General features: G+C 42.2%; 4 protein-coding genes across 7 annotated transcripts in view; 2 read left to right on the forward strand and 2 right to left on the reverse strand.

The window, feature by feature from the left end:
* The window catches only part of LOC308106899 (transmembrane protein 138-like), a 6,320-nt gene extending 2,899 nt beyond the window's left edge, over positions 1–3,421 (forward strand). For both annotated transcript variants that reach the window (XM_080458930.1, XM_080458931.1), the window contains 2 exons: positions 838–913; positions 2,853–3,421. In XM_080458930.1, coding sequence (XP_080315056.1) covers positions 838–913; positions 2,853–2,965 — 189 coding nt within the window. In that variant the 3' untranslated portion in view covers positions 2,966–3,421. The remainder of the gene's footprint in view (positions 1–837; positions 914–2,852) is intronic.
* A 1,373-nt stretch (positions 3,422–4,794) lies between these two features.
* On the reverse strand, positions 4,795–20,933 carry cfap70 (cilia and flagella associated protein 70; the record flags this gene model as incomplete). Its single annotated transcript, XM_080458040.1, has 26 exons — positions 4,795–4,812; positions 5,045–5,092; positions 5,853–5,954; positions 6,060–6,149; positions 6,277–6,438; positions 6,854–7,006; positions 7,132–7,274; positions 8,344–8,553; positions 8,729–8,844; positions 9,105–9,238; positions 10,942–11,073; positions 11,166–11,297; positions 11,900–12,073; positions 12,171–12,231; positions 12,445–12,536; positions 14,070–14,231; positions 14,403–14,531; positions 15,089–15,161; positions 15,289–15,383; positions 16,037–16,219; positions 16,295–16,486; positions 17,687–17,767; positions 18,832–18,899; positions 19,029–19,124; positions 19,755–19,941; positions 20,808–20,933. The coding sequence occupies 26 exons, from the start codon at positions 20,931–20,933 to the stop codon at positions 4,795–4,797; spliced, it is 3,159 nt and encodes a 1,052-aa protein (XP_080314166.1).
* A 3,272-nt stretch (positions 20,934–24,205) lies between these two features.
* Positions 24,206–92,895, forward strand: ddb1 (damage-specific DNA binding protein 1). The gene is made up of 27 exons (XM_080458598.1): positions 24,206–24,356; positions 25,192–25,340; positions 27,505–27,621; positions 28,426–28,647; positions 28,777–28,891; positions 29,177–29,274; positions 34,120–34,278; positions 36,829–36,912; positions 38,675–38,791; positions 45,106–45,208; positions 45,897–45,972; positions 46,057–46,165; positions 50,101–50,279; positions 53,240–53,403; positions 56,765–56,872; positions 58,791–58,998; positions 59,479–59,574; positions 59,919–60,030; positions 63,754–63,877; positions 66,072–66,236; positions 66,733–66,827; positions 72,640–72,810; positions 78,542–78,651; positions 79,340–79,509; positions 85,040–85,142; positions 88,407–88,530; positions 92,167–92,895. Exons 1-27 carry the CDS (start codon positions 24,296–24,298, stop codon positions 92,248–92,250), a joined length of 3,423 nt encoding a protein of 1,140 aa, XP_080314724.1. The 5' UTR covers positions 24,206–24,295; the 3' UTR covers positions 92,251–92,895.
* A 41,684-nt stretch (positions 92,896–134,579) lies between these two features.
* The window catches only part of tspan4a (tetraspanin 4a), a gene marked incomplete at its 5' end in the record, with an annotated part of 270,648 nt that continues 261,368 nt past the window's right edge, over positions 134,580–143,859 (reverse strand). For all 3 annotated transcript variants that reach the window (XM_080458286.1, XM_080458285.1, XM_080458284.1), the window contains 2 exons: positions 134,580–135,106; positions 141,661–141,744. In XM_080458286.1, the coding sequence (XP_080314412.1) occupies positions 135,038–135,106; positions 141,661–141,744 (153 nt within the window). In that variant the 3' untranslated portion in view covers positions 134,580–135,037. The remainder of the gene's footprint in view (positions 135,107–141,660; positions 141,745–143,859) is intronic.

A 143,859-nucleotide genomic window follows, 5' to 3' on the forward strand; every position in this document is an offset into this window, starting at 1 on the left:
AACTAATTCACCATCAGCACACGTTTAATTTATATAAAGTTAAACATTATCAATTCATGTTGGAAAGACACTTTAGTTTCATATCTAATGTTGTCGTTTTCGGACCCTGTCTTTGGGTTTACTCGACAACGTTTTAAAAATAACGTCTGTTCACACAGAATAACAGAAACACTGGAACATGTAGTTCAGCATGCTGGGCCATGGGTTAGTGCTGGTAGTCGTATTTGTAATGAAACTAAAACACGTCAGAGGACAATATGTTGTTGTTAATGTTTATAACATTAACATGGGCAACTCTACGGACATTCATATGGACAGACGACCGAGTTGGATTGTTATTGCGGTGACTGTCAAAATAAAACTACCAAGTCCAGGAGAATCTGGACTGGGAGTCGTGACACTGGAGGAAAACATTGTTGTTGTCTACTGAGCATGTGCAGAAGAACTACTATGGACATGGTACACATGCGCAGCAGCAGCATTTCTGAAAAGTTGCATTTCCCCCCATTTCCACAAAGACTGTGTGTTTTTGAAAAGTCCCACCTTGGGAGACGTTTTCAAAAAGTTGCTTTTTCACTGGCTCCGGGCACCGTTGTCATGGAAACGGATCCCCGACAACGTTACAAAAGTTTTCCTTTTCCCTTCAAGACGTTGTTGTGTAAAGTGGGCCTTAATGAAACGTGGACGAGGACCGGGACAAAGACCAGAAAACAAAACGCTATTCTGGTGCTGGTGAAAAGCTGCACTTCAATTATTTTTTTACAACCCATGAAATAAGAAACACGGTCCAGACAGGAAGCCACGGAATGAAAACCTGTTTTTACCTTTTCTTTCCAGAATCTTCGCTGGCTAAATACCAACAGGTTTATCTGGACGGACGGTCTTCAGACCCTGTTTGTGCTCCAAAGATCTGGTAAGATGCTGAGTCACTGCCTTCATTTCTGGACAGAATGTTGTTTCTATAAATCAGAGTCACTAATTCACCACTGGATTGGACGTGGAAACCAGCGAACACAGAGGAAAATACGTCTCCTGTTTGTCTTCAGCTTCTTTTATTCTGTCTCAAACCTTCATGCCAATGCTAACGCTAACTTTATGGTCACATCAGTTGTGGACATCTGTCTGTGGGGCTTTTGCACCCCCAGTGGACAAATTAGGAACAGCAGTTCATTTTATGATCAAACTACTTCTAATATCTCCTTTTTAATGTTCCTATTCTGTAAAGTCGTCCTGTTGCTCTTGCATGAGTTTGACCCGCTGGTTTAAAAATCCAGGATGTCGCAGCACGTCACGACTCTGAGATAAACTCAAGTGGGGTTTTTTTTTATTTTGTCTGTTTGGTGTTGTTCTCAGCGTGAGATCCGACAGTGTGAGAACGACTGTGTTTAAGTTCCCTCTTTGCTTTGTCTGCTTTTGAAGCTCGGGTGACTCAGTGGCTCTGGATGATTTCTCTCATTAGGACACAGTAAACCCTGCCATGCTGAGTTCTTCTCCCACAATCCCTCTCTGGTTTAAACGCTGCTGGGAAAATCTCTTTTCTCCCGTCTATTTAGAAAGCCAAGATTCAACTGAAACCTCTCAGGTATTCATGACTAACTTCCAAACTCATAAAGCTTTGGCAAAGCTTCTGCGGTTCCCATCATTAGTACGAGTCAGTAAAATATGAAAAATCCTCATAGCATGCTTGATTATCTTTGTGTACTTCTATATATTCAGTAAAGCTAAATCAGGACAGCGGCACAGGAGGATTATAGACGACATAGAAATAGATTGTATGTCGTTTTAAACTCTGAATTGTGTCACTTTAACCGATTTTTAGAGTGGGTGGGTTAAGATGGGCCACTTTTTACTAAAGTTGTCCTGAAGGTAAGGAAAATTATACAGAAATAGAATAAAAACAAAACGTTATTTCAGGAGGATATTCAGGCTGATCTTTAGTGAAGTGATTCACATGATTTCATAAATATCAAATCACCAACGTGAATAATATAGAATTTCAGACCTGACCATGGAAAATACTTCCAAGGATTTTAAAACTTAAAGAGCCGTCTTGAATTTTCCTTTAAAGAAATACTACAAGATAAAAAAAATTTCTTCAGTTTTTCAAATAAAAACGTTTTTAAATGTTTTTGTTTCAAACAAGATTTAAGTTTACACAATAACATTTTCACACGTGTGAGCAGATGGACGATAACCAACTTGGTGGTCTGTCCATATGAACGTCCTCGTACTCGCCATTGTTCTTGTTTTGTTCTCTGCATGTGTGTGAGGTTTCATTACAAGAACTAACAACAATGCCACCTCGTGGCCTGGCATGGTAACTACATCATGTTCAGTGTTTCTGTCATTTCCATGGAAACGGACATCGTTTTCAAAACGTTGCCATGTGAACGCAAAACGTTTCTAGAAGGGAAAACGCTCAGAGCGCTGTGGTGTAAGCAGAGTACGGAATCTTATTTTTATGCCTTTATCACATTTGTTGCTCCCTCCCTAACTTTTGTTTGAATAATGTTGCCTTTGAATGAAAGAGGAAAATGTCTTAAATGATATTTGATATAGTAAAGTTGTAGTTTTTTCTTACTGCAGCTGTAAATCAGAAAGCTCTGCCGTGAGTGATTTTTTTTTAATCCTTGAATGAACATAAAATCTATTATCATGGTGTCATAAGTCAAAAGAAATGACGCTTCTCATTTTCATATTGGAACAATTAAAGTGGTTTCTAGATGTTTGCAGATTTAAGGTACTAAAAACTGAGCCTGTGACATCTTAGAGTTTCACCATCAAGCACAGAAAGACGTTTGGGAAGTGGACACGTTTTTGTGTTTAAATTGGACTTATGTTCCCATCGACAGCTTCAGTGTTGTACTACTACTTCTACAAGCGGACCGCGGAGTATCTGGGCGACCCTCGGCTGTACGAGGACTCGCCGTGGCTGCGGGAAATCTTCGCTCGGAGCCGACAGTGATCAGGCCGTCAGGCGACGCTGTGACAAAATGCCCATATACTGTTTATTACAACCAGAACACACGGAGCTGAAACACCGTTAATTTAACGATCAGGAAGATGCTTCCTATCACAACCATCATTTGCACTTCGTTTCCACTCAAGCGTAACATTTCCTTTCACCTCATGAGGAATTGTGCCAAAGTCTGAGAGGGTGTTTTTAAATACGGCCAGAAATTCTTCTTTTCATATTCAAACATGACATGAAAAGCAGGATAACGATGTTCCTGTCTCCTGTTTCCACTCACCACATGCCCTTTCTGTGACTTTGTTGAATATTTTCTAACAAATATATTGCAGTTGTTTTATATTAAGATGTGATGCTCGAACATTTTTATTTGTTGTTGTTGATGTTTAACCTTTGTTTCTCATTCAGTCCAAATCCAGCACTCTGACAATAAACATGTTTAAAACTCTGGTTTGGGAGTGTGTGTGAGTGTTTTAAACGTGTGTGTGTGAGTGTTTTAAACGTGTGTGTGTGTGTGTGTGTGTGTGTGTGTGTGTGTGTGTGTGTGTGTGTGTGTGTGTGTGTGTGTGTGTGTGTGTGTGTGTGTTTAAACATGTGTGTGTGTGAGTGTTTTAAACGTGTGTGTGTGTGAGTGTTTTAAACATGAGTGTGTGTGAGTGTTTTAAACGCGAGTGTGTGAGAGTTTTAAACGTGTGTGTGTGTGTTTTAAACATGTGTGTGTGTGAGTGTTTTAAACATGTGTGTGTGTGTGTGTTTTAAACATGTGTGTGTGTGAGTGTTTTAAACGTGAGTGTGTGTGTGTGTGTGAGTGTTTTAAACGTGAGTGTGTGTGTGTGTGTGTTTTAAACGCGAGTGTGTGTGTGTGTGTGTTTTAAACGTGTGTGTGTGTGTGTGTGTGTGTGTGTGTGTGTGTGTGTGTGTGTGTGTGTGAGTGTTTTAAACGTGAGTGTGTGTGTGTGTGTGAGTGTTTTAAACGTGAGTGTGTGTGTGTGAGTGTTTTAAACGCGAGTGTGTGTTTTAAACGTGTGTGTGTGTGTGTGTGTGTGTGTGTGTGTGTGTGTGTGTGTGTGAGTGTTTTAAACGTGTGTGTGTGTGTTGAAGCAGGACTGCAGGTGACTGAGGCGGAGCTTCTCCTCCACCTCCTCCATCTCGTTGAGGAGCGCCTCCTGCAGGCTGAACTGGAGGAAACACAAAGACTTTCTATCAGACGGCCGTCCGGCTCATGGGTCTTCGACCTGCGGCTCTGGAGCCACATGTGGCTCTTCAGCTCCCCGGCAGTGGTTCCCTAAGCCTTCACGATATAGAATGTAAATAAACGTGGTTTTCATTCTACACTTTTCAAAAATGTCTAAAAACACCTAAATAAATGAGATCAGCTAAAACAGCCAGAAAAGATAAGAAAAAAAAAGGGAAAAAGGGAGAATAATAACGAAAAAATAAGAAAACAAAACGAGAAAACAAAAAAAGAAAAAGAGGAAAATATTTTCCAGGACAGCTAAAACATCTGTAACTATTAGGAAACACAGAGCGGAGCAGAAACTGCTAAAAGAGGCTAAAATACCCCGAATGTATAAAATGACTAAAGCAGAAGAATCCATGAAAAAAAAAAACTACTTGAAAAATGGCCACAACGTGTAAAAATTTTATAAAATATATCTAATTTATACATTCATTGCCGATAAGTCTCTTCTTTATTTCAGATAATTAACATGTTCTGTGGCTCATGACAAGTCTTATTTGGTGTAACATGATGAAAACGGCTCTTTTGGTCATTAAGGTTTAAGGAAGTAATCAGATTACAAGCCAATCCAAACAAAATCTCATCATTTAAACACTATTATCTGAATAAATCGGATCACAGGAGAAGGTGTAAAGAAACACAATGAGCTTGATGTGTTTACTCGATAAATCAGTTTGATTAGTGTATCTGAGTAACCTGATTACTTTCATGTAAACAGGGACAATGTGGTCGTTCAGAATTCAGTCAGATTTACAAAAAGTGACCAGATTTCACAACATGATCACTTATTAGGAGCTTATTACACAACAGATACACACATGAAAGGTACTCACCCTTTTTGCATAAGTGGAAAACTGCTCTGCTTCCTCGTTTCTTCCAGACTGGAACAAAAGGATCATTGGATTAATTAACTCGTAGAGAATTAAAATGTTATGATTACAAGTTAAAGAGCTGCATTATGAGAGAGTGAAGGTAAGATGTAGAAACTTCTATATTCCCATCAGAACTGGTCTATTTTAAGTGGGTAAACCTACTTATCACATAGATTACATGAAATCTAGTGATTGTTGTTCCCTATTCCTCCTGTTGCTTCTTTGAGTGACTCAATACTCCACCTTGTGGTGTAAACTTGCATTGCATGGCTCAACCAGCTGGTAAAAGGTTGGATAACTTGCAGACTTTGGTCGATACACCGGCAGCACGCCATGAAATTATTATACAGGTGACATCTACTTCTTTGATGGATCATTTTGGGTTTTATTGATTCGTATCAAAACAAAATGTTATTTATTTTGCATTTTAATCACTGCTGACATTTTGCTGCTAATTTCTCTCCAATTAACTTCCAAAGCAATGTTCACAATGGATAATCATCTTCATTTCTGAGATTTTTTTTTTATCGAATGTATCTCAGGTTCGCTCAGCATGAGCTGGAGTCAGTCAATTATGCAGATTTTAGAAGTAATACTGGAACATTCAAACTGACAGATAATAGTCACTTCAAAATATTACGGTTTTTTACCTATAAAAAGTAAAGTAGTAAGTGAAATGTGTGTGAGAGGTATAGTGAGCCCGTGGAGACTCCAGGGTGCGTCTGAAGTGGGACACGACTGGTGGGATGTTGCAGAAGTCATCACTCACCTTGAGGCACAGCATTGACAGGTAAGCCCACACCTCCGCATTGAGGGGTTCCAAACGGTTGGCCTCGATCAAAGCTTCCTCAGCTGCACCCAGCTCCTCCAGCTACACAACAAACACGTTCTTATGAGGCAGAACTTTGTTTCAGGGTATTCCAGCCAGACTTGCAGTATTTCCAGCATCATGAAGGAGTTGGAGGTGGAGGTCTACCCGGTAACAGGCCGTGCCCAGGCCCAGCCAGGTCCGGCAGGATGGAGACTGCTCACAAGCCTGCAGGTAGACGAGTTTGGCTTCCTCAAACTGAAAGAATGGAGAAGGTATCGTGAAGATACTGCTCATAAAACTGTGATTTTAGACTCCTTTCTCAAACTTGGATGTGCAATCAGTGACCGATCCGATGGCCATGAGTCGTGGGTGGATGCCCGACCTGCTGCTGCAGGAGGTAGATGGATCCCAGGCGCAGGAAGACGATGTGGGAGTCTGACGGCTGCTGCAACACGTTCAGGCTCCACTCGTAGCTCTTCTGGGCGTCAGCCAGCGCCCCCTGCAGGTAGTGACAGTGACCGTCCAGAGCCCACGCATCAGCGTCCTGACCGGAGAGACGACACACACATCCTGGTGTAACACGGCCGCGAGGTCAAAGGACTGCCGTTCACACATGAGAGGGCTGCTGGCAATAGTAGTCCAAGTAGTAGTAGTAGTAGTAGTACTTGCAGGAGTTTCAGAAAATAAAGCAACTGTTATTGTACGAGCATTCATGATAAAAGATAGTAGCAGTTATAGTTGTGTTTGAGTAATACCTGTATTTATAACTGTTGTGGGACAGTATTAGTATTTGTAGTAATATTAGTAAAAGAGGTAGAAATAGCAGTAGTGGTAGTTTTAGCAGTAGTATTATTAGTGGTAGTAATAGCAGTACAGTAGTATCACTGCTGCAGATTTAACAGGTCGAGTCACAGAAGAGACCGTCACTTCACCCTCTCCCTCCAGCAGCATGGCAGCACCTGAGTGGAGAGCTGCAGCGCCTCCTTGAGGCTGGCAGCAGCACTGCAGTAGTCAGCTTTCAGCAGCTGCAGCTGGGCCAGGTGGACGAGGTAGGAGGCGCTGCGGCCGCCCTCCGGACTCAGCAGCTCCTGGGACAGAGCATGCTCGGCCATCTGGAGATGAGAACAACAGCAAGTCATGAGTGGAAGGAGGAATGAATCCTATCAAGACCTGAAGACTCTCCAGAGTCCAGATTGGGTTCAGACTGTCAGCCGACCGGCACCGCGGGAGTTCTTACCTGCAGGGCGTTGTTCTGCAGCAGGAAGTGGACCGTCTGCCTGTAAATGTTGGACGGGAGTTCAGGGGGAGCTGACGTGGAGTCGACACTCGATGTTCGAGAATCTCTGTGACCCTCCAAGTCCTGATGAACGGATTCTGGATCTGAGGGAAATAATCAAAAGTTCAAACTGCTCAATTAGTTCTTGCCAGCGGGACGGCTGCTAACAGGAAGTACTGCAGAGGACATCTGATAGGAGCCGACACTATGAAGTGTACCTGGTGCGGTTTGTGCAAACTAGAATTAAAATTGGATTAAAGTTTCACAAGTAATAAAGTCAAAGTGAGATATATTTAAAATTTTGCTGTGAAGACATTTGTGACCCAAAGTGAAAAATTGAGAATATAGTCAAACTATATCACTCAAACTAGAACTACACTCGGTAGAGCGCAGACCTTCGCCAACGCCACATCTGTCACCATGGAAACCAAAGGATTACAAGGTTATATGATCCACCACTCCTTCCATCATTTGTCCTGATCGTTTGAATCACTTCCTGTTATCACTTTGACACTGATGTTCACACGTCTCACCATTTCTGTGACCCCCCCCCTCCCGCGACCTTTGACCTCCAACCGCTAAACAGTGTAATGATGTCACTGCATCATGTGGCCTATCAGAGGAGAGGGAATTGAAAACTAAACATGTTGCCGTTGCTTTGACATCAATCGGATTAAAACTGATTGTATAAAATAAGTTTTTGACCTTTTCGTGACTCAGACTTTGACCTTTGACCTTTGATTGGTCCTTAGATGATGACAAATTATTTCTGAAAATGTCATGTCAATGACAGGTCAATACTACATGTATCTATGTACGTATCATATGTAGATACATGTATGTATGTAACTATGTACATATGATACGTAGAAACCTACATACCTACCAATAAATACACGCAGACAAAATCATAACCTTTGGCGAAGGTAAATAAGAAAATAGAGAATAGAGGCAAGAGCCAAGATTTTAAAATAGAAGTTAAAAAACTGAAATATGTACTACATCCTGAAATGTGCAATATCTAGTACAATATACCCCCGAAGCGCGATACGGTGTGGCCTCAGAAAACGCTGCTCTGGTCCCTGGATGTGGAATGTGAACAGACATCCTGCTCTTCCTGGTGATACAAGTGCTTTTCTGCTATGCTGCAGCCGAATGAAAGGAGAAGTCCACCTTTTCCATTAGTTCTCTCTTCCTGCTGCTGCACTGCCCCTGTGGGCGTCTCGGTGTCCTCCTCCTCCTGCTGCCGGTCCTTCTCACTTCGATCACTCTGCTCTGCTCTGGCCTCTCGCTTCTGAGCTTCTTCTGCCCTCAGTGTCCTGCTGGCCTCCAGGTACGCCCTCTCCGTGAGGATGGATTGGTTCTGGCTGTTATGGAGCAAACCTGGGCAGCAAAATCCACAAATGTTGAATTAGATTCCCCTGGACGTGTCCGTCGGCTGCATGAAGCAGTAAAACCTGGCTGGGTTCAAACCCAGAGCTCAGGACTGGACGGAGACGATCTAAGTAGAGGCAGCAGGTGTCGAGTGGAGCAGCGAGAATTCAAGGTTTGTTCTCACCCAGCAGAGTCCAGGCCACCACACTGGGGGGGTGCAGAGTGGCGGCTCGCTCCAGGAAGAGCTGAGCCTCATCGTAACGCTCAGACATCAGCGCTAATACTGCACACATCATCAGACTGGAGACACAGGAGGACAGACACACAGTGATGGACGGGAGAGGACATTTCTTTTAGCGTTGTGACGTGCAAGTGCATTTAGAACTCAATAAATACATTCACTGAACTTCAGATCAAATTGCACTGCATGTGGCCACTGCAGTAAAATGAGTTTGACGCCCCTGCTGTAGACTGAATATGAGCACACATGCGTGTCCATGACTTGGGGGCACATTACATAGATATTTCATGCTGGCAGCACATGGAGGAGAGTTTCTAACCTGGGTTGGTGAGTGTGCTGGACGGAAACGGCATCATGGAAACACTCCTTTGCCTTCATGTAGTCTCCAGTCAGCATGTACAGGCTCCCCCAGTCAAACATGTAAGAAGCGTCACGGGGGTCCCTCACCACCAACTGAAGATATACATGTTACAGGGTTAATTTACCAGTTACCAGTTACCCACACAGAGATCACCGTTGTTATTTAATCAACCATTACATCCATTTTAATGAATCTTTTCTCTCACGGTTTCTATTGCAGGGGGCTTGTTCTGACTACGAGTGAAGTCAGGTTATATCCTGGACAAGTCATCAGTCCATCACAGAGAGCGAGGAAGTCACACAAACACATGTATAGACTCTAAACTTAAAAAAGAGTCTATACACGTGTTTAGAATGACAAAACGTACACAATTCAACAGTCACGCAAACATTTTTTCACATACAAGTACTTTTACGCCTCATGGTTTTGGACTGTGGGAGGGAATTGGAATTCCATCATGTGAACCCTTCAGCACAGGGACAGAATGAGATCAGGGAAACATACTGAAACATCCAAGGTTCAGATTCAAATGAGACGACTAACAACTTGGTGTTACTGATGACTCTTCAGCTGAGACCAAACGTGGAGTTCCACAAGGTTCTGTCCAAGGACCTACCCCGGTGCATATTCCACACGCTTCCTGCAGAGGATATTCTCTAGAAACGCTCTATGGTATTATCTAGAAACTCTATATGATATTATCTAGAAACATTCTATATTATCTAGAAACTCTATGTGATATTATCTACAAACTCTATATGATATTATCTAGAAACATTCTATATTATCTAGAAACTCCATGTGATATTATCTAGAAACATTCTATATTATCTAGAAACTCTATGTGATATTATCTAGAAACATTCTATATTATCTAGCAACTCTATATGATATTATCTAGAAACTCTCTATATTATCTAGAAACGCTCTATGATATTATCTAGAAACTCTATGTGATATTATCTAGAAACATTCTATATTATCTAGAAACTCTATGTGATATTATCTAGAAACATTCTATATTATCTAGAAACACTCTATGGTATTATCTAGAAACTCTATATTATCTAGAAACATTCTATATTATCTAGAAACACTCTATGGTATTATCTAGAAACTCTATATGATATTATCTAGAAACTCTCTATATTATCTATTAACTTCCACTGTTATGCAGATGACACACAAATCATTTTATCTATGAATCCAGATGATACTGATCAATTTGAAAATGCAATATTTATTTATTTTTGGTTGTTTTCTGAAGACAAAAAGAAAAAAAAACTGTTTTTAAAACAGCTCCCAAGGTGGAACTTTTTGAAAATGCTCCAAATCAGTGAATGCAGAACTTTTCTGAAACAAAAACTATGTATGTTCACCTGAAACGTTGTCGTGGAAACGGGACCCAAGAAATGATAGAAGACAAAACTAAGTGTATGATTCTGATTCACAGCGGCCTCCTCCCAAAAACAAACGACCAGACGACCCTGTGTCAGGGATCTGTGATCCCGGGGTCGGGGTTTGTTTGGGGTTGGATGGTGTTTCTGGACTGCCAGGTGACACCGCCCTCATCAGCGCAGCTCCATTCATCCTTCATTGCTGTGAACTGACGGTCGTTTGAATGTGATCCAGTCTTGTCTGTTCCGGTTTGTCTCTCTTGTCAGTCACTGTCTTTTGGAGTTTTCCTCTGCCTCACTGGACTGACTATCCGATACTGAACTTCACCTGATGTGAACCGTGACCCCCCAGGATATAAATGGATCCATAAGAATACACATATTGCTTCTTATTGTACCTCTTTGTAATACTCAGCAGCCTGAAGAAGATTTCCAGTGAGCTGCGCCTCTCGAGCAAAATGCCTGAGCTGAGAAGAATCTAGCTGGAATTCAGTCTGGGATTCTTCTTTATCAACGTCATGGGAATAAATCTGCAAAGATAAGAAACAAGAAATTAACAAGCCACCTGCACAAAGACTAATAGGGTGGTTGTGAACGTAGCAGTAGCGGGTCTTTCTTTGACCTTGTCCAGAGCGACGTGCATCTCATCCACCAGGTAGACGTAGAGGCTGGAGGCCGAAGCTCTGAGCTCCTGAGTGTCAGTGAACGTCTCGGTCCACTGCATCTTATCACGCACAACTCTCACCACCGCATGCTGCACAACACAAACCGCCACTGATCGGACAGAGCAAACACGACTACCACACACCACTTAGTAAGAATCCTGAAATAAATAACCATTCCTTTCTTTTAAACATTATGCTTTACATCATTAACCAAATCACCATGACAACATGGCCGGTACAAACGGTGCGTTCAGAAAGCATTCCGCTTTCAGGGGATGTTTTCTATTTGCATGTTCATCATTTATTCATGTTTAATTTCACTTTTCTTACGAAGGCCTCATGAACACGCCAACTTTTCAAGTGAAAACGCATCGATTTTGAGTTAAAAAAAGAAAAAAAGTTGCACGTTGTTGAGCAAAATGCCTAGTTGTAATGAATTCACAGAGCGTTTTCAAAAAGTTCCACCTTGAGAGCCATTTTCAAAAAGTTGCATTTTTAGTGGCTCTGGGCGCCTTCATCGTGTAAACAGACTCACAAAACACAAACTATTTTCACTGGAGAATCTTAAGATAGAAAGATCCACTTTATTGTCATTCTGACCGTTTATATCAGCGATGCACTGCAGAACAGTAAAACAAACAGAAAGTACCTGAGATCAAATACTTCATCCTACTCCGTGTCTGAATCTGACCTTCAGCTGCTCCTTGAATGTGAAGTATCTCCCGGACACATTGAGCGCCTCCGTCAGCTGAATCTTCTTCTGCTCTCTGCTGCAGTCCTGTGAACTCCGTCCAAACAATTCTTCATATTGTTCTGAAATGTCGGCCACCGTGTCGCCCACCTGTCTGTGGAAGTCCAGGACTGCCTGCAGGAGACAATCCAACAACCTTTTTATTTTTTTGGTTTGTTTTGAGGTCAGCGCCTCTCTCTGTGTGAGTCTGAATGTTTTTTATTTATTTTACCTTCTCTGCCTTGTTTGGACCCGCTGGGATTAGAGGTCTGGGAGGGATCAGAGATTTCAACCTGCAAAAAAAAAAGAAAGAAAGAAAAAGAAGAATGTCAGAACACTTTCCTCCCATTTATTCTCTGCAGTACGAAACCCACCAATGAATCTGAGTAAAAGTTTGTTCATAGCAGCTAATTAATCAGTGAAGTGACATTTCTTGGTGATAATCTCATAAAATCAGAATAAGTAGAGCAGATTACAGTGTATGTAAAGGATCTCTGCAGCGTCACCTTCTCATCAGCTCCTCTGGAGGCGTCTGCAGCACCAGTGGTTTCTCCAAGACAATCTCAACGATGACATAAGTTCTGGCTTCCAGGTAAATCTGTTATACAGAAGATTAGACTGGATTAGGTTAGATTACAGAAACCTTTTTTGAAGCCTTTGGGCAGGTCCCAAAGGCATTAAGAATTCCAGCAGCAGTACATTTAGAAATGGACAGAAAAAGCACAATACAAATAGGAGATAGTAATAGATACTTTTGGGCTCAAATAAAAGGTGTCAGACACGTTTTAATTCGGGGGCCAAACGTCTAAAATATCGCCACAATAAACTTCACATTAAAACTTTACCGTTTTTCTTTGTTGTGGTGCAGAAATACATGATGGAAATGTCTATTAAAAAAACCAAAACAATTACTATGGAAAATTACTACAATCTCAACATAAAGTCGATCTTAATGAAACATTCTGGTACAAAATACAGTGAAATATCCCAAAACTTCTGTAGCTGTTGTATTATTGTCTCGAGTCTTCTACTCTACTTCTTTGAAATTTGCCTGGTTTTGACCGACTGCCTTCTGTTTGACACTCTTGATGTTGAAGTTCATGATGTAGTTTCCAGGATGAGTCACGAGCCCCATGAAACTGCACATACTTCTACATTACATTACAATAAAATATACCTGGTCCATATTCACTAGTACTGTACATTGTTGTGTTGTGGGATTACATTGGCCTCGGCATTAACTTGCGGCTCCGTTTCCGTCACGCCTTCCGTGGCGTTCTCAGCTATAGCCGTCTTTTTCTGATTGGTAGTTTGCTGCAATGATTAAAAAAAACAAAAACATGTTGCACTATAATCCAAATACTCAGAACAGAACATTGTAATAATAAAAACATTCTTTAAAAATTCAGGCAACATCTCTATTGATAGTTTTGAATCACTTTACAGCCAGTAGCATCGTCAGCCTCTCTTGTGTTACATTTCCCTCTTGATGTTTATGTGAGGGACTCAATACACCACCTTGTGGTGCAAACTTGTATTGCAAGGCTAAATAGGCCGGGGCAGGTTGAACTTTGTTGCGTTGTCTCATTCATCTGATTCTAAATTACGTTGATTTTAGGGACGTAAATGAACACATTTCATTTAATCATCATTGTTTTTTACACCCCAACATAGAACATTTCTCAGCACACCTGAGAAAGTTCATTTCAGTTAACAGCAGTTCAAGTCTTTAGTATTGTCTCAGTGGTGAATATGTACCTGCAAACATGAACAAGGGAGCTAGTGTTTGGCTTATTCCTTGTGTTATATTCAATTATCAAGACTGAAAGATAGAAATATCTTTTATAAATAAACCTGATTTTGCAATGTAAGAATATGCAAGTATATCTATTGGTTGAAAACGTATCCTGAGACGTGATCAGAATGTGGTTAATTATGATAAATCAAATACAAACTGTTGATTTCAGAGAAGTTGCAACACAAAACAACCAATGAGTTCTGCTCCAGCTGGAAAGTTTTCAAAACCTTTTAAGCAATGACTCCAACAAAACAGTGATTATCTGATGTTGCTTTCACAACTAAACTTTATATTCAACATCAATCCGGCTCCACTATCAGGGGCACTTCTGACCTTCTTGGCAGGCTGGCTGGAGTCCCGTGACGCCTGGTTGCCTCCGTCCGAGTTCCTCAGAGCTTTTGTCCTTTGAAAGCCGAGAGCTGAGGTGGTGCATGCTCCTGCTGCTCTGGCCGCCAACACAGCCTGCTCCTTTAACACACTGACACTGCGCTTAGTCTGAGGGAGAAGATCACAGATAGACTCACGTCAAACCACCGGAACCGGCCTTAAGGTGATCTACCTCAGTTTTACTTTGTGTTTGTTATGTCGCCAAATTAAGAGACTCAAGATATAGAGAATATGTACAAACGAATGACCCCAGATGCATTATGTAGGGATGTGTGTGACCTTGCGTAGCATCTCAGACTGGGAGAAAGGCTGAATGCAGAACGCTCCTCTGATGCGCTTGACTCCAGGATACAGCAGCCGGCCCATGTCCACTAGAGCCGCTCCATGGAGGGGGATCACATCCCCGAGCTGCACAAACACAACACAAGGCTTTACTTCTATAAGAGAGTCATGACAGAAATGTGGACACTCAATCTAAGAAACATTTCGTGGGAATAACTTGGACAAACGCCACCGGAGTATTGAAATACTTCAGGTCAGGGGTGTCAAACACATTTCAGACACACGGTCCAGCTTCATCTTGAGTGGGCGTGACTGGTGAAATAGTGCCATAATAACCCTTTACATTTAAACTTTAAGGTTTTACTCGGTCGTGGTGCAAAGTATACGTAATGGAAAAGTCTATATTTCCCTTAAACAATTCCGACCGAAAATGAAAACAAAGTGGACATGAAGCCAAATTAATGAAAATTTCTGGTGCAAAATACAGTGAAATATTAAAAAAATTCAATCTTCAAGAGCTGTTGCATTATGGGCGAAATTTGTTAAGAAAATAAATGTTTTCTTTGAAATGTTTACAGTTTGCTTGGTGGTTTGGCCGGATCGGAGCCTCTTGCAGGCCTGATGTTTGACTCGCCTGCTTTAAGCTGCATTTGAGAGTAAAACACAAACTGGAGCCTCCAAACCTTTGCCAGAGGAGTCGGTGAACTCATGACCTCCAGCGGCCACAGTCTGCATTCCGTGATCCTCTGCTTCAGCCTGAACATGAAGTCACAATGGTTCACAGGTTTTAGAATCTCTTTCTGTATGAGAGCCTTTCTACCGCTCTTGTTCATGAGCAGTACATCAGATCACCACAGGGGGCGCTGGTTTGTTTGTCGCTTACCTAGAAACTCCGCCTGCATCCAGAAAGCAGCAGACCTCAGTGTCCCAGCTCACTCTGTTCCTCAAGGTCTCTGCCTCGATACGGAATGCCTGATGCTGTGGGAACGTTTAGAACTTCAGGATTAAACCGACTATGTAACTGGACTGTTATTTTCTGTAATTCTCTCCATCAGCAAAAACCATCAATGTAAAATCCGTGAAGGAGTGCTGCTTCAGAATGACATAGCTGATGAGAACAAAAAATACTGTTGGTTGCGGGTGAGAAGCCAATCACGTGACATTGTTGTAAAGAACTAAAGACCAACTAAAGATCAGTGGCTAAAGCTTGGGAAGAAATATTCTTGTTGGAAGAATTACCACACATCCAGACACCAAGAAGCACAACTGGACAAAGAAATGGAGGAAATGAATTGTATACTAAGGACAGGAACATGAAGTGGCTTTCTTTCTTTGGTTTGTATATAAAGATATGTTTTCTAATCATTAAATATTTAATTATTAGACAGTCACCTGAAACATTTATGTAGATGCAGTAATAAAGCACAAATATTTTACCTTCCAGTTCTGATCAAAAGTCACAACTGCTGTTAAATATCTAACTGCCTCACTGGTTGGTAAATGAATCTGCTGTTTACCATCAAGTCGAGCCTTGGATGTCCTACTTGCATGTATTTCTGTATTCTGACGTTAGAAGGTGGAACACTGCACTGACACTTTCAAACTAAACAAACTAAAGAATAGAGAGTCACCTCTGAGCCAGTCAGCTCGCCGTCCTCCTGGTCGACGGGCTCTTGCTGGAGAAAGGCTCCGGGCAGGAGGTGGTTCTCCGGGAGGAGCGTGGCCTGGCGGGGCCTCTTCTTCTGTCGGGGCTGCTCCTCCATCCTCCCCCCCGCCTTCAGCTCAGCGTCACAGAACATCAGCACCTGATCTCCCTGGGAGCCGGAGGAACAGCACAGCTCTTACCTTACAGCGTCAGGTCAGGAGGGGAGCTTCACCTTCACCTTTACCTCCGCAGTAAGCGGGACCTCCAGGGCAGCCGTGCATGGGTGAGGCGTGGAGGCGGAGTTGGGCGGCAGCGTCCAGGACTCGGGGATTGAGTATGCAGCTTCCAGAGTCACCCTCATGATGTTGGAGTGTGAGCGCTCGGTCTCAGACTGCACGGGGTTCGATGCTCTGACGCAAACGTCCAGAGTGGAAGGCTGAACGGGGCGAAGCATCAGACACTCACTCATTATGAAGCACTGAACATAACGTCACAGAAAAAAGTAGTGCCAGGAAAAAAAAAGAGAAAAATACACAATTTGATCAATTTATAGTTTAATTGGAGTGATTACAGATTTGAAGGTGAAATGCATTGATTTAACCTAAAAATCAGTGTTTTCCTGTGAAGAGATACCAAGTTTCAGCCTCAGGTTCTGGGTCCGGTTCTGTGTTCTCCTGGCTGCTGAATAATGGAGAAAATAGAAAATAGAAAATAGGAAGAAAAAAAAAAACCGAGGACAGAGATTTTGGACCAATACAGGTTTTTAAAGACCCTCGGCTGACCCATTAAAAGGAACATTATCTTTAAATACCTTTTAACCTGAGCTTCTCCCCTCACTTCCTTCAGCTTCTCCAACAGTATGAAGGCTTCAACATCAGACTCAACTTATAAACAGATGCAGCAGTCAGAAATTTTAATTTATCATCACATCGTGTCTTTTTTAATTCTTCTTCTTCTGGCTGCCCTGAATATTGCACAGCGGTGTGGTAAGTAGTAAGTCTCATCTTAGAGCGAGAATATCCCTGTTGGTGACTTTACTTACTCGTATGAGTGAACGTCAGAGCCTGACCCTGTCAGACCTGCTGCAGCCTGCCTCCACCCACACTGAACTCTGTCCTTCTTAACGACTCTAAGTTAAATGAAGATGGATTTATGAATGATCCGTCCCGGACCAGTGATCCACCTGCATGCTGGCAGCTTTTTCTAATATGTCTTCTTCTCTTTACATCTATAGAAATAGAAAAAGCTGTAAAAGCCTGCATCTCTTAGACTTGAAGCTCCAGTCTAAAGCGGTTCACTGTGGTATTCAAGGCTCCTGGTATTAATGCATCCAATAGGAAGTATAGAAGCAAAGCAATGTTTCCACCTGACTTCGGTTCTCAGAATGTACTGAAGTGCTAAAGTCATGGTGCCATCTAGAGGCCAAAAAGAGTATTAAAACTGCAGGATTAAGAAGACTGAAAGAGGTTTTCTATCCAGAGGTCATTTGAGCATGAGTGACTGTGTCCTCGACATGTTGAAATACAAGAACCTGCTTTAAACCCAGAGATCAGAAAACTTGTGTGATGACGTGTGAAATGCTCCAGTTCCCCAAAGTCTTACCGTTAGTACCCTGAGATATTCTAAATGAGATTACCTTCCTCCAACCGCTTGAAAGGAGCTGACTCTCCACCTGCTTCTGCCTGGCTGTCACAGCTTTCTCCAAACTGCTGCTGCTCTGTGACGGCAGAACATTCAAATAACAAACAGCGACAAACACAATCCTCCACTTATTATCAGGGGGGGGGGGGGGGGGGGGGGGGTCAAACATAAGGCCCGTGGGCTACAAGTGGCCCACAAGAAGCTCCAATCTGGCCAAATCACCAAGCAAATGGTGAAAAATTCAAATGAAACACTGAGGGTTTTTTTGTTTGTTTTTTTAACAAATTGCTTGAGAGTAGCGGACACGACACAACACGACACGACACGACACGACACGACACAGTACAATACAATACAATACAATACAATACAACACAACACAATACGATACGACACGACACGACACGACACGACACAGTACAATACAACACAACACAACACAACACAATACAATACAATACAATACAATACTGAAACAAAGGTTTACATGACGTTTTCAAGTGAAAAAGTGACGGCAGAAACGCTGCCGCTGCGCCTGCACACTATGGCCGGGGTAATTAGTTTGTCTGCACATGCTCAGTCGACGAACAATATCAACAATGTTTGCCTCCAGAGTGTCAGGACTCCCACTTTATATTCTCCTGGGACCTCTTGGCCATCAAACGAGCCTCAAAGCCATGTTGTCAGGGTGGGTTTGTAAAAACACCCATAATGCAACAGCTATACAAGTTTTTACACCAAAATTATATTTAGTTTCATTTGATCAGAGATTGAAGTCATTTTCGATTGTAATTGTTTAGTATTGGGAAAATATATACATTTTCATCACGTATACTCTGCAACAAAGAAATAAATAAATAAAGTTTAAAGTTAAAGGTTATTATGGTATTATCTTACTGGTCCACGCCTTCTCAAGATGAAACTGGCCTGCATGTGGCCTCTGATATAAAACATGTTTGACACCCCTGAGGTAGATGGGCTGTTGGCATCAAGAAGAAAAGCAAATCTTCCATTGTGTTCTTTGTGAAAACTTGAATGTAAATATCTGTGTGTGTGTGTGTGTGTGTGTGCGTGCGTGCGTGCGTGCGTGTGTGTGCGTGCGTGCGTGTGTGTGTGCGTGTGTGTGTGTGTGTGACCAACCTTCCTTCCCTCTGCTTGCTGGCTGCTCGCTGGATTGACTGTGACTGTGGTTGAGAAGCTGCACTGGCCTGAGGACAAAGACAGAAATCATTCCAACCACGACGGTTTCTGCTTTTCCTGCTCCCCTGATGTCCGCGCAAATAGCAGATAAACTGCTTCAAACAGAGGTTCACCACGTCTACCAGGTGGAGGTGCACCTTGAAGCAGAGGTAGGAGGTCGATCACAGCCTGACCAAACACCGCCGTCTTCGGCTCCCGTTTCTTCTCCTCAGACGGGCTCTTCATCACCGTCACTGATCACAACAACATTACACAGGAAAGACGGATCAATGCTCCTTACCTTCTTCTGGGTCTGTTTATCAGAAAGACTGGGAGCACTAGAATGGTGGATTATTTTAGAAGACGTGGCAGAATAGTAACCCTATAAGAGTAACCCTTTATGATCACTGTTAAGAGGTCAAATGTATTATTATCTGTTCCACTGGGTTGGATAAAGTGGTATAGAAGATGGATGGATGGATGTGCATAGAATATCTATCATAGGGAATAACCTTCCACGACTGATGAATGTTGTTTTTCCAATGCATTGTGAAAGCTCCAGTCTGTCTCTCTCACTACTTGTGTGTGAGTTACAGAGAAAATGAAGCTGAAGCTCCAGAGAGGAGAAAGAAAGTGCAGCTTTCTGTGATGTTGGGAGGTCGCTCACTCTGTCCACAGGCCTCCCAGGGCTCGCACCACAGGAGTGCACCTCAGCATCACAGGCCTCATCCTCACACATCCACTATCTTCACTGCCCAGTACACGACCATACTTCACTTGCTTGGCCTATGTTTACTCCATCTTGACTGTGTTTTTGGCTTTAATAAGCCATAGGTGAGACTATAAAAGCCGCCGTCAGACGATTGCAGAGAGGGTCCGCTCACCTGTGATCGGTTTGCGGGCAAAAGCACTGAGGGCCTGAGCGTCACACGGGCTTTGTAAAGTGCAGGTGAAGTCGTAGACGACATTCTGCTCCTCGGGGTCCACTTGCTTCTTTTCAGACTCGCCCAGCATCGACTCGTCGAACGCAACCTGCACGGAACTCAGGCAGCTATCAGCTTTCTTCCCGTACTGTCGGGGAGGAAACGGAAGGACGTCAGACGGCTGCTGTGATCGACTCGCCTCATCAGCCTCAAGTGTGTTCATGTCCATTTCTGTGTGTGTGTGTGTGTGTGTGTGTGTGTGTAAGCCATGAAACAGAGATTCAAGACACCTTCAAAAACAACCGTTGAACTGGAGTACATTTTGGAGGCGGTTCTTTTTCATTTAATGCTATAAAAAGTGAAAAAGATGCTTTTACCAAAGTTCTTGTTGCACAAATGACCAAACTTCTACTTGAATAAAGAATGTGAGAGCTTTTTAACAACTAGGGCTAAACAACTCCTTTTATTTTTTATCTAATGGATGGATAGATAGGGGGAAATTCAAGATTCCTTCAGATCATATAACAACAACAACAACAATAACAATAACAATACACAGTTACAATCGTGACTGTAAATAGAAAACTCAAAACACTTATAACTAAAACAATTTAAGACAAAGAATGTTTGACGGATATGGACACAAATATATTATATTTACAATCAATTAAATATGTTGGTACATTTAAAACAGACCAAAATCTGATATGTTATGACATTTATTACACTAAAACATCTATAAATTTGATTGCCCACTGAGTTTCTGGGTTCTAACATTTTGCTTTCACATCATGTACACCAGTACCTTACAATAATGTGTTATCGTTATAAGTATGAATATAAAGTATACCCTGAATAGATCAAATACATATTCTTGTCAGTGTTTGGAAGGAGTCTGGAAATTTACCAAATATAATGTCTAGCCTTACGTTTCTTAATTTGCCTCTTCAGTCAGTAACACATTGTAAAGAATGTTAGTATCCTTGAACCAACATCTTCACCACCGTCACTCACGTTCACGTTGACGCTCGACGAACTTTGTATGTTGTGTCCCTGTAGTATGGAGACTGTGATCAAACTGCTTGTTTCTGCAGCGCCCTCAAGGGGCGGTACCGAGCTGCGATCGGAGGGCGCCGCCATTTCTCTCTCGACACCGGACGTTACGTGTCTGTACACAGGAAGTATGTCTTAGTTTTTTTAATTCTTAGTTTTTTTTATTAATTTATGTGAAACGTTACAAACCAGTAAAGGAAGAGCACAAACAGACAAGTCATTAATTTACAAAGTAAGTTTTCTTTGTGCGCCGCAACGTCTAAACAGGAAGTGAAGACAGTCTGACCTCTCTGTCCCTGGCTTGTTTCAGGTTTTAAAAAGTGTGTTGCTCCAACCAGCCAATCAGAAATCAAACCCTATATAGTGTCATCGGGGGATTAGCCAATCCCAATCAAGGTAGGTCCTCCCTTTGACTCCTCCCACAATTAGGCAGCTCTGCTCTGGCACATGGCACCACGAGAGGAAGTACGTCCTCCTCTTCCCAAGATGGGCATGTGTGGGCGGAGCCAGTCCAGCTCACACAGACACAGCAGATTCTGAATGCAGCTCCTATGATCCAATATTCAAATGGAGGAAAATCAAGGAGGAGCTAGAAACTTTGAATACAAGTTTTGTGGACCGACCAGACCAGGAGGAGGAGGAGAAACGTTGGAGGATAAGAGAACTTTAAGCTTTCCACACACTTTATTTTGAAAACTATCGTCCTGGTGTGCTGACAAGTACTTACTTCAAGCTTCCTTAGAAAAATCACCTGACCTGACTCAGTCTGTCCGAGCCACGACCGCATCACGATTATCCTCCTTCTCCCTCTATTGGGAGGGGGGACTCTGTCACATTACATCGAGGGCTCCATTCATGATCATGTATTGCAACAGTTCAGCTGGATTTCATCGTACACTCTGCACACTGCAAACTCCCTGTCGTGGCTTAGTTTAAAGTTTAAAGTGCTCAGCACACATAATGATCCACCCTGCCTGACGCCGCTATTCTCGCCCGGCTGTTAAAAGACAACCACTCTTCCAGCGTTCCGGAACCTTTGGATTTATTAATAACATCAGGTCTGTATTTTTGACTGTATAACATTCACAGACGCACCTGCTCTATGGTAAATTGGCATAACTATGACAATTTCATTTTTCTCTAAACACTGGAAATAAGTATAACCCAGATCTATCAAGGTGTTCATAGTTATTATGGAACAGGGATACAACAACGAGTTATGGGATGTCCAACTTTTTTGAATATACTATCACACGGGAGATACTCAGATTGGGAGCATAAGACCAAAGTAAACACCGAGAGACAATTTCTTTCATCAATAACCACGTGGTACTCACCACAGAACTCACGGTGCAACACGAAATGCTTTCAAATAAAGCAATAGAGACGTAAGAACGACAGAGGAACAATGACCACCAGCAGCGGAACAAGAGAAACACAGAACGACGTCACGTAACCATGGCAACGGCCAAATAAAGTCACCGGAAGCATTTCCCACAATCCCCCGCGCCGCCCCTCGGTCTCCACTCGCAACCACAGAGGGCTGAATCAGAGCACACTGCTTTTTAGTTTAAAAAACATTTAATAAATACATATAGACATGTTTTAATAATGTTGTAATTATTAATCAACCAGACAACAAATGATAATGTTCACAAATAAAATGAAAAAATCTGAATAAACCACTTTAAAAAAACAAAACAAATATTTCTTGCGGGTCCTATGGGGGTGCTCTGGCTGGTACGATGGTCAATCTTGCTTGATTTGGCATTCAAAATAAATTATAGGGTTATTGTGGTAAACATTGCACTCCAGTGGAAAACCATTAAACACCCAGTAAAACAGTGCACCACCTGGAGCACAACAAGAGATGATGGGATCGTTTTACTGTTTTTCAGGTCATCATTGGAATCCTGCAAGCTGAAGGAGTAACCCGGCTGCAGCCAGAGGTTGTCCTGGCCAATGGGAGGCTGTTTTAAGATTTCCTAAACAACCACACACTTTGTAAAATGTAAATAGCAATGCTGTGATTTGTAAATGATTTTCAATCTATCATCAGGTGAATAAAGTACAAAGACATGCTACTCTATGTTTTATGAATCACTTTGATGGGGTTTTGTAAATATACACTCATTGAGAATGTTTTTGCCTGCAAACAAAGTAAAAAAACAGATGGGACATGTATTTACTATTATGGGTAATATTGTGTTGAAGTTTTGACAGTGAAATTCTGATGGTCTTCATCCTCTTCAGCCCAGACGTCACATCACAACGTCCATTATTTCCTTCAGTTATCTGAAATGTGTACTCCTCAGACAACAACACATCTTTTCTAATTTGCGTCAGACCATCTCAGATGAGCTCGGTCTCCAGAGAAGTTGGTTGTATATCTCGATGTTATTGGTCTATGGCTTTCACTTTGCATTGAAGAGTCTTCTAACCTGGACTAAAACAGCAGAAAGTCTCCTCCTCTGAGTCTGGTTCTGCAGGTTTCTTCCTTTTGAAAAGGAGTTTTTCCTTTCCACTCTTGCTTATGCTTGCTCATGTGTATACTTGGACTTTTCTCTGTAAAAGTGCCTCAGATTGACTGCTTTATAAATAAAGTTGAATTGAACTGAATTCATTTCCATTTGTTGAGCTATTTTCCAAAGTGTTCACAAGCCTATGTAGCATCCTTTTTTTTACAATTATGTGGGTTTTTATGCAGTTCTTGATGCACTGCTGCTTGAGCCTGAGGTCACAGCTATTCAGTGGTAATTTTCAGCTTTGCCCCCTGCATTCTGAATCCTTTTATGATATCTAGGTTGTAGATGCCGAAACCCCACAATAGCTGAAATCATTTTAATTCTAGCAGAGGATGTCCAAGTGTTTAAGTCTCTTGTTTCCCCCATTTGTTCTTGACGGGCTCTTTAAGTTAGACATTGTATTTACCTTGTATAATAATGTGTTAATTGTAAAAAGATTTAAAATACAAATTTTAAAAGAAGTGGCAACCTTAAATAGAGAATGTAAATATTTGTTGTCTTTTAAGTGCTAACTTCTCAGTAATTCTGTAAATATCATGTTCTGTAAATGCGGCGTCATGGAAGGTAACAATTCCTAGCCTTATATCATCCTCAACAATAGAACCAATAATAATGACAGTAATAATTCTATCTATCTATCTATCTATCTATCTATCTATCTATCTATCTATCTATCTATCTATCTATCTATCTATCTATCTATCTATCTATCTATCTATCTATCTATCTATCTATCTATCTATCTATCACAGTAATAGATGCAGTTCTCCTCCGTGCCGCACAGGGCGCTGTGACTATCACTCGCCCCCTCATTGCCCGCACGGCTCTGCTAACGGCTTCCGGGAGTGTGTTGATATCAATGATTTTACCACTTGTGTGATATTAAAACACTGCACTGGTGTTTGTCTTTAATCGGTGTCGAAAATGTCGTACAACTACGTGGTGACAGCCCAGAAACCCACGGCGGTCAACGCCTGCATAACAGGTAAAAGCGTGTTGATTTTTTTGGAGAGTTTTTTAGTAAAAAAAAAAAAAAAAAACCCACATTAGCCAGCTGCGCGCTGTTAGCCCAGATCCCGCGCTGCAGCTCCGGACGGGCCTGTAGCCGCTGCTAGCTGCAGCTCTCTGCTCTCTGCTCCGGATAATGCTCTCTCTGCTCCATGCGTGTCATCTCACACACGTTTATCAACTTTCGGTAGCGTCGTGCAAGTATTCAGGCGGTCTTTCCGTCTTGTTGTGAGTGACGGTAGTGGCAGTCGTGCCATTCAGGTTACCAAGGATCAAAACGCGTTTTCTCCCCAGAAACAGTTCCTAAAAGCTCCCCTCTTCAAAACATCGTTAAAGACTCTGCACGTTTTCCACTCACTTAAACATCTGACTACAAAGGAAAACGTTATATTAGTTAACCACCATAATAAACTGTCGTTGACGCACCGTTCTGTCTGTCAGTGTTATTTTCAAAGCAAGCCAAGTCATGTAATAAAATATGTTAAAAACAGACATTTTCCTACAATTCCTAACTTAAATTATTTTTAGATTTCTCACTGGATTTCTGCAGCGTTCTAACGTCCTGTATTCACTGCCCTACACTATTGTTATTAATGATTAAAAAAACACTCTAAATAGGGGAAATATCAAATTAGCATGTATTGATTAATCTTCCTGCCTGTTCAATCTAATAACTATATTTTCCTCGTGTATCTTTGTTACTTTATCACATTAATGCCTTTGCGAAAGCATGTGAATGTTCTTGTACTTGTGAGATTTCTGTTTTGAAACGTGAAACTCATCCACCAATTAACACGTCAACGTCTGTACAGGTCACTTCACCTCTGCTGAAGATCTGAATCTGCTGATAGCCAAAAACACTCGGCTGGAGATCTATGTGGTCACCGCAGAAGGACTCCGGCCCGTCAAGGAAGTGGGCATGTATGGCAAAATAGCTGTCATGGAGCTCTTCAGGCCAAAGGTAGGCGCTCGTATAGTTGGTAACAATGGGATTGTTGGGTAGGATTAGCTGATTTACTTTGAATCCAACTCAGTTTGATCTGTTTTATTACTTTGGCAGCTTTAAGGTTTGTCAGAAATGTTTACACTCAAGAAGGCTGGTGGGATTGTACCCTGCACCTGGAAAAAGTTGTTTGTTTCAGGAACTGTGACGGAAACACGGCGAACACGTGTGCAGGAGGTATATTTCGTCAGAAGTTTGCTGACATAGACAGTCACACCCACTCACACTCCCACCTGTGGGACATTTAGAGATATCCATCAACCTCAAATGGTTCTTTTTGGACTGTGTGAGGGAAATGGTATATGCACAGGGAGAACATGCAGATTTACCACAAAGAGATTCCCAGACTGGAATTGAAGCAGGGATATTGTCACTATTGGGGGTTACTACAACGGCTTTAAGGACACCACACACGGTGCAATGTTTGGCCGTCCCAGATGAAAGAGAAGCAGCATGAGAGAACCGTAGCGATATCTTTGTTCGTGGCTTGAATTTGGTGGTCCTTCATCGCACTGACCAGTTCAAGGACGGCCGTTGTCATGGTCTTGCGACCAAAGCCAACCTGCGATACAAGTGTGACGGCGTCAGAAATCTGGAGCGATCATCTGACAGTGCGACTGCTGCTTTGACCTACGTCAACGAAATGACCGATAGAACTGGAGTATGAAATGACGTCCTGATCAGTGTGACACTGGTTCTAAACCCAAATGGATGCTTTGGGGCTACAATGGCAAAAGACGTAGAAAAAAGTCTGAGAGATGTAAACAGGACAAGACAGCCTTGTAGAATTGTGGCAGCAGAAGCCTTAAAGCCTTTTCTTTGGCAATTTCTTTCCTAACACATAAATGCCACGAGGGCAAGAGCTCCGTTCACGCTTTCCTAGTTTTTAGCTCAAGCTTGTGACGTCTTAATATTGCGCATTCACGTCGACTCATGTACATCGCAGGATTCAATTCAGCACCGTGTGTTAACAAGTTTTGTATATGAAATGAAACCAGTGAGTTTGTCTGTGTGAATGAAGCGAGGGCCACTTCATCACTTAATCCAGGCAGCAATGATGAGTGTTAATGGAGCTCGAGTCACAAAGCGAATAGCAGCTTGTTCAATTACATCCAGCTTGTGAAGGAGATCTGTAGATTACAGCGCCATAATCTAGGAATGGGAGAACTTGCATTTTAACCAGAAGTTGCGGGATGTGTAAAGGATTTGTGACAGTGAAGAAAATCAATGTGGCATTTGACCTACTTGAGGACTATATTTTAATTCACTTTCAAGTCGGATACCAAGATGAGTGGAGCTTTCAGTGTACTCAATCTCAGAGCAATGTTTTCTGTTTTTAGTGCTGTTAAGCACCTTGTGACTCATGTCTGGGAAAGGTGCTATATAAATAAATTCTATTCTATAAAATGTTGCTGTATCACTTTCTATCAGACTTCCATCATAGTAAAAAGAAAAGTTTATGTTTATGTTTGAATAACTGTGTCAAGACATTTTAAAGACCAAAACCTACTTTATGGAAGTAGAAATTTAAATAACAAACCTGGAGTGTGTAAATCAAGGGTGTCAAACACATTTGCGTTCAGGGGCCATGTTCAGCACAATTTCATCTCGAGTGGGCCTAACCGGTAAAATAGTGCCACAATAACCTTTTATATTAAACTTTAAAGTTTTCTTTTGCTGTGGCACACATGATACATGATGAAAATGTCAATCTTTTTAATAACCCAAACAATTACTACAGAAAATGACATGACACCAATTTTAATGACACTCTCTAGTGCAAAATACAGTGAAATTGTCCCACAAATATTATCCTATAGCGGCTACATTATGTTCACGATCTCACCCAGACAGCAGGGCTTAGAGGGACATGTCAGATTGCAATCTTACATGTCATCATCTCAACCTGGATCCCAGTGCTGTGTTGTGTTCTACTCTTAAGAAATTTGTTTTAAAAAAGGTTTTTTTTGTAATATTTGCTCTTTGCTTGGTGGTTTGATGGGTTGGATTGGAGCCTCTTGCAGGCTGGTTTTAGTCCTCGGGCCTTATGTTTGACAGCCACAGTGTAAATCATATTTCACTGCAGCCCAGACTCATGTTTTTTTTTTTCTCTTTTCTCCAGGGGGAGAGTAAAGACCTGCTCTTCATCCTCACATCCAAATACAACGCCTGCATCCTGGAGTACAAACAGAACGGCGAGAGCATCGACATCATCACCCGCGCTCACGGGAACGTGCAGGTCGGTCCAACTGCAGTAACTCACCTCAGCATTTAGGTTTCACTTACTAGAATGAAAATGTTTATGATTTAAACATTAGTTTCTCATCTGTTGCAATTCAACTTTCACTTACTTAATGGGGATTTTAAAATTAATTATCCTAATTTACATTAAAATCTTGAATAAAAGCCAGTTTTTAAGAACGTAAACCAAAAAGATGGTCCAGTTTGTACCTGTGTGTGTTGGATTTCACATGTCTCCCGGTGTAATTGTGGCTCGGTTTATGTTACGTTTGAAGGAAAACGCATCGTTTTAGTGGTTTTGCTCAGGAAAAATTTTGTGTTTTCTTGGCAAGGTTTTTAAAAAATGTTGGTTTCCATGGACACGGAAGAAATGCTAAAAACTATTTTATTAATGTGTTGGGCCACTGGTGGGTGCTGTTGGTGGGTGACCATCTGTAAGTTTGTAAATTCAATGTTAGAATTATGGTATTTTTGAGGGTTGTTACTGGACTTGTAGTACATTGATCAGCCATAACAATGTGACCACTGGCCACACTAAGGTGACCACATCTGAAGGAAGGGCGAAGTACCCGGACCGTCATGGGGCAAACACAGCGAGGCAGGCTCTCACATTCACACAGATGGACAGAGAGAATTTCACACGAGCACTGAGAACAGGCACATTTCACACAGAGTCCAAAGCTTGTACTCAAAGCTTCCTGCTGATTTTCACGATGATTTGAGAGTGTAAACCACGACACCACTGTCCCCTGGCAGTGCGCGGTCAGACTGATTGCTTTTTTAATAAATGCTCCGCCCACAGGATCGGATCGGACGTCCATCTGAAACCGGTATCATTGGGATTGTGGACCCAGAGTGCCGCATGATTGGCCTGCGGCTGTACGACGGCTTGTTTAAGGTGATCCCTCTGGACCGAGACAACCGCGAGCTCAAAGCCTTCAACATTAGACTGGAGGAGCTGCAGGTCATCGATGTCCACTTCCTGTACGGCTGCCAGGCCCCCACGGTCTGCTTCATCTACCAGGTAACCCGATCAATGCATCTCTTTTTTTGTAAAGCTCCTTTTATTCATGTCTTATCACCTTTTTCTTTTCTACAAAACAGTTTTTCTGATTGTCGTGTGACTGCATCTTTCACTATTTCTGCGTCCTAGGACCCACAGGGACGCCACGTTAAGACCTACGAGGTCTCTCTGAGGGAGAAGGAGTTCAACAAAGGCCCCTGGAAACAGGAGAACGTGGAGGCCGAAGCATCTATGGTCATCCCAGGTAATTATTGAGCTGAATATTTTGGAAGGCTGATTAGTAATTGATTTGTAGTTATCTAGAAGAGGGTGCAAATCTAGATTTTATTATGAAGAATAAGCAATAGTAAAGCCTTTTATGATGTGGCGACTGGATTTATTCAGATTTTGCCAGTTAAAGACTTCTAATTAAGTTAATAGTATCCAATGATAATAAACCTGCTGCATTATGTATTAAATACAGAAACTGCCAGCCCAGCACATAGTTCAGATTCCCGCTCTGACTCTCTTTCCTCTGCTTGCATTTCAGTTCCTGAGCCATTTGGTGGAGCTATAATCATAGGACAAGAATCCATCACCTACCACAATGGAGACAAATACTTGGCCATTGCACCACCCACTATCAAGGTAAGGACGACGCATAAGGCCGATCACTGGATTTCAGGTCCATTTGTATTAAAAAAAAAAAAAAAATACTTTTATATAAAATTTATGCAAGGTTGCATGTTTATATCTTCCAAGGCTCAGCAGCAAAGAATGACATTTTATTACAAAATAAAAGTTTTCAGCTTCATTTTTTTCTGAATAACATAAGCTTAAAATGCTCCACTCTGCTGAATGTTCCCGCTGTATATCAGTTGAGTTGCAAAGCGGTGCAATACTCGCTTCACAGTGGAAACGTACCACAGTTTGAGTTCTGACATTAGAGCCTTCCTGTGTGGAGTCTGCATGTTCTGCCTGCGCGTGAAAAGATTTTCTTCTCAAGAAATGCCTGCAGGCCAGCTGCTAAAATATTTAGAAAATACCAGTCGTCCTGCATTGAATGAAAATGTGTGACTCGGTTTGAGTTTCCTTAATTCTATGAGGTAGCTTTTTAATGTGGGAGAGGTGGGAGATCGGCTTTACTCAGATATTAGAAGACATTTCTGAGATATTGGGGCAGGGGTGTACTCCTCCAACATGCCACCCCAGCAAATCACACTCTGATTGTAATCCTGCATAGATGACTTATACGTTCCGTTATAATATTACAACAAATTGGTAATCTTGTTATGGTAAAAAAGATGTTTTTGCTTCTTTTACTATTTTTAGTCAATCCTCTCGGTATAAAATGGCCACAGTAAAACTGTAATGTGTGATCATGTCAGTGTTCTGTTAGTCCAAACATCTCTGAGTTGTGCGTGTTCATTCTGAGTATGATGTTCTGGCATCACGATGACTGCTGCTTCCGTCTGCTGCTGCCGTTCGTGTAACCGACATTAACTGGAGGTCTCTGCTCGCATTTTACAAAGCTCAGGACCCAGAGGAGCTCCTAAATGGCCTCCTGCTTCTATAATTAACAAACGTTCTCCTCTCTCGCTGCTCTCTGCTACCACAGTTTGGGGAACATTTCAGATTGTTCTCATGTTGTAGCTTTTACTTTGCTATTACACAGCTTTACTGGCGAAGATATAAAAATATAGTTTCTCTAGGGAAATGGGAGGGAAACGCAACTTTCTAAAAACACTCCGATTCCTCCATGGAAATGAGGGGGAAAAAACTACTTTTCTGAAATGTTGCTGTTGTGCATGCACACCACAGTTGTAGTACATAGTTGTTCTGCTCATGCACAAGTAGATGGACAATAACAATGTTTGTCTCCAGAGTGCCATGACTCCCAGTCCGTCTTCTCCTGAGACTTGGTAGTTTTATAGTTGACAGTCACCGTATGAACAGTTCAACTTGGTCGTCTGTCCATATGAATGCCCTTGTACTCCCATTGTTAATGTTCATAGTGTATTTTTATTGCACGTGTGTAGTTTCATCACAACAACCAACGGTGCAGACTCGTGGCCTTTCCTGCTGGCAGCATTGTTTGCAGTGTTCCTTTGGTTTCAGTGTGAAGGCCAGTCCATACTCTCCCTGTCCACATGTGCACACACGAGTCCTCTTTGGTCCGTGTGACCTCATCCACTCTTGAGCGTTAGGGCCTTCTCCGACCCCTCTGCAGTCAACCGAATGCTGTGTGCTTTGACTGCGCATGCGGCGGAACCGACTGGGCGTTTATGTGAGGAGATCCTTCATCTCCCCGTCTATACAATCACAATTTAAAAGAAAATAAAGAGCCAGACGGCTCAGATCTCCTGGAGTGAAATATAAACAACTTTAGGAGAAGAGGAGAACGGCACCACCAAAAGTGGAATTATTTTCTTGATTGTTATGTTACTGTGGCAGTTGTGCCCGCCACCGTCGGGTTCCCCCACAGAGTCAGGAGTTTCAAAAACTATTGCTTTATTAAAGTAAATCAAAATTTATTCCCATCAGAGTTTAATCACCTCTCTGCCACAGTTACATTATGGAATGTGCACGGAAGTGAACTCAGAGTGTAGTATTGATACAATCGTGTGCGCACAAGTCAAAGCGGCCTGCAGACGAGCAATGCAGAAAGTACAGAGGGGCCTTAAATGGACATCGTTTTCAAAACGTTGCTGTGCAAACACAAAACTTTTCTCAATTGAAATCACAAAAACAATGTTTTCACTTGAAAAGTCACATGAAGGGAGGTTCAGTGTGCACTATAATCTACTCGTGCAGAAAAACTGTTGGCTCCGACTGTAGTGCATATGTGCAGTACACTGCGTTTTCCTTGTTTGCGTTGAGACGAATGGTGCGTTTTTGAAACGCCTTGCTTTCTGGAATCAGTTTTCAAAATGAGTCAGAACGGTTAAAAAGCAACAAAAGCTTACCAGTTTCACTTGAAGTATGTCAGTGTAAACAGATGCTGATGTTGGTAAAAACATGATCGCAGCATGCATGTGTTCACAAACCAACCCATGTAGATTTGATGCTATTGCAAGTGTGCTTGAAAGAAGTATTAGTGGTTGTCCAGCTCCATCAGTCTCGTAGGCCAAAATGAGTCGTATGTTTGACACCACCGTTATAAAGTTTGTATTTAGATAAAACGCATCCCAATTTTCAAGTGTCAAAGAACCACACCGGCGTCTCCTCTGCTGTATAACAATGTTTCTGGCAGCTAATTAATAAATTGTCATTTGAAGGTAGTGAAGTGCAAAGCCAATATGAGACGCGGCAGACCGAGAAAGTTTACTTTATGTGTCTTAAGTTTATGCAGAATAGTTTGTGTATTTTGGCCTGCGGTGGGCCGGCAGACTGCCTTTCGCTTGTAGAAACTAACAGGCTAATTGTCTGCCTTTGAGTTGAGAGCAGTGCCAGAGGTTTGAGAAGCTGTGAAAGGAAAAGTGGGCTCATGTTTTGACAAGAGATGTAAGCAATGCCTCAGTCAGGAGAATTGTGAAAATGAGTTTTGTCAAGGCTCGATCATGTGAGAAATTGACTGGGCTCGTACAGTAGACAATGACAATAACAGTATCTTCTTTTGAATGAAAAGTGGAGCAGGCTGAGTCACACTACATGAGTTTAATGCCAGTTCCAATCATAAATGCCATCCCAGCCAGCTGGGCAGCTTTTCCTCTGTTTATAGTGCAGAAGGAAGATTTTGGCTTTCCAGCAACTCCAGGCAAAAGCTTCCTCAGATGTTTTTTGTGTGTGTAGCCCAGCCTGGTGAGGCTCTTGTTGTGTGAGAAAGCACAGACTGAAAGCTGAGAATGACCCTGACAGTATCTAAATGGAGCTGTGTCCAAGATGAAAGTATTGAAAGACGAGTCCTACTCGCTGAATGCAGCCTCTTTTATTATTTGTTTTGAAGAGTTGTGCAGTTTTCTTTGAGAAACGTGTGTCGCAAAGTCAGACAAATGTACTGATAAGATCGATAAAGCCATTTAGAGCCATGGCAGGGTTGATAAACCAGTGTGTCAAAGGATCACAGATTTGTCTCTACATAGTTGAGGGAGTTGGGTAACAAATACTGCAGAGTAATAGGGGTGTGTGTGTGTGTGTGTGTGTGTGTGTGTGTGTGTGTGTGTGTGTGTGTGTGTGTGTGTGTGTGTGTGTGTGTGTGTGTGTGTGTGTGTGTGTGTGTGTGTGTGTGTGTGTGTGTGTGTGTGTGTGTGTGTGTGTGTGTGTGTGTGTGTGTGTGTGTGTGTGTGTGTGTGTGTGTGTGTGTGTTCTTTCCTGGTGGCCACCTAAAACTCATTGCACACGAACTCGCAGGGACACAAATCACTGTGGGGACAGAAATTAAGGTCCCCATGAGGGAAATGGATAGATATTGAGGCAAAGATATATTTTATGATCCGGCTGTGGTGAAGTGAAGTTCATGAAATGAATACAAGTACCCAGAACACATTGTGTGTGTGTGTTTATTACATTTTATACAGACGACTTGTTTTCTCATGCATCGGACCTCCGTCCCTGTGCCTCGATGGCGACAATGACAATAGGATAGACAATGAATGGGAAGCGGGGAATTGAGGGATCCCGTGGACACGTATCAAGGTGGAACTATGTGGTTCATATGGCAGCAACATGACTTGTGCTTGTTCTGTGTCTGCATAATGAGTCTTAGATCTCATGCGATAAATTTGTGTGCATGAGATCTGTGTGTGCTGCGCGCAATGGAATTTGTGTGCATAATGAGACTTGTGTGCAGTGTGACTAATGTGATGTTTCGTGTGCATAACAGGACTTTTATCTTTTTGCACATGGGTGTAATGAGATTTTGCCTACGTGTGCTTAGAGATTGTTGTGCAAGTAATGGGACTTGCAAGTGGTGTGCATGATGAGATTTGTGTGCATCCAAAGAGACTTGCATGTGATCTGTGCAATTGTTGCTGTGCAGGTGTGTAATGAAATCTGGGTGTGCATAATGAGACTTTCATGCACTTAGTTAGAATTGTGTGCACATAAAGACGCCTGTTGTTCCGTGTGCATCTATGTGCTGAGCAAAATGCGTGCATAAACAGTACACAAATTCACACATGGCAATATAATGACGGCTGTGTGGTAAAGGAAGCCTCTCGAACAGTTTGATGGATGGACCACATGTTGTAACGTTACTTTTGTAACACAAATTGTAGGAACAAAAAACGAACAGACTGTGAGAAATTCGTTTTGTTTTCATGTCTTTGTCGTATATGGCTCGCCAGGCACCCAGAGAAATGTGTTTTCACGAGGTCTTGTTATAAAACAAACATCCTGAGGGTTTTATGGTCGCGGTTTGACGTTTTCATGCAGCGTAATTAATGCACACGGCGGGGATGAAGACTTTGTTACAGGTTGAGACCAAAGAGCTCTTAAGCGTCCACTGGGAGGTCCCGCTTTAATGATTTGTTTGTGTTTCACTCTCTATTGCAGCAATGTACCATTGTTTGCCACAACCGCGTGGACCCCAACGGCTCCCGCTACCTGCTGGGGGACATGGAGGGACGCCTGTTCATGCTGCTGCTGGAGAAGGAGGAGCTAATGGACGGCACCGTGGCGCTCAAGGACCTCCACGTGGAGCTGCTCGGAGAGGTGCCCCATTTATCTTATTCCCTGTCTGACTTCGCTCTGTTTATCCACCTTGCCTTTCCTCTGGCGCTTGTCCCGTCTGCCTCTCTCCACCGGCCTCTCTGCCGGTTGATGATCCTCCTTCTGCCTCCTGCTCCTCTCACCACCTCAGTACCTTCCTTTTGTGACTATCGACTTCTTAATGGTTTATGTGCCTGACGGGAACTAATGGATCTGTCGGCACTTCAACACAAGATGAGAAAAAATGATCCCACCTCTTTGGTGCTTGCTTGCCAGGCTGTCACTTATCCCTTTAAAGTTGATTTAGACAAAGGCTGTATTTCAATACTGTGAAGTAAAATCTCCAAGGCAGGCAGCCTTCTGGTCTGCAGCACTCTCCTCTAATGACTCGCCACAAAGTGTAGGAAGGTAAAACTTGTGTGAGCGACGCCAAAGCGAGGAACAATCAGACGGAGCAGACACAGATTGCTTCTCAAATGACTGGAGTTAACTGTTGTGGCCAGTCTGTTTCAGTGCAAGTCTGCAATGAAATGTCAGACAGAGAAACCAGCATTTGTCTCCTTTCGATAGTAACTGAATGTACAAACCTGTCCTGTTTGAAAAGGCCATAAACAATGTGAGTGCCGCAAGGAAGCGCTGGTGGAAGTGAGGCATTTTTCAAAATAAAACAGAATTTCAAGTTTATATTTTCGAAGTAAAACTTTTTATTCTCTCTTTGCGTCCCAGTCCGCGGCCCGGTGGTTTGGGACACCTGATCTAAAAGACAACTTTGTCTTGTTCTGCTGTCATGTTTACCAAAAACAGAGAGTTTGCCATTCAGCACAGGAGTTAGTTCAGGAGTCACACACAAACCAACTTCATCTTGAGTCGTGAGGACTGGTAAAATAGTGCCTTAATTAACCTTAAGCTTAAATTCTTCAAAGTTTGTCTTTGTTGTGGCACAGAGTACACGTGATGAAAATGTCTGCGTGTCCATCACGTGTACTCTGTGCCACAACAAAGTACACGTGATGAAGATGTCTGCGTGTTCACAAAACCCAACAATTATTACAGATCAACAATCTCAACATAAAGCCAATTTTAATGAAGTGTTCTGCTACAAAATGCAGTCCGAAGAGCGCGTCCTGTAACTGTTCATCATGCATGTTGTTACAGACTCACCCTGACAGCGTGACTTTGAGGCCAGATCGAAGCTGCTCAAGGGGCCAGTTTTGGCCCGTGGTCCTTATGTTTGGCACCCCTGCTTTAAACACTTGTTTTGGGGTTGTGGATGAAAACTGTGTAAAGCCCACCTGCACACACATGAAGAATATTGATGAAGATTTCAAAATGTTAACATATAGACGTGAAACTTTCCTGAAAGTAAAACGTAAAAACAGTGGGTTTTCCCTCTGCTATAAACGGGGCTTTAGTTTGACTGTTCGTATTGAAGTGGCCTTCGATTGTTTCAGGCAGATGATTGGACGGCAGAACTCTTCATTATCGAGTCAATTATTATTGAAATATTAAGTATCTATAGAAGTAAATAGAAGGTCATGTTTAACAAGTGTAATCAGTCAAAAGGAAAAACAACAATCAGATCTGTGTTATCCAGCTGAGAAGACTAAAGCTGTTGTCAAAAACCAATTAATATTTAAACTTTTGCAGCCGACAGAAGGTTATTTCATCACCGTCCCAGGCTTGTGTGCAGTTTCCCCATGGCTGTTATTTTTTTAACCTTTGCATTATGTGACTTAATGTGGATGGAAATTGGCAGCAGAGAAGAAACCAAAGTACTTTGAAATGTTTCCACGTAGTTGTGGACGAGATTGACAGTATTATTCACGGGGTGATTGACAGAAAACAAATCTATAACAAGAGCTTTCGAATACAAATGCTAAACTAAGTAAATTAATTCTGGCTTTGTGAGATTTTTTATTTTATTTTTTTTAAATCATTCTTTTTCTATTATTGTAAAAGTCTTTTATCCGGCTGCACCACAGAATGACATTTCCTAGCCGGGGGGAAATAGTAATGGCATTTCAAAGACTACCTTCGGACATTAAATGGTAAAACTAAAATCCTCTTTTACCATTATTATTCAACACATTGAAAACATGTTTTACTCGGTTACATTTTACCAATAAAGCCTTGAAACGTTCATTCCATTAGCCAAGAGCTGATTCTACTGCATTCAAATCCAACATAACTCCAAAAACGCTCACTTAGTCACAAACATAAGATCATCATTTTCCTTCGTAATTGTTTAGTTTTGCGAAAATATCGACTTTTTTTATCACGATATCATGATTAAGAAAAAGTTTCAATTAAAATAATTTTATGGCACTTTTTTACTAGTCTAGCTCACTCGAGATGGATGTGGGCTGTATTGTACTGTATTGTATTGTATTGTATTGTATTGACACCCTTGTAAAAGAGATCTCGATCTCAATGTTCTTTTTTTTTTTTTTACTTAACTTTTCCTGATCTAATCCTAACCCCACATGCTGGCTGCAGGGTTAGTGTGAATGTGTTTCATTTTACTGATACGTTGGTGTTTCTCTCCACTGACAGACGTCTATCGCCGAGTGTTTGACCTACTTGGACAACGGTGTTGTGTTTGTTGGCTCCAGACTGGGAGACTCCCAGCTAGTGAAGGTAAGACAGGAGGTTCAAGTGAAAATGGAGAACTTTGGAAGCATCTTGGGGGCTCAGTTTACACAACAATGGCGCTCGAAGCCACTGAACATGTAACTTTTCATAAACCACCTCGGGGAAAGCACAGGAAGACGCATCTTTTCTAAAATTCTGCTTCTGTGCTTGCGCACCACGGCTGTATTGAATAGTTCATCTGCACACAGGTGAGTCGATGGACTCTCTACTAGTGACCTGTGTCTCCATGTAAACGGACGTCTTGTTCAAAACATTGCAGTGCAAACGTGAAACTTCTGAAATGAAAATACCAAAATCATGCGTTTTCACTTGAAATATTGTCGCGTTAACGGAGCCTTGTATGGTTTGTTCTACTCTGTTAGGCTTTCAACACATTGTTAGAAGTTTAGCTTGAAACTTCACTCCTTCAAAAGTGATTTGATGAAAATATTTTGAAAATATAAACATTTTCTTCTCCTTCTAGTTAAATGCTTTTAGTTATAAATATCGTGTCAGTCTTTATGTTTTGGCTTCAAGCATCATAACGGGATTCTGTTTTTCTGCTGCTAATCCCTGGAGCTAATAACCCAAAGCAAACCGTTGCTCCCAGCGACATTTGGGATAGAAAGTTGAATGTTTCCTTGTTTGTTTGTTTGTTTCACAAACAAGTGTCCTCAGGTGGATCTAAACGGCTCACCGGCTCTCTGTCGGCCCGACTCGGTTTCTTAATTTTTCAAGCCCGGTGATATTTGACTTAATTACCTCTAATTATCACAGGCAGGTTGCTCTTGTACACAGAGATTTTAATCCAGTGAGAGTTTAAATGTTAATTACGTGGGAAATACCATTTAAATCTGTGTTTTCGTTTACAAGTGTCACGGCTACATTAATTAGCTCTGCTCACTCAAGTGGCCAGAAATGAATAAAGATCCTGTGAATGCTTATCTCAGGAGGTTGTTTATTTACTTCAACAATAAGAGTTGTAGAGTCTGTTGAAAAAGAATCACAGAAATAAGAGTGTAGATCTGCATCATCAGAGCTTCAATTTATGCCAGAGCATTAAAACCTAATGTTTTGGTCATACGGCTTCTAGCTACAAAATATAACATTTGTGTAATTCCACTTTTGTCCACTTGGAGACGGTGAAGAACTACTTTTCGCCAATATCTCAGTTTTCTTGTTTTTATGAAGCAGTTTTAGTCGTTTTCAACTCATCAGCTCATACTTCCTCTCTCATTGGCTACAAACATATTAGAAAGTGTCTCACTCCACCATCTGGTGGTGTAAAGCGTCATTGCAGGTGATGTGCAACTACTTGACAGACCAGGGATAGCCTCCGAACCACACATAAAGATGACAAAATGACATCACTGTTATTGCGTTGAATATTCTTAAATTATTTTGGTATGTTTTGACAGAAAATAGAACATAGCAAGACATTTGTAACGATAGCGTCTATCCATTCGTGTTCTACAGGTGCATCAAAATAATTAGAATATGATTTAAACAAAATTTCAGTTGTGTTTTCAGGTATTTCTACATGCAAACTTAAAGCTTTGAAAGCATTTCTTGAAATTTAATTGTGATAATTATGGGCTGAGGTTTCTAAAGAATAAAATCAAAAAGGCCTGAAACTTTTTATATGTGTATTCTGCATCCTTTAGATTTGTCTATCAGTTACAGAGAGAAGGTGTTTTTCTATTGTTTTGAGAAGCTTTATCCAGCTCCGGCAGACATGATGTGTGATATCAGTGTTTTGTCTCTGCAGCTCAACGTGGACAGCAACGACCAGGGCTCCTACGTGGCAGTGATGGAGACGTTCACCAACCTGGGTCCGATCGTGGACATGTGTGTGGTGGACCTGGAGAGGCAAGGCCAGGGCCAGGTAAAGATCCAAATCTCCCCTTTGATAGAAGCTGCTGAGTCAGGTGAAGCATACTCAAGAAACTCTGACCGGAGCCCAGAGTTTTAAAAGTTTGTTTTTTCTGCTCCCAGCAATAACAGAACGAGTCTATGTCACACTTACATAAGAAAAGCAAATGGTGGGGATGGAATAAAAGGTTTCCTGGGCGTTTGCCAAGGGATGTAGACATGACACGGTGATTAGTGAAAACCCACTTAACAGCCACTGGATCCACTTCATGGCTGATGTCTGTGTTCTCCGTCTTTATTATCGTCTTCGTCACAGCCTGCGGGGCGTCTGCTGCAGCCGCTTCTTGATTCACGCTAACACTGTTTTTCTTGGCATAATTAAGCACGCTACATTGCTGAGTGGAAATCTGCCACTGGCCAGAGCATCTGAGAGAGTTTTATCAGCAGTCTGGATGATCGTCTATCTCTTCCTGCCTTTGGCCTCTGTACACCAAACATTAACATGCACCATCTAGCCCAGTGGAAATGTGATATAGTAGTACTGCAGTTACATCTGATGTTAAAATGCAACTCTTGTACAGCAACTCAGATTGGCTTTTCTTGTTTGACTGCAAAACAGGCAGCTCGCCATGCATGTAATTTCCTCTAATAATATTTACACCCTTTAAACCTGCCAGTGAAGACCTTGCTTCAGTCGCTTCCTGTCTGCATGTACTCCAACAATCCATCATCCTCACTCAGTGTGTACTCGGGTTTGTTTACCTACAGTGGCTGCCACACTTTGCATTTTGAATACAGTGTGATGTAACCTCTGTTGCATGTTAATGACATGCCCAAAAATGAAATGTCCACAAGGTTGTTCGGTTTACTTCAGACAACTTTGTTTATCCCCTGTGAGCAGTTCATACCGAAGGTCGAAAACACCTGCCAGTCACTTGGGATAAAATCTTTAAATCGGATAAAAATAGACAGGATTTCATTTAATCTGGGAAATTATGATGAATTAATTAGCATGTATTATATATGCATATATTGTTTTAACAGTAGTCATGGCCAATAATGGAAGTACTTGAAAATGTGTTAATTTGTTTTATATTCCACCAACTTTTCTTCTTTTCATTATAAAAACTCACCAAACAGGGACATTTTAGAGCTTTAAAAGGAGTTATCAAAGCGTGGAGGGATAATCCCCCACAGAGCTTAAAATGAAAGCCCCCCCCCCCCCCACCCAATAAACTCAGGATAAGTTGTCATTCTCTGTTGAATGCAGAACTTCTTAAACTGTCTTAAGAGCTGTTGGATCCATAAGCAACAAAAATCACAACTTTTCTACGCTGGTTAGATGATGTTCATTCGCATAGATTCTTTTTTGTTTTTCTGCAGTTTTGCACCAAAGCTTATTTTGTGTATTTAATTTTTACAATTTTACATTTACAGTAAACTCTGATCTGTAAATGTGTGATTCGTTAGAATAATTAGTAAGTTTACCCTCCATTTTAGTCATAATTTTTGAGAAGAAACCGAGAAGAAGTGCTTGGAAAAGCTGCGGGACAGTGTTGGCCCACAGACGTTATGTTTGACACTGCTGATAATGCCACAGCAAAATGCTTTGTTTTCACTTTCTTTATTTCTTTGGGCAGTGGGGACCTAGAGGTTAGAGAAGCAGGTTTGGTATCAGGAGTTTGCAGGTTCAAATCCCACAGCTGACAGGTCACCACTTTGGGACCCCCTTCAGTTCCTCAGGGCGCCGTAATGTGGCTCCGCCTCCACAGCCTAGAAATGGGGTTGGCTAATGCAAAAAAAAACAAAACAAGGAAGTTCCACAGGGGGATTAATAAAGTATGATTAGATTAGTTTCTATGGCTGATCATTAACTTTGTTCTGTTGCCACACTTCATGAGCATCAGTATGAAGTTTGTCATTTCACAAGTTGCATCGTCTTTTTTTCTGATGCTACAAAACTCCCCTCAGATGAATATGTGCTGCATTTTTGATGCTCAGCATTGTTTACTCTTAGGGCGTGCTCACATTTCCCCATTGTTCCAGAACAGAGTTCTTTTCAGGTACTTTTGGGGAAAGTCTGCTTATTTTGGGTATCTGAACGCTCCCCTGAGCCCTGGTCCCCTAGAAAACATCGGTCTCTGTTCTCATGCAAGCGGAATTTCCATCAGACGGGGTGAGAGGACGTGATGTGGAGCGCAATGCATTATTAAAGTATTAAACAAAGTTAACCATTCAAATTAGAAGAAGCAGATGCAGAAAGAAAAAGTTGGAAACTATCTTGTGGATAGACGTGGACTAGTGAGGAAGAAGTAGTGAGGAAGACTCATTGATGTCTGGTCTGAAGACGGCATTTCATGGTTGTTTGTGGCTACCCATTAGCCATGAGCTAATTAGCTTAGCCTAGACTGGCTAAAGTGGCAAGACATCCGCTTTCGGTCCGACCCGATCAATGAGCCGTGTTTCTTCTTTACTTCCTCTCTGGTCAGTGTTTGTTTTGAGCAACACCGCCCCCAAACCAGCAGCTAATGTAATTGCGTGACATTTTCCTCGCGGTTTGATCCGCTCTCAAAATACAGCGTGAACGCAAACTGAGCCAAGTTAAGGTGTCGCACGCACGCACGCACGCAGGATTCCTGGTATTTCTATGCTGGGAAGGCCACCAGTTACTTATTTTCATTATGATTTCTACTATAAAATCCAAAGGAAAACATTGTGCTGCAATTATTAGTATCTACCAGGATATATTTTTATATCTGAGGTGAAAATGCAAAACTTTCATGCATTTTGGGAGTCGGTTTACCTGAATCATCATGTCGGAGTCACCGAGAACACAAATATCACACACAGCTCCCATGGTGGAACTTTTTGAAAACACCGTCTCTATCTCTGTAGAAACGGGGATCACGCTGCTATGGACCTCGGCCGTAGTAAATAGTTCTGCACATGCACCAGTAGACCGACAATGACAGCAATGTTTTCTCCAGAGTGTCATGACTCCCTGTCCATATTCTCCAGGGACTTGGTGGTATTATAGTTTACAGCCACTGTAATAATAATCCAACCTGGTCGTCTGTTCAAAAGAATGCCAATGTACTCGCCATTGGTAATGTTTATAGCATATTGCATATATATGTGGTTTCATCACAAAAACCACCAACAGCGCCCACTAGTAGCTCAACATGAAAACTACATCATTTTCATCGTTTATTCAACAAAAACGTCGTGTAAACACAACTTTATGAAACCGAAATGCAAATTTTTTTTCACTTGAAACGTTATGTAAACAAGGTCTCTCAATATGAACTGCATGATTAGCCAAACGACAAAAAACTATAGTCTTGGAAATAAGGTAAAAATGTGTCGACACTTTCATTTTACAATTCTTTTCTGTCATGTTCTAAAATTCATTTCTCATAATCAGAGCATCCAGCTGCTTGTTTTGACACAGGAGGACAGAAAAATGAGTTTGCTGAGGGAGAAAAACCGAGTTGTAAGGCTGGGGATACAGTGCAGAGGGTTTTGTTGGCAGGTTTTGACACCAGGGCCTCGGGGTACTTGACATGGTTCCAGGGGCAGCGGTCCACTTGCTCGCTGAGCCCCTCTTCTGGGTGCACACCAGAGACTGTATTCCAGGTCCGTAGCTCAATCAAACCTCAATTATTTTAATTTGCCAATTGCTGCGAGTCCACAGAGCATTTGGCCTGGTTATTGGAGGCGGAGACATTCCAGGACAGTAAAGACACGAGGGGATTGATGCAGGAATGTCCCGACCTCTATCAGGAGGGGTGGCATGGGGGGTGAGGAAACACATGACTGCACTGAAAGCTGTGAAATGATTCTATTCATGGACTTGAAATCACACTGGGATTTGTGACTGATAACAAGTACTCAAACACATCATGTAGAGATTATGAGGATCCCTGAGAGTCGGGCTGACGTGCGAGGGGGAATTTCAGAACATGCTTGAAGGGAGTTGGGTGGGTTGCCAGGTTTATCGTGGCTATTTCCATTAGGATGAAGCTGTTGTGTGGCAGGTGGTAGGAGCAGCGATTATGTGGGCTCTGGTATTAATCCTGTTAGTGTACCATGACTGGATGAACAAATAACACTCTGCTGCTCTCCAGTTAGACTTCACACACCAGATTTATTTACCTTCAGGCTGTTGGATCTCAACGCCGCTATGTTTGCAATGGCAATCTCCGAGAGGCTCCTCTGTGATCTAATACTGATTCTGGAGTCCTCCAGAGCTGCGGAGACCCCTTCTCTGTGCGCCAACTGTATGAAATGAGAACAGACGGCATAAATGACTCCCAGCACTTCCTCTCATAAAGTTGTATCACTATGACTGTCGCTAAGATGGTACAAAAGATGTAATGACCATTGTTCAGGCTTTTGCACATCCAGTGTGTTAAAGAAGCTGAACAAAAATGCAAAACACTCGACAGTAGGTATTTTTCATCAGACGCTTTTGTGCAAGCGCTGATGTCAAACGACAGGCTCAATCAAGACTCTGAAGAGATTTGTGGCAGCTCATACTTCAAAATAGATGATTTAACATCATCCAATGATGATAATCTTGTTCTCATTTTGAAAGAGAATAAGAGATTTAGGGTTCATCTGTGTGCTTCGTAACTCCACCTCGGCCACCCGGAGGTGTATATCAGGATGTTCAGAGGCTACGATGTTGATGCTGCTGTCATCTGAGGAGAGACACAAATAATTAACATGAGACGGATGGTTTCTTCTGTTCTGTGTGAGAATAGTCATGAAACTGTCTGTGGGTCAGGCAGTCCAGGAGATTACTTTACAGTCCCCGTGGTTGGTGAGTGTGAGAGAGATCGTCAGTTTGTCTTCTAGTGTCAGGCTCTCGCTCTATCGCTCTGTCTTTCTGGTCATTTTTAAGATCTTTTACCCTGTTGATGCAGGAAACTGCAAACTGTTAATGGACTTCAGTTATATAAGCACAAATGCCACAGTGTTTTAAAATAAAGAAAAGCTGTTGACTTGTGACTGCAAAAGGCTGGAAATAAATCATTTGTCATATGAAAGTGTTTACTCGAGCCACTTCACACCTATTTCAACAATTTATTGTTTTCCAGCTTTCCTCATATGAGCAGTGGGCTCTGCATTAAAAAAATACAAACTCTCCCACCTTTTTCCTCCTGAAACTGTTTAATAGAGAAACAAAAAGAGCCGAAATCATCGATTGTGATAACGTTGATAACGTTGTTAATTACGGAGAGCTCTGAAACGTGAAGGCAATGCTGCAACATTTGGCCCGATTATTTAAATCGCCTCATTTGGAAGTAAACACAGTGGGAGCGCCTGACTGCACACGTTTTGTGCCCCATTAGACTTTTGTTTCCGAATCTGCTGGAGTTTAGCTCTCTGGCTCATCCTCAGTGTCCACACAGTTTCTACACTTTGAACAATCTTTTTAACTCTTGGTGGAGCTCAGTCAGCTTTGACCCTAAAGTCTCAGTACAAACATGCAAATCACACAAACAAATCTCTTTTCTAGAGGTTCAAAACAAACAGAAAAATCACACATTTCACTATTTTGAGCCTGGAAAGTTCTGTCTTTTTACACAGAGTTTTCAAGTGACAACAGAAAACCTTTCTTGCATTTCGGGTGTGCGTTTACACGACAACGGTACTGGGAGCCGCTGAAAACACAACTTTTTGAAAATGGCTCCCAAGATGGAACTTTTTGAAAACACCCAGGAACCGGCCCCACAGCTCCTTTTCATGTAAACGGACATCGTTTTCAAATCGTTGCCGTGGAAATGCAAAACTTTTCTGAAACAAAAGTGCAAAAACGGTGCGTTTTCTACATTGTCATGTAACGTTTTCCCCCGTTTCCATCGAGTCAAAGTATTTCTGACAAAATCCACCTTGGAAGCGGTGTTCAAAACGACCCCAAGCACTGTTGTCATGTCGACGAGCACCCAAAACGCATCTGAACTTGAAAACCTTGTTGTGTAAAACGTTTTTATTTTAGGTTTTTTATGGAGAGCAAGATAGAAGCGACATTGAAAGAAAACAGAAAGTTAATGGAGCCGTTCAGAAGAAAGGCTGTAAAGTTAATAAAGTAACGAGATTAATGAGGTTGTGGTGTTTAATGGAGTGGGTGTTCAGAGTTCTTCACATTCATAAGAAAATAAGTGGAATCTAATGTGTAGGTTACTGAACATGGGCACTCATAGATAAATGGTTGAACTATGACTATGATGCGATGGGAATTAAAATAATAAAATGGTTCCAGATCAATCACAAAAGAAGTGTTAGAAACTGACAGTGTTGTGTAATTCTTTGTCCTTTCAGCTGGTGACTTGCTCCGGTGCATTCAAAGAAGGCTCTCTTCGGATCATCCGCAACGGCATTGGGATTCATGAGCACGCCAGCATTGACCTGCCGGGAATAAAAGGTGTGTGTGTGTGTGTTTTGTTTTGTGTGGCTCTCATCCACTCCCCTCCCTCCTCACGAGCTCTGACTTTATCTGGACCTTAATCCTCTGTGGACTCGACATCGCAGCCGCCTCAGCCCCAACATCTGCCGGCCTCGCCTGGTCGTGGTGCGTCTGAGCCCGCCGTGCGAGCGCCGGCAGATGGCTCGGGCGTCGGCGGGTCTTGCTCCGGTACTTTGAAAAGAGCAGGGAAAAGCCAAGGTCACGTTGAGAGACGTTTGTTTTAAATCAGGGGAAAGTGAAGAGCTCTGCCACGTCTGCCATCGTAAACAGTCAAGTGTTAGAATCCCATCAGCTCTTAACACAGCAGAGACCTCTTAATCCCTGAAAATGAGGTTCCTCTCAGAGGACTCTCCTCTCATGCTTTAACGAGACACACGGGCCAGTTCAGGTCTGCTCACGCTTGTTTTATTGACCACCGCTGCCCTAAAAGTCTCAGCTGCCGCCGGCCTCTTCATGAGAGGTAATTATTCCATTAGCTCATCAATGGCTCTCAGAGCGGGAGCTCCAGCTTGCACATGCTAACATTTGACAGATGGAATAGTTAAAAGATTATAATCTGGCACCGTTCCGTCTTTTTCTCAGTGAAAAAGGGCTGAAAGTTAACTTTTCCCCCTCTTTTAACACTCTCTCCTGGATTGTCTTCCAGGCTTGTGGCCGCTCCGCTCGGAGGCAGGCAGAGAGACGGATGACATGCTGGTGCTGTCTTTTGTGGGTCAGACACGGTGAGTGTTTGCCAGATAAGCAGGGAGTGGATTCTGGATGCTGGGATCTTATCTCAAGTGTGTGTTTCCCCGCTCCACCTGCAGAGTGCTGATGCTGAGCGGAGAGGAAGTGGAAGAGACGGAGCTCCCGGGCTTCGTGGACAACCAGCAGACATTCTACTGCGGGAACGTGGCGCACCAGCAACTCATTCAAGTTGGTACCCTCACACACACACACACACACACACACGCTTCTCCACCTACTCTCTCCAAATGAGCCGACTTGCAGTATTTTCTAAAGAACATCCTCTAATCTCGCAAACTCTAAATTAGTTATCGAATTTTATTATTCATCCAGATCTTTTTCTTTTTTTTGCCAGTTAATAGAATACTCTGACTCATGCATGATTGAAATGGGCAGTTCTAAATGTAAGAGCACAAAAAGACTCGTTGGGATGAATATTGCACCTCATTTAAATTCCAGTTTGAGACTGCAGGAACCCTGCTGGGAAATCTGCCAAATGTTAGACCTTCAACTGTAAATCTTTAGGTTGTTATGACAACTGTACCCTGCTTTTTAATGTCGGAACATTTCACTTACCGTGTTGTTTCCTGCAGTTTATGTGTTTACTCTGAATATATTTATGCCATCGCGCTTCTGACTGCTGCTGCACAGCTGATGCTTAAGAAAATGTCACTTCAGACGGGAAGAGTCGGCATTAAATTGCTCTGGCCTCCGGGACCATATGTGCAAAATAGCAGTTACTGCTAAAGGAATCACACGATTTCACACAATTTTTCTTCTCATTTCCCAATTTTTAAAAACAATAATAAATTGTGCCTGTAGCCATATTTTATCGAGTAAAGCATATGTTCGCAGACATTTTTCCCGATAGTGCCAAACTCTAAAGGAAAGGATCGCGTTTCCAGCTTTTAGCCGGGTTTCAGCTCGCAACTCTAATGAACAATCAAAAATGCTGCAGATTTCCTCTCAGAGGATTTTGGAGACAATGTCAAGGAGAAGAAACACAAAGCTTTGGGTATAACATAAACACAACTGTAGAAGCCCAACTGATTCTAATTTTTGCTGATCCATATATTTCCATATATTAGGATCGCTGAAAGTCTATAATGGACTGTTGGACGATGTCATGGATGGAAAATAGGTTTACTTTCTGGTCAGTTGCAATTAAAGTTGTTCCAACTGGTGAGAACGTTCATGTTTCCTTCTTTTGTACCACTTTATCCTGCTGTGGTCCAGCTGACGGTCGGTCAGCTTACAGTACATCCTGCCCAGGTCACAAGTTGATTTTAAGAAGAAGAAAAAAAAAACACACACACACACTGTCGTGCACTCTGCAGCTTAACATGACCCTGACAAAGTTGTTTTATGTATTAATGCTTTTGTGGATGAATTAATTAATTTGTTGTATCCACACTCCTTTTCTTTGCCCTCTTTCTCTGTCCCAGTTCAGAACTCCCCAATGATGCTACGTAATCATTCTAACACGATATTAAGTGCCACGTAGCATTTATTATCAAACCCCGGAGCTGCACTTTAGAATATAAAGTGAAATCTTATGTTTCAGCGAATGAAACAGTCGTAGTAAAAAACGGATGAACTAAGTAATGTGATTATCCTCAAAGATGATCCACTCGAGATGAACTTGGGCTTCATGTGGCTCCTGAACTAAACTGTGTTTGACTCCCCTAATTTACAATATAAGAAATTATGAGCCAGTCGTATATTGAGCATGAGCATCTATGGGGTACGATTTGAAATAATATGGATAAATACAAGTTGAGTATATATACACGTATAAATCCCAGCACTTGTATACAATTACATAGCCTCGAACATATGTATGTCCATACCTAAAGACTCCAAACGGTTTCCCCAGATATATTAAAACTCACAGCACAACCAGAAATAAACAGTAGAAACTGGACAATGTGGTCTCTACAACTCCTTTCAAGGACTCTATTAGGGGCCATATATTGAATATGTGCTGGTTTCACATCTCATTACTCCTCCAAATTATGTCTTCCTCCCAACTGTGCAACACCTCCATTTATGTTTTTTCTGTGTTTTTTTTTGTACTTTCTGGACTTTGTTAATGAGACTTCCTCAGCTCCTATTCTTCCTTTTGTCTTGCTCTTCAGAGCGGCGTGGCTCTCACATTACATTGTTACAGCTACAAAAGCTCTAACAGGTTTGTACGAACCTTTTGTGGACGTATAAGATAAATGCAGTCGAATACACTTTTGTAGCAGTAATCGGAACTCTCAAACGATCGTCTTTATGTTTCACTAAATAGGATTTCAGCGGCGACAGAACACGGCAAGAGAATTGCAGATAAATCTCCAAGTGTCCGTGTCTCTGCATCGTACCAGTTCAGCGCCATATTCACTGAATTTTCAGTTTGAATTGACAGTAATGATCACGAGCCTGGTGCCACAGCTCGGCGCTCTGGCCCTTCTCTGTCTGTGCCAGTTAGGTCTTTGTCAGAGGAGGAGAGGCGGGATGGAAACGACAAGAGGATTCAGGACGTCAGACACTCGAGGATAACTAAGAGACAAAATTGGGTTATTTCCTGTTTAAAAGAAAAAAAGAGGTTCTATCTTTTCGACTGCTGGGTCCAGAGACTAAATAGGGTTTAAGGGAACATTTTTTCCCGTTCTTAGTCTATCTGGTGGTAAGTTGTGACACTGTGGGGGAGGGGTCTGCAGTACTGAACTGTGTTGATTCCTCTAATGCCTCATTTACACAGCAATGTTTTCATGAAACAAATAACAAGAGGTCATTTTGAAATTGATAAATGTCTTAAAGATCTAAAATGGCTATGAAGCCTAACGGCTAAAAGTACTGAAGAGCTTGAAAAAAATAAAAAAAGATGAATTGTCCAAAACAAATAAGATGGTTATGACCGCGCAAACAATTACAAGAGCTTAAAAAAAAAAAAAGCTAAAAATGACTAAAAAGAGAAATAAAAAGCCGTTTAAAATAAGAAAAAGAAAATACTTTTATAAATTGTATTTTTAAAATGCACAATGTAACATAAACATGAATTTATGGTGACTAATGCAAAAGTTAATGCTTTAAATTTTAGAAAACTTTTATGTTTATCTTGAAAATAGAAACATGTTTTGCGACTTCAGGGAAACACATTTGGTCTGAAGTTTGTAAAAGTGTCCGTGGCTCATAAAGGAGGTGTGTGTGACGGTCTTCATTCAGTGAAACAGGTTTGTGTTTTGTGCTGCAGATCTGTTTCATGTTTGAGATCTCGGTTCAGTTTCAGTTTTCCAGTTTGGGTTCCAGTGGCGACCAGAGTGATTACTGAGAGCTTTGTTTTCATTCAGAGATATTGATCCAGGTAGAAACACATGAACTTTGGACAGTGTGATCCAGCCCAGTCGATCCTGAGCGTATTCACTGTATTTCACACATGGAAACAATCACTGAAGCAAATCATGACAAAATGAGTCTGATTTTTCAGTATTTTCCTCCTGCATCAGATGAACCAAACGTCTGCTGCAACTTACGGAAGGAGGTGGAAATGTCTTTAATCTTTCTTTTATTAAAGCCATTATCCTCAATTCATCTTGACATTTATGTTATGATTAAAATGCTAAATCTCCCATGAGCACTTATTATTTCTGCCATCGTTTCTACTGAGTAAAATATCAGTGTAGCCTCTGTGTAGTCTTTAGCTCTAATTTCCCACTGAGCCTCTTCTCAAGTTGTATCGGCTCAATCAGTCCTACTGGAATAAGGTTTGTTTGTGTTTAAAGGACACTGTTTAAACCTTATCTCGCTATGACTTGTTCAGTTGCTGCAATTTATTGTACAGAAAGTGATTTATTTTTTCGGTGTGCTGCACTCTGTTTCCAGAGAAAAGTAATCAAAAGTAGTTTTCAGTCGGTAAAAGGCTCAGGTACAATCCTGGCACAGTAGCACATATAAACAATGGGATTTGCTTTGAAATATTTCCCGGAACCGAGCCTCCTCATCAGTTTCTGTCACTTCTTGGAGACGTTGTTGTTTTCCTAAAGAACAAAAACAATGTTTGTGTGTGTGTGTGTGTGTGTGTGTGTGTGTGTGTGTGTGTGTGTGTGTGTGTGTGTGTGTGTGTGTGTGTGTGACTGCAGATCACGTCGGGCTCTGTGCGCCTCGTCCTCCAGGACAGCAAAGCTTTGGTGAGCGAGTGGAAGGAGCCGCAGGGGAGGAACATCAGCGTGGCCGCCTGTAACCACACCCAGGTGGTGCTGGCGGTGGGGCGGGCCCTCTACTACCTGCAGATCCTGGCTGGAGAGCTCAAGCAGATCAGGTAGGATGACGACACAGACAGTGACAGTGACAACTTTGACTTTAGTGATCAGTACTGTTCTACGTCGGTTGATATGGTTATTTTATAACCCGTTTACACAACATTTTTAACTGGATACGGAAAGATTTTCTTGTGTTTTGTGGGTTATTTTTACAGTTGAGTCACCAGAATTAACGATCCATCTTGTCCACACTGATGTTCGTGTACTCGCCATTGTTAATGTTGGTAGTGTAGTGTTCGCTGCGAGTATGTGTTTCTGGCTTCATTCAGCAAATGGTGCCCTAATTATGGCATGGTATTCCAACTATATAATTTTCAGCGTTTCTGCTGTTTCCTTGTAAACGGACATCATTTTAAAAATGTTGCCGTGAAAAAGCAAAACTTTTGAAACGAAAACACAAGAACGATGCGTTTTCATTTGAAACGCCGTCATGTGAACGAGGCCTTAGTCAACTTTAGCAGTTAGATCTTGAAATGTTCAAAAATTTCAGAGAGATTCAAACTGAAATGTCTTGTTTTGTCTCAAACACCTAAAAATATTTCATTCATAAACACGTCACGAGAGAAACTGGATTTTTAAAAGCTGCAGTCAAATCACACAATTTCTCGACTGTATCAAACGGCATTTACCGTAATTTCTGGGCTACAAGCCATTACTCTGTTCTCATGCCTTAAACCCTGCGGCTTAAACAATAATGCAGCTTATTTATGGGTTTTTCTGGGTTAACGAGCTTCATGCCTCCGATACATAGATGATGTGTTCAGGTGCATCACGTTAACTCCACCTTTCTTTTTTTTGTGTCTTTTTTTCTTCTTATATTTGGTGGAATTACCGTATATTCAGGAAATTACGGTAATCCTTTGCCGTCCGATCATTTCGCGGTGGGCAGACACTGCTACATGAAGAGTTGTGTAAGAAATAGTGTCGACTTAAGTCAATCAGTTTATTTTTCATTTTACTTAAGATATTACTGTGGATTCAGGATTATTTTTAACCTCATTATAAAAGATAAGGTATAATCTCAAAATAAGATGTATAATTTATTTATTTATTTATTTCGAACGAATTAACAATTTGAAATTAGATGAAACAAATGGAAAAGAAAGGAAAAGGGGAAAAATTATTTGAAAATAAATAAAAAAAAAAAGCCCATTTCGATATAATACATTTTGAAGATAGTAATACACTTTGATAATAGTAACCACGCCAAAATCTGAATAACATAGTACAAATTTTTTTATTTTTTCATAAAAGTACCAGAAGTTGGGCAGGTTTTGTGAGTGAAAATGAGGAACATTTAAAGATGCAGTTTACTCCCATCACTGCTCTGGTGGGAGGGCGGACATCTAACGGCTCGGTAGCGCCGACTAGTGGCCGTCTGCAGCAAAGGACTCGCATCTTTTCTCGGCCCCCCTACACTGAACATGTTGCATGTTCACAACACATTTTTACTTTTTTTTTTTTTCCCAGCTAATTGATCTGGTAATAAGATCCAGTAGCCGTGAGACCCTCTATATTCCTGCATACAGAGTTTAATTAATCAAACATTGATTTAGTATGTGCCCTGTAGTTGCCTGTGAATTACAGTGATGAATGTTTTCACAAAGCTGCATTACTCCACCTCTGCTTTCATTTCGTTTGTGCATTGCACCAAACTTTTGGAAAAGGTGCGGCGGTGCAGAGTTTTCCTCTGTATTGCTCTTCAGTCTCGGTGCCACTCCGGTGTATCCTCACGGTGAGCCGTGGGCCTGGCTGCAATAAAACTGCATTGAGGGGTTCTTTGTACAGGTAGTTTTTTTTTTTTTTTTTTTACACAATAACCAAAGACACACAAACATGTTGGTTTTCTATTCTCTGTGCAAACACGCGCAGCTCCTAGAAATGGCCACCGGGTCCGCTGGAAGCCCACGTTATTTGTTTACAGCCTTGAGAGCGTTCAGAAATGATGAAACAAAGAAGGAGACGGAGTGCAGCGTCTCAACAGGGCTGTGAAATAATATTCGGTCGGTATCACAAAGCAGCTGGTTTTCCATCAGAAAACACCGGGTTGGATTTCAGGAGAGAGGAAACCTGAAATTCTCACAGCAGACTGATTCTTTCCATTATTTGTATTATAAAGTAGCTGTCGTCAGTTCCAGTGAGTCCTCTTCTACTTGCATGTCCTCGATCAAACTTTCATGTTTAACCTTCATCGTACCGAGTGGTGTGTGACATTAAAGACCCGCGCTTCATTTCTAATGCTGGAAGGTGGAAGTTTCCTCTGAAATCCCACTTTTCAGTGGAGATGGACCTGTGAGCTGGATTTGTACTTTTTTCTTTTTTTTTTTTCTCCCAATATTAGTTTGGAAGGAATCCAGGTCCAGTAAGAAGCTTATGCAAGGGTGAAGGAAGACAACTTAGCTCACATCCTGAGAAAAAACTTTATAATAAACTATTTTTATACTTATAAATTATACATTTTTCTCAGAGGGAGGCGAGCTTAATTTTAGAATTTTAAAACTGGTAATTAACTCTTTTTTTTTAAGGAAATGAACTTAATGACTATTATTCAAGCAGAATATATTTATCTCGTCAGACATGTCTGACTGTTCATTTATATCTTAAATCTAAATCATACTCACAAGATGTTTCCCATGGAGTCTTCATGGGTAATGAGCGGATAGGTCAGAGATTGAACTTTTGTTGTTGCTCTCGGTGGATGAGATTCCTCCACGGTTTCCTGAGAAAATTGAATTTGACCATCTGGCAGCTTGAGTTGGTGTGAACTCAACGCTGTAACATTTCATAATTCACGTCTAGTGTGAGAGGGAAAATCAATTAGACCCTCTGGTCCGAGCCCCCCCAACACAATTATCCCATTTGCTATTTTAGCCGACGTCATTTCCCCTTAATCCTCATTTGCAGGATGTGTCGGGCGGCTGGCCGCCGTGTTTCTCATGCCCTCTGCTCCTCTCCTCAGCACCACAGAGATGGAGCATGAAGTGGCCTGCCTGGACATCACACCCCTGGGCGAGGGCGGCGCTGAGTCACCGCTCTGCGCCGTGGGACTCTGGACCGACATCTCAGCCCGCGTGCTCAAACTGCCCTGCTTCACAGCCCTGCACAAGGAGATGCTGGGCGGAGGTGAGAGATGGAGTGGCCCGAGAGAAAGAGAGGGAGAGGAGCATGTGTCTGTTGTCCACCAGTGCATTCAGCTTCTCCGCAGACCCACAAAGAGAAACATTCCTCGCCAAGGCTCTTTCAGAAAACGGTCTTAAAATATCTAAAAGCTGTGTGTGTGCAGCAGATTCAGATCGTCACTGCGTTACTTCATGACTGACTCTTTGCAGGATGAACAAATAGCGCCATACTCATCAATCCCTCTGTAAAATCTCAAGCCTACAAGTCCAATTAAATATTCATATTCAGTTTATATAAAGGATTTTGTTATTTTTCCCCCCAAGCTAGTTCTTGATGATGCTGGACAACAACACAAATGTGTTGTGACGTTTTAACCCCAATGTACAACAGCATCTGTCAATATTATGACTTTTATCCTATTCATTTAGCCGAAATCACAAATTTTTAAATATCTAAAATGTATCATTTTCTGCAGTAATTTCAGATTTAACAAACAACTTGAGCCTTTCGGTTAAGAGGGTGGTAATATTCCTACTTCTCAATTCTAAATGCGTCCACACAACTCACTTTTAAGTCATGCAGCATCATTTGCACTTATGTCACATTGTGAGTATCCATGAGAGAGGAGCTCGTGTATCATTGTGTTGAAACATGATTAAATTGGCTCCAATATGAAGACTTGGACACAAAATCTCCAAAGGATTGTATCACTGTGAAGGACCTTAAAAAATAAAAAAAAGAGATCAAAAGGTGTGTAATTTCATTTTGATCAGTGGGGTCAAACATAAAGCCCTTGAGCCAGAACCAGCTTGCAAGAGGCTCTAACCCGGCCCACCAAACCAGCAACCCAATTGTAAAAGTTCCAATGAAAAAATGATGCACAGGGGGAACATGCAGCTTCCACACATAAAGTCTGCACTCGGTGATTACCATTACTCTGTGTGAAAGGTGAAGGAAATAAAAAACATCATTCACATAACCTCAGTTCCACTCTCCATGAAATATTAAATAGTACAAAATGTTGACGGAGGTTAGTTCTGCTCTCTTTTGATGACTTGGAGTGGGCTCATGGGTAAATACAGAGCACATGTAGCAACACGTACGTCGTGGATATATAATATTCAACATTTAGTTTTTTGTCTCTCAGGCTCAAAGCCAACAACCAGCTTAGCATAAAGACTGCAGATGTCCCGGCTCTATCAGAAGGTGAAAAATGAATCCAGCAGGACCGTTAATAAACATGTTAATGCTCCAGAGCTGCTCTGGATCATGAAAAGCTCCTGCACATACGGCGCTACGGAGTGGAGTTTCTCCCAATAAATGAGATTTAGCTTCAGGGAAACGTTTTGTAGCTCCTGCTTCTGTCAAGATGGAAGTTTTGCCTTCATTTGTTTCAGTCTGTACTTGAACATTAGCTGTGCTGCTCCACTGAATGCTTTCACTGAACCATAGCAAAACTTGGAAAGTATTTAATCTCCGAGCATTAAAGTATGCAAGAGAGGACTTGAAGACTTTTTTTGGGGGGGGGTGAACTTATGAAAAAGTTATCAGTCACTAGAGAAACTGTTTCATAACATGGTGAGCAGGACCTCTACTCTCTAATTAGACTGTGAAGAATATGTCTTCACTCCTTTCCACAGTGTCACACTGTAATCTGCATTTGGACAACGGCTGCCAGATGCTTCAACTCTCCGATTCCTCCAGAACAATAAGTCTGATGGTAGAATTTAAACTGGAAGTCGTTTCAATCAGGACTGATATTTGACACAAACTGATCGACTGGATTTTGATGAGGTTTTTCCATTTAAACTGTAACACAATGACCCATAAATGTGGACAACTGCAGAGATATTCCTTATGGCACATTTTGTAAATGTCAGTATCCAATATTTTTTTATTTATTTATTTATTTTTTACAAAATACTACAGTATTAACAACCAGAAGTTCTCCTCTTGAGACACATGATTTCTGCAGCCTTTTTTTTAATGTTTTTACCAACTCACCCTCATGTTTGATGCTAATCTCAATCTGCTTGTCCATTGTGTTTTGCACTACAAGTTGTGCTTCTTTGTAGTTTAACTGTCTTTTTAAAAAAAAAAAAACTGCAGAAAAACCTCCATCACTACTGTACTTGACAGAGGTGCCGTTTACACGACAGCAGTGCTCGGAGCTACTGAAAACGCAACTTTACTGAAATCGCATGCACACCACAGCTGTAGTAAACTGTTCTACTGCACATGCTCAGTAGATGGAGAGTAACGACAATGTTGAGTCTCCTGGGACTTGGTAGTTTTATAGTTGACCGTCATCGTTATAACAATCTAACTTGGTTGTCTGTCCATACGAATGTCTGTTTTCTCGCTGTCACTAATGTTTTATTGTTCTCTGCCTGCATGTGTGAGTGGTTTTCCTACAAACGCAACCAACTTGTGGCCTGGTGTGAAAACTACGTCGTTTTCAGCTTTTCTGCCGTTGTCGTGTAAACGCAAAACTTTTTCTGGAATGAAAACAATGTGTTTTCACTGGAAGCATTTTGTTATAGCGATGCAGTGAAGCACTTCTTCCGCTCACGTAGAAATTCATCATTTCTCTGGATCCGTAGAGTGAGTCCGTGGTTTGCGGACATACCTGGAACAGCGTGGCGTCTGCTGTTCAAAAATCCCCCCTCCCGTCATAGAACCCCAAACACTAATATGAGATAATATGATTAAATTTGGTTCAATGCAAAGCATGTGAGAGCTTTCAAAGTATTTCATAATCTTATTCGATTAAGATTCTTGATTGCTTGCTTTCATGTATTTCTTTGTGAAGCACTTTGGGTTTCCATACGTGTGAATCGTGCTCTATCAATACATTTACCTTATAAACGGGGTCTGGAAGAAAAGAAAGGCAGATACGCTTCATCCCACACCTTTATAAAAAAAACAACGGTGATGTATACCATGACTTTGTGATTGAACTTTGTTTGTCACGCTCGGCCGAAAATATCTGATCTATATTTCCGTGGAAGGATGCTCCCCTTCATCTCACCCCGCTCCCCGTCAGCCAGCAAACACTCCGTCAGAGCCAAGGTTGTTTTGATCCAACTGGCCTGCAGTCAGAGGAGGCAACATTTTGGAAACAGAAAAAGACAGGAGACTTTATATTTATCCTGAAGCCTTCAAATCTGTACCCCACCCCCCACCCCTCGCCCCCCACACCCACACGCTTTTTGTTTTAAAGTTACCAGTCAGTTTGGACAATAGCCCGATAGATTTTTCTGACAAACATTTCTACAAACGTTCATCACATGGTCGAGGAAGCCGGGGCTCGAGTTGAGAGGAAATAAATCATTGGTGTGTGTCTGTGTGTGCTTGTCCTCAGAGATCATCCCTCGCTCCATCCTAATGACCACCTTCGAAGGCAGCTACTACCTTCTGTGTGCGCTGGGAGACGGCGCCCTCTTCTACTTCGGCCTGGACCTGCAGACCGGTAAGGTGCTCCGCGCACTGACCGGCGCCTTCAGGCAGCGCCACGGGCAGCTTCCTGGAAACGTTTCCATTTTTAGGATATTAGATCTTGTTGCATAACCGGCAGCACAGAATCTTCAGCCTGAAGAAACCGATGTGTTTGATGGAGGTCCTGCCGTCGACCTGCTGAAGGGTTCCAGTTCAGGAAACAGACAGTCCATGGTAGAAAGTTTGATAAAACATCACTAATCAGAGGATATCAGTGTGATTCTTCCAGCTGTCGTCAAGAGAACAGCCAACATTTGCTTTAAAGTCCTCAGATTCACTTTTATTTAGTTTTGATTTAAAACTTTATTTAATTGTAATTCAGAAGATACTGAATGTTTCCTGTGATGAAACATGTGATGATGTTTTCATATATTTTTTGCTTCTTTCCGCAGTACTTCCAGCTGCATTGTGATTGTCTTCTTTCTTTCCTTTTCTTCTTCTGCTCTCTCTTTCTCTTTCACTTCTTTTTCCCCTAATCACAAATCTTTCTTCTTCTACTCTTACATTTTCTTTCCCCTCACAGCTTCATTTTCTCCTGATTCCTCCTCTTCTGCGTTTCCTTCTTCTCAACCTTCTTTTAGTCTTTCTCTTTGATTCCTCCTTTTTCTACTCTTTCAACACTTTACTTTTCTTCTACTGATTCTTTCATTTCATCTTCTACTGCTTGTATTTCTACTTCCTCCTCCTTGTACTGGTTTTGTATTCCTCTCCACCCCTCTTCATCTTTCCTTCTGATTCTTCTTTTTCTACTTCAACTGCCTCTTCTTCTTTCACTCCTTTTACTCCTACTTTTGCGTTTACTCTACTTTTCCTCTTGCACCTTTAACTCCTCATTGTGATTTTTCATTTAGTTTATCTTCTACTACTAGTACTGCTTCTTTTTCTCCTCCTTCACCGACTGATTTTCTCCTTTTACTCTTTTTCCTTTTCCTTCTCCTCTTATCTCCACATGTTCATCTACTTAGCTTTCTAACACTACTTAAGTTTCACTGTTGGTTTGTCTTGTACTTCTACTCCCTTCCCTTTTACTACTACTTCCATCTACTCCCGCTGCCTTTCTTGTACTTTTACTTCCTTCTCGTCCTACCTCTATTTTTGTCTACTTCTACTTCCTTCTACTCCTACTGTCCTCTATTTGTTTTTATCTACTTCTACTATTTCTTTTTTCTACCGTTACTTCTACCTCGTTTTTCTTTGCCTCTAAAACATTTAAAAAGTTTGACGAACTGAAACTTGCCGTTCAATCGGCGTTTTGTCGTCACTCCTGTGTGTCCAAATTGTTTCAAATGATTTGTTTTGGTCAAGTGCACTTTCTAATAGAATAGAATAGGAAATACTTTATTAATCCCAAAGGGAAAGTCTTTAATTTTGGAAGTTAATCCATGAATGGTCTCAGCTCTTTTGTCCAGGGACTCTCCCAGACACTCACCAGAAAGTGGAATCATTCTGTGGTCATGAGTCTGAATATAATCAGGACACTGATGTGCAAGCTGCTTCTGCTCATTTTAATTTTAGAAAAAAAACTAGGCAAGACTGTGATATTAGTCTGCATATGAATGAGCAGGTTCATTTTGTTTTGCTCAGCTCATACAGAGTTTTCTGCGGTCACAAAGAACAAAAAACAAGGACATTGAACTCTTAAGCGAGGTGCACATACTGCTTTTAAACTAGTGGTTGTACGCAGACGTGAAACACGGAGCAGCGAGAGGAAACATAATGAAGGCAGATGCTCCTCAAGGGCCCGTTGAATGTTTTTTTTTTTGTTGTTTTTTTTAAAGCACACAAGGACAAGCCGTCTTTTGCTTTCCGATTCGCTCCTCTGACCCGTTCACTGTGAGGACCTGTCGCAGCTGAATTCAAACATATGTTTGGATCTCGTTTTCTTCCTCCAGGCGCACTGAGCGAGCGGAAGAAGGTCACACTCGGCACGCAGCCCACCGTGCTCAGGACCTTCAGGTCCCTGTCCACGTCCAACGTGTTCGCCTGCTCCGACCGTCCCACCGTCATCTACTCCTCCAACCACAAGCTGGTGTTTTCCAACGTCAACCTCAAGGAGGTCAACTACATGTGCCCGCTCAACTCTGAAGGATACCCCGACAGGTCAGCGGCTCGAGTCACTTCAGACTGCAGGAGCTTCTGCTATTGCTGTTACATTAAGCTTGTTTTTACAAACCAGCCCTGACAGCGTGGCTTTGAGGATAATGGTCTCAGTGTTGTTTGGCGGGCCGGGCCGGAGCCTTTTGCAGGCCGGTTTTGGTTTCACTATTTTAATACATTCTTGGCAAGTTGTCATGGTAGTAGTTTCTACAACCACCTTTTTAATTCATGTCCATACAAAAATATCCCTTTTTCCCCCCTAAATATTTCAATATGCATGTTCCTTCCCTCTGTGACCTGATGTGTTTTGAACCGCTTTACTTTCCTATGTTTTGATCCTCGTGCAGCCCCTGCTCTGCTCAGAGGTCTTTTTCCTGTGATTACAGAGCTGCATATAATCCCTGTGTTTTGGTCTGGAGGAGGTGGTTGTACCTCTTCTTCCTCTACCGGCACAAATGCTTTTAAACTCCCTTTCCTTTGCAGCCTGGCTCTGGCCAACAACAGCACCCTGACAATCGGCACCATCGACGAGATCCAGAAACTACACATCCGCACCGTTCCCCTCTACGAATCTCCCAGGTCGGTCAAATATTGAGCGGAGCCTCCATCACCCAGGCAAATACTGCTGCACGTTGGTGTTTGCAGTGAATTTTGTGTTGTTTGCTTTGACTTTAGCTACTATCTCCTGCAAAGAGATCCAAACACAGCAATGACTCGGCATTGTTTAATAAGTTATTAAAAGGTCAACGGTTGTGTTATCCAGTCAGACAACAAAAAGCAGGCTCACCGGGGAGCCTTGTTTTGTTCAGCTTACTTCTGTTTGCTCATTTCATGTTTACCAGCAGCTTCCCTTTGTTCATCCGCTCTCGTCTCATACCCCCGACCCTTTTTTATGTTTTTTTTTTAAACTCCACACATATCAGGCGAATCTGTTACCAGGAGGTTTCGCAGTGTTTTGGAGTTCTGTCCAGCCGGGTGGAGATTCAGGACGTGAGCGGCACCACATCGGCCGTACGGCCCAGCGCCAGCACGCAGGTACTGTAGCTGCACGTCACTTTGGTACAAACACTCAAAGGCGGGTTTGTTTTCCCACTCTCATCTAACCAGACATGCTTCCTTACACTATCATTATACAATCTCGCACAGAGCTTATTGAACAAATGTTTTGTCCTTTTGGTCACTCAGCAGACCTCCTGGAACCAGAATATCATCAAAAAACCTTTGTTTTAGGTACATTGAGTATTTGTTGCAACGATGCTACTTGGAAATAAATGTGATACCATTGTAAAGCCTGAGATTTCCCTTTAAAATAGTGCCACATTTGGTTACGAGCTTTCACTTCTGTAGTGTTTTTTAACAATCCCAGATTATAATCACATTCACACACACGCACATCAATGGTGACCGCTGCCTTTCAAAGTGCTCCATTCAGACATTAATCAATGTCCCAAAAAATCAGATCAGGACATCTTTTTATATTTTATTTCAAACATTATTGGATTTAGTTTATGTTTTGTTTGGGTGCTTCCTGTTTGGCTGGATCTCCTGTGTCTGACATGACTTCACTCAAAACTAAACGTTCTGGGTCTTTATTACGGCGTCACAAGTTTTTTTCTCTGAAATGCTGCAGATCTCACACACCGAGTGTATCAATGCTACATGCTAACATCCAGAGTACTGCGGGCTGCAAAAAGCCACATACCTCAGCAGCATTTAAAGTCTCTTATAGTTGGTGAAGATTGAGATTAAATGTTTAAAATGGCTTTTAGTACGCACAACATATTTTAAAAATACCAATTATCTATTCATTCTACTAAAATTTGAGGGGTTAGGGTTTTCCTCTATTTAAACTAGATGAATCGTCTTAATCAGAATTTTGTGTCATCAATGGAGAAATCCCTCGCTAGGAACAGTCTTAGTGGTCTCCGACCTGCGGTGGAAAGTCAGCCACTGTGTTCGTGTTGGTCGTTCTATCATGGGTAGTGCTCAGCGGGGTTCAGATCAGGACTGCTGACAGGTTAATTCATCCTCTCCACTCCCAAATTCTGGAGGTGGTCTCTGATGAACTTGGCTCTGTGGGTGCCGGCGGTGTCATTCAGGAGGATAGAGTTCAGTCTCAGACTGTGGAGCTAGGGGATTGCCGCTGGTGCAGAGCTTCATCCAGATATCTCTTTGTGTTGTGAGGTGCCAGTCAGGGAGCCGATTGTCAGCAGCTGACAGCACCAGAAGCTCAAAATGAGTTAAAACGACAGCAAAGAAAAGCCGTTTGTCTTCGAGAGAGAGGATTTGAAGGAGAACTGCTGAGTGGTCAAAACAGACATGAGAAGACTGGAGGTTTTCTACAATGGAGGCTTCAGACACATGGAGAGACTGAAAGTCTCTTAGTAGAGTGGGTCGTCTTTCAATGCAAGGTTGGTAATCGAATAGAAATCCTGTATTAATCCCAGAGGGAATTTCTTTTAAAAGTATACACAAGCCACCGAATCGTAATCAAAGTGTAATCAAAGTGTAAAAGTGACTTTGTCACCATTAAACCAGATAAAATAAGCATGTTGGACAGAGTGGAGACAAACTTAACAACACACCTAGAAGAAGGAAACCAAAGGTGATAAACAGTTAAAATAAAGCAAAATCGGGAGCTCGGTGTCTGCAGGAGTTATTCTTGGCATGTTGGCACATTTGTTATGGCTATCTCTTGCTGTGCATATTGCATTCTTTATCTGGAGCCATCACTGTTATTTCATGGCGAATGTGAGCCAGCTTCCATTATCGGCAGTGGGTTTGTGTGCTCGTCACCTCGGCTCGTGGAGACCCTCGTGACCCTGCTCCTGCAGAACACATAACACATGCTTTTAGTCCTCACACAGAGGAGAAGATTACATGTTCCCAGTCTCATTCCTTTTATATACAGTAATATACAGAATAAGAAAATTGACTCAGTCTCTGCAGCCTTCACAGCCACTGGAGCCAGTATAGTGTCATTTTACCAAATGAAATTCCTCTTGAGCCATAAAACAGCTTATTATTTTATATACTTTTCACCAAAATGGCAATTTATATTCCATTTATAAAAAAAAAAGAAAGAAGAGTACGTTTAAAAAAATAAAAAAAGAAAGAACTAAAAGTGAATGACTTTTTGTCTATTACAGTAAAAGAGAACAACACACGGAGAGTACAAATCAACCACAATGAGCAAAGGCTTATTTGAGTCCTCCGGACATACGTGGAAAACAAATCCAATAAGGTGTTGTGAAATAGATATAATAAGTGTACAAAGTACAGTGTGTCTTTGAGTTTGTCCGTATTAAACGATTTAGTTTTTGGTTTTCCATTTTTAGGAGGGGATATATCCATGTTTATCTTTCTGAAAGCGAGGGTCATAAATGCGACATTAATCAATGTACGTGATGTAAATGTCAGTTGACTTTTCAAAACGTTTCTTTTATTTAAGGGTACAATATCACATCTTCAGTCTAAACACCCTAAAAATAATAATCAAACCTCCGTGAGGTAAATGAGCCAACCAGCTCGCGGCTACCTGATCAGTCTTACAATGCGACTTTGTACCACAAGATGGTGCAACGACTCACTTAAACACTCTTCTGTTTTATTTCTAAGAAGCAGCAGATTCTGGAAAATTGACAACAGAAAAGTCAACATATTTCCAAATGGTTGAAATTTAAGAAAAAAGTAATTAATGCCACTTTATACACATTACTTAAACGTTAAGTTAAAAAACCTACTTTAAAACATACTTTCTTCTTTGCTTGATTTTCAATCCGTAGATTTTAGGTTTCTCAGTTCAGCCTAGACATATTTTTAAATAGTAGTTATTAATAAAATCCTTGAGTGTTTTGTTATCGTGTGTTTGAGCTGCATCTCAGAGACTTGTGCACTCTGTCACAGAGAGCCGCAAACAAAGACACAAAAGGCCATTTTTGTGTTCGCAGTCTCTCTGAGGATACCCACCGAAGCTAATTTTAGCCTTGGAGAGACTCTGAATCAAATTTAAACAACATGAAACGGCATCATTTGTTTGATCTGATGACAAGGAATACAACAGTGTAGTTTTTACGTGCCACAAAAGCATAGCGGGAGCAGCTTTTAAACTTGTTCCTCACTTGGAGAGCTAATCAAAACGTGGCAGCATGTGTTGTGTCCGCTCAGCTTGGCTCTACAGCTTCCCTGAGGGGACAGGTGTGTGTGTGTGTGTGTGTGTGTGTTTGTTTGTTTATTGGCGTTTGTATTTACTGCTGCACATCCTCTCGCATGTGATGACCACAAAAAAAGCCTATGTGTTTTTTGAATGCTGCACATCTGCCGCTGCAGATGGTGCCCACCTCATTGTGCTCATACAAAATAACCTAATGTGAATTGTAGGGATTTACCGATACCACTTTTTAAAAGTACAAGTACAAGTACTAACCTTCAGCTACTTGCCGATACAGAGTACCGATACTAGTACTTATTAAATGTCATGAAGTTTCATTCATACACAAAGGACATGCCAAGGCTGTGCGTCGCTGTGAACACCAACATGCTTACACTGCAAAAAAGGGTCCTCTTAAAATAAGATATTAACTTACTTAAAACTCTGCTCATGCAGAAAGTAAATCTTACTTGATGAGAATGATTGAAATAGAATTTAAGGTAATACTGTAAAATCAGTGCCTGATCCTGGCATGAATTGTTTGATGCTTCATGTTCGTCTCGTCTCCATCTTCACTCCGTCTTTCTTCCAACCAAACATCCTCCCAGGCGCTCTCCAGCAGCGTGAGCTCCAGTAAGCTCTTCCCCAGCAGCACCTCCCCCCACGAGACCTCCTTCGGGGAAGAGGTGGAGGTTCACAGTCTGCTCGTCGTGGATCAGCACACCTTTGAAGGTGAGGCAGCCGAATGCACCTCTCCATGTGAGCTCGATAGAAGAGCGGCTTTCATGTGGGGCTGCTGACAGTGAAATTAAGTGCTCCGATTGAGGGATCTCTCATATTGAAATGAGCACGCTTTCCTTTCTTTCCACACCGTTATGTTTAATTTCATCTAATGGACTCCTTGAATGACAGATTTTCATATGTAGAGACAGTGAGGGGGCTTTATAAACCATGTTTGCACCGTAAAACACAAAAAAAAAAACTTTCATAACATGATTAAACTTGTCTTACAGACCATCTCTTTGAGAAACCCCAATGGATGCAGCAGGTTCTTGCTCCATTCTGTTTTGCAATGCAGATTTTGCCCCACCAGGCCTTTCTTTACAAAAAATTAAATAAATAAGAACCATCAAAACATCCAGACCGTATACATAGGGATGTGTTGTATTTTAATCATATGTAAATAAGGATTTGATTCAGCACTCTGCACCCACTGTTGACTCTACCTTATTAACATGCGATCAGATTAAGCAGCGCTTATTTAGACGTTGAGATTTTCATCGGGCGTGGAGACATTGAGATTCATCGAGTGCTGCTTCCTCATTCTTCTTAATATCATCAGCTACTTCCTCACACTCACCGCCGAGGTTAATGAGCAAAGCCTGTGATAAAAATGAAATATTCCCACCCTGGACAGGTGCAGTAAAAGCTTAAGAGTGCTGTGAGAGATTAATGAAGTCTCTGTTCATGTTACGACACATGCAATCATCTTTGCCTGAGTACACTGAGATCGCATTTCAATTGTCATTGTTGGTTCTTTTTTTCTGTTCTTTAACAAAAAAAAAAGGTGACTTTTTAAATATTATTATAATTATAATTATAATAACAACTACCACTACTATCATGCTATACTATTATGTCATTCCATTATGGTTTACAATAAATTGTGAGGAAATTAATGGATATTATGTGTGGTAATGAAAATACCGATAAAAACAGGAAAAATAACGAGGAAAAAAGACAAAGGGGAAAAGGAAAAAAGGAAGAGAATGTGGGGGAAGAAAAGGGGAAAAGTGGGTGGAGGAGCAAGTGGCAAGAAATAATGATTTTTTTGGGGGGGGGGTTTGCAACTTGGTTATTTATGATAGAGAATTAAAATTAATTAATTTATTACAGTTTATTATATTATTGCATTTATTCTAAGGGGCCATATCATCCAGCTGTTCAACTCCTCCTCTTGGTCTTGTTGGTCCAAAAACATTTTATTTAAAGTTTGTGTCCCTTGATTTTCCTCCATTTGAATATTGGATCATAGGAGCTGCATTCAGAATCTGCTGTGTCTGTGTGAGCTGGACTAGCTTCGCCCACACATGCCCATCTTGGGAAGAGGAGGAAGTACTTCCTCTCGTGGTGCCATGTGCCAGAGCAGAGCTGCCTAGTTGTGGGAGGAGTCAAAGGGAGGGCCTACCTTGATTGGGATTGGCTAAACCCCCGATGACACTATATAGGGTTTGATTTCTGATTGGCTGCTTGGAGCAACACACTTTTTAAAACCTGAAACAAGCCAGGGACAGAGAGGACAGACTGTCTTCACTTCTGGGACGTCAGTCCAGGTATGGGGACGATTAGTACTGCTGGAAAACCTTTAGGAAGTCAATTTTGCATCATATGACCCCTTTAGAAATGTAAATAAAAGTATTGTAAATACTACTACTTATTATTGTGATTATGTTGTTAAGGAATACAGTAGAATATTAAATGAATAAATGAGTGACTTTGAAAATAAACTGCACAAATTCCCATTTTGAACAGTTGGACGGTGTGTTCAAGAAAAAAGAGAAATTTTTGTTCTGTGACTTCCAGTTTTGAATAAGTAGAAACTTCCTTGGATGAGGAAACGAAGGATTTATTTAAATCATGTAACTGCCTTGTTCAGTCAGTGAAGAACGGACAGTTTGACACTCTAATGTAAATTTCCCTGTAATTCTTCCTGCGCACTGAACCGTGATCATTTCTTTTTCCCCCCCAACGTCTGTCCCACCACTCATGTCTCCCATGTCAGTTTTTCTTAAAGTATCATTAAGTTTGATTCTAGTAAATGGCTGCAGTTGTAACAAAGTGGACTCGGGAGATCCTAGCCTGTGATGCAGACACGCATTGTGGCGCTGTCACGCTCTAAGTGTTGGTGTTTTTGTGTATCTGTCAGTTCTCCATGCCCATCAGTTCCTCCCCAGCGAGTACGCCCTCAGCATGGTGTCGTGTCGTCTGGGAAAAGATCCATCTGTGTATTTCATCGTGGGCACGGCCATGGTGTACCCGGAGGAGGCCGAGCCCAAGCAGGGCCGCATCATCGTCTTCCACTACACCGACGGTCAGCAGCCGCACTCTCTTCTTGTTTCCACACCGTATCCTGTTTGCCTTCTCACCCGGCTTCTCTTTATCCTTCAGCGCGTCTCCTTCTCCGCTCTCCCGAAGCCCCCGGCCCTGTTTTTCTCGCGGGGACACTTTGTCCTACCGTGCTCCTGTTTCCCTCCTCACTTAATCATTTTCTTATCGCGTCTTATCAGACTTTCCTCCTCTCGCCACTCCTGATTCTGCTCATTTCCTTTTATACTCTGTCCCTCTCAAGGTGCACCGCTCGCCTTTCATTTATCCCCCCCCCCCTTCAGCTCTTCATTTTAGCCTCATCCCTATTCTGAATGCGTCGCCCACTTCTCTTTTTCACCCCAACACACACAGACACAGATCTCTTTCACAGTTGTAAAGCACCACTCTCCAAGATGTTGTTGGTGCCTGTTCAGCTTAACTTTGCCGCCTTTGAACTTGAAGTGAACACCACCTGACAGACATTGTGCTCTTTCTTGCAGGTAAACTGCAAACTGTGGCTGAGAAGGAGGTGAAAGGAGCGGTCTATTCGATGGTGGAGTTCAATGGCAAACTGCTGGCCAGCATAAATAGCACAGTAAGTGATGCTTCAGTAGTATTTTCAACCCAACATCCAAAATCCTTGGCTTCATGTTTGTTGATCGGAAAAGAAATTTAGTTCTAAGGTTAGATTTGCTTTAAGGAAAAGGACTCGCTGTCGATAATTCTCTTCAACTCCACAGTCGAAAGTAAGAACTTGACAATTGTTGGTCAAATTACTCTCAGACCTTGGGGAAAGTGCCTCATCCAAGAGCACCTCTATCTTCACTGCTTATTTTACTTCCAACATCATAATTTAGCATCTGGTCGAAGGATTAAAGTCAACATCTCGATTCTGCCTCCGTCTTGTCCTTGTTTGTCGCTTGTAACATAATTATATCGGCACATAGTCCCTAAGTGGGCACCCACATTCTTCTCTTTGGCAGATGTACAAATAGCTTGGCAGGTAAGTGTAGGCACACTGATTTAGCTGATTTCCTCAAGTTTAACGTACCGGCTCCGAAATGTACTCAAGGTATAAAAGTAAAAAGTAGCTCACATTTCTCTCAGCCGTTTTTCTTCTCCGAGTCGACAACTTCAAACGTTTCTCTTAATTAAGGCCTGTGAACAGGAAAAAGTCTCGCTGCCCTGGATCGTGTTCGCTCTCTGTCATGTTGCCGCCAGTTCTCCTTGTCACACACATCACATTTAATAGACCTTTTCTCTGTGTGGTCAAGTCTCCCTCGATACCATCTCTTTCCCTCTTCTTTGTCGATTTGGTCTATTGACACCCGCAGTGCATGAAATACACTGATGGATACTGAAAGGGATCTATATGTTACTGCCTCTTCTCTTTAGGTTGAGGTTGGCTCCGAAAAATCAAGTAGCGGAGAAAGCTCTGCTAATCATGAGTCATTATGGCTGTTTTCTGAGTCAGCAGTTCTGTCTGATGTCCTTGAGACAGCAACTTTGGTCTCTTAATGAAAGCTAATAATATGCATACCATTAATTCTTTCATCACACTACGTCAGAGCTTACTTTAGGAAAAGGTATTTAAGTGTTTTGCAAACCTGAGTGCCTCATTTTACATTCTTTTATTTGTCTATTCGTCTGTTGAGAAGGTTTGGATTTGCAGCAATGGATTGGTTGCTTGCAACGTTTGCTTAGTTGGGTGTAATTAGTTGGTTGTTTTGGATGGTATGTTAGCTGGTTGGCAGTTGCCGATGTGCTGCAGTGATTGCTGGGTTGGTGTGTTCGCTGTGATGGTAGCCCTTTGTTGATTTTACTCTGTTTTTGACATTCGGCTGAATTGTGGGTTTGTAGGTGGTGACAGTAGCATGGTTGGTTCAATGGGGGCAGCGGGTTGCTTGCAATGGCCAGTTCAGTCAGATTACCCACTAGTCAGCTGGCGCTAACTCAACAAGCTAACAAAGCTGCTCGGATAAAGAGCAAAATGTTCTTCTAAGCCGTACAACCACATCAAGTTGCTTTGAGGAACAGCTTGCTTGTTAGTTGTGATGGTGGGTTGTTTACAATGTGTGATTTGGGTTTTTGGTCGGTTGCCATGGTGAGGTAGTGTGTATGAGATGGTGGGGAGGTTGGTTCAGCCGTTGACAGCGACCGTGAGCTCATCAGTTGGTGAATGGGAACAAAGGGAGGGATGGTTGGTTGGTTGGTTGGTTGGTTATGACGGTCCTTTGGTTGTTTTGTTGGTGATGATGTTGAGTTAGTGGTTTGGTTTCCTTCTTGCTTGCTTCAGTAAGTTGATCAATCATTGGTTGCAACTTTGAGCTGATTGGTTGCTGGAGAGCAACAGTGATATGAGCCACTGGCGAGTTGGAAACGTCTGTTGCTTGCAATGATGGATTCATTGCTAAATAGTTGTGTTGGTATGTTGCTTGCCTTCAGTGGTTGGGTTGTTTATCAGTTGGTTGCAGTGCTGAATTTGTAGGTTGGTTGCCAGTCTGGGTCGGTTGCTTGTTTGGTTACCTACACTAGTGGGTGGGTTGGTTTGTTGGCTACACTAGTGTGTTTACTGGGACACTGATCTACAAGGATTGATGACAAAGAGCTGAAGCCTTGGTGGTTGTTTGATTCCTTGGAGGAGTGGTTTGGCACAATGGTTGATAACTAATAGGTGCTATAGTGTGCTGATTGGATAGTTGGTCGTTTGCTCGCTAAAGTGCCTAGATTCATTTTATTAATTCTATTTAGAAATCAACACAAAACTCTCCTCATCATGAAAACGTTCACTGCTGAAGAGATTTACTCATCCTTGCTTCTCTCCGGATGCGTTTCCCTCACAGACAAGTCGACCTCTGGATGACTCGTGTGTCGACTTTTCTTTCTTTTGTTGTGTCAGAAGAAAAGTGCCACCTCAGTGGTTTCTAAATAGCTTCATCCCGTACAGATAATTGTGAAATCACTTGACATCGAGTGAAAGAAAAGATTCCTCTCTGTCCTGTGATACTGCACTCACCCACACCGAGCTATAGATAGATTAAAAGGATTAAACGCTTGAAAGGAAGCTTTATCTTAAGATATCGTGAATCCGATAGTCATGGGTTTCAGATTCATGCTTCTCATTGTACAGGACACTGACTCACTTCCAAATGAACCTTGTCCTTCCTTCAGCGATATCCTACAAAATATTTCAATTCCACACTTCGGTCATAAGTATCAGTACTTTCTTCTTTGTTTATGTCAATAAAGAAAACACTCTTCCTCTCTAAACATACAATTTATCCTTATCCATCCTAGAAGTGATATTTATTTGCCGTTTTAATAGCAGTTTCACTTCAACGCTGCAGAAAACTGACATTTGACATTGTTATTCATAAAATACTTTCTCTATTGCAATGAATTGAATGTGTTGTTTTTTTTCCTTTTCAAATGACTTAAATTACTTGAACGCAGCGCTCTGGTTTCGGTGACATTTAGTGTTTGAAAGCAAATGATTTCTCATTACTGTTTCACATTTAAACGCCACAAAAACGAAAAACCTCCTGTTTTACATGAGAGATGGGACATTTTCTTGAAAAGGAAAGAAACTCCCCGACTGAGAAGCTGAAAACGTACAAGGAAACGTGAAATGTACATCAATCAGCCTAACAATTTGACATCCATCCATCCATCCATCCATCCATCCATCCATCCATCCATCCATCCATCCATCCATCCATCCATCCATCTTCTCCCGTTTATCCGTTTCCGGGTGGCGGGGGTGGCAGTCTGAGCACCGTCACCCAGATCACATTGCACCGATCAATTTTGTTGTGTTTTGGGGGGGTCAGTTTATACGACAACGGTTCTCTTTTTCGAAAAGTTGATGTGAAAACGTGCAACTTTTCTAAACAAAATTGATGCGTTTACCTTAAGCTGCGGTTTTGGAGATGCTTGGACCCAGTCCTCAAATTGACTGAACTCCTTATGTATGTCCATTTCTGTGTCTTGTGCCATCATAAAACCTGTTAGTCCAACCTGGTTCCTTCATCGTTACCTTCAAACTGCTCAACCTTACAGCTGAATTATGATCGTTTTGTCATTTTTTTAAAGCTTGTATATTGTTTATTTTCAAGCCACAATTATTTGGGAAGGATGGTTTTTACCCACACGTTTTCCTCAGAGCGTCATCGCAGGTGTGACGACCTGCTCAACCTGAAGTCCCTCTGATCCAGTCTCAGGTGACTTGTGATCAAAGAAATCTAACAAATGTTAACCTCTCTGTGGGCAGAATGTTCTAGTCTCATCGACGTAGTTTCTGCTGGAATCTGCTCATTAGATGTTGAAAGTCTGTGTTTCAAAACTTTTGGTTATGGCACAAAAAAAAGCTTACTTTTCTTTTGACTGCTCCTGTAATTATTCCCCTCAGCAGATCATCTGACTCCATTTCAGCTTCGCCTTTGTTTACTGTTACACAAACCATGTCCCCTCTGAGGTCTTCCTTACAGCTTCATCTCCAACATCCTCTGTCCAATATATTCGTCATCTCTCCTCAGCACATGTCCAAATAATATCAGCCTTCCTCACTAGATGTATACAAACTGCTCATCATGTCTTTGTGATCTGTTCAGGTTTGATTTGCCCATCCTGCTCACTCCCAGTTAGAATCTCGGAATCTCCGTCTCCTCGCCTCCTCCAGTCTCAGCCTCTTTTAGACCAAACATCATGACAAGTGTTACTGCTGGCTTTGCAAATATTACATATCTGGAGTGTATTTACATAATGTATACAATACAATGCATGCAGAAGCTTCCTCTCACAGCTGGTTTATTTAAATAAACTCAAAACCTGGAAAAACATTGGGTTGTGGGATGGGTAAATAAACACTTACTGACTGTTAGAATAAGAAATCTGTTGATGTTCCTATCAAGGAAGCGCTCTTTGTTCGAGCTTTGTTGTTCATGCCAATGTGAAACGATCCCACTTGGGAGGTCAAACACTTTCCAAACAGACCGACATCACCTGGACTACAAATCATTGTGTTATTTATAAGCATCTAGCGATCCAAATTAACCACATTATTTCCACAGTCGGACATCAGCCATGAAATATGACCCTCAACAGTCTTAAAACAATAGATGTCTAATCCAATCTAATTGTTGATCTGCACACAGGCAGATTTAACAGCTTCTTCCTTTTTGTTAATTAGGTTTCCTGTTTGGCAATAACTGTTCCGAGGCATAAATTGTCGGGAATAAATGGGAAGCGTGTCACTAAAGGTGGTAAGGTTTCTACTCATAAATATAATCAGGTTAATTAGGAGGGTCCTGATGATTGTTAAAAACACATTAAAAAAACAGCAGGGTCTAAAGTGCCTCATATTAAGGAATTAAGCAAAATGTGAAGACCAAAGCATTCTTCTCAAACCTTTTTGTCTAAACCAGGGTTGTTAATACATTTTAATTCAGGGGTTACATACAGCTTAATTTCATTTTGAGTGGACTGGTAAAATCGTGCCATAAAAACCTTTTATCTAATTTAAACTCTTGAGGGTTTTATTTTTCCTCTGAGTATAGGTGATGAAATATCTATATTTTCACAAAACCCATGGATTACTACGGAAAATCACTCCAATCTCAACATAGTCGACACTAAAATGTCCAGAAAACATTTCTTCTGGCTGTTACATTATGCATTTTTTTACAAAATCACCCTGACAGCACGGCTTTGAGGTTAATGCTGGTTATTCTTTCATGGCAGCATCACCAATATCGCAGCTCAGATCTCAGTCTTGTCTTACATCTGCTACTCTTTAAATTATTTAAATTTATTTGGATTGGAGTTTATCCCCGGGCCAGTTTTGGCCCCCAGACCTTATGTTTGACAACCCTGATCTACATATTTTGAAAAACTGAACTTTCTATCGGTGTATAGTGCCTGAAACTTCTTCAATATGACCCTCCAATCACAGACAATCTTAACATGACCTTCAAACACGATAATTTTGAAGAACTGACTGAAGGATGAAAGTTTACTTGCATTTTATTTTTATCACACTTATGTGGTAAAATCCAAATAAATCCATGTCAGTGTAGTTATGATTTTGTTAAGCAATCCTCCACCTTCTCTCTGAAACTCCAGCATCTCGTGACATCACCCAGACACCAATTAGATGATAGAACCGGCGTGTCTGTTCCTTCATCGCTCACTCACCTCCAAGCCATTTATAAAAGCTGCTGAGACGGTGCAGATGGTGTGAAGCCGCCAGTGTAATTAGCTGTTACCGTTCATTAATGTGGCAGCCGAGATCGTCTTATTAATTGTCCTCTCAGCTTTTCGCTCGCTGCGGCCCATCATACCGAGAGTGGCGGACGTTTGCCGTACAGGTCATCAAATGGCAGTGGAGCTAATTTCTGACTTTGTTTCAGGTGCGTCTGTACGAGTGGACGGCCGAGAAGGAGCTGCGGACCGAGTGCAACCACTACAACAACATCATGGCCCTTTACCTGAAGACCAAAGGAGACTTCATCCTGGTGGGAGACCTGATGAGGTCTGTCCTGCTGCTGGCCTACAAACCCATGGAGGGCAACTTTGAAGAGGTGAGGACGCTTTCCTGAACGCCTGCTGAGAAGGGTTGTGTGTGGCACAAGATTTCACAGAACACGGGGAATCTGTCTGAATCGGCTCAGCTGGAGTGTGTTGGTCTTTCAAATCCCACTTTAGGTGGTTCAGTTCCCCGTCTCAGCCTATCCATGTGTGGAAGAGTCCTGAGGAAAACACCGGAGCCTCGTTTACTCGACGTTTTCTAAGTGAAAATGGAAAACCTTCGTTGTTCTTTGTGTGTCCGTTTACATAACGACGGTGCTTGGAGCCTCTGATAACGCAACGGTCCGTCTCTATGGAAACGGAGGGAAAGTTTTCTAAAACAATACTACTGCACCTGCACACCTCAGCCGTAGTAAATACTTCTTAAATATACCCCCCCAAAACTTTTTAATCTTAAAAAGTTCTTACTAAAATGGACATAATTATTAAAATGCTGTCGTATAAACGTAGACTAAATAAACTGTGATACAGATGCGAACGCAGACCACTGCTCAGCCCCAGACTTCAGGAGCATTTAAATTCATTACCGTTGAGATTTTTTTTAAAGGCCCTTAAAAGCTTTTAATACAAGCTGTAATTCTGAACAATTTTAATTCAAACTTCCGTGCTGCTCCTGATTAGATTTTTCATTTAGCAGATGAAGAAATGAGTCTCCAGTAGAATCCCTCACTGAAAGTGATTTTGCTGCAGCGCTGTTTCACACACTCTGCTTCCCATTCGTCTTTCCTCACGAACCCTTTTGTTGGGAACACATGTCTTTTTCTCCTCTTGGTTTTGATGAGCAGAGTTGAAATTGATTTGTTGCTCGTGGATGAAGCGATTGAACGAGGAGTCACGCGCCCGGCGGCCGCATGCTGGGGGATGTTGTGCTCGTCGTACACAAACAGGTTTTTACCTTAAACAGCCTCAGATGGAAAACACTGCGTTTTAAATTCCAATGCCAACATAATCAATATTTTTGTGTTAACAATGGATCGAATGGAGAGTGACGGAGAAAATTGCAACCCGGCTCTGCAGTTAGCGTCAACTCGGCGGGGCTCCGGAGCATCTTTCATTCTCCCCCGATTGTGTCGGTTCCTTTGTCTGCAGCCCCGACTGCTGTGGCTCATCCACAGCACTCTCATCAGCATCATCTCCAGCTGCTTTCACTGAAAAAAGCCCCGGAAATCCATTGCTGCCCAGCAACATACAGCACTCACAGCTACTAAGAGCCTGATATTTACCTCAGGATTTGGTGGTGAACAAAAAGAGGTAAAAAGGAGTAAAGTGTGGAGGCTCAGCTGGTGCAGCAGGTCGTCTTCTGTTTGGGTGTTGATGGGAAGGACCGTGTTTACAATGTTTTCAACAGAAAACAGTGAAGGTTTGACTCTTCGATTACACAAAAACAAAGTAGGTCTTTTTGAAACCTGTGTTTTCTGTCTGTGTGTAAACGGGAAAAAACAATATTTCTGAAGTGTGCAGTACTGCACATGTGAGCTACAAACACAGTAAGTAGTTTTTCTACAGGTGCACTAGTAGATGGACAACATAAGAATGGAGGAACCCAGAGTGTTTTATTTAACTCCAATCATCTGTCATCCTGTATTTGCTCATGTGGAATTATGAGGTTTGTCTTTGTAGAAGTGCTGTAAGATGACTGTGTTGGATCTGATGCAATTTAAAGTTACTCTACCAGAATCCACACCGAAAAAATTAAAAGAAAAAAAAATCAGGACCCAGTTTTAGTTGTTGTTGGACAGCTCTAATACGTTGTCAAAACTTTTCTGAAGGAAATTCGTCATTTCACTCATACAAACACGTATTTCCAGCATTTAAATTTCGCAGAACATCTTGGCGGCCTCAGAAATCCCCCAAGATTCCTGAGACAATGTGAACTCAACATCCCGTTTGTGAACTCAATCTCTTAAGATCTCGATTCGCACTGGAGAAATGATAAATACTTTCTTTGAGAAAGTCTCGCTTTTTTTTTCCCCTGGCTGAATCGGTCAAACGTTGATATTTCTGCTTGAGCTGCCGTAACGCCACCTTTCATATCCCAAAAACCCACGGGCGCAGGACAGTTTGATGGGAATTTGTGGAAATGAGTGGTAATGCTCTTGTTCTTGTGTAGCTGCAGAAGTGCTAACTTTCATGGGAAGTATATTTCAAATATATATTTCTAACTTTAATCAACTTGAATTGAATCAAATCGCCTGGATCACATGCCGGGACACTTTCCTTCCATACTACAGATACCGAGTGGAACAATACGACCGTTTTAAGGCCTTTGAATGTTTACGGCGTGATTTTATCACAAAGACACAGCGCTAACTAGTCACCTGACCTACTAACTAGTGTTTTCATTGTATCAGGCAGTTCTGCATCACAAAATAAATTTACAGAGCACCATTCAGACACAAGGTAATTCACAGTGCTTGACAAAGAAATGACTGCAATGCATTAAAGCAAGCAATTAACAATCTTAATCTCAAGCGATTACAAGAATGAAATACTTGAAAACCTCTCGTATTCTATTTCTCACTCATCCTTTTCATTAGATCGACTTGCTTTAGTTTGAAGTAAGTTCTGATGGAGATTTCATGCGAGCATTCTTTGATGGTTCAACGACTGGGAAACATATTTTTGTATCATCGAGACATCCAAAGAGTTTAGATATACTTCCCATAAACTGATGGAATCTAATCTTTTTTGTTTAATTCTTTTAAATCCTGAAAAATTCAAATGGCCTATTTCAAAATCTTAGATTAACAAATACGATTTTTAATACAAACCTTTTTTTAATCTTTATGTTCTGATTTGATATTAAACTAAACAATCAATGTTCCTGTTCTGTCATGCATCTTTAGCAGTTACATTTACCAACTCCTTTTTCCATCTCCAGGAAATATTTTGCTGCTGTGCAGTAAAATTAAAGGGGAAATAAAAGCAGATAATTCAGATGTAATTTTGTGGAAGCTTCGGGGGAGCCTCCCAACAAAGGAAGAAGAGCGGCGGGCTGCAGACCCCCGATCGAAGCGAATGAAACCAGAGCAGAGCGACTGCTGAACCCAATTGAACTTACAATTAATTAAACAAAACTGCCAACAACAACAACAGAGGAGGGTGGGGGGAGGGGGTCAGCGGAGACGAAGGTGACCTTCATTAGATAATCTGTGAAGAGGGGAGAAATGGAGTGTAAAAGTTAATTACGGTCAGTCAGGGTCGAGATGCAATGATTTAGACTTTCACAAGATCTACAAACTGGAGTTTTACTGGTCTTCAATGCGAATGAGGGAAGGAGCGCGAACAAGAGAGTCCATTATGGAGAGTTTATAGTCGTCTGTGTGCGTATTGCGTTTGTCCTGAGATGGCCTGCTGAACCATCCAGTGTGTGCACCCTGCTTTCACCCTGGGGCCCCGTTCACACAACAACCTTTTCAGTGAAAACACATCGATTTTGATTGAAAAGTTTTGCGTTTACACAGCACTGTTTTAAAAATAATGATGTCCATTTACACAGAATCTCTGAAAACTATGTAGTTAAGCATGTTGGGCCACGAGTTGCCACTGTTGGTTGTTCTTGTAATGAAATCACATACACACACGTGCACAGACAACAATATGCTATAAACATTAACAATGGGAGAACACGGACATTCATATGGAGCCTTCTGCCTTCATTACGTTCATATCCAAGGAGCGAGTGGGTGTGAATGCCACTGATGACCTGTGGTGGCAGTGTTGAGCAGTATAGCTCTTGTACGACCAGTGAAAGGAACAAATAAGACAACTGAACTGTTGGATCTTTTTGAATAAAGACGTCAACATCAGGAATCTTCTATAATCAACTACCTTAAACTGCAGTGTACTTTACTGCAGTTTATCGCTTTACAACCACGCTAATGTAACTCATAACATTTGAAACACCCAGAATATTTAACATGTGTAAATTGAGCAGCTCGTATAAAACTTTAAAGCAGGCGGCTGGAATAACATTTATGTTTCTGTAATAAGATTTGTGCATATTTGTATGCGTATCAAATTAGTGCATATTTAATTAGATTGGTTCAGGTTTAATCCAGTCGGACGCTGCTATGTTTGCTGTGTGAGTGCTGGGATTTGTGGATGCCACAGGGACCCAGAAATGTCTTCTTCACCTCCTCCTAATAGAGAACATATGTGTAATATTCTCCTCAGCCCTGTCAATTATGTCTGATATTTCTGTGCTTCTCTCCACTGCCTGGTTGTTTTCTTCTTGTTCCTAATATACTGGAACTAAAGGAGAAGCTCTCTCTTCATTTTATAAGAGCATATCTGATAATGATGTTAAAAGGCAGGTCTGGATGTTATAAATGGATTTTGTTCTTACTAAATTCTGGGTTTTCTTTGCCCTCAGCAACAGCTTGCAGGCTCATAAGTATAAACATCATTTTATGTTTATTGTGTTTTAAAGCCATTAAAACTCTTCAGAATATTTGTATATTTAAGTGGTATCATGCAGCCCTGCTTACTAAGCTGAAGGCTGCGCAGACCAACAGAGAAGCCTTCCAGTCTGCTTCCAGGACAAAGGAAAATACCAGGTGAAGACAGGAGACATTTACAGGTCCTTGTAAGCCTGCTTATGTCCCAGTGCACGCACATAAATTGGATTACCCATGCACAAATTTTTTAATACGCACGTACAAATGTGTCTGCACAAATCTAAGTATGCAATCACAAATCTCATTACAGGCACAAGTGTCATTACACACAAATCAAGATACACACCAGTCATTTTGCCACTGTAATAGCTTTATAGTCCGTATTGTTTATTTAGATATTATCAGTCCACATAGTCAGTCTCAGGAACCAACACTCAGTCAGTATAGAAATCGCAGTGGAGTCAAACACAATTTAATTCAGGGACCACATACAGCCCAGTTTCATCTTGAGTAGTGCCATAAGAACTTTTGAATTTAAAATTTAAAATCTTTTTGGGGGGGGGGTTGCTATAGTGAGTCTCAATTACAAACATTGACGTTATTGTCCATCTACAATAAAATAATTATTTACTATGGCCGTGGTGCGCATGAGCAGTAGCAGCGTTTCATTTTCAAAACGTTACGTTATCATTAGCTCTGTGCACCGTTGTCGTGTGGACGGACGCCCAAAAGCAACAAAAGTTTTGTGTTTTCACTCTAAACGGTTGTCGTATAAACAGGGCCACACTGAAAGGTGCAAAAATCTTCTATAGCTGTTGCATTATGGGTGTTTTTTAAAACTCACCCAACAAGGTAGATAGCTTTCATGGCAGCATCACCATCATCTCAGCTCGAGTCTCTGTGTTATGTTGTGTTGTGTTGTGTTGTGCTGCGCTGCGCTGCGTTGCGTTGCGTTGCGTTGCGTTGCGTTGCGTTGCGTTGCGTTGTGTTGTGCTGCGCTGCGCTGCGTTGCGTTGCGTTGCGTTGCGTTGTGTTGTGCTGCGCTGCGCTGCGTTGTGTTGCGTTGTGTTGAGGTCTTTATGTTTGACACCCCTGGTATCGCTGATCTATCGACGCCCTCATGACTGCAGCAGGTTTTGGGGATTTTTTTGTTTGAGTTTGTCCTCGAGGGCAAGAAAGGTGTTTGCGATATATTTGGATTTCCACACTCAGATAATGCAGTATTTACCTGGAGAGAATAACCTCCCCACAATGGACCAGCGCCTTCAGCTGTTTGTTTTCACTGACTCTTCTCCCGGTTTTCTCCTGCTTCTTTTTGGGACAGATCGCTCGTGACTTCAATCCTAACTGGATGAGCGCGGTGGAGATCCTGGATGACGACAACTTCCTGGGTGCAGAGAACGCCTTCAACCTGTTCGTGTGCCAGAAGGACAGGTGAGACCGACAGGAAGTAGAGCTGCATGGAGTGAGGTACTCTGCAGATGGATTATCTACTTCCTCATAGTGATTATTGCTCTTCTACAGCCCAGCTGACAAAAAGTTTGTAAATGACCTCCGGTATTTATTTGAGACGCAGCGTTGTATCATCAGGAGGCTGCTTCCTCCGACACACCACGTCCGTACATTTGCTGAGAAAACAAAGACGCATCACTCTGTTTAGTAATGCCTCTGCTAGACGTGTGTTGACTTCAAGGGAAGAGGAAGAAAGATGTTGTCTACCTGCGTTACATTTATGCCTCCGCTCATTATCCGCTTAATACATCAGCCCACACCTCTTAATGCTTTTGACCTTAATTTCTGTATCGCGACTCTCATCCCGTTGCTTTCTTCACTGTTTCTCACCATCTATTACTTCTCTATCATCCTTTGACCTTTCACAACACGTCTGATTTCTTTGCCTCTCTTGTTTTTCCGTTGCCTAATCGATCGACCCCCCCCCCCCCCCCCCCCCACCTCCACTCCCCCAACTGTTTCTCCTTCTCCTCCGTTGTTGCTTTTCTCTGCTGCAACACTTTGATTCACTCTTTGTTTGTGTCACGACTCGTCTTCCACCCACTTCTCAGTTTGTAATCTCTGCTCCTTCTGTTTGTGTCTCCATTCGCGTCTTGCCCCCGGCGGTCAGCGCGGCCACCACGGACGAGGAGCGGCAGCACCTGCAGGAGGTGGGGGTCTTTCACCTCGGGGAGTTTGTCAACGTCTTTTGCCACGGCTCGCTGGTGCTGCAGAACCTCGGGGAGAGCTCCACGCCCACCCAGGGCTCCGTGCTGTTCGGCACGGTTAACGGCATGATCGGTGAAAACACACACACACACACACACACACACACACACACACACACTTCATTTTTCATTCATATTATGGTTTCAAGATTTCGCAGCATGAAAATCAAGTTACACACTGAAGTCACCAGACGATTGCAGAGGAAGACACTACATCTACAATACGCCTCAAAAAAATAAACTGATGCTAATTGAAACGGGACTTTTCATCATAAGGCCTCGCCGGTCACATGTGAGCGTTTGAAAGTCCACAACCAGCCAATGAGAGCTTCATATTTTAAAGAAAAGAACTGGAGATAATGCAGGCAGACAGCCTGTGACGATGACTATTCAAATAAATAAAAGCAAAACACAAAAAACTGCACTTGAATAAAAATCACAGCCACAAACAATAAAACAGTCTGAGTCTCTGTTAAGAAAAAACCCACACAAAGATAAAACTACACACACAAAAAACAATAAATGATAGTAAATAATCGAAGCTCCCTCTTTGGAAAACTGGGTCAGGTGGTTATGTTTTTGGTGAGAATGTAAATTTGTTGTGTCACTGTCACTTTTGCACAAACTGGACAAACTGGCTGGTTCGTGCTGCTGCACTTTGCTCATTCAGTTGGAAGCTGAAATATCCCCACACCAGGGCCGTGGCAGCAGTGGCATTCAGCTTTGCAATCATCTTTTTGTCTCTAAATTCCTACCTTGGTACTTCGCGCTGCTCCTCATCGAGTCTGTCTGCATGTGCAAGCAGCCCCGCCCCCCTGTCACACAGACAAAGATCCGAGATTACTGACAGGAGCATTCACTCCCTGCATTCTGTTATGAAAACAAGCCTCTGGTGCCGAGGACAGTCATAGAGTCAACCCTCTGGTTTGGAGGCGTGATTGTAATGTAGTGATATATCGAGGCTGGAAAAATTACTGAGTTTATTTGATACATTGTTTGATTAATTCATTGATTGATATTGAGGCCTAGTTGATGTATAATAGTGAAACATGGTGAGTGAGAAAGGAACGAGCCTCAGTGCAGTAAAGGTCTTCCAGCACTTCAAACCTACAGCAGCTTCAACAGAAAATGGTCCAGGGGGTCCTGAACCGGCCCGAACTGCAAGATTGATCAAATAGGAAGGTTTTAAGATTAGAGACTGTGTCAGCCTCCCTAACTGAAATAACTGGGGTCCATCATGTTTCCACATGAAAGCTTAAAGCTCTGCCTCTCATTCTACTTGCAGAAAACCTTGGAACCTCCAGTAAACACTCCGAGAACTGTTCGGCTGAGTAATATGCGACAGCTCTTAGTTCCAGTGAAGAATTCAAACACTTGTACTCACTTGTAAAAACTCAACAGTCGTTTTGTAAAATCACAGACCGGCTCCACAGGAGAAGTTCTCCTCCAGTAATCGGCTTTCTGCTAGAAGACTTCAGGCCAACGTGGAGTGCCCAGAAATCTGTCAGAAACGTATTCTTCAGACTGAAAAAACCCCAATTAGTTTCTGTTTTGTATTGAAAATGGCGGTTTCCATGAAAATGTGCGTTCCCATTTCAGTGAAGACGCTGGGATTATAACGTGGCATTATGAGTTGATTAATTCTGCCTCAGCGCAGCTCGTCTTCTCTCCTAGTGGGCGTGCGATCCGGCGCTGCCGTACGGCGACGGGAGGCGCCGGAGCGTCACAAACGATGCCGCTTCGAATGGAAACTAATGTTTCCATTTGAGAAAAGGCAGAGAAATCACAGCGTTCCACCTCATTACTCTGATCTGAAGCAGATACATTCAGCCTGGCAGTAATGATGACAGAGATGAAAACTAGGAGCGCGTGGTTTGGACGGAGCAGCGAGTCCTCCCAGAGCGTCACGACGCGTCATTCTAGAGCTTTCTGTGGCTCTCCTAAAAAGTTCAACAGCGAAGAAGTGCTATTTGTTCACGTCGTTGGAAGGAAGGAAAAAAAAAAAGTTGCTGTTTCTCGTGAGCAAAATGAGGCGCAGCGTGTAATGAAGATAAATAACAGCTCTGGTGCTTATTGCTCCTCGAGATGGTGTGATGAATTACACGTTTCTGTGAAGAAGCTGCAGGGACACTTTTCTTCTCTGAGCCACAACGAGCAAGTCCACCGACTTAATCTGAAACCCACCTGGGTTTAGGTGTCCGGACTCCAAGCTGCAGAAAAAGTCTGATCCTTTCACTCTGATCCTTTTTGGCGGGAATGTCAAACAAAAGGTCGAGTGGCCCAAACCGGCTGGCAGGACGCTGGAAACTAGACCGTGACACGACAGAAACAGGAAACATTGACTTTTTTAATTTTATTTAAATAGAATATTGAACATACAGAACGACATTTCACTGTATTTTATACCAGGAGGTATCGTTCAAATTGGCTTTGTGCTGAGATTCTGATAATTTTCTGTACTAATCATCTTATTTTGACAGAAAGGAAAAGGTTGTTTTGGTGCTACTTTATCAGTCCAACCCGCTTGAGGTAAAATGGGGCTTAATGTGTCCCCTGAGCTGAACCGAGTTTCACACCGCTGCTTTATAGAATTTAATTAATTACTTTACCGATAAATCAGTCTAACCTTAGATAGGGCTGGGCAAAACATTGATTTAATCCATTTATCACAGTTTTTTGCCAAAAAAGATTTTTATTTTGCAAATTCAAGGCCCCCCCCCCCCCCCCGACGCGCACACACACACACACACACACACACACACATTGGGTATTTTTCGCGTTCCGTTCTACCATCCTTTTCTTGTGAGTTTCCATAGTTGCTGTTGCACTTTTGCTTAAACCTTTAGTTAAGTGAGTTAAAGCTTGAATTTGTTGAATGACGGAGCCTCGTTTACTTTTTATTTTGGGATTGTTTATATGTATTTTGACTCTGAGGACAATCACATCAAATAATGTTGTATATTTGACAATACATCTGAGGTCTGCACTCATTTTTAAGTACATGAAGAAAGAAATTTGACAATTGAACCTGACCCGGCCCAAACTTTAGAGAAACGCCTCAGTTCTGATAGTTTTGAAGAAAAACTGTTAAATGTCCCCAAAAAATTAAAGATCGCTCATATTTAGACTTTTACTTTATTTTTATACACTTTGACTTTTTTGGTCTTTTAAAAAACAAAATTCCCTCAATTTCTTTAATTTTCACTAAAAATACGAATCATATTAACAATATTAATGAGTGCAACTAGAAACATTTAGGAAAAAACTGAGCAGAGCTGAGCTGAAGCAGCATTCGCACTCAGCATTCGCGCTCAGCATTCGTTGCAGTGAGAAATCAGCAGGGGATTCGTCCTCTTAACCAGCTCTAGGAAGGGACGCGAGATTCTCCAGAATTTGGTGGTGGTTCCTCGTGAAGAAAGTCGAATTTTTTTCCAAAACATTTTTAATCCAATTATATTTTTCAAGTCTTTAAACAGTCAATGGCTTCAGTTTAGCTTCCAACAGTGGTGTGTTGAACTTGTAATAAATATGAAACTGAAACCAAAATATTTATATATATCTATATATAGATGTGTGTGTGTGTGTGTGTGTGTGTGTGTGTGTGTGTGTGTGTGTGTGTGTGTGTGTGTGTGTGTGTGTGTGTGTGTGTGTGTGTGTGTGTGTGTGTGTGTGTGTGTGTGTGTGTGTGTGTGTGTGTGTGTGTGTGTGTGTGTGTGTGTGTGTGTGGAGACAGACAAAATCGATGGTCAGTAAACTGCGACACGACACAAGCATGCGACATCACGACACAACTTTAAAAGCCTCATTTTAACTTCAGAGAAACAAAACAGATTCAACAAGTTCCTCTATTCATCCATTAATTTAAAGAGTGATGGATGCAGACATGTCATTGCGTCTTATTAGTATTTTTCTTTTTGTTTTGACAAAATGAACAAATCTTAAGAGAGCTTCAATAACATATCTCTGCCTCTGCTACTTTGACATATTGTGCTTGAATTGATGCACCAGCTTCTTTGCAAAGTATAAAATGTTCCTTGGAAGGACATTATTTATCAAATTACCCTGAATAGTAATATGAGTAGCCTTGCGGCAGCAGACAGTGAACCCTGGATGAATTGATAATAGAAAGCAGTGTGGGTGTGTGTGTGGGGGGGGGGGGGGGGGGTGTGACCTGACACCATGACCCAGCGGTAGCCAGCTGGTATGATAACACAGCATGTTATTACTGCGACCATGTCGGAGGTGGCTGGCGCTCACAGCAGGTTCACCTTCTCACTCACATGTATCCGTGACAGTAAGATTGGAAATCGATCCCTCACAGGGTGTTGCACTGAATTAAACACATTAATACCAGGAGCACTACAGTTTATTTAGAAAGGACACAACACAGAGGTCTCACACTCTCGGTGTCAACAACTTGTAAACAAAACACAGTTATCCACTCGTCACGGCTGGACATTTCCTGTATTAAATCATGTTTTAATGTGAAAACACAACTTTTCAGTAACGCTGCTACTGTACAAGCACATCACTGTAGTAAATACTTCTTCTGCACATGCTCAGTGGATGGATATCAATGTTTGCCAACTTGGTCGTCTGTCTGTCTGTCTGTCTGTCTGTCTGTCTGTCTGTCTGTCTGTCTGTCTGTCTGTCTGTCTGTCTGTCTGTCTGTCTGTCTGTCTGTCTGTCTGTCTGTCTGTCTGTCTGTCTGTCTGTCTGTCTCTGTAAATACAAAACCTTTCAGAAACAAAAATGATTTGTTTGCACCAGAAATCTTGTTGTGTAAACGAAGCCTTTTTATCCTTTGTTTTGTTGTTGTTGTTGTTTTGGTTACAACCTGCAGGTGAAGGTAGAGGCGGTGCTATGACATGACATGACCCACTAAAAAAGGAATTGCACCTAAACCCTCCTCCACTCACCGTTTCTTTTTGCCTGAATGGTTGGGAACCCCAAAACAACAATTGACTCCAGAAAAAGGAAAAATCCTGCAAGTTGATGAGTATAATTGTCCGTTGCGGTTCTGCTGCCGGCAGCTCGTCCCAAAACACTTTAATGGCTTCATGTGCAGAAACGAGCTCCGCATTACAAATCTCTGCCCGCCTTTGTCCCACAAGTTTGACTGTTTTTGTGTGCCGTCGGTTGGAGTGCAGATTGCCTCCCCGAAGCAGCGGAGCGATGCACTCGGTGTCACACAACTTAAATTTTTACTGGCTGGGGAGAAGACGGCGCTCCCACCAAGCTTTGTGATTTATAACAGAATCACTCTCCAGATGAAGCCGCTTGGAAACGTTGTTAATTATTCAAGTATTGATATCATGCCATTTTACTCCCAACATAGTCCCAGCATACAAGCATCAAACTTGCATGAGTAGTTTTGAAGTCACACTAATGATCTTATGATGTTATAATTTATTTAATAGGAAACTATCAGGAGTGACTCAGAGAACAACCCCCCACCCCACCCCCCCCACCCCCCCACCCCCCCACCCCCCACCCCGCTCCTGAAAAATCTGAAGTATTTACCGTCTGCTCCACCGAGGCGCGAGTCTTTCTTTACATCTTCTGGAACCGAGTCACAGAGTGTGTTTGTCTTTCTGTGGCAGGTCTGGTGACGTCTCTCTCCGAGGGCTGGTACAGCCTCCTGCTGGACCTGCAGAATCGCCTCAACAAGGTCATCAAGAGTGTCGGCAAGATCGAGCACAGCTTATATCCTTCTCATAGTCGAGCACACGCTCGCCATCTGTCATGGCGGCAGAGATGACCCGCGAGGGAAGCAAGTAGCAAGTCGACGCCGGCGCTTCAAAGGTGTTGGAGTGACATTACCTGCATTCGGCGCACGCAGATCAGTTTTCATATTCTTATGACAATGTTCGGAGGCGACGAGAGATAATTCGGTTCACACACTAAAGTTTTCACTTGAAATCTCTCCGTCTCCATGGAAACGGGGGAAGTCGCCAGTTTTCCTAAATGCTGCTATTGCACATACACACCATGGCCACAGTGAATAGTTCTGCACATGCTCAGTAGATGGGCAATAACTAGTTTTACCTCCAGAGTGTCATCACTCCCAGTCCAGGTCCTCCAGGACTTTATTTTGACAGTCACCATAACAATCCAACTTGGTAGTTTTATTTTGACAGTCACCGTGATAACAAACCAACTTGGTAGTTTTATTTTGACAGTCACCATAACAATCCAATTTAGTAGTTTTATTTTGACAGTCACCGTGATAACAAACCAACTTGGTAGTTTTATTTTGACAGTCACCATAACAATCCAACTTTGTAGTTTTATTGTGACAGTCACCGTGATTACAATCCAACTTGGTAGTTTTATTTTGACAGTCACCATGATAACAAACCAACTTGGTAGTTTTATTTTGACAGTCACCATAACAATCCAATTTAGTAGTTTTATTTTGACAGTCACCGTGATAACAAACCAACTTGGTAGTTTTATTTTGACAGTCACCATAACAATCCAACTTTGTAGTTTTATTGTGACAGTCACCGTGATTACAATCCAACTTGGTAGTTTTATTTTGACAGTCACCATGATAACAAACCAACTTGGTAGTTTTATTTTGACAGTCACCATAACAATCCAATTTAGTAGTTTTATTTTGACAGTCACCGTGATAACAAACCAACTTGGTAGTTTTATTTTGACAGTCACCATAACAATCCAACTTTGTAGTTTTATTGTGACAGTCACCGTGATTACAATCCAACTTGGTAGTTTTATTTTGACAGTCACCATGATAACAAACCAACTTGGTAGTTTTATTTTGACAGTCACCATGATAACTTGGTTGTCTGTGTATGAAGGTTGTTAATGCTCACAGCATCGTGTTCTCTGCACACGTGTGTGTGTGTGTGTGTGTGTGTGTGTGTGTGTGTGTGTGTGTGTGTGTGTGTGTGTGTGTGTGTGTGTGTGTGTGTGTGTGTGTGTGTGTGTGTGTGTGTGTGTGTGTGTGTGTGTGTGTGTGTGTGTGTGTGTGTGTGTGTGTGTGTGTGTGTGTGTGTGTGTGTGTGTGTGTGTGTGTGTGTGTGTGTGTGTGTGTGTGTGTGTGTGTGTGTGTGTGTGTGTGTGTGTGTGTGTGTGTGTGTGTGTGTGTGTGTGTGTGTGTGTGTGTGTGTGTGTGTGTGTGTGTGTGTGTGTGTGTGTGTGTGTGTGTGTGTGTGTGTGTGTGTGTGTGTGTGTGTGTGTGTGTGTGTGTGTGTGTGTGTGTGTGTGTGTGTGTGTGTGTGTGTGTGTGTGTGTGTGTGTGTGTGTGTGTGTGTGTGTGTGTGTGTGTGTGTGTGTGTGTGTGTGTGTGTGTGTGTGTGTGTGTGTGTGTGTGTGTGTGTGTGTGTGTGTGTGTGTGTGTGTGTGTGTGTGTGTGTGTGTGTGTGTGTGTGTGTGTGTGTGTGTGTGTGTGTGTGTGTGTGTGTGTGTGTGTGTGTGTGTGTGTGTGTGTGTGTGTGTGTGTGTGTGTGTGTGTGTGTGTGTGTGTGTGTGTGTGTGTGTGTGTGTGTGTGTGTGTGTGTGTGTGTGTGTGTGTGTGTGTGTGTGTGTGTGTGTGTGTGTGTGTGTGTGTGTGTGTGTGTGTGTGTGTGTGTGTGTGTGTGTGTGTGTGTGTGTGTGTGTGTGTGTGTGTGTGTGTGTGTGTGTGTGTGTGTGTGTGTGTGTGTGTGTGTGTGTGTGTGTGTGTGTGTGTGTGTGTGTGTGTGTGTGTGTGTGTGTGTGTGTGTGTGTGTGTGTGTGTGTGTGTGTGTGTGTGTGTGTGTGTGTGTGTGTGTGTGTGTGTGTGTGTGTGTGTGTGTGTGTGTGTGTGTGTGTGTGTGTGTGTGTGTGTGTGTGTGTGTGTGTGTGTGTGTGTGTGTGTGTGTGTGTGTGTGTGTGTGTGTGTGTGTGTGTGTGTGTGTGTGTGTGTGTGTGTGTGTGTGTGTGTGTGTGTGTGTGTGTGTGTGTGTGTGTGTGTGTGTGTGTGAGAGAGAGAGAGAGAGAGAGAGAGACTCGTGGCCCGGCATGCTAAATATGCTGTTTTTGGCATTTCTGTCATTTTCATGTAAACAAACATCGTTTTCAAAATGTTGCAGAGCTTTTCTGAAGCAGAAACAGAAGCGATGCGTTTTCACTGGAAGCGTTTTTGTATAAACGGCTTTTGTCTCCAAAGGCTGAAAGACTTTTGTGCTGCTGTAAGTCAGAGGACACAGGTTCAAATCCCACTTCCAGCAAGTTTAAAGTATTAATGTGACGAATCTCATTAAAGTGAGCAGCCGAATAAGAAGTCCGGTTATCAAGTGAATATGATTCAAAATATATAAAGGCTTGTTGGTCACAGCTTCTTCCAAAACAATGAGGATAAAATACCGGGGGGCTGGATTGTGGTCAGTCTCCTTTTCCACGAGGATTTAAGACTTATGGCACCGAATGTCATGAAAAAGACGTTTATTCTAATGAAGTGACCTCAATGATACTGCGATCTGGATTTCTAATGTTCCTCAAATGACCATAATCCTCCACTTACCTGTGGAACTAATCATTTCTTCTGTTTGGATGTCGTCTGGGTTTAGATTACAAATCAGTACATCGTTGAAGTGAACAGCTTTTATTAGTTGTCACGTGTCATCAGCAGATAATCAAAGTGATCATCACTCTGATTGCACTCGTAGAAATGGACTCTCTGAATTTATTGTGAAAATGTTCTGCTCCTCACACTGAAATGGTTCCATCACATCCTCTGTTAGCGAATCTCTTGAAGCTGCAGTGTGTTGTTGTTGTTTTGAAGAGGAGGCGGCTTCTTTCCCGAGCCCTGCTTGTCTTCTGAGGATCTGTTTTTATTAGACTTCCTTCACATCCTGCTGAATATTTGCGGAGTGTGCCGGAGGTGAAGTCTGTGTTGGTTTACCTGAGGAGCAGTCCTCAGGTGATGCAGCAGCAGCAGCAGCAGCAGTCTGGTATCGATTTTCCTTGACTCTGCAGCACCTGGAGGTCTTTCCACACGGAGCGTAAGACGGAGCAGGCCACAGGATTCATCGACGGGGACTTGATTGAAAGCTTCTTGGATCTGGGCCGGGCCAAGATGCAGGAGGTCGTCAGCACTCTGCAGGTCGGCGCGGCGCTTCATTCTTACCTACACTCACACATGCAATCAGAGTCTTTAAAGGCCTTTAACCTGCACACGGCTCCCCCGAGGGAGGATTTAATAAAAGCATCGACCCAGACGAGCTTAACTTATTCAGGACTCTTTTAAGGACACGGCGTTGTATATTCTTATAGATCTCAACATTCTGAACGTTGTCTACAACTGGAGTTCTAATGATTCAACACAGCAGTCTTTATGTCGAACATCTTTCTTCCCGAGAACTTCAGTTAAACTTTTATAGTATTTTCTTTCAATCATTTCACATTTAAGCTGGTTCCTCGTCTATAAAAGTCTTCATGTGTTTTAAACTGCTTTAACACTGAAACTCCTTTCAAAGGTGCTGAGAAATTCTATCTGCAGAATCCACAGGTGCTTTTAATTCTATGGACCTATGATCTATCTAATTCCTCACTTCCAAAATGAAACGAGAAAAGGAAATATATCACTCTTAAGAAGGAAAAAACACGTTTATTTCTCACTTCAGATGTTTTCAGAAGCACGTTTAGCTGAACTGTTAAAGAGAGTTTGTGTCCTGGCCGCCATGTTGGTTAGAACTGCCGCCGACAGCCCAGAGTGATGCGTTCAGGGGCATCAAGTAAACTCCGATCCATGCTGACGAGCTTCAGGGCTCACATAGTGGCGAGGCTACGTGCTAAAACGTGATTAAAATATGACGCTTTTCAGTGGAGATGCTCGGTAGTCATGGAAACGTGACGCGTCACACTTTGTCACTGAGTTTTCAAGCAAATCACCTTTTTTATGTGGATTTTCCAACTCCGAGCGATAAAAACTGGAGTGTTTATTAGAGCCTATCAGGTGTTGTGTGTTTGTATCATGAGGGAGTGTGTGTCCTATAAAGAGAACACTGGATATCGAGCTGTGCAGAATCTTTAAGCAGATTAATTTTCCTCAGGGAAAATAGGCCAAGAAAGAGCCGTTGACTGACTCTGGAAAGATAAAGTTTGTAGAAAAACTCTTTCCGAGGGAAGCAGCACGATTGAAATTGCAAATTGATTGAGTCGTGATCACAGAACTTTAGTTACGAGTCAACAGGGTGAAAAGAAACGTGTTGACAAAGAAAAGAAAAAGCTAATTAACTGAAAATCAAACGTGAAACTACGAACAAACTCATTATCCTCCCGTGCTGGTGCTTTCTAGTGTAACCTACCTGGAGAACCCTGGAGAACCCGATGAGCCTCAGACATGTTTTGTTTTTTTGGACAATACACAACCAAGACTTGAACCGGGGACCTTCTCGCCATGAGGCGAGAGGTTCAACCACTTTCCCTCTGTAAAGCAGCGAGGCTTTAATCTCTGGCCTCACTGCAGCTCAGGAACCGTGATCGACTCAAATTCAGAAAACTGGTTTGTTTGTTCAGACGTCCAACCGAAGCAGCTGCTGAGGAAACAAGCTCATGCTCAGTGTTTTGGCTTTTAGCTGGAAGCCTTGTTGAACTTTGAAAAACCCCTTTGGACAGTTTTCATTCGCTGCTCCTGCGAGTGGGAAGTGAGAAAACATTCATCACAGAGCAGGTGGCAACATCACTGTTGGCAGGAAAACCATCAATATTCTGGCTCCAGTCTCTTTTTTTTTTTTTAATTCTTTTGACTCTAAACTGCTTTTCAAACATTTAATTTTACCCCATAAACAAAGGCTGTTCCCTTGTTGGTTTTTAAGATCAGCTGATAAAGAGCGACTGAATTATTTGGACGGCGTCTTTATCAAGAGACTCTCGGTTGAACGCCAACATCCTCCTCAAGTTAAAATGAAATCTGTGGCATCAGTTGTTCACTTTCATGTTTTAGCAGCAGAAACACCAAGTCAATCGGTGAAGATTTTATAGGTTCACTCGCCTTTTCTTTCTTCTCCACTACCTGGAATGTGTGAATGTATGAATTCTATTCAGAGATTTTAACTTGTTTACTTAAACACATTTTAAAATTCCTAAGTCGGCACAGATTTAACTTACTAATACATTTTAACTCCGACATTGTAACTTTTGTCTACTTAGAAATTATGGATTTGTCCCAGAATTTTCATATTTTTGAGGTTTTTGCACGTGCTTACTTAGAAACTTTAACTTGTGGCTGCATAGAAACGTTGACTGACTTCTTACACATTTTATATTTGTCTATTTAGAACTTTTAACCCGGGCCTACTTTAGGAAAAAAATCTGTTTCGCTAAAATTCTAACCTTTGTCTGCGTAGAACTTTAAACCTGTGTCTATTCTCAGAGTTTAACTTTTATAATTAGAAATGTTGACCTGTGTCGACTCAGAAAGTTTAACTTCAGTGTGCTTAGAAGCTTTAAAAGTTGTCCCAAGATTAATTTATTTGAAGCTGTGCTTACTGAGAAGTTTTAACTTGTGGCTTCAGTGAATGTGTGTATCTTCATTGTTGGGACATGGCAGATTAAACTGCAGTATTTAGACTTTTTCTGCCAATGTACTTAATTAGGAATCCAAACGGCTCCTTGTAGAAATGTTACTTTAAAAAAAATGCAAACGTTGCCTGCAGCCACAAGAAGATTCAGTTTAACTTCAAGACATTTCAGATGTTTCTCTGTCTGAAGCCGAGTAGCATCAGTACTTCAGGACAGGATATGAATCAGTCATTTGTTAAAAGTAACCTCTGATCACATGTTTCCCTGTCTGTTGTATGAAGGTATAACTGGTTATATGATTGAGAAACAAACACCAACCGCCACCGTCTGCAGCATTAAGACAGAAAGTTAAAGCCGCCTGATCACCGGCAGTTGTAGAAGGTCTGATAATGTTTGCTTCAAAACAGTCTTAAGAGATTATTTGATTTTTAAAAAGACTCACCGGTTCATTAAGTTTGTTGATTGCATCCCTGACTAATGTTCAACGCTTCAGTGGAAACCTTTAATTGGAGTCTGCGCTGAAGTTAGAGTGGTGGAGAGAAGCAGCGAGAGCCGAATATGAAAATATGAAGATAAGTATCAGAAAGGGGGAGAATTTATTAAAGCGGTCGTATTCTCCAGCTTTTCTAAACTTTCACTTGGTCTCGTTGGTCCAAAAACATTTTATTTAAAGTTTGTGTCCCTTGATTTTCCTCCATTTGAATATTGGATCATAGGAGCTGCATTCAGAATCTGCTGTGTCTGTGTGAGCTGGACTGGCTCCGCCCACACATGCCCATCTTGGGAAGAGGAGGAAGTACTTCCTCTCGTGGTGCCATGTGCCAGAGCAAAGCTGCCTAATTGTGGGAGGAGTCAAAGGGAGGGCCTACCTTGATTGGGATTGGCTAAACCCCCGATGACACTATATAGGGTTTGATTTCTGATTGGCTGGTTGGAGCAACACACTTTTTAAAACCTGAAACAAGCCAGGGACAGAGAGGACAGACTGTCTTCACTTCTGGGACGTCAGTCCAGGTATGGGGACGATTAGTACTGCTGGAGAACCTTTAGGAAGTGGATCCTGCAGAATATGAGCCTTTAAACAAATAAAAGAAAGTAAATAGTCATCAGATTTCAACTCTTAAAGAAACGTCTCGCCACATGAACGAGTGACCAGGTGACAGAATGACTGTTTCTGTTGCTGCTCGGCTCACAGCTCCATGTCGCTGGATTTCAGATCGACGACGGCAGCGGCATGAAGCGCGAGGCTACGGTGGACGAGGTGATCAAGATCGTGGAGGAGCTGACGAGGATCCACTAGTCCCAGCCGCCATCCAGACCCTCCAGCCCACCAGAGGGCACCGGTTTGAGATTGTTGCAGATTTGTAAATAGTTCTAAATGAACAGCGTGTGCATGTGGGTCCTTCAGACGTCAGTGATGTGTCAGGTGGTTTGATACCCTGGAGGAGAGCCGCTCTCTTCTTTTTAGACATCAGTCTCTTGGCGAAGCTCGTAGCAGCCTGTTTAAACAGCAGAGACCAAAGTGGAGACGCTGGTGTGTGTGTGTGTGTGTGTGTGTGTGTGTGTGTGTGTGTGTGTGTGTGTGTGTGTGTGTGTGTGTGTGTGTGTGTGTGTGTGTGTGTGTGTGTGTGTGTGTGTGTGTGTGTGTGTGTGTGTGTGTGTGTGTGTGTGTGTGTGTGTGTGTGTGTGTAATAATGCGTGATCATGAAGCGCAACAAGAAGAAACAAATCAAAATGCAGATTTCCCCCAGGAGGTGGACGTTGAGTCTTGGTGGCAGGTTGAGGATGATCCTCCTTCACTTCCCAGTTTAATCAACATGTTTGTTACCAGAGTCAGTTTGAGACGCAGAGACGAGGAAGAAGAAGAAGAAGATAGATTTATAGCTATTTTGTCTTTGTGATGTTTTCTTTGTTTATTCGAATAAACTTTGCTTTAGTACAGTTCAAACCCTCTGTCTCTGACTGATTCTGTCATCCTCCGGTTTGGTCGTCCATTAATCCTCTCTATTGCTGCTCTGCAGCTCTACTGCTCTGCTGCTCTACAGCTCTGCTGTTCTGCTGCTCTGCTGTTCTGCTGCTCTACAGCTCTGCAGTTCTACTGCTCTGCAGCTCTACTGCTCTGCTGTTCTGCTGCTCTACAGCTCTGCAGTTCTACTGCTCTGCAGCTCTACTGCTCTGCTGCTCTACAGCTCTGCTGTTCTGCTGCTCTGCAGTTCTACTGCTCTGCAGCTCTACTGCTCTGCTGCTCTACAGCTCTGCTGTTCTGCTGCTCTGCAGTTCTACTGCTCTGCAGCTCTACTGCTCTGCTGCTCTACAGCTCTGCTGTTCTGCTGCTCTACAGCTCTGCAGTTCTACTGCTCTGCTGCTCTACAGCTCTGCTGTTCTGCTGCTCTACAGTTCTACTGCTCTGCAGCTCTACTGCTCTGCTGTTCTGCTGCTCTGCAGTTCTACTGCTCTGCAGCTCTACTGCTCTGCTGTTCTACTGCTCTGCAGTTCTACTGCTCTAATGTTCTACTGCTCTGCAGCAGTAGTTTTGATTCTGTGGTCCAACCCTTTGGCTCAGGATGTTGAGTGGTGATTTTTTAGTTTTTTTTTCAAAGGTTTGTTTATATTTCCACCACGGACCAGTCCGTTCATCCCTTCATCCGTCCATCCCTTCATCCCTTCATCCCTTCATCCGTTCATCCGTTTTCTAAAAGTCTTATCGGACTGGAGCCGACCCCAGCGGACTGTGAGTGAAGTGGCTCAGCAGAACATCTCGGAGCAAACGGAGAGAAACCCTCCCATTAGCACCTCTGGATAACCTCGCATGTTTTTGGACCAACACGCAGAGAGAGGACTCAAACCCACAACCTTCTCACTGTGACGCCAGAGTGCGACCCACTGTCCCACCATGCAGCCTGACGATGAACTGATCAGAACTCCTCCCAGGAGGTGAAATACTATTCAAAGATTTAAAACAGAAGGAACATTCTGAAACGAAGCCGTCGGAGCAGCACAACAAATAACGAGTCATTTTTCCATTTTATTTCCCAACAAGGACGAAGTAAGAATCCTGTTTTATAACTCTGGTTTCTGTTCCTCTTTTAAAACCAAATCACACAGAGTGATGATCTGAACTTTCACGTTAGACTGAGGTCACAACCAATAGTTTTTTATTCCATTTTAATTAGAGAAAAACGTTCTTGAATTCCACCACAAAGCTCCATTTAAAGGAGACATATCATGCTTTTAAATCCTTCCTTTTTACATATAAATCATACAGTTGTGGTCTATATAAAGTGGAACTGCAATGCTTGGGTCTGAATTCCTCATTATTAGAGCTCCACAGGCCCCTTTTCAACCCCTTTTCTGATGTGCTTCTGAGAGCAACTCGTTTTGGGGCGGTCTCTTCATACCCCGCCTCCTCTCCAGGTTGCAGAGGTGACACTCGGTTCAACGCCACCCTGTTCGGCCATCTTTGTAGTTTGATAGAACAGATACAATTATCTAGCGGCGCAGAAACTTTATATTCACACATTATTTACAAAATGTCAACAAGGGAAGATTTGTCCATCCAGCCATACATGTTGGAGCCAGAGTCGGACCCGGCGGAGCCAGATGAAAATGACCATGATGCACCTACAGAACAACGTCTTCATATGGATGTAACGCAATGGTGTGTTACTATATTTACACTAACTTCTCCATCCATGCCCACTACTACAATACTGCCTGTATTACAACGACTATTTAACACAGAAGTTACATTCTAATCTAAAACGAGCACACAGCGCTAACATATGAAGACGGTGCAACTGCTAATGCTAACAAAACAATGACAGGGACGTCTTATCATCACACTTTTTAGCGTTATATACAGCTTACCGAAGTGCTCTGTTCGTCGTCTCCATAGATAGAAGGAACTGACCGCTCAATCAGACCAAGTCTTTCGGCAAATCCTTCTTTATACTGGCGGAGGTTGCTGAAGCAGTCGTCCTTAAAGTGCTTCGTGCACACAAAAATGACCTTACCCACAGATGTGGGTACATTTCTGTGAAAAATAAAACTCAACCAGGCACTTTGAAAAGGTTCTGATGCTGGGAGACGGTGTAACGAAGCTTGTGGGTTACTACATCCAACAACCGAACATTTCGACTTATCCTCTCGTAACTTCGGTTGGACTACAAAATCGCAGCGAGAAACAAAAATGGCGGATTGCTCGAAGTGTCGATGTCCTAATTTGGCAGTTCCGCTGCGAATACTGTGACGTCATTGTTCAAAAAACGTAATAGAGAATAGAAAAATCGAAACCGATCGCAAAATATGACCAAAACAGAATATAAAGATATCAACGGAGCACCTGAAGAGACTACTTTGAACTTTTCTGTACTTCTAAACACTCTAAATGTACAACAAAATGCATTTAAGGGCTAAAAAAGTGGATTTAGCATGATATGTCCCCTTTAAGAGCTTGTCGTCATTGAGCTGAGAGGAAAACTATCAAAAAGACAGTAAATCTGTACTTTATCTTTACATACAAACCTTTTTATGTTGGGTATCTACATTAACCCTTTGGTGGGTAATATTTGGTGAATTTGTGGCTCTGAAATTCTAAGTGCAATTCAACTAGAACGAAGAAACAAGTTATTATGACATCAAAGAAATCTGAGTCATCAAAGACATCAAAGAAATCTGAGTACTGATTGAAGAAGTTACCATTACTCATGTCTGTTAAGTTGTTTTTATTATTTATACCTGTTTACACATTCACACCATCGCAGTACTCTGGGACAGTACTCCCAACTGTTCAATCTGGGTTTTTTCGTTTGTGGGTTGTTGTTTTTTAAGCGGTTATACCTTTATTTCATTTCTAGCAAGAAGATGGGAACGCTTTTAAAAAATAGTGACTTTCCTGTCAAATAGAATTGAAATCGGTTACGAAAGTAAATTTACATACAATTGTGCGAAAGCTGCAGGGAGCCGCTGGAGAGGAGCTGAAGAGCCACATGTGTCTCTAAATCATCATCACCTCGGCTGGACGTCACTTTGTCCTGTCCTCCTGCAGGACACACAGCAGGACAAATAAACCCTCATTAGTCCTGAACGGCCTCCTGGTGGCGCCGCAGACAACGAACCAGCAGCTGTACGCAGACCGGCTCACCTTCTGAGGAGCTTCTGCTCACGTCTCTGTTTTTTCAGGATTTCTCGGCTGGTTTGTCAGAAATGTCCACTTCACCGGAGAAATACTTCCCCTGGACAGTGGACAGGACACGAGGAACCAAGACTCCACGACGCCGTGCAGGAAGCCTGACGCTCACCGCTCCAGTCTGCTGGCGGCGCCCTGTCGCCTGCATTATGGTATAACGGTGCAATATTTAATAATAGAATACATCTTCAGCTCACTGTGTAATAACGCAGTATTTTGTAATAAGGGATTACACATTGCAACAGGGATTACAAAATGTGGCTGTTCCACTTTTATTTTTTTAAAGAAAATGTAATAATTCGGTGGATTATGTAATAAATGTTGGTCTTTATCTGTACACATCATTCTATTTTTAATAATGAGAAAAACATTAAGCTTCAGTTGGACTAGAGTTACATGTCAGTATTGTGTATTTTGCTCACGTCCTGCTAACGTAAAGGTAGAATCAGGATCTAAATCAGGTTGAACTTTTTACGTCAGCTGCCATCGTGGCTGGTCGAGGTTTAAAGTTATTAATAATAAGAATGGATTTTATTTGTATTAAACTTTATAATAGTAGATCTCAAGATGCTAAAAACAATATGAGCAAAGGCAACAATATAAAACACTTCAAATATCAGCAATAAAAATCAATACAAGCAAATATTAAAAAAAAAATTTGATTAAAAGCCAACCAGTATTTCCAGCAGACATTTCCTTTATGTATGTGACAAGTTATTACAAAATGCAGTATTGTCACATATGTTGAAAATGCATTTCGATATTATCACATATTGCAGCATTATTACATTATGCGGCTCTACACACCCAGAGCTGAAATTCACAGCATCACTGCTGCTCTTTAGAGGATCAGCAGAAATAATCCCGGGCTTCAGCCTCGGCTACAGATCTTGTACGTTTAAGCTCTGGAAGCGGAATGTACCAAATTCAACTGTTGCACTGGAGCTGTAACCGAAATACACCATTGATTCATTCATTGTGCCAAATTGTTCTTTGTGACCATAAAATAGACGGGAGCAATGAGTTTCCTACAGTTTAGTGTGTTTTTATGACTTTCCTCTTGCTTTGCCAGACACTCTAGTATCTTCGCTGAGCCTCGCTTGCCTCCTGCTGCCGATGCTGCTCCGAACCCTGGCGATGACCCGCTGTGTATTGTTTTCTCCTCATTTACTCTCTTTTCTGCCGCAGGAATCAAAGTTCTGGTAAAAAAAACTCTCGTCTCAGCATCCTGAAGCTCCCTGGCCTTCATTTCCTTTCACTCCGGATTGTTTTCATTCTCCACCTTTTCATATTTAAACATGTTTTCTGAATTCTAGGGGGGGGGCAGCATCTGTCACGACAATGAAACAGCATAATGTAACTGCTGAGACTGAGACGAGGTCGCAGAGGGAAGAACAAACAGTTTGACTGACAGAATACATGAATGTGAAATCAATGGTGGAAAAATCTCTCTTTGTTTGTATTGACATAAGATTACATTTCAGATTTTCCCGTCAACAAGCGTAATGAAGGTCAGGCAGTAATGTGAGTAACTGTAGTTCCTCCCATGTGTTTACAGCTTTACCAAGGACACGGAAAGTAACTCGTATCACCGTGGCAGTGATGGACTGTTTAAACTACACAGGAGGAGAGAAAACTGTGTTTGCTGGATTATTTCTGAGCTTTTTGGCAATAAATCTTATGGTAGTGAAAGCCTGATTACCTCCATGATTACATGTGGAGGGAACATCCATTTGTGCGACGAGCAACAAAGCAGTATTTCCAATGTTGCACTGTGAAATGACACAACTGGTATTTTATTGCAGTTTTTTTTTTTTAATTATTCAGCCGCTTCTGCCATGTCTGATATTCAATAAATCACTATTCACTGTCATCCTTTTGAACAGTTGGAGTTATTTAAGCACATGTGCACCACAGCCATAGTAAACAGTTCTTCTGCACATGCTCAGTAGATGAACAATAACAACAGTGTTTACCGCCAGAGTGTCACGACTCCCCGTCCAGATTCTCCAGGACTTAGTAGTTTTATTTTGACTGTCACTGTAATAACAATCCAACTTCCTCATTTGCCCATACAAATGTCTGTGTTCCTGCCATTGTTCATGTTTCGTGAATTATCCTCTACTGTGTGTGTGGTTTCATTACAGAAACAAACAACAGCACCCCCTAGTGGCTCAACATGAAAACTGACTCATTTTCCGTATTTGTACCATTTTTGTGTAAACTGACATTTTCAGGTTGTTTCCGAAACAAAAACACAAAAACTGAAGGGGGCCTAAATCTCTAATCTTTGGCAAAAAAAAAGGCTAAAAAAAACAACAAAAAAACAACCTAAAACCACTAAAGGTCAAATCCGTTCAAATTGCAAGAAACTGTTATACAAGAAAATATGCCTAAACACTAAATCATATAAAATCGCTTGAAAAGACAAAATCATTTCATTGCTGCATGAATAAGTACATTTTAACAAGTATTATTTATGTAGAAAAGCATTTGATGTGTTTTTATTTAAAACTTTCCATCCAAATTGATTCACGTTGTGGAAAAGCAGATGTTGCATAGTGACTGGCTGAACTGGGCTGAGGACATTTTAACTGTGTAGATTTAGCACAACATCGTCTGCATAAGTGGAGACATTCCTTCCATAGAGCGCCGAGTCAACGAGGAAGGACCGTTTGAACCGGGTCCTGTCCTTACACACACACACGTGTGCTTGTAGAAGCACAGAAACACAAAAACAATGCGAGTTGTCCTGAGTACCAAGTATTAAACCATCAGTGGGTTGTGTTGTGGTAAACACAGCCAGGTCTCAGGAGAGATTCCCCAGTAAGTTAATTCAGTGAGAAAGTGTCGCTCACTCACCTCCTCAGATAAATCACACCCTGTTGGTACTTTATCACTTTTCTACACAAATTTATCACCTTTGAAATAAACAAACAAAAAAGACGGCAAATGACTTGATACAACTTTGAGGAAACATGAAACCGAAGTGTTTTTTGGGGGGGGGGGTTCTAATCCCTTGTGCATCGTAGCAAAGCACTGGATTGATAATGAGATAATTACACTTGTGCTTTTTCTGTCTGAGAGAAATCTGTGTGGGACGAGAAGGAAGCCTCACATGTGCAGCCAAACGGCATCACTTCACCGCCGGTGAGAGAACGTCCATGTGCAAAGGTCAGTGCTGATGGTGGACTGATGGTGGTGGACTGATGGTGGACTGATGGTGGACTGATGGTGGTGGACTGATGATGATGGACTGATGATGGACTGATGATGGACTGATGGTGGACTGATGATGGACTGATGGTGGTGGACTGATGGTGGTGGACTGATGATGATGGACTGATGATGGACTGATGGTGGACTGATGATGGACTGATGATGATGGACTGATGGTGGACTGATGATGGACTGATGATGGACTGATGATGGACTGATGGTGGACTGATGATGGACTGATGATGATGGACTGATGGTGGACTGATGATGATGGACTGATGGTGGACTGATGATGGACTGATGGTGGTGGACTGATGGTGGTGGACTGATGATGGACTGATGGTGGTGGACTGATGATGATGGACTGATGGTGGACTGATGATGGACTGATGATGGACTGATGATGGACTGATGGTGGACTGATGGTGGTGGACTGATGGTGGTGGACTGATGATGGACTGATGATGGACTGATGGTGGTGGACTGATGATGGACTGATGGTGGTGGACTGATGATGATGGACTGATGGTGGACTGATGATGGACTGATGGTGGTGGACTGATGGTGGTGGACTGATGATGGACTGATGATGGACTGATGGTGGTGGACTGATGATGGACTGATGGTGGTGGACTGATGATGATGGACTGATGGTGGACTGATGGTGGACTGATGATGGACTGATGATGGACTGATGATGGACTGATGGTGGACTGATGGTGGTGGACTGATGGTGGACTGATGGTGGACTGATGATGGACTGATGATGGACTGATGATGGACTGATGATGGACTGATGGTGGTGGACTGATGATGATGGACTGATGGTGGACTGATGGTGGACTGATGATGGACTGATGGTGGACTGATGATGGTGGACTGATGATGGTGGACTGATGATGGTGGACTGATGGTGGTGGACTGATGGTGGTGGACTGATGGTGGACTGATGATGGTGGACTGATGATGGTGGACTGATGATGGACTGATGATGGACTGATGGTGGTGGACTGATGATGGACTGATGATGGACTGATGATGGACTGATGATGGACTGATGGTGGTGGACTGATGATGGACTGATGATGGACTGATGGTGGTGGACTGATGATGGTGGACTGATGATGGTGGACTGCTCTCACGCCTCGCCGTCCTCCAGTGTCCCCCGCCTGCGTCAGTCAGACCTTCTGGTGTGACGGAGGGTGGAACTTTTCCTTTCACTCTCACCAGGAACCACCAGAGATCTTCTTCCTCTGCGATGCTGACGACACTCAACTTTACATAAAAACGGACGCTCATCCATCTTCTGCTTCACCACCACTAATTTGAGGAAAACACATTATGTTGTTTCAGTATTAATTTTAAAATGAGTTGAGGCGGCAGTCTTCATACCTGCATGCATAAAACGACCGCAATTTTAATGTATTCTGATTCTATGAATGCAGATTTTCTCTGCAGAGCTTTGCACAAAGCATCACGCGGCCTTTACCTTCTGTCCTTATCCACACACCACGCCAACACACACGGATACAGCCACACGGCCTTCTTCCTTTGTTCCGTGGTAAAGCTCATGCGCTCATTGTTAGAAGTCCGGCGGTAAACGGCGAGCAGGATGGTTTTCCTCATGAATCTGCTGCTCTGCAGAACCTCTACAAAACCAACAGTGCTGCACAGTGTGTCTGACAGCTTCCTGTCACAACCAGCAGGAACCTCTGCAGCAGCTGGAGTTACAGTGACTTGTTGGTTGGATCAGACCAAACACAAAACAGCGTTCACTCCTCTGACCCTTGTCACCACTTTTCCAGCCTCGCATGACTTTTAATACTTATTATGACCATGATGTTCAGACGGGAAGAACCATCGTGTTTCTCAGAAATGGCTAAATAGTGTTTTTTCTGCTTTTATCAGATTTGAGGAAACAAAATGTCGACTGACTGTGCCAGTGATGAGCAGTTATTAGAGGCAGGGGGGCAGAAACTCACTGCCATCATGGACCGTTATATTTTTAATCGCTTTTTGTTTTATTTACCATTTAAATTGAGTTTGTTTTTTCTTTTTCAATCCTTGTAGCACTTAAGGTATATTTATCCAACGGTTTTAACCATTAATTTTCCATTTAACTTAAACCACTGTGATCGGTAAAAAAAAAAAAAAATTGCTAAACTTGCACACTTCCGGTTCAACTCGTGAAGAGACTCGCGCGTGCTTTGGGGAGGTACACGCTGATTCTGCCGCGCTCGGATTCTTTCTCAAAGCTGCAGCACGCGCAGTGAGAAGGAGCTACTAACTCAGTATGTTTTCAGTCAGAAGTTTTAAAAACATGTTAATATGTGCCCCCGAACTCTCCTGAGTTTCGCTCACGCGCTCCTGCGCTTATTAAAGCTCGACGAGCTGACAGCAGGGAGGAGGCGGCGGCAGGTGAGGCAGGCAGTTCCTCCGCCTCCTGCTAGGGGGCGATCGTGAGTCCAGAGACTCTTCTACTGCCGCAGAGGAAGAAACTGTGGTTCCGATCGGTCAGGAGTTGTAACACAAAGGAGGATCAAACTATCTTTTAAACTGGACTTTCCCTTGAAGCAGGAGGGAATCATTCAAAGCTTTTTGCTTCAGCAGGATCATGAACTTCATTTATAAGTAAAGGTAAGAACATATTATTTATTAAATTAAATGTGCACTACATGGTCTAAATATTACCATCTACAAGTTTAATATTTTATTCTTACATATTTTAGATTTTGACATTCCAGTAATATCCTATTCCGTTCTGTGTGAAGAAAATATAAAGAACTTTCCTCTGGTATCAAATGTTATTTAAAGGGGACATATCATACCAAATCCACTTTTTTAGCCCTTAAATGCATGTTGTTGTATATTTAGAGTGTTTAGAAGTACAGAAAAGTTCAAAGTAGTCTCTTCAGGTGCTCCGTTGATATCTTTATATTCTGTTTTGGTCATATTTTGCGATCGGTTTCGATTTTTCTATTCTCTATTACGTTTTTTGAACAATGACGTCACAGTATTCGCAGCGGAACTGCCAAATTAGGACATCGACACTTCGAGCAATCCGCCATTTTTGTTTCTCGCTGCGATTTTGTAGTCCAACTGAAGTTACGAGAGGATAAGTCGAAATGTTCGGTTGTTGGATGTAGTAACCCACAAGCTTCGTTACACCGTCTCCCAGCATCAGAACCTTTTCCAAGTGCCTGGTTGAGTTTTATTTTTCACAGAAATGTACCCACATCTGTGGGTAAGGTCATTTTTGTGTGCGCGAATCACTTTAAGGACGACTGCTTCAACAACCTCCGCCAGTATAAAGAAGGATTTGCCGAAAGACTTGGTCTGATTGAGCGGTCAGTTCCTTCTATCTATGGAGACGACGAACAGAGCACTTCGGTAAGCTGTATATAACGCTAAAAAGTGTGATGATAAGACGTCCCTGTCATTGTTTTGTTAGCATTAGCAGTTGCACCGTCTTCATATGTTAGCGCTGTGTGCTCGTTTTAGATTAGAATGTAACTTCTGTGTTAAATAGTCGTTGTAATACAGGCAGTATTGTAGTAGTGGGCATGGATGGAGAAGTTAGTGTAAATATAGTAACACACCATTGCGTTACATCCATATGAAGACGTTGTTCTTCAGGTGCATCATGGTCATTTTCATCTCGCTCCGCCGGGTCCGACTCTGGCTCCAACATGTATGGCTGGATGGACAAATCTTCCCTTGTTGACATTTTGTAAATAATGTGTGAATATAAAGTTTCTGCGCCGCTAGATAATTGTATCTGTTCTATCAAACTACAAAGATGGCCGAACAGGGTGGCGTTGAACCGAGTGTCACCTCTGCAACCTGGAGAGGAGGCGGGGTATGAAGAGACCGCCCCAAAACGAGTTGCTCTCAGAAGCACATCAGAAAAGGGGTAGAAAAGGGGCCTGTGGAGCTCTAATAATGAGGAATTCAGACCCAAGCATTGCAGTTCCGCTTTATATAGACAACTGTATGATTTATATGTAAAAAGGAAGGATTTAAAAGCATGATATGTCTCCTTTAATGAAATGAATGCGATTGATTTGTTGTTTTTTTTTAAATTTGAAATTACATTTTGCATGTGTCAAATATTAAGTTATATATTGTATAGTATTAAGCTTTGTTTGTTCCATATTCAATGTTCAAGCAAAGCGGGTTTGGGTCCATTGGAAAGGTTCATTGTTAAATCTAGAGGAAGATTTCTTCATGAAATATCAATGTTAAATATATTTAATATCAATGTTAAATATATTAAATATCAATGTTAAATATATTAAATATCAATGACAATGTTAAATATATTAAATATCAATGTTAAATATATTAAATATCAATGTTGGCCTGTGACTTTGTCCAAGTTTTACATTTTGGCCCGCTGTGTGTTTGAGTCTGACACCCCTGGTGTATATTAACCATTAAAGATGTATTTTGATGTTCATGACGACAGGAACAATCGGACTCTTGTGAAGACGGGGATCTGTCCTGCCAGCTCATCACCGCAGGAAGACATCTTGTGTGGAGCGAAGGAAATACAGACGTTTTCACCGCTTCGCACACTTAAACTGTCGGTGAGTAAAACATTAAACTCCTCAGCTGCGTTTGGTTGCAGCGCCGCTGTGTATGATTGTTCTGTTCCTGTACAAGCGTCACACGATACAGAAACACACGGAGTTCACACCACGTCCACCGAGCGATGAGAGAAAGTTCCTCCGCCGGCTTCCCTCGACTCTTGTTTGTAGACTTCATGAGATGTTTTCGGTGTTGAGCCCGGTGGAGGAGTCGGTATACTCCAGAGTTTTGCTTCCTTTTAAAGCAGCCTAGAAACGCCTTTTAGTTTTTTTTTTAGAAACAGCGGCATGTAAGAAGACTCTTTAGTGGAAATCCATCCATAGTATTTTGTCGTTGTCACATATTTTTGGTGTAATTCTTGTGTTGGCATCGAGTTCTAGTCCAGAACATCTGGTCCAGTTCCAGTCCGACTGAGTGTATACATGAAGGAGTACATCCACTTTGAATTGTAGTATCGAGGTTTATCGGACTTCCTCGACTTCACTTTCATGTTTGCTTCACTTTAACTTTCACGCTCCCGTTTACACGCCAACGTTTCGCTGAATTGGTTAAAAAAAATAAAGAAGTGTTGCGTTTCCACGGCAGCAGGGGACACAAGGATGTAGTTCGTCTGCCTGGCCACGGGAGGGCGCTGTCGCTTGTTATTGTTATGAAATCTTGCAGAGAACAATACGCTATAAACGTAAAGAAAATCAAGAGGGGAGAGTCTCAACTATTAAACTATTAACATGGACCATAAAACTAGAATACGAGCGCGAGTCAAAGCGCTACGGGTCGGCCATGTTTGTTTACAAGTGCTTGAGCAGAAGGAACTACTTTCAACAGGGAGGGAGGGGGACTGATGCATGTGTGCGGTAACAGCTCTCCGTCGCCTCCAGCAGTCTGCAGGAGGGAATCGCAGCCATGGAAGAATTGTTCCTCCTCGGGAGCCGACATAAAAACTCCACGGATACAGTGGATCAGAACCCCGGTGGCGTGTAAACAAACCCCGCAAAAGTGAAGGAAGTTTTCCGGAAACACTCGTATTTGTTGTTGTGTAAACGGGGGCCTTAGTCAGATTAATGGAATAATTAGTTTTTTTTTGGTTTTATGTAAACATGCTCAGCCGCCCCCAGAGGCTCCGAGGTGCCGCCCACATTTATGTTGCAGGGGAAAAAAAAATGGAATAAACACCTTGAACATAAATGATCACAACATGTATTTATTATCCTGGCATGAATAAATGTGCATCTCTCAAGACTAATGGTTGTTCTGACTCCGTGGGGTGCAACATCAGTGAAGCTTTGCTCCTGCACCAAAACGCAGGAGGACTCAGAGGATGTGTGATCCAATCACAACGCCGTGTGCAGTTCAGTAGGAACAGCCCAGAGAAAACATGCATGTTGTGTGATTTATTAGCTCCAGCCACCCACACATGTAACCCACGGATAGTTCAGCTTCCTCTCCAGCTGCGGCAGCACGTCCACTGACGCAGGAGTCGATTCGGACGGGGAAGAGCAAAACAAACGCATTTTAATTTTAAAATAACTCTTTTTCTATCACACGTGTGTGTGTGTGTGAGATGCTCCCCGGGCAGATCGGCCCTGCAGGAGCAGCGGCGCCTCAGGGAAACGTCCACCGCCACCACCGCTGGTGATCCCACCTCACATTGTTTAACGCACGCTCACCTGGCACACGTCACTGACTCACGCTCGTTCTGGTTTTTATTTAAAAAAAAAAATTCTATTTCCGCCTCAGCTCGGCCCGCAGTCACAGCTCGCATCTTTTAATCCCACTGAGCCGCAGCCGCAGGGCCTCATCATCGTTTCCCAGCTTTCATGTGCTTTTAAACGCCCCAGAGAGGAGCCGAGGTTTGCCTGATTCCCCCGAGCGCCGTCTGAAGGTGCTTCTCCTCTTACCTGTGCAGATTTGTGTCAGATGAGCTTCTGCAGGAGTTTGAGCGACATTAACGCGAACATCTGCCTCCAACGGAAAGAGAGGGGAGGGGAAAAGACGAGTGGGAAAAACAACTCATTCCACATTTTTTTATTACGCAATTCTGACTTTTTCTCACAATCCTGACTTATTTTTCAGAATTAACACAATTTTCTCATAATTCTGACTTTAACCATAGAATTGTGACGGATTTCTAAGTAACGTAGGAATTCTGGCTTTATTCGTCCGAATTCTAATATTTATCTCACAATTCCAACATAAATCTCTGGATACAGAATTTAACTCTAGAATCTTGAATTTTTTTCTCAGAATTCTGACTTAGAACTCGACTCAGAATTAGAACTTTAATATGAGAAATTTGACTTTAATCTCAGATTTTCAATCCATAACTAAGAATTCTGATTTATATATCAGACCTCTGACTTTAGCTTTGAAATTCTGACTTTATTCTCACAATTCTGACTTTTTAAAAAAAAATGTTTTACTTTTTTCTTCTGACTTTAGTTTCCCAATCCTAACATCAAAAACAGAATTCTGACTTTAACCCCAGATTTTCATAATGTTTTTAAGAATTCTGACTTACAATAGTAGAATCCCTAAAGTAAATCTCAGAATTCTGAATTTAATTGTAGAATTCTTTTTTTTCCCCTCATAATTCAGACTTTGATACCAGAATCCCAACTTCAACCCCAGAACACACACGCACGCACGCACACACGCACGCACGCACGCACGCATGCACACGCACGCATGCACGCACACACACACACACACTCTCTCTCTTTAGGAAGCCAGGAGAGGATCGTCAGGTTGTTTTCTTGATGATTTTCAAAGTAAAGTGCAGAACTCATCATGAAATCTCCTGAAATAAGTGGAAAACCGCTGGCAGTCGTCAAGCGTCTCGTCTCACTGCAGGCGCAGCAGGAACTCATTTACCTGGGAAACCTTCTGCTGCATGTAAACAGCCGTCGACCTCAAACTGAAGGAGGGATGAGGGAAACAACAGGAGGGTGTCTGCAGACATTCTACTTTAGTTTGAGCCGGGCTTTGTGGTTGTTAGCAAACGCTCCTCAAACAACAATAAATATTGCATTTGTTGGCGACATGTACTGAACAGTGGCTAAGTACTCATGTGTTTTCTGTCACTGTTTTCTGCTGAATGTTTGTGGTTCTTTGCTAAAAGCTAAAGTCCCAGTGATTCTCCACCAGGACGTAGGTCACCTGCCTGGTTTCAGTGGCTCGCAGGTCTGAAGCTCGCAGGTCAGTGGCTCGCAGGTCTGAAGCAAATGTAAGGTGTTGGCACATAAAAGCATGAAGCCTCAAAACTGTAGTGTCATGTGGATCGTATCGAGTACATCTCAGTGGAGCTTGATTTCTTTTCTTATTGGTTCATGAAAACAGGTTGGAGTCTGTTTAGAAAAAGGAGCTTGTTGCGTCTCGTTCAGTGTTGGGAGTTGCTTTACCTGAGAGGTCGGCTCAAACGGCAGCAGACGGAACATCCAACCCTCCAGAGACGCTGCTACTGGATGTCTGTGGCGTATTGTTGTCGTGGCGTGGCATGTGGACGACATCGTTTTCAGTGTTGGTTCCGTTTCCATGGAAACCAGACATCATTTTCAAAATGTTGCCATGTAAATGCAAACTAAGCAAAAACAATGCATCTTTACTTTAAACGCTGTTCAGGGCCGACAGACATTTGTTTGCTGCTGTTGCAGCATTTATTTTTTTTTAAGCTCCTGGTTCAGAAAGTAAACACTGTGGATTGCTTCACTCAAACAACCACTAAAATATACAACTGGAATCCTTCAAAATAAATGTGGAATGAGAAATTGAAATAAATTAGATCCAGGTTCTACATGTTTTTCTGATTCAGTTTAGTGAAGGGTGGTGATGGATTACCTCCAGGTTGAGTCTTTCCAGTAAGTGAATCCACAATCCCAGCACCGTCCTGGAGGACGGCGTGTTAACACGGTTCTAGAACCTGCCCTCGGTGTGAGAAGCACTGCGGCGGACCCGTTAAAGCCCCTGAAGTCTTCCTCCGTCTGGCTTTGCTGCAGCTGCCGGCCTCTGATTTCCACCTCGGTGCTGAAAGTGTTTCTGGTCTTTCAAAAAGAAAACCAAAGCTGTTTGTCAGTGATTCAAGTGAGAGAGAGACCATGTTGTCCCGAGATGACCCCCCCCCCCCCCCCCCCCCCCCCCCCCCCCCCCCAGTCTAAACATCATGGTTAATGAACTGGGTTCTGGCCGGGGGGCTCCACTTTCTGCCACATGGTTTGTTACTGCCTCTCTGGTCCTGCAGCGACTGAGGAGCCGTCCGGGATGTGGTCCGAGGAAACCTGCTCCATCCCAGAAGCTACGTCCTGTGTGCTTTTTTTTAATTTACTGCATTTTCTGCTTTGATATGAAGTGAATCTTCCAGTTGTGAGACATTCTGAGTGCAGATATTGAAATAATTTCCCAGCAGTGATGTATTTACACTTTGAACACCCTGCAGGGCTATTACAGAATCGGATTACATGAAGATTGCCGTGTTGTTTCCCCTCTTCTGGCCTCTCAGTCCCACAATTATCCATAATAACACGGGAGGATTAGGACACGTGTGAGCACCGACACACTGATGGGGAAGATTGCAGGCTGAACACAAAATGCACAAAGACAAGCTTGGAAGGAAACACGAGTGCTGATGAAAAGATCTGCCAACGCTCTCTGGAATCAGAGACACAAATCTCAGCAGCTTTAATGTAAAGACACAATTTGAAGGTGAAACTCTTTCCGCGTGATCACTGATATTCGCTCGGTGGACAACTGTTTCCACCCAGCCGTGTTAATAATGTAGCGCCTCTAATCACGTTAACTTAGGAGTAACACGGGATTGGTTTTGATGCAGGCATACGGCATTAAATATTCAAATTGAGGTGCCCTACATTAGGCAGAGAGTCTTAATTTTTTATTTATTTAATTTTTGCACACTGGAGGCGAGCGTCTGATAACACGGCCTCTCTCTGATAACCATGTGGAGATGCTAATCTGGGAATCCAAACATGTAATTACGTCGCCGAGGGAGAATCGAGGCATTTCCTGGCATTGTTTAAACACGGAGACGCTCACGAAGCAGAAAAGGAGACTAAAGCGATGCACAGACGAAGGAGCACATACGGCCTCGATTCCTCTGATTCTCATCAAATTATCTGCGAAGACGCGTCAATGAGAAGCAGAAAGAAAAAAAAAAAAGCTTTTAACAAGATGGACGCCACGGCCATGTTCAGCTTCAGGACCCGGAGCTGAGGAACACAATAAGCTGCTATAGCGTCGTCAAAGTGGCACTAATGAGGGACTTTTTAAAAATAGTTTCTTGGTGTTGTTATTGGTGTGTTTCTTCTAGAAGTATGAAGTTTACTCCGGTGGGGGCGAGGTGCGATACGATGGTCTTTATATGTGCGGCAGGTTTTTACCGCTCGTGCTTCGTTCACACTGCCGGGCCAAGCGACCCAATTCAGATTTTTTTACTCTCCGTGACTCATCCGACCTGTTTGGTGGCCGTGTGGAAGCGTCAGTTCCATGTTTTTCACAGCAGACCCGGGCCTCCATCTTATGTGGGACCAATCCAGATATCTTTCTACGTCGACTGCTTCGTCATCGACGTGTGACTGAGGTGACGGAGAAGCTGTGGAGGAAGCGGCTCCGCCAGAATGTTTAAAAGCTTTGCTTTCGTTTCTTTTACTCATTCTCCTTCTTCTTTCCTCCTCATGTTGTCTGGATTCTCTCGCTCGTATTTATCCACCACTTGACCAAAACTCCACTTTCCATTAACGATCCTTCTGCTGGTTCACCTGCAGAAACCTTGTTACGTGTTTAACTTGCTGGATAGTGTTCAGGGCCACGGCCCAGCCCAGTGGGACCAATCATGATTCCAAGGACTGAACCAGCATGAGCCCATTCTTAGTTGCAATCCCCAATCCCCCACTGGTGGCCTTGGAAGTCCTTTAAAAGGTATACATTTTGCATTGGATGTGTAATAATAGGATAGTTTGTTAAACTACCTTTGAGAAAACATTACAACTGTAGTTTTGTCTCATTCAACTGATTATTGTAGATTTTACTAAACAAGTCCATCACATGTTGCACATTAATCTTCACGCAATTTCATTTAAATAATTTTGCTAGTCGGTGTATTTCAGTTTCAGAAGTTATGTTCAACACTGCCGCTGAAGTTTGAACTTGTCTATTTATTTTTTTTTTTTACAAAAGTCATGACTCCTTAAAAATATATAAATGCTCTGACTCTAGTGTTTGTGCATGTGGGTCTACTATACGGCCTTCAGGCACTCATATCTAAGAATGTCTTTACTAGCATCAATATTGGCTGAATTAAATATGAGGTCACTCTCCTGTGGGTCGTCTCGCTGGAGTTTCTGAAGCGTCTGACTCATAATTTCAGTTCGTTTGAATCGTTCAGCGCCGCTCATGTTGAGTCATGATGGAGCGTCAGAAAGACCTCTGGAGCCCAAGTTATGAAAGACATCCATCCATCCGTGCGTGTTCTATGCTGCTTCACCTAATGCCGGGTTAAAGGGCACTGAGGCGGATTGCAGCTGACTGTAGATGAGGGCAGGTTACAGTCCTCTACAGTCCTGCGGGATATGAGTCCTCTAGAACCAGGGTTGGACACCTCTGCTGTAGACCCCAATAAACCCCATCCAAACACGGGATCATACTCTTATTGTTCCTCCAGTCTTTAGAAAAAAAAGGCAATATATTTGGACTGTGTACTAACAAGGAGAAACTCCACAAAGAAAGACATTCCTGAGTGGAGGAGTGAGTGCCAACCACTACACCACTGTGCTGTTTCTTAATAGTTAAGTATATGTTAAATATTGTCCAACAAATCTGTAGTTTACTTCACTTTAGACTGAAACCCACAGTTTTGGATTGGAGGAGGAAACTGAGGACCCGTACAGTGGTTAACACTCTGGCAATACAACGCAAGAGTACTCACTGGTTCGAGGCCCTGCTTACACAACAACGATTTCAAGTGAAAATACAAAACTTTCCTTGTGTTTTGAGTGTCCGTTCATACGACAATACTGGTCAGAGCCACTAGAAATGCAGTTTTTTTTAAGATGGCTCTCAAAGGTAGAACTTCTCAAAAGACACTCCGACTCCATGTAAACGGCAGTAATGCTGCTACTGTGTATGTACACAACGGCTGTGGTAAATATTTCTTCTGCTCATGCATGAGTCCATGGATCATAGTTTTAGGCGGCCAGCCGTCATTTGGACGGTCAATTTTCAGAAAAGACGGCCGAAATAATAGCAGACGTGTTAACACGCTCAAAGCTTCTACAATATGTGGATAATGACCATCACTACTCGTCACCGTCTAATTTTGCTTAAATTCATCGTTTTTCGCCAAAATATAGCGAATTATCAGCTTTAACAACTAACTTCCGGTCTTTGTTGGTCAATTGATACCATGTGGTCTGTACCTTTTGAGAGACGGCTTCTGATTGGTTCGTAATTCTCTGACTCACCCTGATGTGTTCCAATGCTGAAGCAGAGAGGAGGAATTTTCTTTCCTAGATGTTGAGGAATTCTATCTGCAGAATATCTATAGACCTATGATCCATCTAATTTTTCTTTTTTAAAATGTTGACACACGTTTGGATAACTGTACATCATTCATGGTTTTCATTGAAGAATAAAATATTCTTTCCTGTGAAAAAGTTGAGTTTGATAGAACTATTGACAATCCAGCTGGTTCCCTCACCAGTTTAATTCAGTGTGACTGTGACGTTCTGAAGTGTTGGACTGAGCTATAGGAGGCCAGCAGGGAACAAATAAGGTCTAATATCCTATTAAAAACTTATTAGAGGAGAATAGAAGCTCTTTCACAGTTCAGAGTTTACAGCTGCTCAGTTTAGGGTGCAGATAGAAGCCCAACATGAAAACTACATCCTTTTCAGTGTTTCTGCCTCGCACATTGTTTTCAAGACATTGTTCCCAAAATTATGGCTTTTTCCTTAAAATCGTTGTGTAAACTAGTCATTCTAGTCGCTGCACATAGTCCCCGTTCATGTGTGGCTTTTCCTCCAGGTCCCATCACACGGTCCAAAAACATGCATCTGAGCCGAGTTGGTACCTTTACCTCCCCAGTCAGTGTAAATATGAGTGTGTTTGTTTGTCCTGATTGACTGGCTGCACATATACTGTGTTCCCTCCCTCTGACCGGCTGGGCTGGACTCTGGGCACTCTGGCACCGACCACCACCCCACCGCGCAGCCCTCAAAGCCGAGTCGAAAAGAAACGACACGCGGGAAGTTTGACCTGCCCGCGGCTGAGCACAGTATCTGGCTTTATGGGTACGTGAACGCTCCCCCGCTGGATTCATGTCGGCTGACTCAGCAATCTGAAAACTCATCGTCTGGCAGTGGCAGTAAAGCAGCGTTGGTAAGATCAGCTGGAAGATTTGTTTGGTTCTTTAATGGAAAAACGTGGCCGGTGTCTGTGTGAGAGGGTTGCTTAAATATTTAAACTTGCACGGTTCCTCTGAAAAACAGTTAAGAGCCTTTTTTTGTACCTATAGATCATGTTGGTATCTCCCAGCTTTGTGCAGACTCCTAAACTCCCAGTCCCGAGGGCACACACACACAATCACACGACTTTGGTTTGTTAGCATGCCACACACGGCCGTGCAGGTACAGGAGGGGAGATTGCTGAGATTTCGGGGTTTTTATAGCGACACATTTTCTCCGCCGGCTCTCGGGGGACCTCTGGCCTGCATGTGTGCCGAGTCTCCCGCTCCGACACTCCAGAGTCAAATCGGCGAGTCGCCGCTGAGCTCTGCACAAACCCGATAACGGCTCCTTCTCTTCTGTCTGACATGTTGGGGGCAGCGCCTCGACTTTACTGACTGAAAATACTCATAGTAATACTACAGCTAACTGGAGCACAAATTGATGTAATTAAGAATGAAACTTTACCATTTGATCAAAATGTGAGTTTAGCTTTGTTCCTCAGCCGTCCAGCTTTTCGCCCAGGTTCTCTGCTCTTCTCCGTTTCCTCACAACTTAAATATATTTTTCGCTCTTCCTTGCTGCACATCTGATCATTTTTACTTTAAAATTCGTGTTCAAATACAACATCCATCCATTGAAGGCATGCAAATATTTAAAATGTTTTACAGTCACCAGTGTTCATACTGTAGGAGAAGATCCTGTGGTGTGGTGACTAATTGATGGAAAAAACATTGGCTACGGCCATCTGGTTAATTATTTAATTTAAATGTTGATCAAATTTGGCACGCTCATCAAGACTGGTGAAAAATGTAAGAAAATGTTAAAAATGATCCCCCAGGGTGCCAAAATGTGCTCTCTAGCGCCACCTACAAACACTAGGAATGTCGTAGGGAGATCAAACCCAAACTCAATTGTTCGTCTCATCAAGAACTAAAAATCCCGTATTGACACCCCGGACCTAAATCCAACAGGGAGTCTGCAATTTGCCTTTCAAAATAATATTTGCAAACGTTATCTCCTCTGAGGGCGAATATCATATCGGCTATTAAACACTGTGAGATAACAGAGGAGAATCTCCTGCTCTATACTTCTGTTCAACTTTTTGATTCGTCGAGCGGTTTTGTTTTTATTAGCCGTCAAAGCTTCGAACCCAAAATCCCGCCGCCTCCCTCACACCCAGGATTGCGCAATAACATGAAAGTCCTTGTTAATGGGCTAACATGCTATCATGTGCTACATCAACAAGCTACCATGCTAATGTGTGCTTTGTGGACTTGTGAACTAGCTAACATGCTATCATGTGCTACATAGACTAACCTGCTAACGTGCACGTTGTGGTCTTGCTAACATTCAGTTAGTGGACTTGCTAACATGCGGTAGGCGGAAGAGCTAACATGCTAACAAGGAGTTTGTGGACTTGCTAAGATGCGAACATATCAAAGTCCCAAAGTCCTTCAAAATAAAAGTCTTTGTGCTTTATTATGACAATGTAAACCTTCAAAGTGGATATTAAGTGTTTAGCTAGGCTAATAACATTTTTTATAAAAAAAATAAAAAAAAATAAAAAAAAACTTTTTCAAAATAAAAGTCCTTGTTTATTAAAAATAACACCATAACCTTTAAAAAAGTATATTTAGGGACTAACTAGATTAGAGGTTCTTTGGGTTTTTATGCTAATGCTTTTAATGCTTTTTAATGCTGATGCTAGGCTAGTTAGCTTAGCAGATTAGCACATGAGAGAAGACCAGGTTCCAGGTCAGGGACACCTGGGGACTAACCTCTGTGAAGTTCAGGTAGATAACAGGTACTAGCCTAACTTGCTAGTTAGCATCCTAACTAAGTTTGTTCAGTTGAGCTGATATTTGGTGGGTGGCCTAAAGGGGGGGCGAGGGTTACGGATCACTAGCTAATTAGCTGGGTCTGGCCCACTTTTGACCCCCCCCCCCCCCCCTCGGGTTACAGGACCAACCCCAGCTGAAAGTGTCTTGCTTCGCATTATCTAAACACCCCCAACATCCACGCCCACTATAGTAGATCCTTATCTCTGGAAACCAGAAAAATTAGGGTTGGGGTTATGGTGGTGGCCTCTATGCCACGAGCTGCATTAGAGTTTAGTTGGCTTTCAAAATAAAAGCCCCCACATTTTTCAAAATTAAAGTTCTTTTTTGTTAAAACCTTAAAAATGTATATTTGATCAATATTCAAAGGGGCCAGGGGCCATGATTGGACTCTGGGTCAGTCCAGAGAGCAAAGTCCAGATCAAGGCTGCTTATTATTATTATTATTATTATTGTTTATGAAATATATAAATCTGTATCTGAAGTCTTCACTGAGACTTGGATTCTAGCTCAGGTTTGAGACATGCAACATGAAAAGTCTTCATCAAAAGGACTCCAACCAGGAGTTTTCTCATTGTGAGAGAGGAGTGATAACCACTACACCACCACGGAGCCCCTGTAACATCTTGTGTGTTATAGATTTAGTGCATAAATCCCTCCTGTTTCATTCCAGAAGGAGAGTTTTGACAGGACTGCTCGTGGCCTGTGAAATCACCGGTGAATGTTAAACAGTGCAACAGTTTAGAAAGTCAATTAGGAGAAGCTCCAATAACACTTCAGGGTTTTTGCCAGAGGTGGAGGGATGACTGTCCACTTCCTGCCAGGCCGCAGTCACGCCCCACCGGGCAGCGTTACCAGTGCTGGCAGTGCGTCTCAATACAAATAGAGAAATAATGGCTGCGGACAGAAAAAGCAAAGGTTACGCAAAAACTCCACCGATGAGGAAAAGCAGCAGAAACCATCACTGCCTCCACCGCTCAGCCTGAGAAATGTAAAAAAAGTCATTTGAGTAGAAGTTATTTTGCCGCTCTGCCTACAAATCGTTGTGTAATTTATGATGTCAGCCGATTGGTGGAGATTTAAAGGGAAGCAGCCGGAGTTTGATGGATGGCCTCACGCGGCGGAAGGCTGCCAAGTCTCACTTTTCAACTCTGCAAAGTCAAACCCGGCGAGCGGGCGCGCTCATTTTGTCCACTGTAAATCAGAGTGTTCAAACAGGAGGCGGCAGAACCCAGGACTTTCCCTCACATGGAGCAGGTTGTTTTTTTTTGCAGGCTGAATCATTATATGATGTCATGGTGCTTCAATTTTACTCTGAAAATCCTAACCTTACAATAATTTAGGCCATTTTAAATGTGTTCTAACAGTAATGTTCAGAGATGTTTCTTCCTAACACAGTTTTACGTAAAGCCGGGAGCATTAACTCAATACTCTACTGAAGAAATTAAAATGTTGCAGCCTTTGCCAGTGTTAACAGACTGGTGACCACTAGGGGGCGACAGCCATATTTGAGCTTGAAATTTATGAGCTGTTCATCATTGTCACTGTCAGAACTTGCCTGTAGCCTGATAGGATATTTGATCATAATAGCATTTTGCAGATAATCTAATAAATGATTACTGAAGGATCTGACAGTGGAATTGGAAGTTTGTGTACCGAGTCTCGTGCCCCCAGCAAGTGGATTTACGTCTGTGGAATAGAATAGAGAATTCCTCCCCCACCACCTGAACCAGGGTTTGGATTCTGTCCTCTCCTTCTCTCTCCTTCTATCTTCTCACTCCAACCAGAACAACACAGAGTCCAGCACTGAGTCTGGTTCTGCAGGGTTCTGCAGGGTTTTTTTCATTCAGTGCAGAATTGTTGAGTTCTTCTCTGTAAAATCACCTTATTCTTTTCTAATCTTTTGCATTTGGCGCCGCATTGAAATTGAATGAAATGATCAGATTAAGGAGTAGCATAAAAAATAAAACCTTTACCATAATTGTAATGACACTTCGAGAATCAAACATTCTTTTGGAATTAAATGCTTTTTCATGCAGGTTTTGTGCCGTTTTCTTAAAGGTGTTGTGGCTGGTGAAGTCATTAGGATTCATTCGATGCAACACAGAAGATTATTATTTACTTTATCATATTCAAAATAGCCAAAATATTTATATTTATATGTTTTTATGATATTCCATAATTACAATATTGGTTGTGAGAAGGTTACATTAACTTACTTTTACCAGAACAAGTCGTATTTTCATGTGGACATGGATAATAAAGATATTATAAACACACTGAATTAAACAGCCGTTGTTAATATTTAAAAATTCCAGTAATGTTCAGAGATGTTTCTTCCTAACACAGTTTTACATAAAGCCGGGAGCATTAACTCAATACTCTAATGAAGAAAATAAAATGTTGCAGCCTTTGCCAGTGTAAACAGTCTGGTGACCACTAGGGGGCGACAGCCATATTTGAGCTTGAAATTTATGAGCTGTTCATCATTGTCATATTGCACGATGTAATTTGTGGAGAAATTACTTCTGAATACGAAACAAGAATGAAAAATAGCAGAAAGTTGATAAACTGTGTTTATAAAAAAGAATAAAAAAAAAAAATGGACGTCAAGTCAACTTTTATAAATTCTGCGCCTGTGTGCCTCGTTTGTCATGAAGCTGCCTCCGATGCTAAAGAATATGATCTGTGAACTCGTGGCAACACAAAGCGTGGAAGTCAAAGGCCTGTCAGAAAAGAATTCAGCTTTGAAATCACAAATATTCTCATGTGAGCAATATTATAAACTGAACGGTGAGGTTTGTCTTTGGAGGACAACTTGTGAATTATTCACATCAAATCCGATTTTATTTATATAGAGCTAATTACAACAACTCCTGGGACTTCTACTGAGAGAAATCCAACTGTTGCACATGAGCACATATTAAAATATATTTTTTTTAAAAAGCCTTTCATCAGGATGAAACCTGCAGGAACAGACTGGGAGCCGGCAGCTTCCTGTTCTTCCTGTTGGATTTATAGGAGAGAAAAGGAGCATCCAGCTACAAAAAGCAAACAAGTCACAGAACTGGAAAGCCTGATTTTAAGAAGATGATGTCATGTTAGGAACGTAACTCATCTCATCAACCAGATGTGAATATTTCAGTCAGTATTCTTCTTATTTATCATTTGCATCCCAGTGTGAACTCCTGGCTCTGCTTTATGTTGATGGTTGTTGGTATTGAGACATAAAGTCTGATGAAATTAGCACATGAAACCGTCAAAATGTTGAGCCATCCAATCCATCTTTATTTATAAAGTGCTTTTAAACAACCATAAGGGGGCCACAAAGTACTACACACAAAATAAATAACTCGATCAAAACCTTAATATGTTAAAACAGTCAAAAGAAGCACAAAGAACACATCAAATAAGCAGCTCACACTTTTATATCAGCATCTTACATGGAAGGAAAGGTGGGGTTTAAAACTTGATTTAAAAGAGGTTGTTTGTTTTTTTCAAAAGGTGCCTGTCTGAATTGTTCCACAGTTCATGAGCTGCGACTGGAAAATCTGGATCCTGTCTGAGCTTCAGGCGGGTTTCAGGCTCCACCAGGGCGGCTGGTCAGCTGACCGGAGGGACCGGCAGGGTGATTAGGGTGTCCGTCATAAGGTTTGTTTAGAGCAACACCATGGGGGAATTGATAAGCCAGTGGAGTGAAGCTGAAACAGGTGAGCTGTCCTCCTGTTTAGAGTCTCCAGTGAAAAAAACCAACCAGCAACATTTTGAACCAGCTGAGGAGGAGCGACAGAGGTCCCACTAACCCCAGCAGGGAAACCTACATGGTCACCAGGGCCAGCAGCCAGAGGAGAGCCAGTTCACTTAAAACAAAACATGTATATGACGTCAAAGTGCATTTACAGTGTTTTTTTTCTGTTTTGAATTAGAGAAAATAACTTTTTCCACCTCAGTAAAGTTTTTTTTTTTAACCTTTCACATTTCTTCTAAACAAATACCATAATTTCTGGACTATAAGCCCCTACGTTTTCACACGCTTTGAACCCTGCTGCTTAAAAATTATTATTATTATCTTTTTGTATGTACTTATATTTCTTTTTGTCTACAATGTATCCACAAAGTACTTAACAAAAACGGTTAACGAGCTTCATGCCACCAACACATGGGTGATGTGTTCAGGTGCATCACGTACATCTGGCCTTTCTTTTTTTCTTTTTAAATTTGGTGGGTGTGGCTTTTATTTTGATACGCTGAATAGTCCGGAAATTGCAGTAATGATAATTTAGAGTCAGGAGCGAAAATGTCTTACATTTGCTGATAATGTGTTTGCTCAGTCGTATTCGGGGTCCATTGTTAAATAAAGAACACGTCTCATTAATTCATCACTATGCAAAACGTGACGACAGGATACTTGAGTGTTTTATACAGACATGTATAATGTTGAGAAGTATTTTCAAGCTAGAAACAATAAAGAAAAAAGTGGATTTAAACTATTGTGTTACAGTTACCCTGTCTTTTAACTTTTCCCAATAAAGGGCTAGTTGAGTAATATGTAATGAGCTCTTTGTAAAGCTCATTAAGTGCTTCTCAGTCTGTTCTTTTCTCAGATTTCCTAAATGGGGGGGGGGTTCCCTCCAGCTGCCGTCGCTGTGAGGCTCTGGTTTCTCCTGCTCCTCCCACAGAACACCGTCACTTTTTAAAACCTGTGAACGGCTTGTTAACGTCATCCAGCCCCTGTAGCTCCAAATCTCCCCGGTTTAATCTCCTGATCATCATTCCTCGCATGAAGCTGAGGTTTGACCTGCTCAGTCTGGCGTTGGCAAATCACATCCAGGATGTTCCTCTGGTTTGTGAAGCCTCTGTACTGTTGACATGCAGACCTCAGCATGACACCTGGAGCTGAATATCAGATGAGAATATAAGAATCCTCCACTTTTAAAGAGCTTTTCTGGTAAACACAGCCTGCTTTATATTTGGAACAGTACAATGAATTTAGCCTCGTTTGTTGTTTTTCACTTCTTGTTTCTCTTCCTGGTTTTATTCCTCGTCTGTCATGCAGATTTCTGTCCTGCTTCATCTCGCTCCCTCGATTGCTCCCAGCTGTGTCTCGTGCGTCGTCTTGTTGTGTCTGTGTAGGATCTTCACTTTGTCCTTGGATCGGTTTTCTTTTTGATAAAAATGTTTGAATTTGACTTTAACGTTAATTCCTCTCGACAAGTTCTCATTTTGTTAAAACACGACTTTCCATGACCTTACATAAAGTTTCAGATGAAAATAGATATAGCAGGACGTATATCAGAAAGGGCAGTGGAATGATGTATTAAATCAGAAATAATAGAGTTTTTGATTTGACATGAAAATCAGATGAATCCGTTCCAGCAATGCGAGGAGAGTTTCTAACAACATGGGGGGGGGGTGGCCTGACAGATGAAGGCGCCCTCGATCCGTGGTCATTTTAAGTGAAAACTGAAAACGTTACGAGTGTTTAGCGTATCGGCTTACATGACAGTAGGACTCCGAGTCACTGAAAGCAAAACTTTTTGAAATCGGCCCCGAAGGTGGAACTTGTCGAAAACGCTCCGACTCCATCTCCATGGAAACGGGGATAAACACAACGTTTTGTAAATGCTGCTCCTGCACACGGCCTCCAGGCCCGTAGAAAAATAGTTCTTCTGCACAACAATGATGGCGGCTCCGTCACACGGAGCAGCAGGAAGCTGTCCCCACTGTTATCGGTTACACATCAAATCAGCCAGAACGTCTGCTGAAACCTGACATATATCTGCCATAGGATGAGTCGGTCACTTTCACAGTGACACCGTTAAAAAAAACCAAAAAAAAAAACAAGGCCACTTTTCCAGCAAATCAGTCAAATCTGCTCGATGCTGCCAGAGCAGCCTTTTCCCAGTCTGACTTGTGAGACGCACAGAGAAACAGATTGTGATGGATCGGCTGGAGCGGTTCCATCCAGAGTCTTATTAAACTGTGGGGGTCAACCACACACACACACACTTAATGATGAAGATTAAGAAAAGATATAGCATGAATGTGAATAATGGGAGGCTGCTCCCTGTGTGTAGGAGTGTGTGTGAACGTGGGGTTTCATCCATCGTTCACACATCTTGTTGCTGTATTTCGTCTCAGCCGCTGCAGAAACGTGACGCCAGTCTCACTTCAGTCACATCAAATGTGACACGACGGTTCAAACTTCAGATCCGTATCGGGTCTAAATGATAAAAATGAATGCCGGATTGAGATTCCATTGTTGTTAATAACACGCAGTACTGTAGGACGGTTCAACTTCATGGTGTTTGGGCATTTTTTTGGTTTTCATAGGCGATCCATCCTGTTTTTATAAGATAAGATAAGATATCCCTTTATTTATCTCGCATGTGGAGAAATTTGTAGTGGTACAGCAGGATAGTACAGAGAAAGAAGCACACATAGCAGGAACTAAAAAAAAAAAGCAGATAAGATACAATATAAGAGAAAAATATGCACACGGTGCCGATAAGTGTGGACATGTACAGAGTATGGGGGTGGATGTATTGCACAAAAAAGCAGGTAAAAATACAATATAACAGAAGAATAAGCACACACAAAAAAGTAAAATAACTATGGTGCTCATCATAGTGATCCCATGAAAAAAGCTTGCCCCGGTTTCCACGGATCGTTTTGAAAAAGTTCCACCTTGGGAGTCATTTTTCAAAAAGTTTGTCGTGCCTCTGAGCGCCATTTTCATGTAAACAGACACCGAAAACTCAACAAAAGCTTCACATGTTCACGTGTGTAAACAGTGGGGACAGCTTAAACTGATAAATGTTTACGTGAGCAGATGTTATTATGTAAAAATGGAATATCTTTAGCTCTCAGAAGTTAAGTTTAGTTGTTTATTTTTCAGGGACCGTGTACAAAAACCTTAAAATCTTAATGAAAAGATGCTTCGTACCAGATTTAGCCTTTTCGTCTGCAGTCCCGAGGCAGGAACACTCAGTAGTCTACATATTACAAATATAACCTTCAGTAGCATTAGTAACACATTATACAACACAAAGTGAAAATAATTTAAAACTTTTTTAATATTCTTCTCTAATTCCCTCCATTAAATTACAATTAATTGAACATAATGAAATTCTATGTTTCCACGACAAATAATTAGATTTTGATTTGTCAATCGACACATTTTGACTGGTCTTGTTCACTGAATCACGAACGCCTGCAAACCTGCAGGAACCCAACTAATAATGACTCTTTCACCAATAATTGCTTCATGCTCCCTTCAGTGAAACTAGACGTTACAGGAGTTGGTAAGAATTCCCTCATGACGTCACCGTTATCATTGCGTTCCCCTTCCTGCCCGAAGCTAAAACACCCACTGTGAGCTAGAAAGTGAAAATGGGCCAGAAGGAGAGAATCCCTGCAGCCACATCGGCGATGGAGCAGTGAGTGGAAGGCGTCCCGGAGGAGAGGAGGCAGTCGCAGCAGCACATTGATGCCCCCATTGTTCTCTTTTTAAATGAGATGCTCAGTAATCAAAAAGGTGTCAGTTTTGAAGGACAGAATGCAGATTCGGTGTGTCGAGATCAAATTTATTCAGCTGTGACTGGAGCGGTTGAAATCCCAGTTGGATTCATGGAATAAAACACTCTGGTATAAAGTCGCCGTTTTCATTTTAATATGAATATCCTCAAGAGGGGAGACACGGCGTCATGGAGAGAATCAGAATCATCGTCACAAACAAGGGTTTTAATAGTTTAAGGAAGAGGAAGACGTTTCCATTGAGGGGAGGCAGAGGAAGACGTTTCCATTGAGAGGAGGCAGAGGAAGACGTTTCCACTGAGAGGAGGCAGAGGAAGACGTTTCCACTGAGAAGAGGCAGAGGAAGACGTTTCCACTGAGAGGAGGCAGAGGAAGACGTTTCCACTGAGAGGAGGCAGAGGAAGACGTTTCCACTGAGAAGAGGCAGAGGAAGACGTTTCCACTGAGAAGAGGCAGAGGAAGACGTTTCCATTCAAAGGTGTTCGTGAGTTTATAGTTCATCAACTGTCCGTTGGCGTTCAGAGCGACAGCAGCCGTCTCAAGCCCCGTTTACATAATTACGACTGTCTCTAGTGAAAATGGAATCCTCTAGTTGTGTTCACGTGACAACGGCACTCGGAGCCACTGAGAACGCAAGTTTTTTAAAATGGCTCCCAAGGTGGGGATTTTAAAAACGCTCTGCTAACGGGAGTGTGTGTGGTTACACTACAAAAACAACCAACAGCGCCAACTTGTGGTCTAGCCTGTGCAAGAAAACAATGTTCTACATTCATGGACATAGTTTTAAAAACATCACCGTGTAAATGTAAATCTTTTTCTGAAACGAAAACGTAAAAAATATGGTTTTTGCTTGAAATGTTTGAGCTTTGTAAGGCCCACTGGAGGAGGAGGAGGAGGAGGAGGAGGAGGAGGAGGAGGAGGAGGAGGAGGAGGAGGAGGAGGAGGAGGAGGAGGAGGAGGAGGAGGAGGAGGAGGAGGAGGAGGAGGAGGAGGAGGAGGAGGAGGAGGAGGAGGAGGAGGAGGAGGAGGAGGAGGAGGAGGAGGAGGATCATCACCTCCTCTGGTCGGTTGAACTTCTGTTACAGGAGATAAAGTTCCCCTGGACCATCGTCCAAACAGGGAGACCCTTCAAATTCTTACCATAATGAGACGCGATTAATGTAGATTAAAAATGAATGATATTTAATCGTGATTAATCAAAATTAATCCACAGAAACCCTATGATTAATCTGCTTAAAATTTTTAGTTGTTTGGCAGCACTGAATGAAACCCATTTCAGGAGTTCGTGTTGGAGTTACACTTGATTTCCCCCTGTTTTCTCCAGAACGCTGACCAAGCCTGACAACTTTAAAGTGATTCTGTGCTGATCATTTATTCTGCTCTGCGCTCCCTGCTCACAGCTGCATGCTTAGAAACAGATCCTTCTGAGAGTTCCCTAAAACGACGTGTTTTTCTGGATTTCTGGGGATAACCTGAAAGTGAGTGACAAATACAAGGACTCCCTTTCACCAGCCAAATTAGAGAGCCGGCTCACAGCGGGCAGAGATGACAGGGATCGCAGTCGTTTTCTCCCGGCCTGAAAAGGCCAATCCGTCTATGCTGTTTTATCAGCTCAGCATGGGCTCACGGTTTGGCTCTGGAAACAAGACGGGAGGATGGAGAGGTGAGGGAGCATGAGCACAGGTATGTTTTATTGATCAAGCACTAGATGGGAGAAAGCCTGTGAACATGGGGATGAATAATGCATGGGGGGGGGGGGGGGGGGGTACAGGGGTGAGGTGAGTTCCAGAAGCAGCAGCAGGACGAGGGCAGACTTTGGTCTTTGGAGAACATTTGTTGTGTTGGAAGCAACTATATTTCCTTTGCTAATGGGGTCAGTGAGATACTTTTGTGTCTGTACACGACATGCTTTTAGGCAGTTATGGGTGTCCAAAATGTATTTGGTCGGCGGGGGGGGAGTTTGCTTCTTAAGAGAAATATATTTCCTTTTCTCATTTAATTTTGGAAGTGAAAAATTAGATAGCTCATAGGTCTAAAGAATTTATTCCACCTGTGTGGATTCTGCAGATTTATAATTCCTCAGAATTGTGGAGAGGAAAACTTCCTCCCGGCTTCAGCATTTGAAAGCATCAGGATGAGTTATGAACCAATCAGAAGCCACCTTTCAAAAGCTCTAGACCACATGGTATCAGTTGACCAATCAAGTTGCTTGTTACTGGGCGTAATGCAAATCCGGAAGTCAGTTGTGCGTTGTGTACGCGAGCCGATAATTCACTATATTTCAGCGAAAAAAAGATGAATTCACACATTACACACACACACACACACACACACACACACCGTGTAGATTTGTTATCCAGCTGGGACCTCAAACTAAAGCCTTTGGACCCCAGTGGACAAGAGCAAGATGCTCAACCTGCCTCCAAACTATTCAACACGTTGGGATTATCTCACGTTTTCTTGCTCTTTTGATTCTTGTGGGAATTTGACGTTTCTTTCTTTATGGCTTTGCTGCAGAGATTTTACAAACACAGTGCAGGCTTTTTTGACAGGGTTGTTTTGTAAATTTAAAAAGAGTTTTCTTATGTTGTAACCACATGATTAGTCTAAACACATTTTACTTCAGAGGGGTCAAATACATTTTAGTTCAGGGGCCACGTGCAGCACAGTTTCATCTTGAGTGGACCGACCTGGTAATATAGTGCCATAATAACCTTTAATTGTAAAGTTTTTCTTTGTTGTGGTGCAGAATATATGTGATGAAAAAGTCTATGTTTTCCACAAAACCAGATAAGTATTACGGAAAATGACTACAATCTCAACATAAAGCCAATTTGAATGAAACCTTCTGGTCCAAAATACAGTAAAATGTAGAATAAACTTCTCCTACTGTTGCATTCTGGGTGTTTTTACAAAGTCACCCTGACAGCATGGCTTTGAGACTAATGATCGGATGGTGTCAGTGTTGTGTTCTGTCTGCTACTCTTGCTTGGAGGTTTGGTCGGATTGGAGCCTCTCTTGGTTTTGACCCACAAGCCTTATGTTTGTATGTGGCTCTTGAACTAAAATGTGTTTGACACCTGCGATATGGAAGGTTTAAGTCCAGTCTGGTTTATTTATTATTGCGTTTGCACGTTCTCCCCTGTGCATGTGTGGATTTTCTCCTCCTCCAGTCCAGAAACATGGAGTAGAGTCTGCTTGGTGACCTTAAACCACCCGAAGACGTCATCTTCAACATCATTTACCATCCTCGTTGTGCTCATCCCATTGTACTTTCCATTACATTCAGTGTAGTTTTGCAGCTAAAACCCACATAAAGAGTCTGGTTCTCCTGTTCAGTAATCCATCCATCCTCTTATTATTTCTAAAGCTTCAACTTCTTGAGCCTAAAAGTCTCGTTCGACTTGAAAACACGTTTTTCTTCTTGTTCCCACAGTGGAATGTGTGAGCGCTGCTGTGTGCTGACTGATGTATGTGGAGTTTAAATCAAATGTTTCTCATTCGCCTGCTGAAGGAGGGGAAACGGTTTGTGTTCACTGACGATCTGACTTTGTAACCCTAACTCTGTCGTTTTTACTATTTTACATGTAATAAATCCAGCAATGTCAATCGCTCGCCAATAATGTAATTAGATATTTGTGGCATTATCATCACGATTTTCCAATAAGGTAATAAGTATTTAGAATCATTTCTTGTTTCAGTGATGTTTTATTACATAATTCGACGCTACATGATCCAAGGAAAGAAAAACCCTTCTACACATTGAGAACTCCTGTTATGGTTGATATCAGCCTCCAGAACGATAAATAGAGGCAAGTTGTTTGAACTTTGCACACAAACAATCCTCTGTTAAAACGGTAAAACTAAAGGTGGACGCAGTGACATGTACTGACTTCATGGAGTCTCGTGAGCGTTTTGCTATAATTCCTTTCTTGTGTTCAGCCGAACTTTAAAAATGATCCATGTGTGCACAAAGAACCTGAGGTCTTTTTAACGAGAAGCACTGCAAGGTGTTTTTCTTCACTCGTATTAAAAAAAAAAAGACAATTACTATTTAAAGTAGAGAGTTTTATCAGCTTTTTATAAAGTTTCCTGAGGAGATGTTTAACCCAGGCCACGGAGGATTTTTATTTTTTTTTTACTTCTCAACCTCAAATGTTCGTCTGCAAATGATTTCGCTACAATTCAAGAGTGACGTTCACCACGAGAGAAGCTTATTTTCTTGCTTCTGAAGGTTGGGAGTTATGAATGAATGAATGCTTTATTTCGGTTAAAAATAAAAAATAAAAACAAAATCATGTTTTTACAAAATAAACAGACAGCAACCGAAAAAGGATTCGGCTGAAGCCTCAAGGCTTATTTGTGCCTATCCTGTACCATCATAGGATTAACTGAATAATTCACAATAAAACATCACTAATACTCCATTACTACTGAAAAATCTAATTCAATCAAATTTCATTGTAACCTTTGATAATTTTAGACTTTAAAGTCTTCTTGAAAACATACATAGAATTACACATCTTTATTTCATCATTAAGTCCATTCCATAATTTTACACCCAGAACTGACTCACATCTGTACCTGATATTAGTTCTTACTTTGTGAGTGTCAAACATTAGCAAACCCCTTAGGTTATAAATCCCCTGCCTTACTTTAAACAATTTTTGAATACAACCTGGATTTGTCTTATTTACCACTCTAAACATAATTTCTAATGTTTTTGAATATACAATGTCCAAAAATTTTATTGTATGTGATCTTATAAACAGCTGATTTGTGGAATCACGATATCCAACTTCATTTATTATCCTAATAGCTCTTTTTTGCATTTTGATTATTGGATCTAGGTTTGTTTTATATGTATTACCCCAAATTTCAACACAATATGTCATGTATGGCATCACAAGTGAAAAGTACAGCAAATGTAGGCAGTTCTTATTCAGTAAATGTCTTGTTCTGTAAAGAATAGAAATAGATTTGGATAATTTCTGTTTTACGTATTTTATGTGAGGCTTCCAACAAACTTTATCATCTATTATTACTCCCAAAAACTTAGTTTCATATACTCTTTCAATTTCAACATTGTTTAAATTCAGTTTTACCTCAACATTAGGCCTTTTACCACCAAACAAAATGAATTTAGTTTTACTTTCATTTAGTGATAGCTTATTTGAAGCAAACCATTTGTTTAAATTCATCAATTCTATTTCTACAGTTTTTAACAACTCCTTTATGTTCCCTCCTGAACAAAATAAATTAGTATCGTCTGCAAACATAACATATTTTAATGTATTACTTACTGTAAAAATATCATTTATATAAAGTATAAATAACTTTGGTCCCAACACTGAGCCTTGTGGAACTCCACAAGTTACACGTTTAAGATGAGATTTAATATCATCAATGCTCACATATTGAAGCCTATTATTCAAGTAACTTCTTAACCAGAGTTGGGCTTTCCCTCTTCTGCCATACCGTTCACATTTCTGCAGAAGTAAAGAGTGATCGATCGTATCGAATGCTTTACGCAAATCAATAAACACACCTACTCCAAACTGCTTATTATCTATAACTGTTGCAATGTTTTCTACAAATTCCATCACCGCTAATGATGTTGAGCGATTGCTCCTAAATCCATGCTGATGGTCATTCAATAAATCATATTTCTCAGTAAAGGAATCAAGTCTCTTTACAAACAATTTTTCAAGAATTTTAGAAAATTGAGGCAGTAAAGAAACTGGTCTGTAATTTGAGACATTAGAGCCATTAGAGGCAAGGACAGGATATTGTACGGTTTGTGTTCCTATACAGCCAAAGATCTACTTCCATTTTGTTTGCTACTGAGTTTTAGCACAATTTCTTTCCCCTGCTTTCTGACGACTGTCGTTCTCATTTATTGTTTTCATAAAGCCGCCACAGTGAAGCCTTCGGAGGCTGGGTGGAAGGCTCCTCCACATAAAGCTGACTGATCTCTTAATAAGAACATTTGAAACCCAGCATGGAAACAACGACGTAAAGGTGTGCAGGCATATTTTTGACCCAACACCTGAAAATCAATCCGTGCTGTTTCTCTGGGCGTCGGGGAGCCGGGTGAAAAGTTCACTCACGTCTTTACATTCGTCCAACGCGTGAAGGATTCGCCGTCGGAGCTCGTCACACTAAAGAAGGCAGAAAAACACACACATACAAGGAAAAATGCAAATCTTGCGTTGCATTGTGGCTTTACAGGATAACGGTGCTCAGTCTCACTGACAACACGACTTTTTGAAAAGTTAAAAAACGCTTCAGGCCGTGTCTCCGCGTCGACACCGGCAACGCTGCGACTGCGCAAACGCTGTGTGGCGTCGATAGCAATCCAACTGGCCGTTTGTCCTCAGGAGGAATTAAAGTGTCCAAATTAAAGAAATAAATTCATTATTGTATGTGACTTAAATGTCACAAATTCAATAAAATAGAAATTAAATACCTAAATATGTCATTAATTCATTAAAATATTCATTTAATGTAAAAAAAACCCCGAAAATGTAGTTATTTAAAAGATTATGTCATGGTCTGGTGTTCCAGCGCTTCATGACGGTATCTTGTCTGTCAAAGACACTGGATTACTGCAGAGCTAGTGAACATATTCCGATACACTGGGTGGCGCTATACCTTAACGTCTGCTCCATGCTCACAGTAAAACGCAAATACAATGCGTGCCCGCTTGAAACGTTGTCATGGAAACGGGTCCTAAAGAAGGCGCGAGGGTCCGGACTCGTCGAGATCTACAAAATATCCAGCTTTATCCTCAGATTACACAGAATACAGCCAGCTGTGATCGGACTGGATTTCCACTCCCAGATGTATCCCACTTTTCATTGAAGTGTGTGTGTTTGATGTTCCATTAGTGGTATTGGTGTGTTTAGATTTAATAACACGAAGCAGAAAAATGGAAGCAGTCGCCGAGAGAAGTGGGATTTTCTGCAGAACGTCTCAGTTTAACAGGAATATTCTGCATTAATAATGAATGTGTGAATATGTGAGGGGGGGGAGTTGTTTCTGTCTGTATGTGGGCCATGAGATTGACTGCTGATCTGTCCACGCTGTACTCTGCCTTCCACCCACTGCATGCTGAGTTCCACTACTCAGGCGCTTAAAATAAATAAATAAATAAATAAACCTGTGAAAAAACAAGTGATCGTTATGTTCTGGCAGCAGTCGGGCTCCCAGGATTGTGTACATCTGTAAAAGGGAGGAAAGGCAATGTCTCAGCATCTCGTCTGTTTCTTTGAAGAAGAATAACTACAGTTGTAATCAGGCAGCAATATTTTCCATTGGTCGTTCTAAAGGCACTAGCAGGGGACTAGAAGGAAGGAAGGAAGGAAGGAAGGAAGGAAGGAAGGAAGGAGAGAGAGACGGAAGGAAGGAGAGACGGAGAGACGGAAGGAAGGAGAGACGGAAGGAAGGAGAGACGGAAGGAGAGACAAAGTCTGTCTGGAGTCTTGATGAGAATCTGACGGCAGGCGAAGTCCTGAGCTCCGTCATCTCAACCTCCAAAGTGCTGTCGAATGATTTAGTCGACTTTTTCTCTGATTAATCACAGGGTTGCTGTGGATTAATTTAGATTAATCACAATGAAATATTCTTTATTTTCAATCTATATTAATCATTTCATTTTGCATTAGCAAACAGTCTCAAGAAATAAGGGAACATTTCAGCACTAAACAGTTCAGGTTAACAAAAACTTTCTCTCTTTTTCTAAACAAACGTCAAGATCTATGTGTCAGTGGAGTTTTCTCAGCAGCTACTAAAGGCCTTTTCACTTCAGTATGACCAAGGGACCAATGGTAATTTGTGAATTACCCCCACGTCTGTGTTTCTGGCAGTGCATTCACACGGGATAAGCGAACTCTGTATTTTACTCAAATTTACTGACATTACAGCCCAGATATGATGTCAAGTCTGTGCACGTCACAACATCCGCTGTGGTATGTGGTCGTCATGGCAACAGTAAACATGTCAAAGCAGCAGCATAACTTCAGAGCAGTGAGCGGTGCTGTCAGGATAACGGGCCGTCAGGGCGTTTGTATTAAACCTGTTGAAAGATATACAGAGAAGAAATGTGTCTTTTATCCTTCTTAATATCCTCTGAAATTTCTCTCTTCTTCTTGGTCTCATTTTGCCGTTTTGAGAAATGGTCAACAGGACCTGTTGGGCTTCGGCCTGCTGCTGTAAAATGCCGTCTATAACTTCCACCACTGCCTCCATAATTCAACCAGGAGAAAGGCTTTCCTGGCTTGGCTGGGTACCCGGAGGGAAGGGAGAGCCTGAGCCAGCCGTGCTGTCCGCCCCCGCAGCCACCGGGAGTCGGCCGACCCATGGCGGGGGAGGATGGATTGCCCACAGCGTTCGAGGTCTGGCGCTCTCCACAGAGGGGGACGCGTCTGCCGGCCGCCATCATGGTTGTGCAATAAAAAAAAAGGAAAACCAGCTAAAATGCTCCCCCAAACACTGAGATGCAGATTCGCGTGGGACTAGAATCATCACGGCACTTCAGTGCTCGGTGAAATATACTTGGTAATTTGCGGTGGAATTTTTACTTTACAGATTACAGACGTGGCGCGCTCGCAAGGGATGAAGGTCACAGACATCCTCTGCAATTATTACCAAACGCCATTGGTCCCGAGGTCATACTAATCCCGTGCGAACAGGGCGTTAGGCAAACTTCCTTGTCTACATTGTCCGCTTCACTCTGGGCTCCTGAAGCACCAAACCCAGTGCCTTTCACATAGACAATGAATAGGAAGCGGGAAATAGACTGATCCCGTGGACACACACTTTCCTTCGGTGCTGCAGATGGGTTTATTGCATTCCAATTTTTAATCAGGATGACGGATCAATGTGTTCATTTTGACAGCCACTATCAATATTATTGTTTTATAAACCAGTTTGTAGGAAACACCCTCTCTCTCAAAAAACATACCAAAGCAGGATTCTTAAACTTAAAATCAGTGGGTGGTTCTCCAGGTCGCCTACGAGTTTTACAAATCGTCATCATGACACTCCTTGACAAGTGCTAATTGGATTCTGCCCATTTATAAACGAGCCTCGAGGCTCGAAACGCAAATGTGAATATAAATTACTGTATGGAAACGATATAATTATCAGAGACACAAATAGGATGTTTTTCTGTTACTAACCAAGTAATTAGTGATGATTAAGCAAAACCAAGCAGCAGCTGAGTCAGGGTGAGTTGGTAAAATAGGTTACGTTCCTGTAAAAGGTGGTTAAGTCCAGGCTGCTTTGTGTGTATATGTTGAAGTGCACTGCACCCCAAGTTTCTCCCAATGGTTTAACTCTCTGCAACATTTCTACCAAAACACTTTTACACCAACTTAACAGACCGTACACCACTTCTCAGCTTCTTTATCCATTTAGCATTTTTGCTATTACTTTGTGTTGTTTGGTTTCATGTCAGGATGTGATGCATATTGTAACTGACAAACGATTGAATTACCAATGTGCCGTATATGAGAGACGTTCTGTTCCCACGACACTGATGAGTCTGGAGCAGGGGTCTGCAGCCTGGGGCCCCTGAGCTCCTCTGGATCGACTCCGCAAAGCCATCACAAAACCTAATGTAGAAACAAAAACCTGTTTTATTTTATTCACACGTTTTGGGGTCCGTTTGTGCTCGGAGTCACTGAAAACACAAGTTTTTGAAAATGGCTCCTAAAGTGGAACTTTTTGAAAACGGGGGCCACTTTTCTGGAACACTGCTACTGTGCATGCCAACTATATAGTATATACGGCCCTCGTATATAGTTCTTGTGCACATGTGGGAGTAGATGAACAACAACAATGTTTTCCTCCAGAGTGTCATGACTGCCAGTCCATCTTGTCTGGGACTTGGTACTTTTATTTTGACAGTCACTGTTATAACAATCCAACTTGTCCATTGAAATGTTTTTGTTCTCCCATTGTTAATGTTTATAGTGTATTGTTCGCTGTGTGTGTGTGTGTGTGTGGTTTCATTACAAAAAAACAAACAGCACCCACTAGTGGCCTGGCATGTGAACTACATTTTTATTATTCATTTTTTTGCATTTCTGCCGTTTCCATTTTAACGGACATCGATTTCTAAATGTTGCTGTGTAAAAGCCAAGCTTTTCTGAAACGAAGACGCAAAAAGGATTTTCACTGAATTGGGCCAGCGCCAACTTGTGGCATGTTAACTAAATCCCTTTCAGCGTTTCTGCCATTTCTGTAAATCCGTACGTCATTTTCAAAACGTTCTGTGTGAACTCGACACTTCCCTCAGCATCCTTTGTGATAGTTGTCACAGCTGGAGGTGGAAATTCAGTTTATTAACCTTAAAGAAAATGTATGTTATAACTGCACTCAGGACTCTTACCCACGAGTCGGTAGCAGTTTCAGGCTCTATTTGCAGGTCCGAGGCACAACGTTGTTTTAACAACACTCAGTGTTGCTCTGAGGATATTTACAGTGTCCTTAAAGGTCGTCTAACTCACACAGCACAGGGACAAGAAAAACTGCAATTTCCTCCCTCCAAGATTACGTTGTTCCTTTCAAAAATAAGAGAAACAGATTGAAATAAGCTTTTTGTGTGTGTGTGTGTGTGTGTGTGTGTGTGTCCAGAAATGGTTAAAGTGCAGGAGAGCTCACCTTTATGGACTCACTGAGACGAGGCGTGTTGTAGCTCTACCTCCTGGCTGGGATGTCATTTCTTTGTCTGACTGCAGGGGAGGAGATTTGAAACGTTTCCACTGATTTGATTGCTCTGGGACTTCCTCTCTTTGAGGTCCAGATTGTTTAAAGGCAGAAAAAAATAAATAAAAGAATCCTAACAAATGCAGAAAAACGTGTCTGCAGCACCTGCAGCTCTTGGACTTTAAACTGCAGCTGAAAACGCCTATTAAAGCCACTTTTCATCTTCCTATGGGGCTATTTAATCAAAGTGTGTCTCGGGTGGGACTCCCAGCCTGGGTTATACTTGACGGCCCAAGGTGGGGAGCAGGAACACAAACTGGAGGAGCCTCAAAAGGGCCGGAGGAGTTTTCAAAGACTGCAGATGAATCTTTGTGGTTGGGTGGTGATTGGAGCTGAGAGGGGAAATGGCCTCAGGCCAGTCTCAAGGCTCACGCTACTGTACTCTCCATTAAAATTCCTCACGTACAGCCGGCTTTTTTTCTTTTTTTAATTATTAGACTCCCCATTTCCTTTGTAAATCCAGCCAATAAATTCTCCACATGCTCCAGAGTTAGATGTGTAGGAATTAACCCTTTATGCCTGCATCAAATAACCAAAACCAGGAACATTTCAACCCACAGAGACATTTCAAGAGTTTTCAGGGGTCAGCTGCTACTGGAGACATTTAGAGTCACAAAAGGAAAAAAATACAGATATTATCTGCCGTTTATTTTGAATTAAATCAGTGAGAAAAATGTGAAAGTGGCCCAGCTGCACATATTTCATGCTTTGGGGCTTAAATGGTCGAGATGCACCGACACCAATATCGTGTCCAATACTGCACGGAGTACTCATACTCATCAAAGCTCCCTGATGCAACCCGGCGAGTATTTTGTGACGTCAGCTGGAGCGTTCTGCAGACGCAGTGGTGTACTAGAGCCTTCAAGCTGGTGGAGGTGACGTAGCATCAACACAGCGGCTGAGCAGAGGTGGTTCATGGTATCACATGACCAATATGGAGTGTGAAATCGACTAAAAGGAACCTAATAAGTACTTGTACCAGTACTCGGTATCGGCAAGTGGCTTAAGGTTAGTACTAGGCTAGTATCGGTGCATCCCTGTCACCTGGTATCTACGCTTTCTGGATCGACACGTCTCATTCAGTCCGACGACGTATTCTAGAAAAGGTTGTTGAGCTTTTGTTAACTTTTTGAAAACGCTCTGACTCGGTTTCCATGGAAACGTGGAAAAACGCAGCTTTTCTGAAACGCTGCTACTGCTCGTGCGCACCACAGCCGTTAGTGAATAGTTCTTCTGCACATGCTCAGTAGACGGACAATAACAACAATGTCCAGAGTGTCACGACTCCCAGTTCTTATTCTCCTGGGAGAATGTGGGAACGCTGGGAGTTTTATAGTTGAGAGTCGCTGTAATGTTAATGCAACGTGGTCGTCTGTCCATACGAATGTCCGTTTACTCCCATTGTTATTGTTTATAGCGTGTTGTTCTCCGCTCATGTGTGTGGTTTCGATTCAAAAACCAACCAAGAGTGCCAACCTACTGCCCGGCCCGCTGACGACGGTGTTTTCAGCATTTCTGCCAATTCCTTGTAAACGGACGTCGTTTTCAAAATGTTCCAGTGTGAATGCAAAATTTCTCTGGAATTAAAACATAAAAACATAAAAACAATGTGATTTCACTTGAAAATGGTAAATGTAAATTGTTAACAGTGCGTTAATGGGTGAACGTGGTGGATCTTTGCAGAGTACTGAGTCCATTTACTTACTTCATTGTGACGCTCAACTACCTTCCCATTTCTCAATATTGTCAGTTTGGACAAGACAGGAAGAAATTGGGACGTCACCAGATAAGATTCGCCCCATAAAGGGTTAATAACTGATTAGTGAGGTGCTGCAGACTGTTTTAATGACTCCAGTGTGTTTCTGCCGAGGGACTAAATTAACCATTTTACATGCTGTTTCCTGGCAAATTTCCATAATCGCTCTCTTTTGTCATCCCCGCATTCGGGGTGTCAGGCATAAATAAAGCATGATTACACATTAAAAAGCCTTTCAGCGTTTCCTGTTGAGGAATGACAAGATGACGCGCGGCGTTTAGTTGAGCCAAAACATTTAATACACATCATGGCAGGAGACATGCACTTGCAGCACTTTTTTTTCTCAACTGTAGCTCTCGTTTGGAAAACACATACAAACCGGGAAAATAATTTAAAAGAAAAACACATTTATTTTTATTTTTCCATACATGTTCATAATACCGTTTCATAAAATGTATCACAGAAATGAGCTTTTAACACGGAGCAAACCATAGGAACTCAGGTAGTACACCGACACTGTGCTTGTTGATAGTTAGCGGAAAAAACTGTGAACCGGTGACATCCGAGAGCGAATGTCACAGAGAGGACAAGTGTGGGAGAGAAGAGTCTTTTGGGAGGGGGGAGGGGGGTCTGGAGGAGGGGGAGGAGGAGGAAGAGGAGGAGGAGGGTGGTGGGTCTATATCCGTCTCTCTGATGAGAAACAATCCGAGTGTGCTGAAGGGCGGAGCGGTCGATCGCTAGGCGTAGAAGGTCTCTACTTTCACGGCCTGACAGAACATCGTCATGGAGAAGACCAGGCCCAGGATCTGTGGACACACACACACACACACACACACACACACACACACACACACACACACACACACACACACACACACACACACACACACACACACACACACACACACACACACACACACACACACACACACACACAGAAGAAAACACATCAGCCATTATTGGGTTTGGATGTCTCAGCGGAAAGTTGCAGTGAAATGAAAAGCGAGCCTGTGGCTCGTTCTCTGCATCTTAATGTACCTGCTTGACCATAAATGCCAGTTAGATTAATTATCTCACACACGATGTTACATCCAAATCTCATTACAGACACTGGATGACAATAAGAAGTGAGCCCGCACAGTCGCGTCCCGTCATTCATTGACTCATTTTGTAAAGATTTCTTTCTTTCTTTCTTTCTTTTTGGGACATTTGTAGCAGCGAATAGAAAACTTAGCAGATAAACGTAAGCTCTTTGTGCTGGGTTTGCTCTTTAATATAGTCCGTTTTATAGTTTGTTTTTTTAACTCTCTCTCTCTCTCTCTCTCTCTCTCTATATTATTTATTTATTTTTTAGACAAAAGAAATTACATCATACACGGTGTGTGCAAATGTGTAAAAACAAGTTCCTGAAATTGATTTATTTAATTAATTTCCAGCAGGGAACATCTCGGAGGAGTGCAAAGACACAAACCAGCGACAGAAACAGAAAACGTACTGTAAAAGGAAAAACGCTGCATAACCAGTCACACAATGAAAGTGCCACAAGCCTCCAGGGGCAGTAGTGAGCTTTCACCTGAGAGGCAGACAACCGTGAACGAGACGAGCAACAGTAGTTTAACCTTAATGGCGAAAACACGGACGGACAGACGACTAAGTTGGATTGTTATTACAGTGACTGTCAAAATAAAAGGAGTCCCAGGAGAATATGGACTGGGAGTCATGACACTCTGGAAGCAAACATTGTTCTTATTGTCCATCATTTCAGAAAAGTTGCGTTACACGTGTTTGGAGGATTTTCAAAAAGTTCCACCTTGCGACCGTTTTTCCAAAAAGTTTTCCTTGGCTCCGAGCACCGTCCTCATGTAAAGCGGCGGCAGCAGCTCGTGATAAAAGGCAAAACAGCACAGAACCCAGAAAACAGAACAAGACGGCGAGGACACAAAGACAGAAGCATGTCGAAAACTTTTCTCTGGAGGCCACAGGAACATGAACCCCCGGGAGGTGCTGGACGCCTCCTGCCTCCTCCACTCCACCACGCGTCCTCTGGATGTGTTAACGGAGCTGTGGAGTTCCACCCCAGATGTCAGGATGTTGCACTGTGATCACACCACACTCCACCTCTCACCTCCCAATCACTGCCATTCTCTCATATCCTGACGTGTCAGTCTTTCTCTTCTCATGACACCACTGGTGCAATCAGCTCTAAACTCTGTTTACGTCCTCACTACGAGCCTTTTAAACGTACAGACTGATATTCTTATATAGCTTCTTTTTTTTTTTACTTTTAATTTTGTTCAGTTTAACTATAACAGGTAAATTAATGTTAAATTCATTTTACTTATGTACAGAATTTGATCTCAAACGCTGGACTAGTAAATGATTAGAATTTATAAATAACTAGAACTCTAAATCTCTTGTGTTTTATGCAAGAAAGTATTAATAGAATTCACATTTAATGAACTGTGCTTTTACAACACATGAAAAACCTGAAATCTCAATAAAATAATTATATTCTGCCTCAGTTCATCATTTACTACAACTTATAGATCACATTGTTTTTTCATTACACTATTTACATTATCAAAGGTATGAAACATTTGCTCACATGCAGCTGGAACTCAGTAATATGGTGTACCGGTTCATATTATGATCAGAATAACTTTAATCTTAACACATTTCTACATCCGTGCACTAATCCTGATCACCTGAAATGACTCGCCAAACACTACAGACTCAGTATATTGTGGTTCGTGTCTTAATCTCTCCCAGCTGACATCCCGCGGGCCGGAATTGGACTCTGGTTCCGGCCCGCGGGCCGTACGTTTGTCACGTCTTGTGAATCCACTGGTGGAGATGTTTGGAGTGAGCGTGGCAGCGTGTCCATTAAATCCCTTTTGTTTGGGCTCATTTAAAAGAGCTTTTATGTTTCCCTCCTCCAAACGCAGACCTTTATCAAAGTGGCCTCTGCAGAGAGCAAACCTTCAAATGCCAGCTGGACTTTTCTGTGTGCGTCAGGCCAACGCCGCAGTTTGGTGAAAAGGGGAGAAAACCAACGTGTGTTTTCATGCTAATGAGGACAGCAATCAATTTTCCGAGGGAAACGGTGTTTTGGATTGGAGGAGGCTAAATATACACTCAGCAGCCACTTCATTAGCTGCACTTGTTCGGTCTTATGTTACTCCGCATCAACAGCTCAGACATAAACTCACAGAGGCTATCACGTCGAGCCTCGCTTCAGATTGTGAGGAGAGTCGAGTTGAAACTCTTCAGGTGATAGATATTCTCAATCAAGCTCGATGGATCACACATCGACTGCTGTGAACGCAATCGGAAACCGACTTTAATTCTGTCGCTGGTGAACCCGCCATGTTTCTCTAATGGCTGCAGCGGAGCCTTGTGAGAAATCCTGATGAAACACCTCTCAGGATGCTTCGCACACCTTGTGCACAATCGTGGTAGGAGAAAACACGATCTCAGAGTTCCTCAATAACTTTGGTTTAACTTTTGGTGAAAGACGTCGGTGAATCGTGAACTCTCCCTCGGTGTGTCATCGGGGGGCGGAGATCCTGCTCCGCCTCCATATTGACCTTGCAGTGGCTACACACAGTTTTTATTCCACAGTGGGTCGGGTGACACTGCCGTGAATACCAGACATGTTTTTTAGATATTTTTGTAATATCGGTCTACCCTGTGGCAGCGGTTTGTGATCTGCAGACGGTCCCTGTGCACGAGTCAATAACAATTAGTTATTTCTGCTGTCAGTCGACTGAATACTGGAGAAAAGGTAAAGACATATAGCACGGGGTGTATCCACACCAAATGTACTTTTATAAAATAAAACCCTGAAAGTTGTTCAACATGTTGAATCTTGTGGTTTCCTGTGGGAACAAATGTCACGCTCACCAGTTTTTAAATTTGTGTACTTACATACATACATGAATTTGTTAAATTAGTTATTTATTGTTTTTTAATAGTAATTATATACATATATATTTGTTTTATTTTTTCATTTTTTTCATAGTTAATTGTAATGTTTTTACTGTAATGTTTAATAAGATGTGATTATTTTGGAGTCACTGTTTTATGGACAATTGTGTTCTGAGGATTAATTTTCTCACACTCCTGTAACTTCAGTGTGCGGTAAAAACAACTAGATGAAACTGAACATGAACCCAGATGTTTTGGGGGAATGAGACAGGAGTGTGAGACGATGCAGCAATGCGTGGACCTCCTATCACACAACATGTTTAATCCAGTTGAAAAGCAATGGATCAATTAACTCCTCAGTCATTTCTGTAAAGTTCCCCCTGTGGGTCAGAGGTGTCTAATTGTTCATTTTTAATTGACTCTCAGTGAATTCTATGAGAATATAATGAAATATCTATAAATAGAAGTTATTTTCTCAACAGAATATTGCTAATCACAGAAAACACTTTGTTCCCGGAGGGTGAAAATGACAGAAATAAATAAAAACAGAAACAAGAGGAGAGTTTAGGTGAAATCCTTCATTCCAGTCTGTGGCACTGCCTTTTGTACATGATTGTGTGTGTGTGTGTGTGTGTGTGTGTGTGTGTGTGTGTGTGTGTGTGTGTGTGTGTGTGTGTGTGTGTGTGTGTGTGTGTGTGTGTGTGTGTGTGTGTGTGTGTGTGTGTGTGTGTGTGTGTGTGTGTGTGTGTGTGTGTGTGTGTGTGTGTGTGTGTGTGTGTGTGTGTGTGTGTGTGTGTGTGTGTGTGTGTGTGTGTGTGTGTGTGTGTGTGTGTGTGTGTGTGTGTGTGGGCCTCAGTGAGAAAAAGTTTTCTGCTCCGGGCGTCTTCAACTAATCACGTTTTTTTTTAACGTTTCCTTTGTGAAGAGAATGATTTTCATTTGGTAAATGTTCCAAACATGCTTTAATAGTACAAAGCGTGGAGCGTGTAATCCTTCCTAACGCTGTGAGTAAGACCGCAGACATCAGCGATCAGTGTGGCAGCGATTACATCTCCCCTCTGGTTTTCATTTGGAATCTAACGGGCGACTGAAAACGAGCCGGCAGCATCGCGGCGGCCTCGCTTGATCGATGTTTTCTGCTCTCAGATTTACAGAAGCACCTCATGTTTCACTGGGTTGGGAAGCAGATAAAAGAGTTTTATGGAAAGTCAGAGCCTCGCTGGAAACACGTCCACAACCCCCCCCCCCCCCCCCCCTGCGTTTCTCAGGGCTATAAAAGCAGTGTTAAAAACACTGACGCATCAGTTCATGGCGATTTCATTTAATATTATTCTTGTTTTCATTGCTGAAAGTGGGAAAAAAAAGAGTGGTTATTTTATAGGTGAGAAACTGATGGAGGTGTAATGTGTTATCTGCTGATTGAGTGAATCTGCAAATTAAATAATCTTATTTTGAGGCTCTGGAAGGTTAAAAATAGGATTTTACGACTGAAAAACATTGGATGTTGTTCTTGATGTTCACAAGTGACATTGTCACTGTTTGTGTTTATTTGCGTTTTCACAAGTGTCGCCTGCACTTTAAACGCTGGGTGGGAAGTAAAAGAAGTTGTCATTAACATTAAGAGCTGCAGCAGGTTTGTTTGTACTGAACTGTCAGACGATGAGATGTAATGTGGAAATGATAAATCGCTTGGCATGTTGGCCACGATGCAAATGGCTTCTACTTTACAAAGTGAGAAATGTGAAGTTGTTTGTGGGGTATAAGCACTATATGCACGGCTTATAGACGTCACTGTGGAATAGCGAGAAGTTCTTGGTTTGAGTACTTTACTGTGTGTAAAGTTTCCTCAGGTGAGTCCGCGTCCCCTTCAACAGTCCAAAGATATGTGCTTGAGGATAAATAGTGACTAACGACAACGTTTCAAGTAAAAACGCATTGATTTTGTTTTCATTTGAGAAAACTTTAGAAAACAACGGCCGTTTCAGTGGACAGAGTTCGGGCATTTTCAAAAAGTTGCCTTTTTCTGTTTCCACGGAGACGGAGTGAGAGCATTTTCAAAAAGTTGTACTTTCCTTGATTTCCACGGCGGCTGGGTCAGAAAATTCCGTCGCCGTTTTCAAACAGTTTTTTATTTTCACTTTAAAGCGTCGTCGTGTAAACGGAGCCTAAATGTCCTGGAGGTGTGTCTACGAGTGTGTGTCTACGAGTGTGTGTCTACGAGTGTGTGTCTACGAGTGTGTGTCTACGAGTGTGTGTATACGAGTGTGTGTCTACGAGTGTGTGTCCACGAGTGTGTGTCCACGAGTGTGTGTCCACGAGTGTGTGTCTACGAGAGTGTGTCTACGAGTGTGTGTATACGAGTGTGTGTCTACGAGTGTGTGTCCACGAGTGTGTGTCCACGAGTGTGTGTCCACGAGTGTGTGTCTACGAGTGTGTGTATACGAGTGTGTGTCTACGAGTGTGTGTCCACGAGTGTGTGTCCACGAGTGTGTGTCCACGAGTGTGTGTCTACGAGAGTGTGTCTACGAGTGTGTGTATACGAGTGTGTGTCCACAAGTGTGTGTATACGAGTGTGTGTGTACGAGTGTGTCCACCAGTGTGTGTATACGAGTGTGTGTCCACAAGTGTGTGTATACGAGTGTGTGTGTACGAGTGTGTCTACCAGTGTGTGTCTACGAGTGTGTGTCCACGAGTGTGTGTCTACGAGAGTGTGTCTATGAGTGTGTGTGTACGAGTGTGTCTACCAGTGTGTGTCTACGAGTGTGTGTCTTCGAGTGTGTGTCTACGAGTGTGTGTCTACGAGTGTGTGTCTACGAGTGTGTGTCTACGAGTGTGTGTACGAGTGTGTGTACGAGTGTGTGTACGAGTGTCTACCAGTGTGTGTCTACCAGTGTGTGTCTACGAGTGTGTGTCTACGAGTGTGTTTATACGGGTGTGTGTCTACGAGTGTGTGTCTTCGAGTGTGTGTACGAGTGTGTGTACGAGTGTGTCTTCGAGTGTGTGTCTACGAGTGTGTGTGTGCCTACGAGTGTGTGTCTACGAGTGTGTGTCTACGAGTGTGTGTACGAGTGTGTGTACGAGTGTGTGTACGAGTCTCTACCAGTGTGTGTCTACGAGTGTGTTTATACGAGTGTGTGTACGAGTGTGTGTACGAGTGTGTGTGATGGATGACTGATCTGTCCTGCCTGGTTGATTTCATACCATGATCGGGTTTAATTTTCTCATTGAGGAGTCTTCTGAGTTGTTGGAGGCTTGGTTGTGAGGCTGGACGTGACGGAGTTAACTGTTTTTCACCACCACCCTTTACAGGGGCGTAAGACGTGCGTGCAGCCAGACTTTGCTGCATTTATCTCAAACTGAGAGTCTGTAGAAACCAAGGACTGAGCAATTATGAGCTGAAAGACAAAACAAAACACCAAACTCGTATAATTACCTGTGTGAGTGCCGTGCATAGAGCAAAGATCCAGAGAGCGACCAGGTTCTCGTTGAGCCAGTCCTTTACCCGCTCGTAGCACGGCTGAGGAGACACAAGCAGGCAGAAGGCGTCAGCACACGCTGACCTGCAACACTCCCTCCAGGATCCAGCTGGACATTCGTCAGGAAGGAGTGGGAAACTTCCCCAAAGAATTATGGATACTGATATAACAAAAACAACTATATTTAGGTCTTTATTAGATTAAAAAACTTGCATTTATACTTTTACACTTCCAGGCTTGTTTGTAGTTTATATGTTTTCCCTGAGCTTGGAGATCGAACGCTGGATCTATTGATCGCTTCCTTTCACATTTGACCTGATACGGTACCGATACCCGGTTCCTGGGAATCGATACTGACGCTCAACGGAACCAATTTCTGGTACTTTAGTGTGTTTAAGTGGTAATAAAATATACATTTTTCAATTCAACATATTTATTTCTCCGAATGAAAACTTTAACAAACATATGAAAACGTGTGTTTTTATTGTAGCGCCGCAGTTCTTTCACAGATTTCTTCAACATGAAAACCCTTAACTACAACTATACTGTGTTTATTCTTAATAATGCTGAAATTAAAAACCACCTCTACGTCCTCCTAGTCCATTCGCCTCTGGAAACATTGTGATAGTAGATCTGTGATTGTAGAACTGTAGCTCTGTGATGGTAGATCTGAGGCTGTCAAATCGTGCGCTCTTTAGCTTTGCAAAAAATCTAGTGCTAAAACAGAAGCTCCCTCAGATTAGAGGTACGTATTCCCGCCGGTGGCCTGGCACTTTGCCTCACATATACTGCCGCCAGCGTAATCTGGATCGCGCTTTGAAAGGCCGAGCCTCTCAAGCGTCTGAACACACATCTACTGACGTCAGTAAGCTTGTGTTCCTGCAATGCTGAGTTAGATTCCGGCTCGGAAAATCTCGAAACAAGGCACCGTTCCATTTTACATGAATCGGTACTCCGTAGTACCGACAGAATTTGGTTGGTACCTATAAAAATACAGAATTTGGTATCCATCTCTAGTTAGATCAGGGGTGTCAAGAGATAAGCCCCGTGGGCCAAACCCGACCCGCCACACCACCAAACGATTTGAAAACATTAAATCTGAAAAACAAATTCTGTACGAGAAGTCGGTGATGCTACCATGAATGCTAGCAAACTAGCATTAGCCTCAAAGCCAAGCTTTCAGGAGGATTTTGTAAAAACTCCCAGAATGCAACAGCTGTAGAAGTTTTTTTTAACATTTCACTGTATTTTGCACCAGACGGTTTTGTTAAAATTGGCTTTATTCTGTGATTGCTGTCAGTTTCAGGACTAATTGTTGTGACGCGACTATACGCGATGAAAATGTCAGTTTTTTTTTTTTTTGTGCAAAACCAACCAAAGAAAAACGTTAAAGTTATTATGACATTAACGACGCATAGCCTTTGCATATCGTTTGGATATGGAGTATGAATTAGGCTTTATGACATTTACAAAGTACTCGTATCGGTACTTGGTATCGAGAAGTACCTAGAGGTTGGTACTCTTACTTGTGCTCATCCTTTAAAAAAGGTGGTATCGGTGCATCCCGAGTTAATTGTTATTAATTCATAATGGTCCGATTTTAAGAAAATCAAAAAGCTATGAAATGTTGCTACTTTCCCCATAAAGGTTAAATAATGTTGTTTTGGTCATTTAAAGTGAGTTCTTGTCTCCAGTGTGGAGAAATATGAAGATCCCCCCATGGCTACGTCTTCATCCTCCCTCCCTGCTCCTCTGCCTCAATGTTCTCTGGGTCCCTGCTGCCGTTGTCTCCCTTCAGCGGTACAGTCGCAATGTGAGGACAGGGCACAACACACACACACACACACACACACACACACACACACACACACACACACACACACACACACACACACACACACACACACACACACACACACACACACACACACACACACACACACAGGAGGCATCATTTAGAACAGGCTGGATTTTTCATGTCTGACGTTGGGTGAATGTATTCTGAGGCAACTTGACAAATAAAATCTTCCCCCAACGAGTCGCCCGTTTTAACAAAACTTCTTGAGAAGCTGTAAAGTGTTGCTGAGCCCGGCAGGGGGGGGAAGAGAGAGAGAGAGAGAGAGAGAGAGAGAGAGAGAGAGAGAGAGAGAGAGAGA

Source organism: Lipophrys pholis (genome assembly GCF_963383615.2).
Source record: "Lipophrys pholis genome assembly, chromosome: 2".
In the NCBI taxonomy this organism is placed as follows: domain Eukaryota; kingdom Metazoa; phylum Chordata; class Actinopteri; order Blenniiformes; family Blenniidae; genus Lipophrys; species Lipophrys pholis.

Bases quoted from the DNA above. Each gene is read 5' to 3' on its own strand.
- ddb1 (XM_080458598.1), top strand. From the start codon at position 24,296: ATGTCGTACAACTACGTGGTGACAGCCCAGAAACCCACGGCGGTCAAC. The intron at 34,279-36,828 runs GTGCCCCATTTA...CTCCACTGACAG, and splicing joins ACGTGGAGCTGCTCGGAGAG to ACGTCTATCGCCGAGTGTTT. The intron at 66,237-66,732 runs GTCAGCAGCCGC...TCTTTCTTGCAG, and splicing joins CGTCTTCCACTACACCGACG to GTAAACTGCAAACTGTGGCT.